This window comes from Drosophila ananassae, chromosome 3R (assembly GCF_017639315.1).
Source record: "Drosophila ananassae strain 14024-0371.13 chromosome 3R, ASM1763931v2, whole genome shotgun sequence".
NCBI lineage: Eukaryota > Metazoa > Arthropoda > Insecta > Diptera > Drosophilidae > Drosophila > Drosophila ananassae.
In genome coordinates, this window is record NC_057930.1 from 262,133 (window position 1) to 406,311 (window position 144,179).

At 37.4% G+C, this 144,179-nt stretch overlaps 2 protein-coding genes and 2 long non-coding RNA genes across 4 annotated transcripts; 3 read left to right on the forward strand and 1 right to left on the reverse strand.

Moving 5' to 3' along the window:
• Positions 1–9,265: 9,265 nt before the first annotated feature.
• Positions 9,266–79,309, forward strand: LOC26513764 (nipped-B protein). The gene is given in 33 exon segments (XM_044716554.1): positions 9,266–9,413; positions 9,655–9,773; positions 9,839–10,010; positions 10,063–10,181; positions 10,237–10,387; positions 10,443–10,625; positions 10,628–10,928; positions 11,001–11,223; positions 11,285–11,449; positions 19,670–19,848; positions 20,886–21,326; positions 23,029–23,256; positions 23,258–23,605; positions 23,607–23,708; positions 23,765–23,993; positions 28,893–29,221; positions 29,282–29,441; positions 29,444–29,508; positions 60,084–60,278; positions 60,339–60,431; positions 74,167–74,664; positions 76,938–76,977; positions 76,980–77,084; positions 77,133–77,216; positions 77,219–77,419; positions 77,470–77,622; positions 77,625–77,704; positions 77,762–77,919; positions 77,982–78,009; positions 78,011–78,473; positions 78,476–78,645; positions 78,708–78,914; positions 78,976–79,309. Coding segments are annotated over 32 exon segments (6,081 nt in total). The 5' UTR covers positions 9,266–9,413; positions 9,655–9,706; the 3' UTR covers positions 79,120–79,309.
• A 32,016-nt stretch (positions 79,310–111,325) lies between these two features.
• LOC26514971 lies at positions 111,326–119,890 on the forward strand. The gene is made up of 4 exons (XR_001408366.2): positions 111,326–111,335; positions 116,074–116,077; positions 119,416–119,419; positions 119,856–119,890. It is a non-coding gene; the product is annotated as an uncharacterized LOC26514971 (long non-coding RNA).
• A 644-nt stretch (positions 119,891–120,534) lies between these two features.
• On the reverse strand, positions 120,535–124,523 carry LOC116655576 (zinc finger BED domain-containing protein 5-like). Its single transcript, XM_032453527.2, has 3 exons — positions 123,872–124,523; positions 121,416–121,523; positions 120,535–121,173 (listed from the first exon to the last, which is right to left on the reverse strand). The coding sequence occupies exons 1-3, from the start codon at positions 124,521–124,523 to the stop codon at positions 121,124–121,126; spliced, it is 810 nt and encodes a 269-aa protein (XP_032309418.2). The 3' UTR covers positions 120,535–121,123.
• Positions 124,216–124,582, forward strand: LOC116655577. Its single transcript, XR_004310641.1, has 2 exons — positions 124,216–124,284; positions 124,368–124,582. It is a non-coding gene; the product is annotated as an uncharacterized LOC116655577 (long non-coding RNA).
• Positions 124,583–144,179: the final 19,597 nt, after the last annotated feature.

Genomic DNA, 144,179 nt, shown 5'->3' on the forward strand with positions numbered 1-144,179 from the left:
TTTTCAATTTACAAGAATTTACAGAGTACATAGAAGACATTGAATTAGGAATGCAATTTACAAGATTAGGCATATTCAACCCAAAGCTCCTAAAACATGACCCGCTTAAACATATTAATTCAGAAAAATTGTTAAATATTAAAACATCTACTTGGTTACAAGTTAATACTAACGAAATATTGATAATTTCTCATATTCCTCGTACTATTATTAAAACCCCCATTTACAAAATTTTACCGTATCCGGATCAGAATCAGAATATAATAACCGAAACATTGCATGATAAATATTACATAAAAAATCAGCAAGTCTTTAAAGTAAAAACAAAAGAAATTGTAAATAATAAATGTATAATAGGTCTCTTAAGACAAACAAATACAGAATGTAGATATACAAAAATGTACAAGAACTTCGAATTAAATTATATTGAACCCAACATTATAATAATATGGAATTTACCAAAAACTTTGTTAAATCAGAATTGTATAAATAAAGATCTAATAGCAGAAGAACACAATATAATAAAAGTATTCAACTGTTCTATACAAATAGAAGATGTAATAATAACAAATACTATGCTTGATTACACCCGAACTATTTATGTAAACAACAACATAACTAAACTCGAACCTTTATCGTATATCGTAGCCAAAGAAATATTCCAAAACCACTCAAAACAATATTTTAAAACTCAAACAATTTTACTAATACTACTAGTAGTAATAATTATTATTATAATCATATATTTGATTTATAAATTTAAGAACATCCCAAAAAGGATAATAATTAATTATAAAAAACAAAAGGTTATAACTCCCGAAGAAGAAACTATAAGTTCAGAGAATAAAGAACATGACCTACAGTTATACCCCAAACTAACCGCCTGAGGACAGGCTAAATTCTTAAGGATGGGGAAGTAACATATCAACAAAATTTCTTTAAGTGTATATCAGTAAATTTTGTAAACCAATTTTGTAAACCGAAGCTGAAGCCTTTTGTATTGAAATTCGTAATCCAGCTGCAAATTGCATCATTCCAATTTTTGTAAAAACATAAACATTTAATTTTTCAATTCGGCTGAAAACAGTCTCATTTAAGATTTCCAATTTCTAAGAGCCACTTCAGATTGAAAACCAAAACAATATTTTGGTAAACAGAATCCCGACTCAAATCTTTCTCACTCCTTTTAAGTGAAATAAAACTAAACAGCTCAAACCATTCTTAAATGGGCATCCACTTCACAGGAAATTTCACATTTTCTTGTCACCTCGATTAATTGAGACCCAAAGTCTTCCACGTCAACTGACACCTCAAGTAATAGGTTCCGACTCAATCGATTTCCTTCAGAAAACAAAGCCTCTCTGAGAGAAAAGCTTCTTTCGAGCTTTGATCTGCAAAAAGCTTCAGCAAGGGTAGCTATAAAAGGGACTTAGAGCCCCAAAGTTAAGTTAGTTCTGAAACTCCAAAAATTCTAAGCAGTTTTAAAAAAATCACACTGTATCAAAAACGGAACTCAAATAAAAATATATTTTTTCAAACTATTTTTGAAGAAGATATTTAATTATATAAATATACAATCGTGGGCATAAGTATTTTGACACAGCGATGCTTCATTTTCTTTTTCAATTATTTCTTTATTTAAAGGAAAACAATTATTGATTTAATTTCAAATAGATATTAGTAATGTATTATTACCAAAATAACAGTTTTAGGTTTTTTATAAATATATTTTTTATTTATTTTTTAATTTAAACTAAAATAAACTAAATTCGATAGGTGGCATAAGTATTTTGACATAGCTTTGTTTCACAATTAAATATAACAGAGTGCAACAGTGATTCTGAACCTTTATAGTGAAATAGTAGGAATTGTTTAACTGTTCGAGTATTACACAAAACCGTGTATAAAAAATTGTTTAACACCCTAAAAATCTTGATTTATTTTAACAAAACCAGTTTTCGGGACTTTTTTTGCGCTTAAAAATTCCTAAACTCGTTTTTTTAAACCGATTTCAAAATTGCCGATGTTTTTCAATAGTTAAAGGTTGTAACTTTTGAAAAAAAAATATATCTTTGATTTTTTTAGGCAAAAAGGACAAAATTTTTACACCTGAAACTGAAATTTTCGCCTTTTGATCGTGTTTTTCGGATTTTGACGCCAGTTTTTCGGTACAACTTACAAAATTTCTGTCATGAATGCCACATATCGATGTTGTCTCATTAATACTGAATAAAAAGAGACAAATTTCATTAAAAAACTATGAAAATTGTTGAAGTTATAACGGTTATTCCAAAAAAAGTCAATTCAACATTGCGAGCGCACCGGAGTAACAGTAGGAATATGCTCTTATTCTTATAGTGCTCGCAATGTTGAATTGACTTTTTTGGAATAACCGTTATAACTTCAACAATTTTCATAGTTTTTTAATGAAATTTGTCTCTTTTTATTCAGTATTAATGAGACAACATTGATATGTGGCATTCATGACAGAAATTTTGTAAGTTGTACCGAAAAACTGGCGTCAAAATCCGAAAAACACGATCAAAAGGCGAAAATTTCAGTTTCAGGTGTAAAAATTTTGTCCTTTTTGCCTAAAAAAATCAAAGATATATTTTTTTTCAAAAGTTACAACCTTTAACTATTGAAAAACATCGGCAATTTTGAAATCGGTTTAAAAAAACGAGTTTAGGAATTTTTAAGCGCAAAAAAAGTCCCGAAAACTGGTTTTGTTAAAATAAATCAAGATTTTTAGGGTGTTAAAAAATTTTTTATACACGGTTTTGTGTAATACTCGAACAGTTAAACAATTCCTACTATTTCACTATAAAGGTTCAGAATCACTGTTGCACTCTGTTATATTTAATTGTGAAACAAAGCTATGTCAAAATACTTATGCCACCTATCGAATTTAGTTTATTTTAGTTTAAATTAAAAAATAAATAAAAAATATATTTATAAAAAACCTAAAACTGTTATTTTGGTAATAATACATTACTAATATCTATTTGAAATTAAATCAATAATTGTTTTCCTTTAAATAAAGAAATAATTGAAAAAGAAAATGAAGCATCGCTGTGTCAAAATACTTATGCCCACGATTGTATATATGTATATATAGTGAAAATATATATAATATATATATATAATGTATGTATAAAAAATTATAATATTTTAAAATATTTTAATAAATAAAAAAATTAATTTACACAAAATATTATTCTTTTTTTTACTTTCAATAAACTATTATTTTTTAAAGCAACGCACTTCGGTAGTCAGCTAGTCTCCCTGTGGTATACCTGATGAAATCTGAATCATCTTGGATTTGTTATTTTTAAATAACACTCGGAGCGTACAATGAGCTAAGTAAAGAGCGCCCCAATAAGGTACCCCAATAAAGATAGGAAAATAAATTCAAATAAAACGAAAACGGTTTTAGATATAATTTGGCTTTATTTTGAAGCTACATTCATGCCATTATGTATGGAACAAGACATCATTCAAATGGTCACCTCGGGATCGCTGGCAGTGCTTTAAGCGTTCGGTCCAATTTCAAATAACATTTTCCATCATTTGTGTCATTACTGCGTCGATAGCTACTCGAATGTTGTTTTCAAGGGCTGGTTTGTTAGCGTAAACCAATGACTTGAAGTACCCCCAAAGAAAATAATCGAGGGTGTCAAATCACACGATCGCTGCGGCCAATCGATGAACGCTCGTTTTGTGATGATCCAGTCACCGAACTTCTCTTACACAACATCAAGTGTTTTTCGATAGTATTTTTGTATTAATTCTAAGCGTTTAATGGCAAACCTTGCTGAATATTTTGATAGCTGGATTACGTTTGTACATTGGACAGCTGTCAAGGGGCACCCTTTAGTAGCCAATTCACTTTATAAAGAGGCGCTCGACCACACGTCGTGCACCCGTTCCGGGTTGGTCGGTAATAGGTATGCCTCCCAGGCATATGCCCGACAGGATATGTGGCCTTAGTCCGCGGTTCCTTTTTTGGGTTTGAGTTCCCAAGCTGGCCACCCCTCGCTTTACAGGATCACGACTGGTCGTTGTGGTTAGGATGCGTAGGCTTTACGCCAGACCGGTCGTTTTTACGCTTAGACTCCAGCTTACCTGTTATGTCTGGGAAATGACCCAACCCGACTCGTTCACCCTAGGAGCGCCAATGGCTCGCAGGGAGCGATGCAACAACGACAGAAACAGATGGAGAGCTGCGTAGAAACAAACGGAACCAGTACTATGAAATTGGATTACGGGTTCGATCAAAGGGAACCACGAGCATTTATTGATCTATTCCTTCAAAATTGCTTTTAAGGAATTACAATCTGTGTATACCACAAACCATGCAAATAGTAACCAAAATGCTTTACGGCTTCAACCACAGCTAATGTTTTCAGTTCGTTTGAATGGAATCATGACACAGCAGGGGAAGTCGTTTTGCTGAAATACTCACCCAAATGGAAGATTCCATTAATTCGATGTATTGAAATTGCACAATAACCGGAATAACTTACATCCTTATGCCTCTGTAAAGGATGCTGCGGATCAAAAATTAAAATTACTGGGACATTTGTAAGGATAGTGATAATTTTCTTTCTAATTTATTCCAAGTAAGAAGTAAGTCATACTATGAGATAAACGAAGCACAACCTTTCGAATAACCTATAAACTGTCTTACGCAACTGAGTGATTGCGGTAGAGACTAAATACCATACATCAAGCCATATACCAATATACCAAGTACTGTAATATAGTTTTAAGAAACCCGCATTTAGCTAACTTAAACAAGAATGCCGCAGTGATCAACACGTTCAACACAACGCCTTATCAGGTCTCAATCGATATGAACGGTATTACTTGTAACAATATTTTTACAATGCTCTTGGTAGTGTTATCTTTAACTAACTTTTTCAGAGAACTGTCACTGCCTGCCTTACCGATGGCACGAATTAGAAAGGTATTGTGTTTGCCATCAAAATTATCGGCAAGACTATTCTTGTTCAAAAAAATCCACACCTGAGTCAAAAGAAAAAGGTAGGTAAAAGAAAGGTAGATCTATGTAGATACCAAAGAATTCCTCTTGGCTCAGAAATAGAGCACTGGTTAAATTTTTTCACAAAATATCCCAGATTTGGTCATATTGCTGCACATCGGTTCACCAAATGCCCAGGTTGTCTGCAAATCCCTTTGTGGTTTATTCTCCGTCACCGAGAACTTCAGGTTACATATGGCCTAAGATTATAAACCGCTTAATGTTTCCACTGTTCCCAATTGATACCCCAACACATAATAAGAGCACTTCCTTCTATTTGTTGTTTTTGCCTATAATAATTCCTGAAGTGATACACCACTGTGTATCATCTGCACCCGAATCTGTCTGGATAACGTTTTGGCAGTGATATTTGGCTTTGGGGCAGTAGCCGCTTGCATTACTTTGGCCAGCTCCAGAAGGTAACCTAATTGGAACTTGGCCAGATCCCTTCTGGGTCCGATGCCTAACTTTATATTATTATTAAAATCATATAAAAAACCTCTTGACGAGGTAAAGCACCGGTGACGAACCTACATGCGAAACCCAAAATATCTGATATCAATTTTAGTGACGATAATATGGTATATAGGTGTACAAAATTGCATATAAAAAATATTCTTGTTCGGCACGTGCAAGAAAAACAAAAAAAAAATCAGTCACGTGCCGAACAAGAATATTTTTTATATGCAATTTTGTACACCTATATACCATATTATCGTCACTAAAATTGATATCAGATATTTTGGGTTTCGCATGCAGGTTCGTCACCGGTGCTTTACCTCGTCAAGAGGTTTTTTTATATGATATCAGTTTTTTTTTTGTATATATTGATCTTCAATTATTTAAAACAGAACGCATAATATATAGAATATATATATATGGAAGTAACGTCTGGACAGGTGATTCACACAGTTAGCAATACTTTAATTGTAAGGATAAACATCAAAACTCTTTTTTTTTTTAACTCTATAGATTTTGACATTCAAGAAGGTGGAATAATTAAAAACCTTTCCAAAGACGTAAAGAATTTTTCGATAGCTTCAGTGGCTCTGAAGTTATACGTATTTTTAATTTACAAAGGTTTTAAAATTTGGTTAGTTAAAAAAATTTAGTAGTTGTGGGAAACCAAATTATTTTAACAAATTAACAGATGAGAGGCCTATACTTAAGAGAGTTCCACTATATAATAAATTATAAAAAAAAAAAACAAGAAAGGAAAGCTAACTTCAAGCGGAGCCGAAGTTGATATACCCTTGCAGTTAAGCAGAAGCTTATATTATTATTATATATATCGGATCCTATATAGTTGTCCGATCCTTATGAGAATTTCACCATCAACAAAATTTCTAATAAAAATATTGGAAACAGCCCCAAGCATCTTTAAAAATAGAAATGTGCCATTTCCGATCGTTCAGGATTAGATTGCCCAAAAAGAAACCGTAGACAGTCCCATCATTCTACCTTCAAAAACAACAAAGTTAAGCCAATTATCCTAATAAAATTTTGCAAATCGGATAAGATTGCCCAAAATGCAATCTGTACTAAGTCCCATCCTTCGAACTTATAAAAAAAAAAAACAAAGTTATGGCATGTCCGATCAATCATATAATAAACATGTATTATATCTAAAATAAATGCGCAAAGATAAAAAATTAAAAAAACTGGAAATTACGTTTTTCCAGTTTTTCTAGTTAAACCAATTGTTGAATGTAACAATTTATTTTGGGTGTGCGGTATAAAATAATAAATATTAGAAAAGTATTGGCGGAGTTGGTTTGCCTGGTTTTTTTTTTTTAGCTTTTAATCCATGATTTGGCCCAAAACGGTGGTGGCTGCATTTATTTATATGCATTATATGCTCAGTGGGGGCATATGCATATAAAGCGTTCTACTCATAAAATTTTGCATTCTTCTCATTAAGACATGAGACACTGAAACACAAAGTAGAATTACATCAAAAGTTGCCATCAAGCAACAAAGTTCGAGGTTAGCCGAGTGGAGAGCGTCGTGGTTCCTAACACGGAGGGCCTGGGTTCGAGTCCAAGTTGAGTCAATGTTTACATTTCACTTTTTATAAGCCCTTTTTTATTTGGATTTTATTTTTAGACTCCAAAAAGCAAAGTTGCCAATCAAATACACATACATGTATAAGTAAATGCAAGCTTCACAGGAGGCTGCACAAAATGGGTAGCTGCACTTACAGAACTATATCTTGATTTAACGGTTTTTGCCAGATATGAGCGATATATCAAAAGTTGCGTCATCTCAAAAGCTATCTACTCGTGCAATATAAAAAGGATCAGTCGACCAAATTTTGAAAAATAATTTTTTTTCTTAAAAAAAAAGTTTATTTTCAGTGTATTTCTTTTTGTGTACTATATAGACCAGGGATGCCCAGTCCCATTGCTCTCGTTCCTCCTTTGTTGTTGGATTGCTCTGTCATATGGGTAGAGCAAAATCATATACGTGTGCTGCTCCCAGTATAGGCAAGGCAAATTACAATAACAATTTTTCGTAGTTTAATAACACTTAAACAGTTTCAACACTTTTCTGGCATTTTGTTGTTGGATTGCCGAAAACTTTTCACTGCAAAAAATCACTTCTTGTTGTGGTTTTGGACAGAATGGTTGACTGTGGAACGATGCATTTTTTCTTTGTCGAAAATTTTCTTTGCGAGCAGCAATGTATTATATGTAATATAATAATAAGCGGAAACAAAAAAATTAATTTGGAAAGGCATTTTATTAAATGCTATGCTAAAGTATCTGCGTCACAAGCCGATATGGAAGCGCAGTAAAAAAATTCGAAAAATAATTGAGCATATTGAAAATAATTATAATCCTAAAATTAATTCTCAATTATCCGAAAAAATTTTTTTTTTTTCTGTTGAAAATGTTACAAAAATTTTTTTCAGTGATACGATAGAAAAAAAAAAAAACTATCGCTCATATGTATTTGTGCTTTTGTGCATAGGTATTGGAATTTGCTCTGTCATAAGCAGTGCTTGGGCACCCCTGATATAGACGTTTGGTCTCAAAGAAAGTGAATTTGATATTTAAAAAACCAACGATGTAAAGCTCTTTTTAATATCTTTCTTAATTATAAAGTTATGAATTTTTTCATTAACAAAGTTTTTTTAATTTTTTGACGTAAGCTTAAGGTATTTCAAAAAGTTGTAGAACAATAGTTGCTCATATGATAGTAACAAACATTTTCCAATTTTTTTCAGGATTTTTAAGAAAAAAATAGTGCAAACAGACAAACCGACAACTGGCTTCATTTTGAAGAAGAAGAAAAAATCGAATTTTTCGAATAACTTCTGAATAAAATGTTGGATCGGGTCGATTGAGGTGCCAATCGACGCGTATTTAGCTCTAGAATGTATAAAAATATTATATATAAAAATATTCTATCTGGGGACTAAAATGTGTCCACCAGCTCCACTTTTGTGATAAAAAATTTTTTTACTTTCATCCTAATTTCTCCCAAACCAAATAACTTTTGGAATATGTTTCGACAAAAATTATCTAATTGAAACAATACCTTTGTTTCAATTGGTATATCATTCATTTGGATCGGTTGCCTACAGAAAATTTTTAGTTCTTCGGCTATATATGTATAGAGTTTCCTCGCGCACGCCTAGGCATGCAGGTCGTCACCTCGTGGACTTCCGTCCACAGTGATACCCCCACCGAAAGGCACATAGCGAATTACGCGTACACTAACGTTACAGTTGAATCGACTCCTCCTTTTCATATTTTCAATTGTTAGCTTTTTCAGCCTTTAACAGAAAACTCTGTGAATGCACTTATATATAATATATATATATATAATATATATATTCTTTTTTGGTTGAGTTCTTAAATATAAATAAAATACAAGTAATCCAAGTTTTTTTGGTGTTTTTTTAGGAGTGGGAAGAAGGAGTGGATTTAGGAGGAGTGGCGATTCGAGTAAAACGTCCCTCGAGGTCAGACTGAGGCTCACACACTAAAATGTAAATGAAAGGGAAAAATGTAATTTACCCAAAATTTTGTTTTACTGTATTCCAAGACAATTAAACAATAAAAAAAAGTTTATTTTTTTTAATTCTACTGTGCTTTTAACCCGTCTCATCGTTACACAAACGCCGCTATCTTAACTATTTTCAGAGATTGACGTCTCGAATGTAAATAGGGTAGAATTGGACGAATCTTCAAATGCAACACCCTGTGATAAAGATTTGACATTAGCTCATATATATAAATAAATAAATACCCATCCCAGATCATATACATTAAGAAGTCGGCCATGTTCTTTTAATTCGATATTAGAAAATAAATATTCAAACAAATTATATCAACCTAATTTGACATAACATACCTATTAAGTTAGTTTTTTAACATTTTGGCAAAGAATAAAAAACAAATATAAATTTAAAGAAGCATATATTGTTTTGTTATGTTGGATTGTGAATATTCTTTGTATCCATAATAAACATATTTATGGAGTGAACCCTGTAAAAAAAAACAATGGAATGGCAATCCTCGTAAAATACATTTTTTTTTATTCGCTAATTTTATTCTTAATTTATAAATTATTTATATTTGGTTATACATTTATAAATTTAGGAAAATTCCAAATAAGAGCCAAGTTAATATACATAATTGTCAGTAAACAAAGATGGGGGACCGTGACATCCCAAGTGTACCTGTCACAACACTGGCTGGTTTAACGAGCACATCAGATTGTATGTATAAAACATTAATATTTTAATTGACTGTCAGCAATTTTATTCACAACTATTTGTCAAAGTGCTAAGCGAATTGCCAGTTTCGGATTCACTGCGAAGTGCAGCTTCCTTGAATAAGTCTCTACTATTTCATACGTTAGTAGCTAATGAATCCCACAACTTGCTGTCGGTTAGGGATGAAAATCTGGTGAAACAATTGGTGAATGCTATTGAAAAAACAAATTCTGACAATATGTAAGTAAGGTATTCTTGGTAAAATTTAAGTTTATGTGATACCTTTTTATAGAGTATTGAAATCACATTACAAAATCCAAGAAGCTGCAGATTGCATCAATACATATCCGGAGCTACTGCAAGGAATTTACACATTTCGCCCATCAGTTTTTAACTCTTCTGATAATATACGTAAGTATGATCCGAGCAGCAAAAACATTTAATACTAAACAAATTTAATGCGCAGTGAGTAATAATCAAAGTTATGTAAAGGAACAGCTTTACCTTAACGAACGTACTAAGGATGAAATCGAATCTTATTTACAAATGCCAGGTTATGATAACGAAAAATTAGAACTTCAAACCAAACCACCACCATATATGAATCCATTAACCACGTAAGGCATCAAAAATGTGTCTTTTGTATGATTTAAATTTGTCTTTAATTTTTAGTGTAAACTCGGAATGTCTTTTAGACAATTGCTTGCAATTTACGGAACGGAATTTAAATATAAAAAAATCAAATGATTCTTCACCATCTAACACTGAATCACAAGAAAACACGTCAAGTATGAAAACAGGCATAGCTTCAGATTTAAAATACTTAAGGGACCAAAAAAAAATATTTTTAAAATAAATTACAACATGGATCCAAATGAGTTTGAAAGTTCTTTTCATAGTGAAGCCCCACATCATCTGAATTCATCGTTTCAGTTTGAATCAAAAGACGAACAAAGTTTATTTACATCACAAAATGAAGGAACATTTCTAGGAACTACAAATTCGAATAATTCTTCAATTCAGTGCTTTAATAGTCAATCCCTTTATTTTTCCGATAAACACCCACAATCTTTAGCATCTGATATTCAGCAGAACCCACATCTTGCTTCCGCTACAACATCAACATCTACTTCATCAAGCGGCAAGTCACAGGTTCGGGTATGTATAAATCGTCTTAATATTGAGGATACACGCCTAATGCAACAGAGTATTAAAAAGTTTGTACAAAAGTCACCAGAATTGGCTAGAAGTATGGGTTTACTACAAGAAACATCACAAGTGAATGTAAAGTTGAATATGCTGCCTTTAGTTTCTGGATGTATGAGTGGGGACTGCCATAGTTCAAAAAATTCTATAATTGATACGTTTTCAACAATCAAAGCTGATGAATCCCGTATTCCTGCAAAGCGAAAAAGTGCTATCGCAATTGGTGACATTCCACCAGAAGAAATTTGTGAGTAAAATATCTTTTTTCAAGATCATATTTATTGAATTGTATTTACTATTATTCACAGACTCAAAGCCAAAAGTTAGACGCGTTGAAAGAATAATTCCAATGTTAACCACAAAATGTTCAAAAGATGAATATACTCGATCACAAACGTACCAACAGTTTATGCGGAATATGGAACAAATTATTGAAATATTAGATGACACGGAGTCTCCAAACTTTGATTCAGGTGAATTACAAATAAATACCTACACGCATATATAAACTTAACACTGGAGCTATAGAAACACTGGAGCACTCACTAACCAAATAATTTCTTTTGATTTTAAATTCAATTTATGTACACAGCTGGGCAAAATAATAAGTACAGGCTCATAAGATTTATTCTATGTCACGTAAATCTTTTTTGATTACCGTAACGAACCAATTCTAATTTCTTTTATTTTTCTGGCATAATGTTGATTATAAAAATACTTAACATAAGAATATTTCACGAAATCTGTAGAATTTATTGTCGATTAAACCTAAAAAACATAAAAAAGGGTTGGTCAAAAAAATAAGTACAGCAATTCTTCAAAGCCTCTAACTTAAAAATAAAAAACATTTTCTCAATTTTTTTCGTTTTATAGTATTCTTATGCTAATACCCAGTATATCCCCACCTTTTTTTTTTAAACTTTTGTTATCCGTTTCGGCATGCTGGGCATTTAATTTACGGCACGTCTCCAAAGGACTTTCGTACCTTGTCTTTGCTGGAATTCTTCTGTATTTTGAAATGTGTTTGTGCCAATCCGACGATTAAGCTCTCCCCAAAGGTTTTCTATTGGGTTTAAGTCTGCAGTTTGCACTGTCCGCTTCATAATGTCCACCTTGTTTTCGGTGAACTAAGCCTTGACCAGCTTTGATGTGTGTTTTGGGTCGTTGTCCTGTAGAAAGACCCAGTGGCGTAGATAGCTTTTTGATATGGGGGGGGGGGGGGATATGACTCAGAATAATATCCTGTTTTTTTTTTAAGTTTTATTTTACACTGCGATAATAATCCGCAATCTGCGATAATAATAATAATAATGCTGTACTGCACAGTAATCGCGTAAAAATGTGTTTCTTTTTCAATTTTGAGATTATATCATCTTATAATTCTCAGACCCAAGGGGGGGGGATTGATCCCCCTGAACCCCCTATCTACGCTACTGGAAAGACCCATCTCAAGGGCATGTCTTCCTCAGCATTATGTCAGACAATATATTTTTATACCCAAATCGGATCATAGTATCGGTAATCCGATGAATCGGGGCGACTCCATGCCAAGAAAAACAGTCCCAAATCAAATTGTTTCCGCTTCCATGTTTAACGGTCTATTTCGAGTACCGGGCGTCGAATTCTTTGCCTTTGGGTCGTCGTAAATTCTTTCTGGAGTCGTTACCAAATAGATTTATTTTTGTTTTGTCGCTCCATAGGACATTATTCCACTTTTTGGAACCCTCTGTTCCAGATCATGCCAAATGATTTTGGGCTAACTGTTTCCTCATCTTTAAATTATTCCCTCGAAGGAGAGGAACTTTTCTGGCTATGCGTCCTTGTAAGCCAGCATTAGTAAGTCTTCGACGAACTGATCTAGACGATATTTCATGGTCAATATAAGCAGCAATGGATGAGCAGCAAAGACTTAGGATTCAGGTGTCGGTCGTTTGACAGGATTTCTTCTTCCGAACTCGAGTTTCGAATTGAACCTTGAATTTTAGGGCATTCTGGACCAAACATAATCACTGCCCAAGTCTTTTAGCGATTTCCCGAAGATTTTATCCTTCCTTTTGCAGAATGAAAGCAATTTTTCTTTTTTCGGTAGTACAACTCTTTTTTTTGCCTAACTATAGAATTTTTTTCCTGGGATATACTTAAATATGCTAGGAAATAATAAAAACCAACAAATCTTAACTCGAATCTAGCTTTAATCCTTTAAAATTTATCAAATACACAGGTGTACTTATTATTTTGACCAGACCAAAATCGCCCACCCAGCAGAAAATTAAGCTTAGTATTGAATACACGAGGTTCCCATATTTCATTCTTGTTTTAGAAATTGTGTAACATTGTAACTTATCAATATAAAAAAATTGGCGGGTGTGCATTGTATAAAAATCGAGTTATATCGTAACAAATAAACACTATATCTGTGTACTTATTATTTTGGCCAGCTGTGTATATGAATCGAGAAAGAAATGCTTTTCGTATACTGGTGTTTTAATATACTTGTAGATTTTCTTATTAACAAAACTTATAGATTTTCAATTATTATATACAAAAATTAAAAGTTAAGTGAAAAAATGTGACACTTTTTGTATATATTTTTTGATATAAGCATTTTAAAGTAAACAAGAAAGGAAAGCTAACTGCGGGCGGAGCCGAAGTAAATATATCCTTTCTGTTATATATATCGGATTTTATATAGTTTGCAGATCCTAATGAGAATAAATCCTTATAATAAATATTTCACCATCAAATAAATTTTCAAATAAAAATGGTTATATCAGCCCCAAGCGTCTTTTAAAAAATTAAAAAAAGAAGTTCTTCCATTTCCAATCGATTATTTACATAGCAGCTATAGGATATAGCCAATCCTTTCGAAATTTGGCATATCGGATTAAGTTGCCCAAAGTCCCATAGAAGAACTTAATCCGACCCGTAGAAAGTCCCATTCATATAACCACTAACCATACAACATATAGACTTCTCATTTCATACAACGAAAATGGACGCAAAATTTTCTTAGGGTAGCATGCCTGAAAAGTTACAAAAATCAAACATTTTAGCTGGCTTCAAAACGAAGTCGAACGCACACACATGAAACCGTGTATGTGAATGCGTGAGCACGCATACATATAAAGATCAGTTTTAACCGCGGAGCAACCTTCTTGATGATGCCTCTCAGCGACTGAACAACCAAAAACGTTCAGAGATAATTTGAGCGTAAAAATGAGAGTAAGAATCTGAATATTCATTGGGATACACATGTTAAAAGGTAGGGGCGTCGGTTTATGTAATAGTGAGTTGAAACTTTAAACACAGTTTTGAGAAACTCAAAACTACGTTTTGGAAGTCTGGTGACAAAACTATATATCTTTTTTTTTTAGGCAAAAACGATTGTTCAACTTTGATAGGTCGCCCATTTTGTCGAATATGTTTTTTTTTAATATCCATTAATAAGTACTAAATAAACTTTCAATAAATGTAAATCCGTTCCATTTTTTAGATTTCAAACGATCCAGATTTCCGTCTTGGTCACCGCGACCCGTGTTTTTTCAGACGGACCTTACTTTGACGGGGCATAACATTGAAACTGCTCAATATTTTCAACTCTTTTTTTCAAATTTAAGTTAAAATGATGTACTTTCACATAATAAAGCGATATTTCAAAAAGAATTCAATAGTTTACGAGAAAAAAATTCGGAAAATGTCTATTTTTGGCGCTCCAACTGCGTATGCCCCCTTAAATTAGTTTTTTTCAATACTAAATTAAAATATTTGACATTTTAATACAAACGTTGGTTAAATTTGTAATCCCAAGAAATTTCCATCCGTAATCCCTGCCAGAAATTTTACGTTACTTGGTATTAAAAAATTTCTTATGAAAAGATATTTTACTAATAACAAAACTACGAATAAGGCAAATATTGATTTTTTTTTTCATATTTGTATCAAGAAAGAGTGATAAGACTTCAACAAGATTACATTCTGTGAGATGAATTGCATGAGCGTTCTATAGTAGCAATAGATTCTTCGGGTTTTGACAGATCAGCAATTTTCAGACGCTTCTTTAAAATCTGCTTTGGGTCATCCACGGTCAGGATTTTTCGATGTTGATTGGCGCATCTTTCATTATACCCTTGCAGAGGGTATTATATATAATTTTGGTCAAAAGCGTGCAACGCAGTGAAGTAGACATCTCCGACCCTATAAAGTATATATATTCTTGATCAGGATCACCTCCTGAGTCGATATGTCCGTCTGTCCGTCTGTCTGTCTGTCTGTCTGTCTGTCGGTTTTCTACGCAAACTAGTCTCTCAGTTTTGGAGCTATCGAGTTGAAATTTTGCACACATCCTTTTTTTCCTTGCAGGTAGTATATAAGTCGGAACGGCCGGGATCGGTCGACTATATCCTATAGCTGTCATATAACTGATTGATCGGAAATGCCATAACTTTGGTGTTTTTAAGTTAGAGGGTTGGGACTTTCCACACATGTTATGTTTGACCAAAATATCTTATGTACAAAATTTCATAAGGATTGGCCGACTATATAGGATCCGCTATATATCTAATAATATGAGACGCGTGGCGCCACCTAGCGGACTGTGTCTGAACTGCAAGGGTATATCAACTTCGGCTCCGCCCGAAGTTAGCTTTCCTTTCTTGTTAAAAAATCAGATTGATATTGGAGAATTGACGATTTCATGCGTTGTAATTAACCCATAACGTTACAATCCTTTTGCAAATCTTCGCTTTGATACTTCAATGTTTTACAACCATATAGCCGATTTTAATAATATTTGCTTCTATACCTTCAATCAATTTTGTTCGCCTTTCAATGGCGCTACCCTCTTCGCTACACCATACATTAAAAACATATAAACGTGAGAATACACACTTATAAGAAGTTTAAAGCAATGGAATAAACAAAAATTAAATCAAAACTATTAATGAATGAAAAACTATTAATAAAAACCAACTCAAAAGACTAAGAAACAGAACAACAATCACACGAGCGAAAACATATTTTAGTAGTGCAAAACTGACCCTCAAAAGTTAAAAGGGTGTTAGAATTTTCACGATTTAAAGCACATCTGCAAATTTCTCTGCAAAAAAGAGCCTGGCGAACACATTGGTATACAACTTAATTTTTGCATTTCGTGGCATCACAACTAAAACTTTAGCTAAACATAAAAAAGACGTTCAAAATATAGAAAAAAAACATTTATTTTTCAAATTAATATAGCTAAAACAGTTTAACAAGTACAATTTTTTATAATATCTCAAATTTTGGAAAATAGCTTACACTTCAAAATCCATTACAAATATTTTAAATTTGGATACGTAATAAATGATGTGACCACTTCAAAGTTCGGTTTTGTTCTGAAAAATTCGCGATGCGCGCAAGATGCACTGTGAAAATTAACACATGCACTCAACTTCAATTCCATTTTTAGAAAGAACGGTTAATTTTCCAGACAAACCTAGTATGCCACAAAGAAGTTTGGATAATTTAGAAGAGATTTGTTTGCTTTTCCCCCTTTTTTGTTGTTATGACTTTTTTTATTTTTGGCCTATGGCATAAAGACCAAATAGGTTTTAGGCAACAATAAACTACTTTCTGAAAGTGATGGACTGAAAATAAACTGAATATGGCTGATTGAATTCTATATGTGTATGGCTGAGAAAAACTGTTGCGAATAAATCGGTAATACCCTGTAATACATTTTTACATCGGTAATACATTTTTACAAAGTTATAAAGTGCTTCGGATCCTGGGTAAACTGAATATGGCAACGGCGAATATAATTTGTATAACATTCGTTACTAAATACTTTGAAAAATCTATACTGCTGCAAGTTTTTTTTATATTTATGTAAGAGTTTGTTTTAATATTTGTTAAGTTCGTGTGGCACCTTGTAAACCAAGGGTAATTATTTGAAGTCGTAAAAGGTTTCACGGCTTTAGGTTTAAAGTATTGTGAAATTTTTCTAAGGCCACATTTATATTGATGCATGCCAAGCGATTGAACCACATGTCGTTATGTTCTTAGTTGCCAACAGGTTAAGGTGCATTTAGAAATATGGTTCCTTACGTGTTAACACGAAGAGTGCGCCGAGTCTCAGGCGACAAGCACCGACATCGAAAACCAGTGTGTTAGACCGACTGACAGGACGCCATTAGGAGCCCCATATATGGCCGCCAGGTACCATATTACTACACATTTTTGGCGTACTCCTTGAAGGTTCGAAATTTCTGCGATCAACTCGGCATAGCGACCGTATAGCAAACAGGAAAAGCTATCCGCGGCTACACCAAAACGTTAACGTTGAAATCGTTGTTCGGTTTAAAAAAAAACCGTTTTTAACAAGATATATGCGATAAATACAACTAGAACTTTGCGCTTGAAGCTAGCGAAAATAACGCAAGATTTTTTGTCAACCTAATATAAGTTAAAAAGATTTTATTAATATTCTTTAAAAAAAAGAAATTAATCTTTTTCACGTTTTGTTTATTTGAGTATCGGATTAGAACTGACAATTGTGATTCTTATAATTAATAATTACACCTATGCGTTGCTCCATCGCTGCCGCGATCTCGGTCGCGGTTGCTGCTGCTGCTGGCGTCCCTCGATGTCATTGTAGCTGATGTTGTTGCTGTAGCTTAAGTCCATATCTTCATTGCTGATTGGTCAATGCAAGTGCATTGTGTTGTTGGTGGATGCACTTGCCATTAAGTTCAGTGAGCTTTGCCAAATATTTGGGTGTTTTCTTTCTTTTGGCTTTCCCACGATCGCAAGCATAATCAATGCTTACTCAGCGCACGTGTCTTTCGATCCGTGACCCTTATTGGTGCCACGGCATCATATTGCATCCGGTGCACGTGCACTCAATGCGTTTATGTAAGCTCTTTTGCAGTTGTTATTGAGATCTTATGTGCTTGGACTTAGCGTTTTATTAATATTATCTAGTGTTTGACATTTTTGGGTGTTAACTTATATATATGCTAAAAAACCCGGCAAACGTTGTTTTGCCATATATATTTTTTTTAGAAAATTTTTTTTTAGTTCAATACGAATAAGATTATTCTCTCAGTGTAATGAAGTGCACAATATTCTTGGTTAGTCCGTCTTTAGCCAGCACAAATAAACTGGAAGGTTTTCCCACGCGAGAACATGCCACATATAGTTTTCCTTGGGAAAAGCATGGTGTTTCCAAATCTAAGCCACATACAGATAATGTTATAGACTTATTGATAGTCATAGCGAATGCCAATCGAATTGGAAATTGAGTCCGTTTGAATTCAATTGACACATCTGTAGGAATCATAGAAATTCGTGGCAATAACACATTTTCGCCTCAAAACTTCCCATTCAAAATGATGGCTTCAATCATCATTTTGATGCTTTTGTGAGCCATAGGGCTCACGCATCGAAGTAGAATGATCGGAGCTCCAACCTTCAATTGTAAATGGTTGTGGAGTCCTCGCCACCCATAAAGTAGATTTGTAAAAATTTATGAGATTCGTTCGGCATTGGCAGGAATGAGCCCACTTTGTGATACGCTTGGCCTTTGATTTTGAAGGTGGAATTGAAATGTTGACCGTTTCCAGAAATATTGTTAACTATTTCTGTTGCTCCAAACGATGTCATTTGGAAGCATGAATTGAATGTACGAATTGACTTCAGGGTAAAATCTGGATCTGTACCGAGAAGTAAACCGCGCAATGGTTTAGGTGATGTTTAAATTTTGGGTAGTTGTACTTTTCCTGATGAGCAACACATCCCAAGTGGCTCATTTTTAAATTTAAGTGCATGACAATACAGGCATTTCTTATCCAAAGTACCAATAATCACTTTGGAATGAGCAGAATATTACACATCAGATTCGTACTAGAATGCTAGTCGAAGAAATGCCCCCTGATGTAAATGCTCGATGAACTTGTCGTCGTTGTTGGTCAATTCCTCTAAGTCGATTAACTATGAATCTGCGTACTTCTCTTCGTTGCAGTTATCTTTCTTGATAACGTTAATCTCGGGCCACTTGCGATTCTGATTGACGCAACTGCGCCATGCTCACACGCGCATTTGCACTATCTTCTTCGATTTGTTCGCCTGATCTTCGTGCTTTTCTATCTCGCGCGGTTGTGGATTTGATCGTTCGACGACTCAAATTGGCCTCTTCGCCTTTTCTGGGCATTGCGACAGTAATACGTATAACCGTCACTGCTACGATTGTACACAACACAAAATTGCTAAAAAATGTATAGTGAGTATGATGGGGGACCGGAGTGACAACTGGAGCAGGGATAACTGATCGATTGATACTAGTAGTTGAGCGGATTTGTAAAAAAAATTAAGGGTGAACCACCCTTAACATTTAGGGGATGAAAAATAGGTGTCCGATCCTCAGCCCTAATGAAATTGCCCACAAAATTTCACGAAAATCGCTCGAGTCATTTCGGAGGAGTAGAGCTACTAACACCGTGACATGAGACTTTTATATATTAGATATTGTATTCAGTAAATTATTTTTTTTTATTTTTTGTTGAATGAAACAAAATATAATGAATTCTATTTTGACATTTACCAAACCTATTATATTTTTCTTTAGATTTTAAATTAATATACATATATTAATAATATATACTAATAATAAAATATATTGTAATATATCCTAATAAACATTTTTTTTGTTTTTTCAGATGATGTTGACGAGAATATTGAGTGCATTTCTCCTAAACTACTGAATTCAATGAGCACGGACGTTGCCAAATTAAAAGCTAAGCAGGCATTGGATTCTGTTCCTAAAAATAAGTTAACACTTCTAATTAATTACGCAATGCGCAACATTTACTTAGCCAGGAATTACTTTGCTGGACCGGTAATTTGTTTTTGAAATAAAATCAGAGATAAACCATTATTTATAACGAATAATAACTATTTATATTATATTCAAATATGCTTGTAATACCCTTGCACGCGGTATTATAATTTTGTCTAAAAATGTGCAACGTATCGGACCCCAAAAAGTAAATACACACATGATCGGATTAGAATGGATAGGCTTTAAAATAATAAAAAAAAAGAAAGGAAAGCTAACTTCAAGCGGAGCCAGAGCGCCGAATTGTTCGAGAAACGTCAAAACTTTAATCAAAATTACATTTAAATGCAAGTGTACATACAGTACGGAGAGTTAAACGACAAGCTGATCATCTGAAAAGATATAAACTAAAAAAAACCTCCATTAAATAACCAACGAAAAATTCTCGCCTCATCCTTGCACTTTACCGTATGACTTGGCAGAAACCGTTTTGTTTTCGGATTAAAAGCGCTTTTACTTGGATGGACCTGATGGTTTTTCCTATTTCTTTCATGGTATGCGAAAAGAAACCGAACGAAAGAATATGCGAAAGAGTTTGACGCTTCTAGAATAATTCGGCGCTCTACAGTAGGTGAATGGAATTTCTTGGTGTGTCCTTTCATGTTATTTTCATAATTTGCAGGGTTTTTAAGAAAATAGCAAATATTTTGTTATTATGTATACACTTTATAGGGTCGGAGATGACTCCATCACTGCGTTGCACACTTTTGACCAACATTACAATAACCTCTGCAATGGTATAAAAATATAAATTGAAAAAAAATTTTTTTATATTTAAAGAAATTTATAATGTATCTATTATATTGATGAAAATATTGTTCGGCCAATTCGGGAAAAAATCTTATTGCACGTCAAGGTTTGAGTATACAGGATTTGAGAATAATCATAACTTATTCGCCCTTAAGTGCGATAGGAAATTTAATTTACCAAGTTGGCATAATTTGACTTCTGCCGAAAATATCTTTTAGAACCAACTGTCCAACTTTCTACAATTCTATTAACACCTGCATCCTACTTCTTATTTGATTATGTTTCAGGATGATGAAGAGCAAATAGTTGATGAGGAAGCAATTGACAAAATATTGCACGCAATGGATGCCTGTTTGCTTATATGTAATATATATTCTACAGTGAGCGATCTTAAATTTTTACAGGAAGATAATATTTCGCATATTATAAAGTTTACCCAATTCCAATTGCGTGAAACTATATTTCCAATACACGATCCTGTTTATACAGTAAAGAGTATGAAAAAGCCAAATCACCGTAAAAAAATGAAATCCCATCAGGCTCATAATCGGAGTCTGCAGCTTTTTTATTCAAAAACGGTTGAACTTTTGAAAGTTTTCGTTACCCTCTTTGACAAATGCGTTTTTGTTGATACTATAGTTTTGCCATTGTCTACGCTAGCTATAGAACCATTTTTTGTTGACAATATTGAGACTCTACAATTTGTATGCCTGGAGCTAGTAACCACGGTAAGTAATTATTTAAAATAATTAAATTTTATAATGGTTAAAATACTATTTGTATATCCTAATAAAGGGTATTTGTATTATTGGGATATATGTATATATATCCTAATATAGGATAGTTCCTATATTTTTTTTGTATTTTTCGTATGTGGCAATAAAAACCACAACTACATAAACCTGTTTGTGGGGTAGGCACTATGTATATAAACAGCACTATGTAGGTGAAGAAATTAACCTATAAATTGACATGAACCATATCTACATCACTGCAATAAAACGGGGCAACATTAATGAAACCAAAGTACAAGTAAATGTCAACGAAATATTGGAATTCCTTAGGAATCGAAGCAACAATTCCCATTAATAAAATTATTGAAGAACTAAATTAAATTAGATTAAAAGCGTTCTGAACATATTGAAATTGAAACAAATTCAAACAAAAAAATATCGTGTAACCAACATATTGCGATAGCTCACATCCCAATATCCCAAGTATAAAATGCAACATCAACCGCAACACTAGAAGTTTCCTTTGTTTGTAACAACAAAGTACGTTAAATCCCAGCTGCAAACACTACCAGAGGTAAATGAAAAAAGCTTTGAAGTCATCTCTTAGTCTGATCTTAGGTCGACAAGTCGACAACTATGTAAGATTCAATGGGCAAGCCGGAAGTTTTCACATACTGATTTCTCTATCCAAATAAACCGTGTCCTTCCTACGAATATCAGGCGGAACACTAATGGCGCTTTACAAAATAAAATTGACTAATGTCAATTCCTATTATACAATTACATCGATGTAATGCTTCTCTCTAAACGCACCTTACAATAAAATGAAATTCTCATTCGCTATTCCATTCTTCAAAAGAAATTATCCCAACATCTTAAGTCGCAACTCAAAAAATTACTCGTAACATCTAGTCTTAGTTGATTGAGGAGTGGGTACGGCATCAGAGCATTTTAGTTAAACAGTTTAAACTTACTTCTAATTGATTTGTTAAAAAACACTTAGGGTAAATAAGGGTGTTTGGGCTGCTTTTAAAAATTATTAAACTGGGTAAATAACAATTTAATTAAAAATAAAAAAAAAAAACAAATGACAACGTGTGAAAACTTCAGACCTGCAAGCAAAAAGAGCTTTATAAGCTCTGCATACAGTACTTTGCCTTTGCCAAAGTCGTGAAATGCCCGTCCCTCGACCCTTACTGCCTTTTCAACGATTTGTGGACAATAAAAACAATTACATCAGTCCCCTCGCTTTAAACTGTATCTTCGACTTCAGCCAAAACCCAATCAGAAAACACAGGGTATATATGGCAGAATATACCATTAACCCAAACCTCAGGAATCTCTTCTGTTTAATAGTTCTGTTAATAGTTAAAAACCATTTATTTAGATCGGACGCACATACAAATTTTAATTCTTCGCCTTCTCGCATTCCATGGAAAGCGTTCGTCACCTACATAGGCTGCCGTTCACAGCGATAGTATTATATACTTAAACAGATTACCTTTTTCGTGAATTAAAAAAAAATTAATTAAAAATACATATTAAAAAAATTTTAAATTATTTTGATCCAGGTAGTGTTTCACTGATTAGGTTTATTTTTAATTTTTACCATCCTTTCAAATAATGGATTTCATGTTTTTTTAATATTAAAATCATTAATAATTGTACAATTAAAATTCAAAAATTATCATTGCAGATTTTCGGAAGGAAAGGTACGAACAAAATACGAAACAGTATATTAGGTGACATATTATCATCAATTGATAGATTACCTTCATCAAAAAAAAACCTCCGCCCTTATAAACTCACAAATAATGGGGGAAATATTCAAATGGTTACAGCACTTGTTCTTCAATTGATACAATGTGCAACAAGATTACCAGACTCTCTGTGCGATAGCGCCAAATCTAATAATGGCCCTAAATGCAAGCGATAACAATTTAGACAAGAGGTGATACAAAAGTGATACAACCGAATCAGATATTTTTGTCTTAAAAAAATATGACGTTGCGGTTAGTATTGGTGGAAATTTTTTGACTACTTTTTTAAATAAATGTAAGTCTCGAACCAATGAAACTGATTTTCGACCACTTTTCGAATATTTTATTTATGATTTACTGACTACCGCTAATAAGCCTGAATGGCCAGCGTCCGAATTATTGCTATCTCTTTTGGGAACTATGCTTGTACGCTATGTTTCTGACAAAAGTATAGAACAAAGTATTCGCTTAGTTTCATTAGATTACTTGGGCATTGTAGCTGCTCGATTACGTTAAGGACACCGTTGAATCAAGATGTAAAGTTAACATAAATGATTCTATGATTAAATCAATAAAATTGGAACAAGAAAAAGAGGGAGATTTGCCATGCCAAGACGTAAGTATTTAATAATCAAGGCACATATAAGATGTTTAAGTTAGTATATTTTTTAGTTTGTTTATAAACTACACCCAGAAGAACAACGAACGGAATTCTTACAAAAAATTCTTCTTGACTTCCTTGCTGTAAATGCTGAAGAAGAAAATTTAATATGGGACTACGCTCGACACTTTTATTTGGCTCAATGGTATAGAGACGTAATTTACCAAAGACGTCGTATTAAAGATGGACAAAAAGGAACGGCATTAAAAAAATATAAAATTCCAGGTCAGCAGAGAACTGGTATGTTTTAATATATAATTATAACCTAAAATTCGTGTCTCGTGTCTGAATATCCAATATAAGAAAACTTTGATAACACCTAATATTTCTGCTGCTAATATTTCTATATTATCTATATGTCAATTAATAATTTGGGTCCTCTAAGGATACTCAGAACAATCAAATGATAATTTTTGATTGCCGGTAATCAAAACGCATGTCTCGCCTTGATTTTGACTCGCCAAATTATTAATTAATTATTATATTATAATTTTACAAATTAAACAAAGTCAAATAGCTAAAAAAAATAATATAACTTATAAAATGTAATGAAAATACAACTAAAAACACATGGTTCTACAAAAATAAAACTTTAAAAAATTGATGAGTTGAGAAACTTAATCTTACAAGTTGTCAACCCTCAAACAGAATATTTTCGAAAAGGTTTTCGCTGATATTTTCGAGCTTATTCGCTAATTTATCACGTGTTTCGTAGGGGGGGTTTTGTCATATCATGCGTTATCATTGTAGGGGGGGGAGGGAGCTGAATAAACCAGAAATAAGTATCACGTAATACTTGAACGGCCCCTTAAAGGTCTGTAGCGATTGAATTCTTTCTCATTAGGGCCTATATTACGCCAACGACGCCGTGGTTGTAGTTGATACAAACTGTAATTTTGCAGATGGCACAGCAGCTTCCCAAAGACCACCAAATGATGGTGCTCATGAAGGAATGGATTTAAAGTCCTTTTTATTATTAATATTATTTCCCGTATTTCCCTTTTATTGCAATTATTGCTATGTTGTCCTTGGCATCCTTTAAGAAAATATTGGTTTCGAGCTTTAATTTATTATTGGCTCCAATAAAATTGGTTGCATTAGGAACCGCCGGAGAGCGGCCAAAAAGGCATACATTGTGAGGTCGCTTACAAGCTCCAAGTGAACTGCTTAAGTGGAAAAAACAACAAAATATTGCATTCTTATTATAAATCTATATATGGCCGTAGTAGCCTCCTTCAGTGTGAAAGAACGGCCGAGCCTGTGTGACTCTTTCAACTGGTAGGTTTCCTATAATTTTACTCATTATTGTGACTATTCCGTTACTTCTTGAATCTTGGCTATCCAATTTGCAATAAAAGTATGGTAAGTTAAAGCCCTTGCATTTATGTGAGAGTTCTGCGCCTAGGACTGCTGCGTGAGTTTTGAGCCTAGGATTGCTTCGCATAAATCAGTCTGGGTAAGGATTGCTTCGCTGTGGTTGCCACTTTGGACTTATTTTTATGCTTATTTTTATATTGTGGTCGTCCAGCCATGCGTGACTGAAACCTCTCCGTCAAATATATGTCTTTTAACTTGCAATTTCTTAAGACTTTGCAGGTCAGAACGATAGTTTTTCCAATCTGACTGAAGTTCTAAGGCCAGTTCATCATCTCAAGCCATTTTCAATTTCCATGAATATGAGGATGGCTTTCTTGTAACCAGAGCTTCGCTTTGTTTGTCTTTATTTGACATTTATATAAGGCCGAGGGTTTTGACACTGTATTGGTCCAAGGCCTCACCAAGTTTACGTCGCAGTTGTTCTGCATTCTTTCAACACCATATTCGTAGTCTGAAACCGTGTGTTAGTATTATTTTGTCAATTTGGATTTGAACTGCTGTCGCAGCAGTTATTATTTGGAATTAACCTGTTGCAGACAGGTTCCCAATGAAGAGAGTTAACGACTTTTCATTCGAGTATTTATTTGATGGTAAAATTCTCATAAGGATCGGAAAACTATATACGATACGATATATATATATAATATAAGCTGCTACTTAACTGCAATGGTATATCAACTTCGACTTCGCCCGTTAGTTAGCTTCTTTTCTTGTTTATATGATGTCATTGTCTTTCTATATGGTGTCATTGTAAGCTCAAGAATCTGATTCTTTGGTATCGGTTTAATATATTTAAAATATTGAAAACATTTTTAAGCTATGTCACTATGTCATCGAGCGAGATGTCAGGTTCAACACCTTTATTACAACTTCTAAGCCTTTGCCGCGTTTGAGCTGCTGGTATGTGTAATAATTTTTTTTCAGTCCATTAAGGCAGCTCTGAAGTGGACTTCAGATTTTGGTTGATGCCTTATGTCTCAATGTCAATATCACAATGTTCCTTGTTAGCAGAATGAAATGTTCAACATAACACATGTAATTTTCTTTACCAGGGTGTTTAATATTTTCCCCTACATAAAATTTAGTGGGGAGTGCGATGAGCTTATTTTTAATGAGTTTATTATACCTTTGCAGAGGGTATTATAATTTTGGTCAAAAGTGTGTAACGCAGTGAAGGAGACATCTCCGACCCTATAAAGTATATATATTCTTGATCAGGATCACCTCCTGAGTCGATATGAGCATGTCCTTCTGTCCGTCTGTCTGTCTGTCGGTTTCTACGCAAACTAGTCTCTCAGTTTTAGAGCTATCGAGTTGAAACTTTACACACATCCTTCTTTTCCTTGCAGGTAGTATATAAGTCGGAACGGTAGTATATAAATCGACTATATCCAATAGCTGCCATATAACTGATTGATCGGAAATGCCATAACTTTGGTGTTTTTTAAGTTAGAAAGATGGGACTTGGTACAGATTAATAACACGGTGCGACAGTGAAAAAACACTTGTGAAACGAGATAGTGTAGGTTGTTAATCTGGTCGAAGAGAACTCAAAAATATTTTTTTATATTTTTGGAACCCTCCAATTTTTATTTATTAAAAAAAACCGTTTTTCGAGACTTTTTTGCGCTTAAAAATTCCTGAACGCGTTTTTTTCAACCGATTTCAAAATTTTCAGTGTTTTTCAATAGTTAAATGTTGTAGCTTTTGAAAAAAAAATATATCTTCGATTTTGTTGAACAAAAAGTACAAAATTTTTACACCTGAAATTGAAGTTTTCGACTTTTATTCGTGTTTTTCGGATTTTGATGCCAGTTTTTCGGTACAACTTACAAAAATTCGGCCATTTTTGATACATATCAATGTTGTCTCATTCATTCTTAATAAAACGAGACAAATTTCATCAAAAAATTATGAAAATTGGTGAAGTTATAACGCTTTTCCCAAAAAAAGTCAACTCAACCTAGTGAGCGCTTCGGAGGAACAATGTGTATAAAAATAAGAGTATATTGCTTTCTTCTGACAAAAATTCGGACATTTTTGCCACATATTAATATGTTCTCATTAATAATGAATAAACGAGACAAATTTCATTAAAAAAATAATAAAATTGTTGAAGTATAACGCTTTTCCCAAAAAAAGTCAATAAAACCATGGGAGCACTATAAGAAGAAGAGATATTCCTGTCTTATACACACAGGTACTCCGGAGCGCACGCAAGGTTTGAATTGACTTTTTTTTGGGAAAAGCTTTATAACTTCACCAGTTTTCATTATTTATTGATGAAATTTGTCTCCGAAAAACACCGAATAAAGTCGAAATCTTCAGTTTCAGGTGGTAAAAATATTGTCCTTTTTGTTTAACAAATCGAAGATATATTTTTTTTTCAAAAGCTACAACATTTAACTATTGAAAAACACTGAAAATTTTGAAATCGGTGAAAAAAAACGCGTTCAGGAATTTTTAAAGCGCAAAAAGTCTCGAAATAAAAACGGTTTTTTTTAAATAAATAAAAATTGGAGGGTTCCAAAAATATAAAAAAAAATATTTTTGAGTTCTCTTCGACCAGATTAACAACTACACTATCTCGTTTCCCAAGTGTATTTCGTTTTTTTTTTTTTGTCGCACAGTGTAATTCAATATGCCAAATTTCATAAGGATCGGCCGACTATGTACGATCGCTATATATCTAATAATATAAGATGCGTGGCGCCACCTAGCGGACTGCGACTCAACTGCAAAGGGATATATCAAACTTCGGCTCCGCCCGAAGTTAGCTTTCCTTTATTGTTTTTATTCTCTCTTGTTTGTAATATCCACAATGTTTGTTTCGCTGATTTGCTGGATCAAAACCTTCAATGAAATATTAACAGCTACCATTCTTTCGCTGGATTTTGTTATTAGAATTATTAAACGGCATGTTTGTCTTCTTTCCTTAAAAACACAAAAGTTATGGCATTCCCGATCAATCAGTTATATGACAGCTATAGGATATAGTCGACCGATCCCGGCCGTTCCGACTTACATATACATATACTGCGTGCTTGTCAGAGAACGGGTAGACAGAAAGATGTAGACGTGTAGACGAGGTGACGAACATGATCATTTGAATGATATAATTGTAAGGTCAGTGATGTCTTCTTTACTGCAAACATTATTATACCCTCTGCTAGGGTATAAAAATAAACACAAAAAAACAAAATTTGACGTTCCTACCTTGGGAATTAGTTTAAGAATGTCTGTGTAAAATTTCGTATAGTTAAAGAATGTGTTGTGCAAAATTTCAAGACAATTGGTACAGTAGATTTTGCATAATGGTTTACACCGACTTTCATGAGAGAATTTAAATGATTTGCCAGTATAAGAATCAGACAACGATCAGCGGACGCTCAACTCCTCATAAATTCAAATTCATAATTTTTTTGGACCGATGTTATATTTCGATACGATATTCTGTGCAATCCCCATGTCCAGCGCCAGAACCTGCCGTTGGAAAATTGTTTGTTTGTATACTATGTCTCAGATGTGTTGTACTAAATAATCATTGGTATTAGTTAGTGATCCTACTCTAAGATATTGTATTCGGATACATCACAATAGCAAAGCTTGTAATATTTTTTTTCCAAAATGTTGCACAGTTTTGAAATGTTAATCGTTATCCTATAATTTGTTTTTATTAAACCAACATTATTTAAAATAAACAATTTTATATATAAGTACGTATCAAACGAATATTTGGTAAAACTAAATTTTTCCTTATAGGTGATTATTTGGATACATCAGATTCTGGATCCTGTGAAGAAATAGAAGCAGAAGATTCTAAAAAATGTGAAAATTCTTCATTTGATGTGATGGACTTTGAACTCAATATTGAAATGTTTAATGCTTTGGAGGCGAGAAAAGAATACCTAATAAGTCAAATTAAACCGTTTTCACTTTCTGGCGAACAACACCTTACAACTCATTCGCATTTGAAGACATATATCGATTATAACAATGCTCAATTAATAGCGCAATATTTAGCTACAAAGCGACCGTTTAGTCAATCTTTTGATGGATGTTTAAAAAAAATTATTTTAGTCGTAAAGTGAGTATTACTCTTTTGTATTACTATTAATCTAACCTAAAAAATTGTTGTTGGTCTGTCACAGCGACCGTCTATAGCAGTAAGAACTCGTGCAATGAAATGCCTGGCCAACATTGTTGAAGTTGATCCATTAGTACTTAAAAGAAAAGATATGCAAATGGGCGTCAACCAAAAATTTTTAGATACTGCTATTTCTGTACGTGAAGCGGCTGTGGATCTAGTAGGAAATTTGTGCTTAGTAATGAAGTACTAATTGACCAGTATTACGAAATGCTGTCAACACGTATATTGGTAAGATGCATACATACATTTTACACATATAATCTTTACTATGACCTTGCAGTGGGTATTATAAATTTAAATTTTTTATATACATTTTTTGATTAAAAGGGAGGGAGACAAATCTAACCCTATAAAGGATTATGTTCTTGCTTGATCAGCATCCGTCTGTCTGGTTGTACGAAAACTAATGTCTCAGTTTAAAAGCTATAGGCTCCAACTCTTCATATATTTTCGGAACTACTGGAATTGTCGGACTAAATCATAGCTGTCATGTAACTTATTAATTGGGAATGTCACTGCTTTTGCTTTTTTGAAGATAGAACATTGGGACCTTTTTCCCAATTTATATTATAGGAAATAATTTTTATAATAAAATTTCGATAAGGATCGGCCTATATATAGTGGTTGGAATATATATCCGATATTTATCGGTTACGTATGCTAAAATATATACTGCCACTAGCTGACCCCGGACACGCGTTGCTGTGGCTTTTTTCACACAGATGGTATTTGTAAAAAAATATGGTGGTATCCCTATTTGACTTTCTACTACTATAACGCTTTAGTACAATGAAATTATTTACGAACAAAGGCGAAAAGGTTGATGTTGCTTTACAAATTCACTGAACTGAGATTTGAAAGGGAAGTACGTTGAACTCAATTATTTAAATTATTCTTACACTTGATATTAAACAGAACTCAATAAGTACAAAATAAAAATGTATCAGATTTATTATTTCCATTTAAATTTATAACAAATAAAGTATTTTACAGTAAATATAGTAAATAATATGACGCTTAAACTCATGAATGAGGTGGGCAAGGCAGACAGTCTTAAACTTTTAAACATTAATATCAATTTTTTTGAATTATAAATACTTTCAATTTAATTGAACACCAATCGGTGTCTTAATGATGCGTTATATGCATATGTTTTTGGTTACACAATGTTTTTGGTTAACCTGTCTTTACCTAACACAAATAAATTCGACGGTTTCCCAACACATGAACACGCAACATATAGTTGCCCATGAGAAAAACATGGATTGTTCAAATCTAAGCCACAAATGTACATTGTTTTGTGAAAATTAGACAGAATAGCTTCTTTATCTTTTTGTTTATTTATTATGGTCACCGAGTTGAGTAGCGCTACTCTTATTGTTTTCAATATTTTATTGCCCATAAATTTGAAATGATCTATTGAAGTATATTGGCTGACTTTATTTATACCGGCTTGCCTTCGTCGATCTAGTACTCGTACTGAAGCTATGTTTCGTTCTTTTGCCGCTCTTATTCCCGTAATATTTGGTTGCAGACGTTCGTCACGGTGTTCCTGAGATTCTTGTGCACGACTTTCTGCAGTCCTGATTCTTGAGCTGCATTTATTGTTTCGATTTGTTGTGGTAATTGCTGAGCTCTTTCAACACGTTTTGCGAACGTGACCCTTTGCTGCTCGCGTTGTTGAGGTTAAATTTTTTTGGTGGCATATTCACTTTATTATCTTCATTATAATATGAATTCAATTTACACTTCAGTCTAAGAAACACGTGGCGGCTATGCTAACACCAAAATGTTAAAAGGTGGAATATTTGAATTATACGGGGTAATTATTTACCGGGTCAGTTTTTCGGAGCTCGAACGCCATCTGTTAGAATCAGTTCGAGTTAGCAGATAATTGTGACTGTCTAATAATAACAGAAAAATAAATAGCAATAAATTAAAAATGCGACTACAATTGAGATTTAAGGGGGCAGGATGGTTTCAGAGGCTGAAAAAAAACACATTTTTTGCGTTTTTTTTTCACTTCTGAGTGAATATAATTATTTAATTTTTTTACATGATACATGGCTATATTTGGAGACTATCTAGGAATTTTTTTGTTAAGAAATAATTATTATTTATTCCGTGATGGGCAGTCGGGCGGAGTCGCTTCAAAAAATTATTATCTTGCGGTGCGTAAAGTCTGGCCTTACAGTGTTATCGAAAATAAAAAATTGAATTGATTTACTTAAAATATTAGTTTCTTGTGCGGATGAACGAAACCATTTTGAAAAAATGCAATTTTGAATTTTTGGCGCGGTTGTAAAGTCGGACTTTTTAAGTTACGTTACGTCGGTATCTCAGCAAGTTTTAGTCCGATCGACAAGAAAACTTTCACAGGATATTCCTGAGATAATGTTCTATTATATAAAAAATTTCTGAAAAACATTTTTTTTTGAAGTCTCAAACCATCATATCAACTATCTATCATAACTATCAAGTATCCATCATAACTATTAACTATCATATCTCTCAAGTTCGATCGAACTGCATATGGTGTGCGAATTTTATTATATTAAGATTGAACTGCTGCTATATCAATTCCTCTCCTTAATTATTAAAATTTAAATATTAAATTAATTATTTAAATTTTTAATAATTATGGATTTTAAATTGGTCTGTGCATTAAAGTCTTGCAATAAGACAATCTCGTCTTCCCAGCCTACCATCCATTGCTGGCTCTGTGAAAACGTTTTACACGCTAAGTGTGCCGGGTTCACGGCCTCAGTTTCGGATGCAATCTCGCGTAGGTCTGGTCTCCACTTTTGCTATGATGGTTGTCGTGCTGTTCAGGACGAAATGAGGTCGTTCATGAGGCAGACTAAAAGCGGTTTCAAGGAGTGGATTAGTGGTTTTCGTAAAAATCAATGACCAACTCTGTGCGCTTGATACACAGTTTAGTAGCCTTCAACTACTAAATGAGTCTCCAAAGCGTAAGAAATCCGCTTTTAGTGATGTGCTCGGGTCGAATAATCTTCAGCCTTCTCAGCCGACAACTATGCAGCCCGCTTATATCTCTGGCCACCCCAAGGGCCGGACCTGAGAAAATGTCTCCGAATGTCTCCGAAACGGCCTCCGAATGTCTCGGAATCAATGAGCAATTGTCCGATATGTCCTCTGTGGCATCGCTTCAAGTGATCCCAGACCCAAATAATTCAAACTCCTGTAACAGTCACCAAACAGGGTAATAAACCCGTCCGGACCTCCGGTACGCACTGATGCCGCAGTATTAGTTACGGCGGCACCAAAACCCTTGCAGGTGATCCCACCATCGAAACACATTTTTGTTTCCCGGCTTGCCCCTGATACTTCGGAGATTGATATCTCGGCTTACATTAAAGCCAAAGCAAAATCCGACATAAAGGTGGTGGATATTACAAAATTCAAATATTCTTACACCAGGCACACGTCATCTTTCAAAATACGTGTGCCCTTGCAGATGTTTCAAGACGATTTGTTCCGCCAGCTTTTGGCCAGAGAACATTTTCGTCCAAATACATCAGCCAAGTACGAGAAAAAAAAGATAACCAAACCTGTGGGTGTAAAACTCTTGTAAGATCTGCTTCGACATGGTCAGGATGCAAAACAAGTTTAAAATTATTGAAATTGGTTACGCTACTGGTAAAATAGTTTAAAACAACTATAATATGTGTGAAATATAAAGACAAATATAAAATATTGAAGTTGATAATACATGACATGTTGAAATTGATTTTGTTGAAAATTTATTTTTGTTAAATGTCTCGCAAACTTTTAAATAAATCTCAGAGGCGGGACGATTCGCGCAATTAAAAAGATGTAATTATTATATACAGTTGAAAAATATCTCATAAATTTCGTTTCTTCCGTAAGGCTGACTTTATGAAATTAAATAAGTTAATTTCGGAATTTGATTGGTCCGATTTACTGGCATGCGAGGATATAAACATCCCATTTCAAAAATTTTATTACACTTTAAACATATTTTTCGACGCTTGCGTGCCGAGGAAATATCCGTCCGCTTCAACACCATAACAACACCTTCAACTTCTTCGGCACCTTATAAATTTAAGGAATAGTATGAGTAGACTTTTAAATAAACATAGATTATGTGGCTGCACAGTTAGTTATTCAAGATACTTAGTATCGCCGCTGCAGAATTCAGTTTACTTAGCATCCGAAGCAGTTTTATAACTTTGTTAACACTAAGCGTAAACATGTATCTTTTCCCCCACTGCTTACGTTTGAGAACTCTTATGCGAACACTGATCAGGCAATGGCCGATCTCTTTGCACAGTTTTTTCAAACTACGTATTTACCTAGCAGCAGTTCAGCTCAGCCTTACACTTATAATATCCAATCAGCCAATCTTATATTTCGCCCATCTTTCGATCAAAGTGGTGTGTTATCGGATCTTCTTAAGGTCAAGCCCGTGTATTCGCCAGGCCCGGATGGAGGTACCATGCTGTGTTCTGAAGAACTGCGCCGAGGCTCTGTGCAAACCGCTCGTTAAACTCTTTAATCTATCGCTGGAAACTTCGATCTTTCCCCCTTATGTGGGAACCCTTCATTATTCCGCTGCAAAAAAAAAGGAAAAAAATCCAAACGCTGCGAATTATAGAGGCATCTCTAAATTGTCAGCAATTCCAAAGCTTTTTGAAAAACTTATCACTTCACATTTGCAACACCTATGTAGTTCAATAATAACTCCGTGCCAGCATGTCTTCATGAAGCGACGCTCTACCACTACCAACTTATGGAGCTAACATCTTTTATTTTACCGCGCCACATCTGGGTGCCCCAAGGAAGCCATCTTGGACCCCTACTTTTTACACTGTTTATTAATGACTTGCCCCTTGCCTTAACTAATTCACTTGTACTTATGTACGCTGATGACGTTAAGCTATGCCTTCAGTATAAATTCACTAGCGCCCAGTCTAGACTTCAATCCGATTTGGATAAACTTCAAAATTGGTGTTTAGCAAATAACCTAAAGCTTAATGGATCGAAATGTAAACTTATGTCTTTTTACCGATCTAGTCCTCACCAGGCTATGTACTTTCTCTATGGGAACGCCTTAGAACAATGAACTCAGGTTAACGATCTAGGTGTCCTATTAGATTTGAAACTTAAATTTACCGACCATATATCTACCATGGTTAATAAAGCTATGGGTGTGCTTGGTTTTATTAAAAGATGGTCAAAAGAATTTAATGACCCGTACACCAAGATCACATTGAATCTGTACAAAAAACTTCCTTACTTTTGCGCTTAGGGGACTTAATTGGGATGCAAATCTTTACCTCCCCTCTTATCGTAGTAGACTTTTACTAATCAACTTACCATCATTAACAAACCGTAGAACGATGCTGGGTGTCATGTTTCTATACAATCTTATTTATGGAAATATAAACCAGCATACGCTTAAATTTTAACGTTCCTAGTAGAAGGACTAGAAACTTTCGTCCTCTACTCCTCAGCCATTGTAGTTCGACATATGCCCAACACGATCCGTTCAGGGTATTATGTTCGGACTACAATGGTCTCTACCACATCTTGTCACCTTGCTCTACTGACAATCTTAAATCGCTTATATTAACCGCCTTATCTGTGCAACACTCTTCCTCGTGATATCTTTCGCCTACTTTTCGCTTAACTATCTCGGATCTATTCCCGCGATTCGAGCCGTACGTCACGCGGCAGCGTCCCTTGGTCGATTGGACGGGAGGTGGGCTGTACGTATGCAGTGGGAACCGCGCAAAAAAAAAGTATAGCACCACCACATCACATTTAGATTTTTATTAAAATAAAATGTTATTGGCGTTGCTATTTTATTTTTAAAATAAAATTTGTTTATGTAGTATATATTCTTACAAAACAAAAATGGCGTTTTAGTTACCCAAATCTTAGTTACCAGATATCTTAAAAATGCACGCAGAAATGCTAATTTTTTTTTTACTTTAAGCAGTTTAAAGTTGTCTTCAATTTCATTATTTCAATAAGAAAAAAACATTCAAATGGGTCGTGGAAAACACTGCAGTAATAAAGAGGGTGATCTCATCAAAAAGTTGATCAAGGATGGAAAATTCTTTCGAGAAGTGGGTCGTCTTGTTGGATGTTCAAATAAGATGATAAGAAACGCCATTACCCATAACAAAAGTAAAGAAACACGCGGTAGAAAGTTCCCTGTCCCCTCTATAGTCAAAAGGTTGGTTCGCCATAGCAAAAGGGAACCTTTCAAGCCTGCTATAGACCTGAAAATGGACCTGAATATTGCTGCAACGGATCAAACAGTGCGCACATATCTTAGACAACATAATCTAAAAGCCTGCCCAAGAAAAATCCCAGCAATGGAGAAATATTTTATGGTCCGATGAAAGCAACATGGTCATATATGGTAGTAAAGGATCCCAATCGTATGTTAGACGTCCCAAGAATTCGGAATACAAGCCCCAGTACACCACAAAGACTATAAAGAGGTTGCAGCGTCATGGTATGGGCCTGCTTTTCATACAATGGAGTAGGTCCTGGACACTGGATTAAAACTATTATGGATCAATACGTCTATGTGAATATCTTGCAACCTGTAATGATACCCATCGTGTTGCCGCCGATATTTAAATTCTGCTTCGATCCCTTCAATATGGTCCTATTAGAAAAAAAGAAGGGATTTTGGCTTATATGGGTGAACGGCCACACAACTGATCTACCGTTACATTGCGATACTATCGACCGGAGAAAAAAGACAAAGTTTTTTAAAGTTTTTCTTTTCCAACTTGTAGTTAAATAATAAATAATAAAGTCGAATTACTAAAGAATTTGTCAATACTTATTGGTCGGTCGAGCCAACACATTTGTGCCACAACATTTCTTTAAAAAACTTTACTTCAACAAACGCCAAATAAGCGAAAGCCAACAGACGCCTGAATTTCATCAGAAATTGTGAAATACCCGAAGACATCTGCACAGACGCCCACACATGCACATACATACATGTAAAAAAGGCAATCTGAATGCAACCTCGTGTAGTACATCACAAAAAGTGAACAGGTCCTAAGTGGCAAACGCAAAAACAGCACCATAATAGAATCGTCAACATCAAATACACAATTATACATAAATATCTTGACATTCCAAAATGCCTACGGAGCAAGATACAACGGTGTGTAACATATGCAAAAAAGTGGGCTAAATAGCGGTGTCCAAAACTGGAAATGCACATTCTGTAAGGAAGAGGAAGACGACGTAATTTCAACTTGCAGCGATTATCCAGTACCACCGCATCCACAGGAAGTTCAATCCATTAATAGCGCTAAGTCTGCCCAGGAACAGCTGGATGCCTATCAACCACAAATTCAACCCAACAAGCAACAAGCCTTCACGTTAGCTGAGCCGACAAGCGCCCCGAGCAACAGTAATCTAATGCTGGCAATGCTTGAAGAGACGCGTGAAGCTGAAAGAAAGTACATTCATCAAAAGTATACCTTTCTTTCCCAGCAACAGGGAGTAAACACAATCCCCTTCCCAGAGATTGGACCAACTACTGCACAACTAGCCGCAAGACAAGTCTTGCCAGCGGATCTTCCCCCATTTAGCGGTAATCCCAGAGAAATGGCCCATGTTCATAGGTACGTACGAAAACAGTTGCGCTGTAGTAGGCTTTTCGAACGCTGAAAAACATGCTGCGCCTTCAAAAATGCTTGAAGGGAAAAGCGTACGAGTTGGTCCGTGATAAGCTGCTGATACCAACACTGGTTCCAGAAGTCATCAGTACGCTGAAAACATTTTTTGGACGACCTGAGCAAATCCTCGATCGACTGATAGACAGGATCCGTAAAATCAACGTGCACAAAGATAAGCTGGAGACACTAATAGACTTCGCCATGGCAGTCCGCAACGCCTGCGCCACAATGGAAGCTTGCCGGTTACATAGACACATGGACAATCCAATGCTGCTACGGGAACTCGTTGACAAGTGCGATTCGATTCCCATAATACAATCTTTCAGCGACTGGCTATATAAACTAGCGGAAGCAGCCTCTACCGTACTACCCGGATCAAGCGCAAAGACCAACAGTGTAAACACCCATTCACAAACTCGACGAGGATCGTCGAACGAAGCAACTTTCGATACGGAGGTCGATCTCCAGGAAGAAACCAGAGCGAGCCAAACGTGCATTATGTGTAATTCTACTGAACACACCGCCGCCCAATGCGAAAAATTTAAGCTGCTAACTGTTCCAGAAAGACAAAGAATTATAAACGACTCTCGGGCTTGCTACAGATGTTTGAAGGCCCATCGCCGTAAATGTTTTTCCAGGCGCGACTGCGGAGTCGACAACTGCCAATCCAAGCATCACCCGTTACTTCATAGAGATCCAACTCAATCAGAGCTAGTTAGTGCTCATCATGAAGAAGGCATTATGGAAGAACAATACTTCCGAATTCTGCCAGTCACTCTGTATGGAAAAGGAACTTCCATTAATACATTTGCCTTTCTGGACGAAGGCTCATCAGTAACTCTCATCGAAAGCGTATTCCTGAAGGATCTAAAAATTGCCACAACAATGAACCGCTATGCCTACAGTGGACCGGCGGCACCACCAGAATGGAGGATACTTCAGAGAGAGCGCAACTTCAAATATCAGAGACTGGAAATTCGAAAAAGATGTGGCTTAACAAAGTGCACTCTGTTAAAAAGCTGTCATTACCAAAGCAGACCGTTGATGCAGACAACTATGCAAAAGGTATAAATATTTACATGGATTGCCTCTGAAATCATATTATAACGCAGAGCCTATGATTCTTATCGGTACTAACAACTGGGCATTAGCAGTTCCCAGAAAAATCCGTGAAGGAAGGACGCAACGAACCCATCGCCTCAAAATGTGCTCTAGGATGGAGCATCCAAGGAACAGGAAACTCAAGCAAACATGTTTCTCTACATCACTGCGAATGCAACTGGGGCGAACTCGACAAAGCCATCAAGGATAGTTTTAATGTAGACCCTATAGCTCCACGAAAGCTTCAATCGGAAGATGACAAAAAGGCCATACGCATTCTTGAAGACACATGCAAAAAGGTAAATAGCCGCTACCGAGGTTGGTCTTCTTTGGCGAGATGACCGTGCTACGCTGCCAGAAAGCCTTTCAACTGCTTTAAGACGCCTGGAATGCCTGCGGTCAAAAATCAAGAGAGATCCAGAATTTTTCGAGCGAGTTCAAGACCAAATCAACAATCTTGTGTCTAAAGGATATGCAATCGAACTAGAACCTGCAGACATAAATAAGGAAGAACATCAGGTATGGTCCAGATTATTTATTTTAAATTTTATTTAAATGGACCCGATTATCTAAATCCACTCGCAGAGGTTCTTATGGCATTTAGAGTTGGCCGTATCGCCGTGTGCGCCGACATTGCAGAGATGTTCCATCAAATTACCATACAAGAAAGCGATATGCAAGTTCAAAGGTTCTTATGGTTCCATAACGACAAAAAAACCCCAAGGACCTTCGTCATGCGTTCGATGACATTCGGAATTTGCTGCGCACCTTGTATCGCCCCATTATGTACGCGACAAAAACGCAGAGGCATTCAAAGACACAAATCCTCGAGCATACGAGTCCATAACCAAGGCACACTATATGGACGATCTCATCGACACCTACAATAATGATTCCGAGGCGGTATCAGTGGCATCAGCAGTCAAGGATATCATGCGAATGCAGGATTCACAATAAGAAACTGGATCTCAAACTCCGCCGCGGTTATGCATCATTTTGGAGAGCGCCAATTAAACACCCACAATGCAAAGGAACTTGGTGGACCTGAAAAGGTTCTCGGTATGTATTGGGATCCAAAACACGACGTTTTTAAGTATATATTTAGGTTCGCAAGACTTCAAAGAGATGTCCTGAACGGAGACGCTACACCAACCAAGCGAGAAATCCTGCAGGTACTCATGTCCGTCTTTGATCCACTGGGCTTAATCTCTTGCTACACAATCGGCCTAAAGATGCTACTTCAAAAAGTGTGGCGGTCAGGCATAGACTGGGATGAGGAACTTCCCGAAGAGCTACTTGAGTTTTGGATGCAATGGAAAATCGTCCTTCTACAAGCTACTAAGTTGGAATTTCCCCCGTCACTACTCCAGATTGCTACCAGAAGCAGAGCAAATCGATCTACATACCTTCGTAGACGCCAGCGAATACGCTTATGCCGCAGTTTCATATCTTCGTATAAAAAAGGAAAACAATGTCGATACAGCCATAGTAGCCGCAAAATGCAAGGTTGCACCGCTGAAACCCGTCTCCATTCCACGTATGGAACTCCTGGCAGCCGTTATGGGAGTCGGACTAGCAAAAAAAAATCAAAAACACGCGAGGTTTACGAATCGATAACTGCACTTACTGGTCAGATTCTAAGACTGTTCTTCAGTGGCTAAAAATCGACCCACGCAATTTCCAACCCTTCGTCATGCACAGAGTTGGCGAGATCATTGATAATACTACCATTGATCAGTGGCGCTGGGTTCCAACAAAAGAAAACATAGCAGATTTAGCAACAAAAATCGTGAAGGCTCCAGAGGCTTCTCGATGGATTAAAGGGCCCCACTTTCTTATCCAGCCGGAGGGTGAATGGCCAGAACCGGACGTGTCCTTCAATGAAGAAACAATTTACTATTTTTCGGACTGGAAACGCTTATACAGGGCTGTGGCTAATTTCCTCCTATATATCGAGAAGCTACGTGCCGAATGCTGTGGCAAACCTTTGCCTAAACGTCTAAACCCTGACATCGTTCGCTCAGCTAAGACATGGCTATATAAACAGGCGCAGTTTGAATTGTATGCTGCCGAGATCACCTCTTTAAAATCCAGATCATGCATCAATAAAGCCAGCCCGCTTATCGCCCTAAACGTCTATTTGGATGCATCAGGTGTCATACGTGTGCAAGGCAGAATGAACACATTGACCCAGCAGGTGACGCCATCGTACTGCCTACTCTAGGCAGTCAGATAAATCTACTCAGATAACGGCACTAATTTTAAAGCCACAGAAAAGGTAGTGAAGGAGGAACTAAAAAGGATTAACTTCGACAATATAACCATACTCTATGACGCAATTATATGGAAATTCAACCCTCCGGCAGCGCCTCATATGGGAGGAGCGTGGGAAAGGCTTGTTCGATCTGTTAAATCAGTCCTAAAATCGATCTGCCCAACAAATAACTTTAACGACGAAACTTTACGAACTGCCTTAATGGAAGCTGAAACTATCTTAAATTCCAGACCATTAACCTTTGTTTCTCTAGATTCCGAAGACAAAGAGGCTTTAACCCCAAACCATATACTCCTGGGATCACCGAGCGGTTACAAGCCAATGTTAGAAGACAACACTGACCTGAGGCTACGATGGCACCAAACGCAGCTTTTCGCCGATAAATTTTGGAAGCGTTGGATAAGGGAATACACGCCTACACTAAACAGACGATGCAAGTGGTTTACCAAACGCCCACCGTTAGCCATTGGAGACATCGTAGTTGTCGTCGACGATCAACTTCCCAGAAACTCGTGGCCCAAAGGACGCATAACTGACGTAGTGATTGCCAAGGATGGACAAGTACGCAGGGCAACAGTATGGACGCGGAATGGAATTATGATCCGCCCAGTAGCCAAAATAGCAGTCCTGGACGTCGGCTTAAAAGAAAGTGAAGATCCGAAGGACGTTCACGGGGAGGAGAATGTTGCCGACGATATTTAAATTCTGCTTCGATCCCTTCAATATGGTCCTATTAGAAAAAAAAGAAGGGATTTTGGCTTATATGGGTGAACGGCCACGCAACTGATCTACCGTTACATTGCGATACTATCGACCGGAGAAAAAAGACAAAGTTTTTTAAAGTTTTTCTTTTCCAACTTGTAGTTAAATAATAAATAATAAAGTCGAATTACTAAAGAATTTGTCAATACTTATTGGTCGGTCGAGCCAACACATTTGTGCCGCAACACATCGCAAAGAATGAAATGCCTCTTGTTTTGATCTTCCAGCAGTAAAAGTAAAAAGGGAAAGGAGGGGTTCTCAAAAAATTCAGTTAAAGTTTTGGAGTCTGTGGTCCGACTTTCAGAAGGCAGTTGCTGATCAAAAACCATCGACTGTAGATTTCCTTGGGGGTGTTATTAAGAAGTCATGGACTAATATACCCAAAAACGCTACCAGGACTTAGTCGATTCAATGCCAAGACGCTATGCAGCTGTTTTAGCCAACAAAGGATGCGTAATATTAATACACGCATTTTCAATATATCAATATTGTTTACTCATGGATCTCATACGATTTAGTCATTATTATAATTTAAAATATTTAAATTATATAATTTCAAAATACGTGTGCCCTTGCAGATGTTCAAGACGATTTGTTCCGCCAGCTTTTGGCCAGAGAATATTTTCGTCCAAGAACATCAGCCAAGTACGGTGAAAAAAAAAAAACCAAACCTGTGGGTGTCAAACTTCCACATGTTACGGCCACTGACCAACCTTCCACTTCATCTTCCTCAGTTTTAAAAAACTAATGACTTCTCTAACACTTACTTACTTACTTACACTTACTTACGAAGTTTTTCCTAGTAGGAAACTCCACTCCTCAGCGAAGAGGAGGAGGAGTGTTAATCTCTGTAGACTCCAAACTCGCTTCTGAAGAGGTAAAATCACAAGAGTTTGGTGACATTGAATTCCTTTGCATCAAAAAAACTTTGTCCGATCAATACCACCGATCAATACCACATACCACCTTCGTCCGAACCGCCAACATTATTAATTAAATAAGTAACAAATTAAATAAGTTAATTTCGGAATATGATTGGTCTGATTTACTGGCATGCGATTATATAAACGTAGCATTACAAAAATTTTATTTCACAGTAAACTCATTTTTTGACGTTTGTGTGCCGTGGAAATATCCGTCCGCTTCAACGAATCCGCCTTGGTATACAAGGCATCTTAACAACTTAAAGAATAGTATGAATAGACTTTTGACTAAACATAGATTATCTAGCTGTAAAGTTAGTTATTCTAGATACTTAGTAGCCCGATCCAATTTCCCCGTGCATAACGCAGAATGTTATAGGAGTTATATTCGCCGCTGCAGGATTCAGTTTACTCAGGATCCGAAGCAGTTTTATAACTTTGTAAACACTAAGCATAAACATGTATCTTTTCCCCCACTGCTTACGTTTGAGAACTCTTATGCGAACACTGATCAGGCAATGGCCGATCTCTTTGCACAGTTTTTTCAAACTACGTATTCACCTAGCAGCAGCTCAGCCCAGCCTTACACTTATGATATCCAATCAGCCAATTTTATATTTTGCCCATCTTTCGATCAAAATGGTGTGTTATCGGATCTTCTTAAGGTCAAGCCCGTGTATTCGCCAGGCCCTGATGGAGTACCATGCTCTGTTCTGAAGAACTGCGCCGAGGCTCTGTGCTGTATTATTTTATCGAAGGTTCTCCAAGTATGTAGATGCGTTCCCAAAACGTTTGTAAAGATGGCTGAAGTTTTAGTTTAATTCTTTATACATTTTATTCATTTGGATTATGTTCGGAGCAGGTGTTGTTGCCGCTCCGAGCTCATGGGAGTTTCTGCTTTTACAATTTTACTTAGGAGTTAAAGGAGGTCTAAGTCTCGTAGCTGCGCTGCCCAAAGCGGCAGCGGAGAGACGGTTATGTATTCTTAAATATTTATATATGAATATATATTTATGTTATGTTCGCTTAGGCGGAGGTATGTGGACATGCATAAGGTCTTCTCGTGTTACGTATATGCGGACATATGCACTTTTCGACGTACAGCAAAGGCACAGCGGGCGATTCATATTTCGGTGGAGTTAGGTTTATGACCGAGACCTTGGATAACATAAACACTGCGACAAAGTGTTACAGTGTGTACCCTTTAAGTACTCTTGGTACAGTGGGTGGTCGATATATATATATAAGATATTCATTGTGCATATATGTGCATATTACATCTCCCTCCTTTTGAAAAATAACGCAATTTAATGAAGTTATTTTCTAACATAGATTGTAAAAATTTAATAAATGATGTTAACAATAAGATTTTTTTTTTGTGTTATTTTCGGTATGCTTATTTTTTTATTTTTATTTATTTTTTTTTTTTTAATTTATTTATTTATTTATTTATTTTTTTTTTTATTTAGTTGGTCATTTTTCTTTCCTTTTTTTTTTTGTTTTTATGTATGGCCATACGTGATATATTTATGAAATTTTGATTGATTATGAAATAAAAGGTTTTAATCTATCTTTATGTACTATTTGTTTTTTATTTGTGTTGTCTGATATAGTTATATTATCCCTATCTCCTATTTGTTCTACCTTATAAGGGCCTGTATATTTAAAATCTAGCTTATGTCCAGTTTAATTTTTTAATAAGACCTTATCTCCTATTTTCAACTCAAAATCTAAACTAGTTTTGTTGTAAATAATTTTTTGTATTGTTTTATGAGATTCTAGCATTAGTCTGGCTCTCTTAAATGCCTGTTCTAATCTGAATTTTGATTCCTTAGCACAATCTTCTATATTATAAAGGGGTTTTATGTTTTCTATGCTATTAAAATGCTTTGGTAAATTAGAAGTTTTACCAAAATCTAGCTCATATGGACAATAGTCATGTGCCATAGAGGGGGTCGTATTAAAACAATAGACGAAATATTGTAGCCATACATCCCAATCCGTTTTGTCAACTGAGATGTATGAACGAATGTACTCATTGACTGTTCTGTGGCTTCGCTCCACGGTACCTACAGTTTGGTGATGATGTGCAGTCAAAGTTATGTTTTCAATATTTAAATTTTTACATAGACCTTCAATAATTGAATTTTTATACTCCGTTCCCATGTCCGTAATGAACGTCTTCATTGGACCGTACTTTAGAATAAAATCTTCAAATATAGCTTTTGCTACCGTATTTGCACTTTTATTTGGTATTGGTATCGCTACCAGGTATTTGGTACTCGTTTCCATTGTTTGATTTTGGTAGTGGACCAACCGTATCCACAATTACTCTATCGAAAGCTCTTTGTGGAGTTTCAGTTATAGTTAATGGGGTCTTAGTGTGTTTAGTTGTTTTAGACTTTTGGCAGTTAGGACATTTCTTTATGTACTCTTTTATGTCTTTGGACATATTTTTCCAGTAAAAGCTTTTTCTATGGATTGCTTATGCAATTCTATTTTTTCATTTCCTGCGCAGGATTTTTGTCTACTTTGGTTTCTGGTAGTGACTTTCAGAATTTTAATATTTAAATGTATGTTTTTCAAGTCGGTGATTGTTATTCTAGACAGCGCATCGGCTACATAATTATCTGTACCCTTTAGATACTCTACTGTAAAATTATATTCCTCCAATTCAAGTCTCATTCGTGTTAGTTTGGAACTGGGATTTATCATTGAAAATAAATAGGTAAGTGCTCTGTGGTCTGTTTTGACAGTGAAGTGTCTACCATAAATATATGGTCTGAAGTATGTTATTGCCCAATAGCTGCTAATTCTTGTTCTGTAGTGCTCTTGTTGCTTTCACCTTTCGTAAAGGATCTTGATGCGTATGCAACTGGACGCTGTAATCCATTTTTATTTTGAGTTAGTACTGCTCCACAAGCGTATTTGCTAGCATCTGTAATTATTCAAAATTCTTTGCTAAAATGTGGGTATTGCAACAGAGTTGGGTTTGGCTTAATTTGGGTTAATGCTGATTTTAGATGTTCGAAAGCGTTTTGACATTCTGTTCATTCGAATTTTACATTTTTCCTACATAACCTTGTTATGTGACGGGAGTATTCTGCAAAATTCTTTATGAAACGTCTGTAATAATTGCAAAATGCAATGAATCTTCTAGCGCTGTCCACATCATGCGGGACTGGGTAATTCTGAATGACGTCGTATTTTTTGTCGTCAGGCAAGATTCCTTTATTTGTGCATTTATGTCCTAGGAAGGTGACTTCATGCATGAAAACTGATCATTTTTCGGGATGTAACTTTAGGTTGTGTTTTTTACATTTCTCGAAAAAATCAGTTTGGTTCTTGAGCATGTGGTTTTCGGAGCAACCTATGACTATTAAGTCATCCATGTAAAGAAATGCTTGCGAAGGTTCCAATCCAGAGAAAGCTATAGTCATCATTCTCTGAAAGGAGTTTGGCGCTAGACATTTTTAAACCGAATGGTAATCGCGTGAAACGATATGAACCATTGTTCGTTGAAAAGGATGTTATATCTCGTGAATTTTTTTCGAGTTCAATTTGGTGAAAACCGGACATTAAGTCGAGACATGAGAAATACTTTGCTCTACCTAGTTGATCTAAAATGTCATCAATTCTAGGGAGTGGAAATTTATCAGATAAGAGTTTTTTATTAATTTGACGATAATCAATTACTAATCGCCATTTTTTATTTTCTGAATTTGGGAGTGACTCTTTTGGTACTAGTAAAAGTGGGCTATTATAAGGTGATACAGAGGGTTCTACTCTTTTATCATTAATGAGTTTTAGGACTTGTCTTTGAATTTCGTCTTGTTGACTATGAGGATTTCTGTAATTTTTTGTATATACGGGTTCATCATCACTTAATCTCAGTTTTTGTTTATAGAAATTATTTGTAGTGATCGCTTCGGTTTCTAGTCCGAATACATCACTATACTGGGTGCATAATTTTGTAAGTGGATCATTGAATTGAGGGAAGTTTTTTGTAAGTTGGGATAATACAGTTTTTTTTACGGTTTTCTGGGTCTGTTTTTACTACATCGTAGTTTGAAAGTGGTTCATGATGAATATTTTTAATATTAACTACCTGATCTATATTTGTGGTATTTAGTAGTCTTACCTGGACTGTTTCTATGGTATTTGCTATATAGATAACTTTATGAATCTCTTGATTCGGAATTAATACACTATTTTCTTCGGAATTTATCTTAATTTTTCGGATGACTTGTGATCTTGCTGGCTGAATTAGGGAGTTGTTGCCAGAACTGTATGTTATCGGAACATAAATTGGATATTTGAGATTATTTGGTCTAATTACAAGCCAGTCTTCAGAAGGCTTAAAGTCTAATTGACAATTGTACCTTTTGATAAAATATATTCCCAGTATCCCATTGCAAGGAATAGCGAATTGCACATTTACTATATGAAAATCATATGGGATGATGTACTTAGAAGTCTGAATTTCAATAGAAGTTATGCCTTTTGATTTGGTAACCTCTTGGCTTATACCCTGTATGTTTATGATATGATTATCTTGAATGTTTTGTAAATTATCTGAATTTTCCTTTAATATGAATATTTCTGCACCTGTATCTAGTAGAAAAACTAATTATTTTCCTGTTGCTGCGTTTATGAAACTAACGAATGTACTTTGACTGAGATTTATAGTGTGCATTTTGTTGTTTCTTACTGACGTGTATCTAAAGGTGTTTGGGAGTTTTCCGAATTCGTTTGGGCTATCCTTATATTGTTATTTTGGTTATTATTATTATTACCGTTATTATTGTTGTTTCCCCCACGGCTATTTCCGCCGCGGTTGTTTCCACCACGGTTATTTCCGCCGCGGTTGTTGTTCGTGTAATAACTGTTATTCTGATTACCGTTATTTCTGTAGTAGCTAGTGTTTTGATTATAACCGTTATTTTGGTAATATCTGGTATTATTATAATTACCTCGATTATTACCTCTACCGCGATAATTGTTTCTGAAATTATTACCGCGATAATTATTTCCTCGTTGGGTGAATAATATTGAATTGGCATTACCTGTCATATCAGTACTGCATTGTATGTACTTTGTGACGGCTTCATTCATAGTTACGAAAGTGCCTGCTTCCATTATTGTTTTGAGGCGGCCATGCTCACAGTTATTAACCATTGTGGTGATGGCCTCCTTGGTACTGAATTTGTCAGCGTGTTCAGCTTCGTCAATGTATGAAGCTTCTAGGAGTTTCCTTAAGTTGTCTATTTCCGTCGTGAATTTTTCCGCGGTTTTGCCTTTCTGGGTTGTTTTCCTCATTTTGGCTTTAATTATGTCAGAGGTTTCTCCGACTATAGTGTCTTGTAGCTTTCTGATTATTGCTTCTATAGTTCTTTCATTTTGGACTCTGTATAAAGTTGATCCAATTATTTTTGATTTATTTACTTCTACAGCCACTTTCTCGAATGTGCCTTTCGTTAGGTTAACTAACCTCAAAGCTGTTATAAATCTTTGAAGGTGTAACCTTTGCCCGTTAAATTCAGGGATGCATTCGATATTTCTCTAATGTATACTCTTTGGGCAATGCTCTCGTCAGCCATTGTGGTTGATTTTAATTCTACAATGCTGTCGTTAAATTCAGAGTCGGTCAAGTCCTGGTCTGATAATTCAGATTAAATAAGGACTGCTGGAACCGTAAGGTTGTTAATATCGCTTTCTTGTATTTCTTGTTGGTCAATATCTTCGTTTGATTCTGGTTCGTCACCAGCTTCAATTGTTATTGAAGTATTGAGAATAGTAGGTATTGAAATATCAAGCGTGAACCTTTCTTTTACAGATGTTAGATTAGATCTTAGTCTGATCAAAAACTTTGATACTCGAGACCAGTGATCCGGATTTAACTTTTCTCTGTGTTTATATATTAATATTCGAGCTTCATTAAAGCATTTAACTAATATTTCTACGTGTTTACTGACCGTTGTTTTTTGTATCGGTCTATTCTGTGTTAGTAATTCTGCTTTAATGCATGATAGTTCTTTCGATAATTCATTCCACCATTCCATTATATTATGGGTATGGATTATCTTTTAGAAACCATCATAAAACTCGTTCTACCTAAGAGTGGATGCTCGTCTATTCTTGATTTCACTAGCACACCCGGAATTGTTGTTAATACTATTCCTTTTGGGTTGCGGTGCAGTGAAACAATGGTGAAACGTGGCAGTTAAATGTTTCTATACAAAGTATTTCTAACTCATACACACTAACTGGGGTTGTTGATACTAAATGCTTGATTCTTTCATTGCAATATGGGTCCTTTTGTTTTGTCTATGGCTCTTTGTGTACTCATACTGGAATTATTTTCTTTTCAACTTTCTTTATTTTATTTATTTTTATTTTATTTTATTTTCATTGTACGTAAAGATAAGATTATTCAAGAACATTATGAAATCGTTTTTTTTTTTTAATATATCATGGGTGTATCTTAAATATATCAGAATTTGGCATTGAGCGTTGTTATTTTTTTTTTTATTATATATATATAAAATTGTCTTCTTTTTTTTTGTTGTTTTCTTTTTTTATTTTGTCCAGATCGATAGCCTGTCTTTTATTAATCGCTCTTTTAGCTATACATTTATTATGAAAAATGTATGCTTTATACAAAATGAATGCGATCAAAATGAATACAATAATTGATAATAGGATATTTGTCAATTCTGTGTTCATTGTGTTAGACTCAATTTTATTTATTACATTTGCTGTGGAGTCCACTTGTTTTACATCTACTGAACCCATTTTGGGTATTTTCTCAAAAACTGGTATACAATTTTTTGTGTAAATTGTATAATTTAATTTATTATTTATTTGCCATTCAGTTTGGCTCATTTAAAAAAAAATGCCAAATTTGGCTATATATAAATTGTGTTTTTTTTGTGTTCTTATTTTTATTTTTTCCATAAAATTTTTTTTTTATATATTATATATTGGTTGTTTTTTTTTTTGAAGTGAAACTTCTTTAGGCGCGTAATGGATTTTCGGGGACGGAGTAAAACCGAGTCAGGATCGACACGAAAATGCGAGTACCCCCACCACCGCTCACCGTTCACTGTCCCTCTCTCACCATATGCGCTCGTTGAGGTGGGGGAGCCGCTCACGAACGTTGTCTCTCTTCTCTTCTTTCCTCTCTCTCAGACACCAGCGAACTGCGCCACGCCTCAGAATGCTCTCTGGCTAATGGGAAAACAATTATTATGGTGTCGATTTATATCTCACCAGGTAAATCGATTACTGATATCAAAGATTTTATCCACCATGTGCTTCTGCCATATACAAGAGGGTGGTTCGAGGCTATTGAATAAGAATTATCACGAAATTCCTATGATCATTTCGGGAGATTTTAATGTTAATATCGCGAGGGAAGAATCTGTAGAGTTATTGAACTTTTTCAAAAACACACTCAATTTGGATATTGTTAATGATAGGAACACTAGCACGACTAGACACGGGACAACAATCGATGCAGTTTTTGCACGATTAATTAAGGATTTAAGTGCTCACGTATATATCTCGCACTTTAGTTACCATAACCCAATTATCACGACATTAGGAAATGATATTCATGAAATTGACAATGAAAATGGCACATGATTGGTAAATTGTCATTGTAATTTCTTTGTAATTTTTAATTGTAGTATTGTTATTTATGTAATATTGTATACTTGTGAATAAATTGAAAATTTTTGGAACTATACATTAATTGAACGTCATTCATCTATAAGAAAATATTAGAAAAAGCAAATTCATGCTTCGTCGTTGAATTATTTAACCTCTAATTTTCAAACTAACCTAAGAGAGAAAATAGAGATGATGAAATGAAAATAGAGAGAGAGGAATACTAGAAGTTTCACTTCTGTCTTGCGTAGGCTTGACACACCCTTTTTTGTTCTTAGTATTTCTATTTTTTCCAAGAAAAACCTGCCTATTTTTTGTATGGTTTTCAGGCCACACGCTAATCGGGCAACTTTAATGTAGCCCAATTTTACAAAGAATTTTTTTTTATACTATAAAACAATATGCATCGAAGTGCAATACAAAAATATATGCAACGCAGTGCATGGGGGGAAAAAAAAGTTTTGCGCTCTTGGTAGCGCTGTCGGTTCGCTGTTCCGGGCTTAGCTTGGAGCGCTAAACGGGGCCGGTGCTGGCTGCACAGGCTTATCTTCTTTATCTGGTTGTTGGGGCACCGGTGCTGGCACAGGTTTCTTCGCAGAACGGTGATTCCAGGGGTCCTCTGCAGTCATTGGGGCATCTCTTCTTTATCCTTGGTAACTCCTGCTTTGGCGGTGGATTATGTTTTATTTTGTCTTTGGATATGTTTGGTATTGCAGTGTAGCTGGATGTGTGTGGCTGTTGTTTTATTCTTTCTTTGCGTTAACAGATTTTTAATGTGTTCAACTTCGGCGTGTATTTTCACCGAGCTGTTCCATTCTAATTTACTTCCGCTATTTAGTAGCTTCAGTAATTCAGCCTTTCTGGCTTTTAAACGTTGAACCACACCACTTCGTTTTGCACACATCACACTCTACTTACTGCGATATTTTGTTTTCCATTTAAATCATAAGTGGCCGCTGCTGTGTGCGTGTTTTTTTTTTGTTGATGTTTTTTTTTTTTTAGTTGTTGATCCTTTGATGTCTAATGTGTTGGGGATCCTTCGATGTCCTGTGTCCTGTCACGGTCGCCATGTATTATTTTATCGAAGGTTTTCCAAGTATGTAGATGCATTCCCAAACCGTTTGTAAAGATGGCTGAAGTTTTAGTTTAATTCTTTATTCGTTTTATTCATTTGGATTATGTTCGGAGCAGCTGTTGTTGCCGCTCCGAGCTCATGGGGTTTCTGCTTTTACAATATAAGATATTAATTAATGGTGCATATATGTGCATATTACAGTGCAAAGCGCTCGATAAAATCTGTAATCTATCGCTGGAAACTTCGATCTTTCCCCTTATGTGGAAGGAATCCTTCATTATTCCGCTGCATAAAAAACGGAAAAAATCCGATGCTGCAAATTATAGAGGCATCTCTAAATTGTCAGCAATTCCTAAGCTTTTTGAAAAACTTATCACTTCACATTTGCAACACCTATGTAGTTCAATAATAACTCCGTGCCAGCATGGCTTCATGAAGCGACGCTCTACCACTACCAACTTATTGGAGCTAACATCTTTTATCACGGATGGCTTCCGGAATGGCTTACAAACAGACGGCATATACACTGACTTCAGTAAAGCATTTGACTCTGTTAACCATTCGCTTCTTATAAGTAAACTCAGTCTTTTGGGATTCGCAACTGATCTTATCTGGATTTCGAGCTACTTATCTGGGTGAACCCAACGTGTCTTCTTTAAAGATGTTACCTCGAGTTTAGTCCGCGCCACATCTGGGGTGCCCCAAGGAAGCCATCTTGGACCCCTACTTTTTACACTGTTTATTAACGACTTGCCCCTTGCCTTAACTAATTCACTTGTACTTATGTGCGCTGATGACGTTAAGCTATGCCTTCAGTATAAATTCACTAGCGCCCAGTCTAGACTTCAATCCGATTTGGATAAACTTCAAAATTGGTGTTTAGCAAATAACCTAAAGCTTTATGGATCGAAATGTAAACTCATGTCTTTTTACCGATCTAGTCCTCACCAGGCTATGTACTTTCTCTATGGGAACGCCTTAGAACAATTAACTCAGGTTAACGATCTAGGTGTCCTATTAGATTTGAAACTTACATTTACCGACCATGTATCTACCATGGTAAATAAAGCTATGCGTGTGCTTGGTTTTATTAAAAGATGGTCAAAAGAATTTAATGACCCGTACATAACTAAAGCGTTATATGCATCATTGGTCCGTCCGATTCCTCAATATGGAAAACACCAAGATCACATTGAATCTGTACAAAAAAACTTCCTTACTTTTGCGCTTAGGGGACTTAATTGGGATGCAAATCTTTACCTCCCCTCTTATCGTATTAGACTTTTACTAATCAACTTACCATCATTAACAAACCGTAGAACGATGCTGGGTGTCATGTTTCTAAACAATCTTATTTATGGAAATATAGACAGCCAGCATTTACTAACACGCTTAAATCTTAACGTTCCTAGTAGAAGGACTAGAAACTTTCGTCCTCTACTCCTCAGCCATTGTAGTCCGACATATGCCCAACACGATCCGTTCAGGGTTGCTCTACTTGCTCTACCTTGCTCTACTAAAAATCTTAAATCGCTTATATTCACCGCCTTATCTGTGCAACACTCTTCCTCGTGATATCTTTCGCCTACTTTTCGCTTAACTATCTCGGATCTATTCCGATTATACTCGGTCGATTGGACGGGAGGTGGGCTGTACGTATGCAGTGGGAACCGCGCAAAAAAAAGTATAGCACCACCACATCACATTTAGATTTTTATTAAAATAAAATGTTATTGGCGTTGCTATTTTATTTTTAAAATAAAATTTGTTTATGTAGTATAATATTCTTACAAAACAAAAATAGCGTTTTAGTTACCCAAATCTTAGTTACCAGATATCTTAAAAATGCACGCAGAAATGCTAACTTTTTTTTTACTTTAAGCAGTTTTAAATTTGTCTTCAATTTCATTATTTCAATATGAAAAAAACATTCAAATGGGTCGTGGAAAACACTGCAGTAATAAAGAGAGTGATCTCATCAAAAAGTTGATCAAGGATGGAAAATTCTTTCGAGAAGTGGGTCGTCTTGTTGGATGTTCAAATAAGATGATAAGAAACGCCATTACCCATAACAAAAGTAAAGAAACACGCGGTAGAAAGTTCCCTGTCCCCTCTATAGGTCAAAAGGTTGGTTCGCCATAGCAAAAGGGAACCTTTCAAACCTGCTATAGACCTGAAAATGGACCTGAATATTGCTGCAACGGATCAAACAGTGCGCACATATCTTAGACAACATAATCTAAAAGCCTGCCCAAGAAAAATCCCTCTTCTAAGTACCAGACATTATGCTAACTGAATCAAGCTAGAATCAAGTCCCCCAGCAATGGAGAAATATTTTATGGTCTGATGAAAGCAACATGGTCATATATGGTAGTAAAGGATCCCAATCGTATGTTAGACGTCCCAAGAATTCGAAATACAAGCCCCAGTACACCACAAAGACTATAAAGAGGTTGCAGCGTCATGGTATGGGCCTGCTTTTCATACAATGGAGTAGGTCCTGGACACTGGATTAAAACTATTATGGATCAATACGTCTATGTGAATATCTTGCAACCTGTAATGATACCCATCGCAAAGAATGAAATGCCTCTTGTTTATGATCTTCCAGCAGTAAAAGTAAAAAGGGAAAGGAGGGGTTCTCAAAAAATTCAGTTAAAGTTTTGGAGTCTGTGGTCCGACTTTCAGAAGGCAGTTGCTGATCAAAAACCATCGACTGTAGATTTCCTTGGGGGTGTTATTAAGAAGTCATGGACTAATATACCCAAAAACGCTACCAGGACTTAGTCGATTCAATGCCAAGACGCTATGCAGCTGTTTTAGCCAACAAAGGATGCGTAATATTAATACACGCATTTTCAATATATCAATATTGTTTACTCATGGATCTCATACGATTTAGTCATTATTATAATTTAAAATATTTAAATTATATAATTTCAAAATACGTGTGCCCTTGCAGATGTTCAAGACGATTTGTTCCGCCAGCTTTTGGCCAGAGAATATTTTCGTCCAAGAACATCAGCCAAGTACGGTGAAAAAAAAAAAACCAAACCTGTGGGTGTCAAACTTCCACATGTTACGGCCACTGACCAACCTTCCACTTCATCTTCCTCAGTTTTAAAAAACTAATGACTTCTCTAACACTTACTTACTTACTTACACTTACTTACGAAGTTTTTCCTAGTAGGAAACTCCACTCCTCAGCGAAGAGGAGGAGGAGTGTTAATCTCTGTAGACTCCAAACTCGCTTCTGAAGAGGTAAAATCACAAGAGTTTGGTGACATTGAATTCCTTTGCATCAAAAAAACTTTGTCCGATCAATACCACCGATCAATACCACATACCACCTTCGTCCGAACCGCCAACATTATTAATTAAATAAGTAACAAATTAAATAAGTTAATTTCGGAATATGATTGGTCTGATTTACTGGCATGCGATTATATAAACGTAGCATTACAAAAATTTTATTTCACAGTAAACTCATTTTTTGACGTTTGTGTGCCGTGGAAATATCCGTCCGCTTCAACGAATCCGCCTTGGTATACAAGGCATCTTAACAACTTAAAGAATAGTATGAATAGACTTTTGACTAAACATAGATTATCTAGCTGTAAAGTTAGTTATTCTAGATACTTAGTAGCCCGATCCAATTTCCCCGTGCATAACGCAGAATGTTATAGGAGTTATATTCGCCGCTGCAGGATTCAGTTTACTCAGGATCCGAAGCAGTTTTATAACTTTGTAAACACTAAGCATAAACATGTATCTTTTCCCCCACTGCTTACGTTTGAGAACTCTTATGCGAACACTGATCAGGCAATGGCCGATCTCTTTGCACAGTTTTTTCAAACTACGTATTCACCTAGCATTTCGCCCATCTTTATATCAAATTGGTGTGTTATCGGATCTTCTTAAGGTCAAGCCCGTGTATTCGCTAGGCCATGCTGTGTAGTAGTACCATGCTGTGTTCTGAAGAAGTGCGCCGAGGCTCTGTGCAAACCGATCGTTAAACTCTTTAATCTATCGCTGGAAACTTCGATCTTTCCCCTTATGTGGAAGGAACCCTTCATTATTCCGCTGCATAAAAAAGGGAAAAAATTCGACGCTGCGAATTATAGAGGCATCTCTAAAATGTCAGCAATTCCAAAGCTTTTTGAAAAACTTATCACTTCACATTTGCAACACCTATGTAGTTCAATAATAACTCCGTGCCAGCATGGCTTCATGAAGCGCCGCTCTACCACTACCAACTTATTGGAGCTAACATCTTTTATCACGGATGGCTTCCGGAATGGCTTACAAACAGACGGCATATACACTGACTTCAGTAAAGCATTTGACTCTGTTAACCATTCGCTTCTTATAAGTAAACTCAGTCTTTTGGGATTCCCAACTGATCTTCTTATCTGGATTTCAAGTTACTTATCTAGGAGAACCCAACGTGTTTTCTTTAAAGATGTTACCTCGAGTTTAGTCCGCGCCACATCTGGGGTGCCCCAAGGAAGCCATCTTGGACCCCTACTTTTTACACTGTTTATTAACGACTTGCCCCTTGCCTTAACTAATTCACTTGTACTTATGTGCGCTGATGACGTTAAGCTATGCCTTCAGTATAAATTCACTAGCGCCCAGTCTAGACTTCAATCCGATTTGGATAAACTTCAAAATTGGTGTTTAGCAAATAACCTAAAGCTTAATGGATCGAAATGTAAACTCATGTCTTTTTACCGATCTAGTCCTCACCAGGCTATGTACTTTCTCTTTGGGAACGCCTTAGAACAATTAACTCAGGTTAACGATCTAGGTGTCCTATTAGATTTGAAACTTAAATTTACCGACCATATATCTACCATGGTAAATAAAGCTATGCGTGTGCTTGGTTTTAATAAAAGATGGTCAAAAGAATTTAATGACCCGTACATAACTAAAGCGTTATATGCATCATTGGTCCGTCCGATTCCTCAATATGGAAAACACCAAGATCACATTGAATCTGTACAAAAAAACTTCCTTACTTTTGCGCTTAGGGGACTTAATTGGGATGCAAATCTTTACCTCCCCTCTTATCGTATTAGACTTTTACTAATCAACTTACCATCATTAACAAACCGTAGAACGATGCTGGGTGTCATGTTTCTATACAATCTTATTTATGGAAATATAAACCAGCATACGCTTAAATTTTAACGTTCCTAGTAGAAAGACTAGAAACATTCGTCCTCTACTCCTCAGCCATTGTAGTTCGACATACGCCCAACACGATCCGTTCAGGGTATTATGTTCGGACTACAATGGTCTCTACCACATCTTGTCACCTTGCTCTACTAACAATCTTAAATCGCTTATATTAACCGCCTTATCTGTTCCTCGTGATATCTTTCTCCTACTTTTCGATTAACTATCTCGGATCCATTCCCGCGATTCGAGCCGTACGTCACGCGGCAGCATCCATCGGTCGGTTGGACGGGAGGTGGGCTGTACGTATGCAGTGGGAACCGCGAAAAAATCCATTTTTGAAATTTGGTGCTATTATTTTTTTTGTTGAATTTTATAGAAATGAATAAATTTTATTAAATAACTTAAGGGTTTTTTTTTTATTTTCTAATAAATTTCTACAGAATCTCGAGAATAAAAAAATTCAATTTTCACTTATTTTTATACCCTTGCAGAGGGTATTATAATTTTGGTCAAAAGTGTGCAACGCAGTGAAGGAGACATCTCCGACCCTATAAAGTATATATATTCTTGATCAGGATCACCTCCTGAGTTGATATGAGCATGTCCGTCTGTCCGTCTGTCCGTCTGTCTGTCTGTCCGTTTCTACGCAAACTAGTCTCTCAGTTTTGGAGCTATCGAGTTGAAACTTTGCACACACCCTTCTTTCCTTTGCAGGTAGTATATAAGTCGGAACGGCCGGGGTCGGTCGACTATATCCTATAGCTGCCATATAACTGATTGATCGGAAATGCCATAACTTTGGTGTTTTTTAAGTTAGAGGGTTGGGACTTTCCACACATGTTATATTTGACCAAAATATATTATGTACAAAATTTCATTAGCATCGGCCGACTATATCCTATAGCTGTCATAGAACGATCGGAATTGGCATAACTTTGGTGTTTTTTAAGTTACAAAGATGGGACTTGGTACAGATTACTCTTTGGGCAAAATAATTCAATATGCCAAATTTCATAAGAATCGGCCGACTATATACGATCCGCTATATATTTAATAATATAAGATGCGTGGCGCCACCTAGCGGACTGCGACTGAACTGCAAGGGTATATCAACTTCGGCTCCGCCCGAAGTTAGCTTTCCTTTCTTGGAAAAATTAGGATAAAGGAAAAATTATTCAGTTTCTAGTAATAGGTCTGTACTAAAAGAAAATATTTGGACTTTTCATTTCGGATGATTCTATCAGGAATTGTGCAGTCAACGCAAGAGCACCTTCTTTGCTAAATATCCCCAGAAATGACGCCTCAATGGCTGATTTTGTAATATTTCTTTCTGAAAACTTCGGAAATTGTTCTTCAAATATGTCTATTTAAGGGGTTAGGTGGGTCTGGGAGGCCAAAAAAGGGTCAATTTTCAAAACATTTTTTTTTATCTAAAGAATGAAATATTTTCTTGGAACTTTTAGGTTTCTTAAATATACATATTTAAAGAAGAATTTCTGAAATTTTGAGAAAAAAATATTTTAAAGTTAGCCATTGAGACGTCATTTCCCATGACTTCTGGCAAAAAAGGTGCTTTCGCGTTGACAGCACAATTCCTGACAGAATCATCTGAAATGAAAAAACTAAATATTTTCCTTTAGTACAGACCTAAGTATCTGAACGAAGGAAAAATAAAACAAGTGAAAATAGGATTTTTGGGACACCTTTTTGCAAAAAAATTAAAACTTTGCTGAAAATATTAAACATTTTTTTTTTTTAAATAGTTATTGTAAAAAAAGTTAAAGTTCTTGATAATTGTATGTGCAAAATTTTATCAAGATCGGTTGATCGGTTCCGAGAAATCTTGACAATCGACTTCGAAAACACAGTTTTGAGAAAAACGCGCTTAAAGTTTGCGCTCTGCCTATACCTGACCTCGAGCGTCCACCTTTTCAGGGCTGTATCTCCGAAAGTTTTATTCGAATCGACTTCAAATATTTGGGAGAATATTCTTATGATTCTGTAGAATTTTATAAAATAATAAAAAAAACGATATGTTTTTTGCCGCCAAACCCACCTAACCCCTTAAGAAACTTTAAAGGAGTAATAAAAAAAAATTTTGAAAAGCCTTTTTTTTGGACGAGTAAAACCACCTAACCCCTTTAAGGGGCAGGATCGTTTGAGATTTTCAGAAATGTTTTATATAATAGAACATTATCTCAGGAATATCCTGTGAACGTTTCATGTCGATCGGACTAAAACTTGCTGAGATACCGATTTTTTAGTTTCTTTCTATCCATATACTTTCAATTGCTTTTAAAACTTTAGACGCGTTTTTCTCAAAACAACTTTTTCAAGTCGGTGCGTAACGTAACTTAAAAAGTAATGCTCGGATCTAAATAAAATTTTTCACACATCTTTAATACAATAAATACTTGCGGATGAACGAACGCTTTTTTTTTGTTAAATTTTTTTTTTACCATTTTAACGGGCAATAATGGGCTAATTTTTATGAAAAAATGGTACCTCCGACTTTACAACCGCCAAAAATTCAAAATTGCATATTTTGATACCCTTGCAGAGGGTATTATAATTTTGGTCAAAAGTGTGCAACGCAGTGAAGGAAACATCTCCGACCCTATAAAGTATATATATTCTAGATCAGGATCACCTCCTGAGTCGATATGAGCATGTCCGTCTGTCCGTCTGTCTGTCTGTCTGTCTGTCTATCGGTTTCTACGCAAACTAGTCTCTCAGTTTTGGAGCTATCGAGTTGAAACTTTGCATACATCTTTTTTTTCCTTGCAGGTAGTATATAAGTCGGAACGGCCGGGATCGGCCGACTATATCCTATAGCTGCCATATAACTGATTGATCGGAAATGCCATAACTTTGGTGTTTTTTAAGTTAGAGGGTTGGGACACACATGTCATGTTTGACCAAAATATCTTGTGTACAAAATTTCATAAGGATCGGCCGACTATATACGATCCGCTATATATCTAATAATATGAGATGCGTGGCGCCACCTAGCGGACTGTGTCTGAACTGCAAGGGTATATCAACTTCGGATCCGCCCGAAGTTAGCTTTCCTTTCTTGTTTAAAATGGTTTCGTTCATCCGCACAAGAAACTAATATTTTAAGTGAATCAATTAAATTTTTTATTTTCGATAACACTGTAAGGCCAGACTTTACGCACCGCAAGATAATAATTTTTTGAAGCGACTCGGGATAAATAATAATTATTTCTTAACAAAAAAATTCCTAGATACTCTCCAAATATAGCCATGTATCGTGTAAAAAAAATTGAATAATTATGTTCACTTAAAAATAAAAAAAAATCGCAAAAATGTTTTTTTTTTGTCTTGGAAACCATCCTGCCCCCTTAAGAACATTTAAAAAAAGTTTTTTTTCATTTGTAGGGTTTTAGGGTCTTCAATTTTGAAAAACGTTTTCTTAAAGTTAACAATATGATTATGGTGACTATTGAAAAATTGTATCTGGTGGTGGTTCTATTTGTACAGTGGGCAGCTGTATACGCATATTAATAGAAAATTGACAAAACATCATTCGTTAGTGCATTCCAATTTTAGTGGAAGCTTAAAAATATTGGAGATACGTATGGAGTGCATTCACAATAATTTTTAATCTTCTGTATTTTTATATTTCATAATCTTATTGAATGTTAAACGGCTTTTATTTCAGGACATCCAGTCATATTTTTTGCTTATTAAAAAATGGACACCTTTTCTTTGGCATTTAGGTGGTTCTTACACTAATAAAAGTTTATTTTTGGGTCTTGAAAAATTGGACAAGAAACTTTAATGTTTCCTTTGGCTTATTATATTCTTGAACTCCTCAATGAAATAACAAATTTTCTTCAGCAAAATGTAGAATATTTTGTGCCAATATGGATTTGTCCTTGTTACATTTCATTATATGGGCTTTTTTATGTCAAATGTCACAAAAATTATACGAAATTCGCAAAAACGACATTTTAAGTTATATAGTTACATTTCTTATTTTAATTATCTCAAATGCAACACTTAAGTTTTAAGGGCAAACAAATATTATTGTGTAAATAGAATGTTCTTTACTTTATACATAACATTGAACAATTTTATTTTTGCAGGACACTGGCGTCTCCGTACGGAAACGAGTAATAAAAATTTTACGTGATATTTGTATTGAATATCCGGACTTTTCGAAAATACCAGAAATTTGCGTTAAAATGATACGTCGCGTTAATGACGAAGAAGGTATTCAAAAACTTGTTACTGATGTTTTTATGAAAATGTGGTTTTCACCGTGTTTAAAAAATGATAAGGTCAGTTCTATTAAATGCCAAAATATATTTTAATATTACAAATAATTTATTCAAATTTAGCATGGTATCCAAAGGAAGATAAATCAAATCATTGATGTAGTGAATACATCTCATGATACAGGATCAACTTGGTTAGAAGGCCTTCTTTTGAGTGTGAGTTTATCTAAAACATATTATTTTTATGCCCTTGCATTATAATTTTTTCAAAAAGCAGTGACAAAAATCGCAAGGAGACAACTCCGATTCAATAATGTATACATCTTTTTAAAGTTAAAAAGACTCTCTATGGATTTTATATCGGAAGAACTTATCCGATCTATTAAATTTTACAAAGATCGGACGACTATATACGGTGTAATCGGAAATCAAACAACTTTGCTATTTTTGAAGATAGAAGTAGGGACTTTTTTCAAAATTTTATTTTAAAGAAATTTTATTTTTTATGAAATATTCATAAAGGTTAGCCAATTAAAAATTTAATAATAAAAATTGCTACTTAACTACTTAATAGTATATAAACTACGACCGAATTTAGGTTTCTTATTTCCTTTATCAAAGGCCTAAACTTGGAGTGGGTTGAATATTAAAATTTTTCTAAGGCGACTTCATTCAAAGTATTTGAAATTGAGCTCTTTATTTCTGAATTATTTTTCGCATCCATATGTCCAGGTCCGGGCCTTGGAGTGGCCAGAGATAAAAGCGACATAATTGTCGACTGAGTAGGCTTCAGTTTATTCGCCACAAGCACTTCACTAAAAGTGAATTTCTTAAGCTTTGAAGACTCATTTAGTAGTTGAAGGCTTCTAAACTGTGTAACGAGATCACAGAGTTGGTCGTTGATTTTACGAAAACCCCTAATCAACTCTTTAAATCCACTTTTAGTCTGTTTTATGAGAGGATTACAGAGGGTATTACAATTTCGGTCATAAAATTTTGTGTTTTTTAAGTTAGAGGGTTGGAACATTCCACACATATTTTTTTGGCCAAGATATCTTCACAAGGATCGGCCGACTATATCCTATAGCTGCCATGTAACTGAACGGGCAGTTTCCAACGATTTTATTAGAAAATTGATTTAATGATGAAATTCACATAAGGATCGGCCAACTGTATACGATCCGGTTTATTACTTACAGCCTAGTCCCACTGAGTCCATCCGTAGAATAGGAAATAGGGATGCCTACTGGTAATTTTTTCGCGAGGAGAGGGTTGGTATTAACCGTTTGTCCGCGGTGCAATTATCTGGGTCCCTGTATCCGGGAACCCTTATTAGATGAATGTCATGTGCTGAACTAGCTCGTTCCGAAATCTGCGACCGTCACTTTCTTTCCTAGAGTTGGGTAGGGGGTTGTCCATTTATTACGTAATCACGACCTCCTCGCCATGTAATCATTCCAGAAACATCCCTATCAAGCCAATATCCTCGTCAAGCTATTCGAGAGCTTTGTATCCTTGAATTGAATAACTAGACATTATCCCTTACCTCGTCTAGCCACACGGCAAAGGGGTTTTTTTTCTTTGCAATACAAGTTTCCACTTACATTTTTTTGATTTTTTAGCATCCCATTTTGTGTCTTTAAATATTTTATAGCATGGAAACTAACCTTCTCATACCTGGAAGTGGCCCTCATCAGTGCCACTGTCAGTAGTAAAGATAACTACAGGCTTGACTTATAATTTGTCGGTATTTTCTATAGATTGAAAGATTGAACTCTAGTGTAGGTAGGTCTCTGAGGTAGATGACGAGTGCTTTCCACTTCTTAAGCTAATAAACGTGTGGCCGAAATAACCAACAATTTTCGGGTCTATCACTTTCGCAGGGCTTATAATTACCCCAGCATAAACTGCATGAGATCAGCTTATGCCTTAATGCAACCACCCAATTGTTATCTGGCAGCTTGATCTTTTATTCAAGATGCATGAGCACAGGTTTTTTCGTTTTTGCAGCAGTCAATCTTATTGGCACCCTGGCCTTGGTGGTAATTAATTTGAGCTCGACTAAGCTTGTGTAAATTGTTACTTTCACTTTAGAATTTATAATTCATTTTGAATTGCTCGTTTTTACAAACTCATGTTGCATTTCGCTAGAAATTGTTGAGGTATTTGCTTGAGCTAGAGCTGATGCTAATCAACATGATGATTATTTACATTTTAGATCTCTTTCTATCTAAAAGAATTACTTTGTTCCCTTAATTAATATAAAAGTCTTTTCCATTTTTACCATAGAATACATATTCTTTAGAATCAAATTCGGATTCAGAAATGTCTTTTTTAGCAGTAGACGTACTCTGTAAATATTAAAAAAAATACATTTATTGTACACTAGCAAAATGCATAGAATTGTATTTGAGTCTCATAAATTAAAAATATAAATAATGTAATATTTTACACCATCGTTAAAATAATTTATTCAGGAAAATGCCTTTTATTTACCTGTTGGGTTAGCGGCACAACCAAAATCAATTAAAACTATAATAATTTCTTTGGCAGCAGCTACCAAGTTATGTTCCCTTAATTAATATAAAAATCTTTTTCATTTTTACCATAGATATTCTTTAGAATCAAATTCTGATCAGAAATGTCTTTTTTAGCACTAGACGTACTCTGTAAATATTAAAAAAATACATGTATTGTACACTAGCAAAATGCATAGAATTGGATTTGAGTCTCATAAATCAAAAATATAAATAACGTAATATTTTACACCATCGTTAAAAATAGTTTATTTTGGAAAATGCCTTTTTTTTTACCTGTTGGGTTAGCGGCCACAACCAAAATCACTTAAGGGGGCAGGATGGTTTCAGAGGCGAAAAATAGACAAATTTTTGCGATTTTTTTTTTTTATGTCTGAGTAATATGTCAATTCAATTTTTTTACACAATTTATGGCTATATTGGAGAGTATCTAGGAATTTTTATTTTTAAGAAATAATTATAATTTATCCCGTGACGGGCAGTCGGCCGGAGTCGCTTCCAAAAATTGGTCTCTTGCGGTGCGTGTTATCGGAAATAAAAAAAATTGAATTGATTTACTTAAAATATTAGTTTCTTGTGCGGATGAACGAAAACCATTTTGAAAAAATATGCGATTTTGAATTTTGGTGCAGTTGTAAAGTCGGAGGTACCATTTTTACATGAAAATCCGCCCATTATTGCCCGTAAAAAATGGTAAAAAAAAAAATTTTTAAAAAAAAGCGATCGTTCATCCGCAAGTATTTATTGTATTAAAGATGTGTGAAAATTTTATTTAGATCCGAGCATTACTTTTTGAGTTACGTTACGCACCGACTTAAAAAAAGTTGTTTTGAGAAAAACGCGTCTAAAGTTTTAAAAGCAATTGAAAGTATATGGAGAGAAAGAAACTAGAAAATCGGTTATCTCAGCAAGTTTTAGTCCGATCGGCATGAAACTTTTCACAGGATATTCCTAAGATAATATTCTATTATAAAAAAATTTCTGAAAAAAAAAATTTTTTGAAGTCTCAAAACCATCCTGCCCCCTTAAAACTATAATAATTTCTTTGCAGCAGCGCCTAGTTATCAGCTTCTACTCTCAGCTAAATTGTTTTCATTTCCTGGATGTTACTTCTGTAACTTCTTCATGTCTTTTCAAAATTGTTTCTTTTAGCTCAGCGTATGTTAGAATATTTATTAATTGCGTTTTTCTGCACATAAATATTCTTTAATTACCTTTTAAACAAACTTTTCTGTCATTTCCGTATACGTGATTCAATATTAATTTTATGAAAGCAATGTTCCCTGCATGTTCATTTAATTTGTCTTGAAAAATAATTTTAATGGTCTTTCTGTGTTTGGAAAGTAATTTTGATTATCTTCTTCTGCACTATGCATGACCTGGCTGTGAAAACTGCACCTATGTTGATGGAACCTATGTTGTTCTAGACTTTGGTCCCAGTGGAGCCTAAAGGAGCAGTTGAAATTTTGCGTGGCGGAAAAAAATGGAAATTGTCGGCCTGTTTTTATTTTGGTTTAGATTTTTTTCACGCTCAGAAAATGATGAATATGGTTAATTCTCTATGTCGAACGCGACATTCGTACGCATTGCAACCGGAAAAAACAATGTGCAAGAATGTTTTTATTTTTACAAAAGTGAACTCTAATAGGTCTTGATAAAGTTGTATAATTGGAGCTATATAATATTTAGAAGGCTTTTTGTTTTTGAATATTCAAAAAAAACTATGAACCATTTTCAAAAACCATTTTCAAAAACCATTTCAAACGCTGATTTAAGCTAAACCTAATGGAGAATTTGTCTGCAATCAATTTCAAAATTTAAGTTGTTTTTGTTCTTTTAAAATATTAAAACGTGAATTTGGAGATTCTAAGTTTTTTACGAATTAAGTTAGAGCTAAAAAAAATAAACGTAGTTTTCCAACTTAACAAACAAGGAGGAAAATAATATAATTATATGTAATATAATAATATAATATTTTGTATACCCTTGCAGAGGGTATTATAATTTTGGTCAAAAGTGTGCAACGCAGTGAAGGAGACATCTCCGAACGCCTATAAAGTATATATATCTTGATCAGGATCACCTCCTGAGTCGATATGAGCATGTCCGTCTGTCGTCTGTCCGTTTCTACGCAAACTAGTCTCTCAGTTTTAAAGCTATCGAGTTGAAACTTTGCACACACCCTTCTTTCCTTTGCAGGCAGTATATAAGTCGGAACGGCCGGGAATCGGTCGACTATATCCTATAGCTGCCATATAACTGATTGATCGGAAATGCCATAACTTTGGGTGGTTTTTTAAGTTAGAGGGTTGGGACTTTCCACACATGTTATATTTGACCAAAATATCTTGTGTGCAAAATTTCATAAGGATCGGCCGACTATATCCTATAGCTGTCATAGAACGATCGAAATTGCATAACTTTGGTGTTTTTTAAGTTAGAAAGATGGGATTTGGTACAGATTACTCTTCTTGGCACAATAATTCGATATGCCAAATTTCATAAGGATCGGCCACTATATTACGATCCGCTACATATCTAATAATATAAGATGCGTGGCGCCACCTAGCGGACTGCGACTGAACTGCAAGGGTATATAAACTTCGGCTCCGCACGAAAGTTAGCTTTCCTTTCTTGTTTATTTGGTGTCATTATTTTTAAAATTTTGTGTTCACCGCTTGCAGTTCACTTTATTATTATTTCCTTCATTTATTAATAAAAAGCAAATAAAAAATAATAAAAAAAAAATTTCTTACCATGTCGCACGCGACTAACTTAAAAAACGTTTATAACCGAATGCACTACTTATATATCACTAATTTTTTTTTAATACTTAAATGTCCAATTTTCTATTTGGGCCCAAGTTTTGATGCTCATTCGACAAATTTCTTCGACGCACTGATAACAAATGTTCTTTTTCAATGTCGCACGCGATTAGTTTACACTCAAAATGCCTTTCGTTAATCATTATAATTTTCTGATGTATGTTGCTCTACTAAACACGAAAATGACTTTCTGAATGAATTTTTGTATGGTAACATTTTTTTAAATTCACTTTTGAAAATTTTTTTTTGTATTTTATTTTTATTTTAGGAGATGTGCAGACTTTTTTTAGGTTATCTCACGTTCCAATGAACCGATTTTATCGAATGAGCACCTATTTTAATGGTAATTGAGTTTGCTACAATTTTCATATTGTTAATTTTTCGATTCGTTGGAAATTTTAGGCGGCAGAGGCTTAAACATGTCAAAAAATTACTCTTTTTTGAGTAAATTCAACTGCAAAAATTTACTGCAAAAAATAAATTGTGAAGATAAGTTATGTTTGAATTTTTTTAATCAAAGCTTACACTTTTACGGCTAAAATAAGCTATTGATGATGAAAATCTATGGAAAATAATGGATTTTATGAGTTTTTGAGTAAATCACTCAATTTGAGCATTTTTACTATTCGAACGTTTTTTTCTCATTCTCATTTAATGTTATGTATTTTACTTGCATATAAACTCTATTAAATAGCTATTTGTATTATTTTATTAAAAAATAATTCATTTTTCATTTTAAATTCTGACAAAGGAGATACCAAAAATGCCAAATGTTAATCACTGGGGGAATTGGGGATTTCCATAAATAATGACTTTTAAAGATATGTTACGTTCGAATTTTTTTATTCAAAGCGTACTACATTACTGGCAAAAACCAGCTATCGTACTCCTGGAGCTAAAAAACCCGTGCTGTTTCATGCGAGATCCAAGAGTGATCTGATTTTCCTTTGTGAGCTCTAAATCTCGAACCCAATCGTTTAAAACTTTCTCTGTTAGTGGTTGACTCATCAATATTGATTCTCTTCTCTTCTGATTCAACATTTTTTGAGGTGTGGGTGGGAGGTGTGAGATCAGGGTACACGGGGTACGGAAATGTCACTCGAATGAGGCGTCGTTAACGTCACTGTGCTCACTCGGGCATACTTCCACTAGGCATTTTTTCCAAAACCACTGATAATGCTACCGCAGAAATAGCAATCAGTCGTATGACAAAATGGTTTTCTCCAAATCATCGGCGTGTCGAATTTCAGGTAACGACTGAAATGGACGTGAATAACGTTTAATATTATATATAACAATCCCACTAGTCCTTTCATATGACGAAGATATAAAGAAAAGTGACAGGTGCATACCTTTCATAGAGTTTATATGCAAGCAAAATACATAACATTGAATGAGAATGAGAAAAAACGTTCGAATAGTACCACCTGCCACCTGCATCTGCCGTCATGCACTAGCGTTTGTCTCGCTCTCTCCCGATGGCTCCGCAGCATCAAGCGCTGAGCCGCGCTCCGGCGCTTGTATTCTAATTCGGTCTTTACCCCCTCGCAGTCGCATCTATACATATATCACTTTGTATAAATCCAAAAAATTTTAAATAAATTGTATGAAATTGAACTGTGCTTGTTTTTACTAAACCCAAGATTTAGAACATTGAATATAGCTCCCGAAAATAGTCCCGAATATAGCTGCCCGGCAGTAATAATCCCGAATATAGCTGCCCGGCTTAAAACATATAAACATAAACAAATTAAAAAACATTATTCGGTTTGTGATTTGTACGAAAAATATTAGCATCTGTTGACATACATACATACGCTGTTTACAGAGTTCTACAATCGCTCATACATATATTACCCCGTTATATAGAAGTGGCACAGTGGGTCGTGAGCTGACAATAAATAAACAAAATAAAATAAATTTTTTGTTGCGAAAATGAATCCGTTTTTCGATTGTGCCTCTCCGGAAGGAAAGTATTCCTGAGCCAAAGGAAGAGTGTTGCACAGATAAGGCGGTTAATACTAACAATCTTAAATCGCTTATATTAACCGCTTTATTGAGGATCTTTATGGATGCAGTCCTCCTTAAAATCAGTGGAGACATTTCCGGAGGCGATGTTAAATCGTTGCTCAGGAGCCATTTGCGCGTCAACTTTAACGATGCGGCGAGGGAGGCACGCTTCATCCTGGATCAGGAGATTATGAGGCGCTCCAGTTTGTTGCCGGCGAGTTCGACGCTGATCAACGCATCTTCTGCCACCAATTTCGATCCATCGTTTGGCAGAACCTTTCAGGCTTTGCCGCCACTGCCACATCCCACTTTTAGTGGAGGTTATGCGGAGTGGCTTGAATTTCGGTCACTGTTCTCGACCATGGTGGACACAAAACCATTCATCAGTCGGGTCGAGAAGCTACAACGGTTGCGGTCCTGCCTTCGTGAATCTGCCCTGGAGACTGTTCGATCGTTGACGTCGAATTGGAGCTGCTAAACAAAAGGTTTAGTAATCGCAGGCTTTTTTTTCAAGCTCATGTTAATGAGATAATGAATCTGAGGGCCGTAGAATCCGCATCGGCGACGATGCTTCGCGAGCTTTCGGAAAAATTTAATTCGCATATGCGAGCCCTGGTGTAATCCAAGTGCTGTTGCAGAAGGTTGATGATGCCACGCAGTCTAAGTGGAAGGAAATGCAAGCTGACTCGGATTCCTTGGATTCCATTCCAACGTTGGAGTCCATCGCCAGTTTTCTTGAGCATGATCTGTGATGGCCATTCTAACGTGATAAACTCCTGTCCAAGATGTTTAAGCTTGTCGCCTGAGGATCGTTGTTTAGGCGAAGTTAGGCGATTGGATTCATGCCGTAAGTGCCTTGGATCTGGGCACCTATCTCGGCATTGCAATGCGTCAAGCTGCCGTGCGTGTGGACGCAGGCATCATAATCTGCTGCATTTTGGGAGCAATTCACCAGCTCAAGACCAAAATCCCTCCACTGGACCAACATCCAGCTACACTGTTTCTGGTTCAGCTAAGGATCGTCGCTCTCGTCGCTAAGGATCGATTTGGTGATGTGGTGTTGCTAGCCATTGCCAATATTCTGGTTAGGAACCGCTCCGGAGATCTACTGCCCTGCCGAGCGATGCTCGATTCTGGCTGCAAGGCTGGCGGACCAGCTGCAGCTGCGGAAGATAAGGACTCCGGTGACTGTATCCGGTATAGGAGGCGCAGGGTTCTCTACAGATGGGTTTTCCGTGCAAGTCAGCTTGCAATCCCAACGCTCTGACTATTCTGCGCAATTAACTGCGATCGTAGCCTCCAACATCACGGACCTTCAGCCCAATTTTGCATTGGACGTCAGCTCTTGGAAAATTCCCGACAATGTAGAGCTAGCGGATCCTCATTTTCAATAGCCTCAGCCAGTTGATTTGATAATTGGAGCTGGATTATTTTACGAGCTGCTTTGTGTGGGGCAAATTCATCTGTCTCTTGGTTTGCCCTCCATCCAAAAAACTCGGCTTGGTTGGATTGTTTGTGGAGGCGGAGGCCCTGACGATGGTAAGGTCCCCATGGCAGCTGAGCAGTCAGAGTTTCTCGTCCAGCCTCAGACGAAGCCGGTGAAGTTGGAGTCTCATCGTAGGTGTGTTTCCGAGCCAAAGAATAAGCCCCCGCAAAGTGCTCAGCGAGAAGGAGAAATATTACAGGCACCGTCGTCATTTCGAGCAGCGCATGGAGAAGCGTCTTGCCGGGATCTGCACAGTGGTGGCTAGTGTTATAGGTCATATGTTACCCAGTGTGGATGTGAAGCCGCTCTTGGACTTTGGCAGCGAAATGGCTACCGAGATGCCATCGCCCAGCTGCAGTAGCATCGAGAATGAAGACGACGGCGACAGAGTGTGTCGGGTGCGCTGCTGAGGACCGTGTCCGGAGCTACAAGGCGGGCAATCAACAAATGGTGCCTGCTGCCCCTTCATGAAGTTGTTGAAAGCTCATCTTCCAACGGGGGGAGTATGTCGGGTCAAGCAGCCGCCGGAAAGAAGTTTGGCCGGCAATAATTTATTGAGTTCGTGACGTCACTTTCTTTTATACTTATGTTCGCGTCGCATGCACTAGCGTTTGTCTCGCTCTCTCCCGGGCTCTCTCGATCGCTCCGTAGCATCAAGCGTTGAGCCGCGCTCCCGCTTTTGTATTCTAATTCGGTCTTCACCCCCTCGCAGTCGCATCTATACATATATCACTTTGTATAAAGCCAAAACATTTTAAATAAATTGTATGAAATTGAACTGTGATTGTTTTTACTAAAGCCAATATTTAGAACATTGAATATAGCTCCCGAAAACGCTCGGTAACTGAATCGGTAATCATCAATCGATAATCATCAATAGCTTATTTTAGCCGTAAAGTGTAAGCTTTGATTAAAAAAATTCAAACATAACTTATCTTCACAATTTGTATTTTTCGTGGGACGATATGTAAATTTTTGACGTTAAAATTTCCAATGAATCGAAAAATTACCAAAATGAAAGTTGTAGCAAACTCAATTATGTACCATTAAAATAAGTGCTCATTCGATAAAATCGTTTCATTAGAACGCGAGATATACCTAAAAAAGTCTACACATCTCCAAAATCCAAAAAAAAATTAAAAAGTGAATTAAAAAACATTTTACCATAAAAAAATTTATGAAAGTCATTTTCGTGTTTACTAGACCTACATGTATCAAAAAATTATGGTTGGATGTAAAAGGCAGAAAGTTTTTGAAAATTTGTAAACTAGTGTTATAAGCCGATATATTATTAATATGATTAAATTACATAATTTTAATAGGTTCCCTATAAAAATGTGTGAAAAAAACATTCTTTTATTGACTTTGAATTTTTTGTTGCGGTTGACCTTTCTGTGAGAATTAGCCATATTTTTCATTTTTTAAAAAAATTTTAAAAAATTAACAATTCTGAAATTATGGTCCCTGAAAAAAAGACATCCCCACTTATTCTTACTACGGATACTCCGTAGAGTACAATGGTATATTGTATTTGGGTCAATGTTTGTACCTTGATTAGCAAATTTTTTTGAGAGTCGATATAGCCATGTCCCGCTGTCCGTAAGAACGCGGGGATCTCTGAGACTATAAGAGATAGAGCTGCAACCACAAATGACGTATGGGCATTTCTTTGAAAATGTCAATCAGTGATAAAAATACCATTTTAAGTATATTTTTTATTCGTATTGAATAATTGAACCAAAACAAAATATTCACAGGTTTCCATTAAACAGGCTCCAAACAGGTTCCATTAAACAACATTCGTTTGTGTTTTAACTTAATCATTAGCTTGATCATAATATTAGGTGTAATTATTATTTCTAAAAATTTAATTTCTTTTTAATAATTCTAAAAAAAAAACAATTCACAATGGTTTACGCATTTATTTTCGTCAATTTAATTATATGTTCAATATGAATGCTCCATATTTTTTAATTTTATAATTTTAATTATTTTTTTAATTTTTTTAAATGTCTAAATCGCCTTTATTACAACAAATTTCAGGACCCCCAGCTATATTTTTGGCTTATTCGAAATTCATTTGCTTTTTTACGCCCCACACATGTTTCTATTGTATTTAAGTGGTTTTAATATTTATAAAAGTTTATTTTTGGGTCCTCAAAAATTAACCTAGAAACTGATGATTTTTTTGGCTCATTATATTAAACTATCAATATTAACTCAATATTGATCTTCATTTCTTCATTATTTTGCAGAATATTATTTAATATGGATTTGTCATCTTTAAATGTCATTATATGTCATAATGCAAAAAAAACTTCCAACCTTTTATGAATTTTTTTGTGTAACTGAGGATTGAGTCTCAGTCTCATAGACGACGAATTAACTCAATTACTTTTCAGATTCTCTGTCATTAGGTCGCACAGCATTTGCTGGAATCCCCTACAAAGGCGATAGCAATAACTTTACAGCCGCCGCCCGCTAAGGACCGCAGTAGGTTGTTTACGGCCACGATCCAGAGTAGGGGGAAGAGTACACCTTCTTGGGGGGCCCCTCTTGACATATCTTCGAATAGACGATCCTTCACGAGTCGGCTCGACACTTATTGACTCAGGATTTGCCGTATTAGGTGAACAGATCGATTAATTCCACGTCCCTTCAGTGCATCGATGATTGAGCATGGCAGGACGTTATTGAAGGTACCTCAATGTCTATGAAGGCAATTTGTGCATATTCCTTTTTACTGAGCGCTCTTGCGGCGATCAATGGTAATTTCGTGTAGGACTATCTTTGCTCGATGCTGTGTGCCTGAGATATCATTTGGGTTGTGGTAAGTTGCAGATGGAGACTCAAAAGCCTCTCCATTTCTTAAGAAGGAATATTCAGGGTTTTCTTTCCACGGAGCAACCTGGGAAGTGTGCGTTTGATAAAAGGCTGAAGGGATTTTAGCTCGATGTAGTCTACTGCCCATCGGGAGTCTTAAATAGCCTAACTAGGGGGCTGTATTTGAGAGAATCTTTTTTCAGCGAAAGGCTTCTAATTTGGATGTTGGAGCAGAAACTGGCCCAGGCAACCCTCTTAGCCTTTCTTAGTTGTTTATTATACTGAATAATTGCAGCTACGTCTCCCATGCCTCGTCTGTGTTCCTTTTAAAAGCTTTTAACGAAGTTAAAAGACCAATGGAAATTTTTTTTGAAAGGCGCTAGCGTCGAAGCCCATTATGGTGGTTTTTTCGATATGCTGCTACTCTTTCTCTTTTTGGGAAAACCTTTGGGGTCCACCCTGGCCCAGGCACGCTCACTGTGGCCTTGGAGCATGGTCTGTTCTTGGAATTTAAATTTGGTTGTGCGTTGAAGTCTAGTAATAAGACAATCTCGTCTTTCCAGCCTACCATCCACTGCTGGCTTTGTGAAAACGTTTTACACGCTAAGTGTGCCGGGTACACGGCCTCAGTTTCGGATGCAATTTTACGTAGGTCTGGTCTCCACTTTTGCTGTGACGGTTGTCGTGCTGTTCAGGACAAAATGAGATCGTTCATGAGGCAGACTAAAAGTGGATTCAATGAGTTGATTAGCGGTTTTCGTAAAATCAATGACCAACTCTGTGCGCTCGATACACAGTTTAGTAGTCTCGAACTACTAAATGAGTCTCCAAAGCGTAAGAAATCCTCTTTTAGTGATGTGCTTGTGGCGAATTCAGCCGGCTCAGCCGACTTATAAATAAACATAGATTATCTGGCTGTACAGTTAGTTATTCAAGATACTTAGTAGCTCGGTCCAGTTTCGCCGCTGCCGGATTCAGTTTACTCAGGATCCGAAGCAGGTTTAGAACTTTGTAAACACTAAGCGTAAACATGTATCTTTTCCCCCACTGCTTACGTTTGAGAACTCATATGCGAACACTGATCAGGCAATGGCCGATCTCTTTGCACAGTTTTTTCAAACGTATTTACCTAGCAGCAGTTCAGCTCAGTCTTACACTTATAATATCCAATCAGCCAACCCATATATTTTGCCCATCTTTCGATCAAAGTGGTGTGTTATCGGATCTTCTTAAGGTCAAGCCCGTGTATTCGCCAGGCCCCTGATGGAGTACCATGCTGTGTTCTGAAGAACTGCGCCGAGGCTCTGTGCAAACCGCTCGTTAAACTCTTTAATCTATCGTTGGAATCTTTCCCCCTTATGTGGAAGGAACCCTTCATTATTCCGCTGCATAAAAAAGGGAAAAAATCCGACGCTGCGAATTATAGAGGCATCTCTAAATTGTCAGCAATTCCAAAGCTTTTTGAAAACACCTATGTAGTTCAATAACACAGAACCAAAGTCCAGAACAAACATAGGTTCTATCACCCACAGTTTCCGCGGTACACCTAAGAGAAGAAATTGATCAAATTTTACCATATATTGAATTATGTAGGCCGTGTAATGGCGATGACCATCATTGTTTCTAGTACATATCATTTTTGAAATGACCAACTAAAATTAAAAAATGGTATCTAGCAGTTTTACTAATATTTGGAATACTCATCCAAAGTTGAAATCTCAGATTTTCTACATTAATTTTTGGTCTTCTATGATTTTTTCCCAAACATTTTTCTATGGAAGATTTTTATTTTCTTATTGAAATCAGTAGATCATACCATGTTTTAATTTTGGGGTTTAAGGAAAAACCCGAAATAATTTTATTAAATTTATTATAGGTGGTTTAAAAAATATGTTCGTCAATTAAATTGGAGTTTTTAATCTCATATTTTCAAAAAGTCATGGCTATCTAAAACTGTTTCTTTGTTCAAAACGTATCTATTGCAGGTTCAGCTTGTTTAGTAAAGCTTTACAGAAGTTTTAGATAGCCTTGACTTTTTTAAATTATTAGATTAAAAACTTCTATTTAATTAAAGAAAATATTGTTTAACTGACTATAACAAATTCACTAAAGTTATTTCGAGTTTTCCCTTAAATTCAAAATTAAAACATTGTATGATCTACGGATTTCAATATGAAAAAAAAATCTTTCATAGGAAAATTGGAAATTGTCGACCTGTGTAATTAAAACCTAACCTAATTAATTAATTTTTCACCCTTTTTCTTTTACAGATTTTCAAACCAAAGGAAAATATGTTAAAATGTGATGGAAGCGTAAATGAACCTGTGAAAAAAAATACGGAGCCCGCGCCAGAAATTATGCTAGCGTGTCAGCAATTGGCTGACGGACTTGTTGATCGATTAATTGAACTGGAAGATACTGATAACGCAAGAATGCTCGGTTGTATAACCACATTGCATTTACTAGCAAAAGTTAGACCGCAATTGCTTGTTAGGCATGCTATGACTATAGAGCCTTATCTTAATATAAAATGTCATTCAGCCACAGCTGCGAAATTTATATGTGCGGTTGCAGATATACTTGAAAAAGTGGTCCCTCTTGTTAACAATGCTAGTGAATCGTTTTTGGCTTCCCTGGAAGAACATTTGATGTTACTGGTGGTTTCGCGAAACCAAGCAGAAGTTACTAGTTGCGTGTCATGCTTAGGTGCTCTTGTGAACAAGATAACCCAGAATTTCAAACTGATTCGTGATTGCTTTCAAAAGTACGTATTGTTTTATTATTTATACCCTTATGAACATATTGTCATTATACCCTTGCAGAGGGGATTATAATTTTGGTCAAAAGTGTGCAACGCAGTGAAGGAGACATCTCCGACCCTATAAAGTATATATATTCTTGATCAGGATCACCTCCTGAGTTGATATGAGCATGTCCGTCTGTCCGTCTGTCCGTCTGTCCGTCTGTCTGTCTGTCTGTCTGTCGGTTTCTACGCAAACTAGTCTCTCAGTTTTGGAGCTATCGAGTTGAAACTTTGCACACACCCTTCTTTCCTTTGCAGGTAGTATATAAGTCGGAACGGCCGGGATCGGTCTACTATATCCTATAGCTGCCATATAACTGATTGATCGGAAATGCCATAACTTTGGTGTTTTTTAAGTTAGAGGGTTGGGACTTTCCACACATGTTATATTTGACCAAAATATCTTATGTACAAAATTTCATTAGGATCGGCCGACTATATCCTATAGCTGTCATAGAACGATCGGAATTGGCATACCTTTGGTGTTTTTTAAGTTACAAAGATGGGACTTGGTACAGATTACTCTTTGGGCAAAATAATTCAATATGCCAAATTTCATAAGAATCGGCCGACTATATACGATCCGCTATATATTTAATAATATAAGATGCGTGGCGCCACCTAGCGGACTGCGACTGAACTGCAAGGGTATATCAACTTCGGCTCCGCCCGAAGTTAGCTTTCCTTTCTTGTTTTTTTCTAATTTTTATACCCTTGCAGAGGGTATTATAATTTTGGTCAAAAGTGTGCAACGTAGTGAAGGAGACATCTCCGACCCTATAAAGTGTATATATTCTTGATCAGGATCACCTCCTGAGTCGAGCATGTCCGTCTGTCTGTCTGTCTGTTTCTACGCAAGCTAGTCTCTCAGTTTTAAAGCTATCGAGTTGAAACTTTGCACACATCCTTCTTTTCCTTGCAGGTAGTATATAAGTCGGAACGGCCGGGATCGGTCTACTATATCCTATAGCTGCCATATAACTGATTGATCGGAAATGCCATAACATTGGTGTTTTTTAAGTTGGATGGTTGAGACTTTCCACACATGTTATATTTGGCCAAAATATCTTGTCTACAAACTTTCATAAGGATCGGCCGACTATATCCTATAGCTGTCATAGATCGATCGGAATTGGCATAACTTTGATGTTTTTTTAAGTTAGAAAGATGCGACTTGGTACGGATTCTATTTGGACAAAATAATTTGATTTGCCAAATTTCATAAGGATCGGCCGAATATATCATATAGCTGCCATATAACTGAATGATCGAAATTGCATAACTTTGCTGTTTTTTAAGTTAGAAAGATGGGACTTGGTACAGATTCCATTTTGGGTAATCCGATCTGCCAAATTTTATAAGGATCGGCCGACTATATCCATTAGACGCCATATATCTGAACGATCGGAAATGAAACAACCTTAACTGCAAGGGTATATCAACTTCGGCTCCGCCCGAAGTTAGGTTTCCTTTCTTGTTTTTTTATAAAAACGTCTATTAAAAATACGATTTTCATTTTTTTCCTTCTTCAATACCTAGTTTATTATCTTTTCTAAAACACGTTTTTTTTATTTTTTATTTCTAATGACCCTGAAAGAAGTTCCGCTGACAATGCGGAGGCACCGTTTTTCCGAGGAACTTCGTAATATATATATATTTTTTTTAAATATCACAAAACTGTTATTTAATATGAGTCTATAAACAATAAAAAGTTCTTTAAAATATTTCAATTTTTATTTGCAAAAAAAAATGCCGTTTTTGCCCGAAGAAACCCATGTTAACCCCTTAAGCTAGATGGATGGGACTTTCTAGGGATTTCATTTTAGGCAATCTTATGCGATCTGCCCAATTCCATACGGATCGGCCGAAATTATTCCCTATCAGATATTCCTATGCCATCGACTTCTCTTATCTTCTAAGCAGTATATCCTTTCCAGCGATTCAATCTTTCGTTATCTCTTTAATCGTTGCAAATCTCCGTCTGTTCATATGTCTCAATAGTTTTGAAAACAATAAAAAAAAATATGGGGCCATATCCGGTGATTTTGAAAAAATTTCTATAAATCTCATCTTTTGACAAGCAAAGATGAGTAGGCAGGTCCCATTATCGTGATACCATATTACGAAATTTGAAAAGTCACGCGAAGTCCCAAATTGTGCACACCCCTCGAATATAATGATGATGTGAACTTCAAATGTTAATACTTAAACTCAACCATATTATTACGTTTTTGATAGATTTATCGGGTCCTGGATGTAGCCCGATGTCAGGTGGTTCAAAAAAAAATAATGTGGACAATATATACACGCCCAGTTTTCGACGAAGTCTTTTTACGATTGGAATTCTAATGAGATACTTCGATTTTAAATCTCCAATGACATTGGGTAAGTAAAGTTTATTTTCCTTAAATAAATTCATTCTTTTTTTTATAGGTGAAGTAAATGAAGGGCTTCCCGTGACAATATGTGATGATGTTTTTGAGTGTTTAATGTTCTTCTGTATTTGTGGAAATCAAGAAATCGCAAGCAAGCTTTAATTTCATTGGGGTCTTTTTGTGTTTTAAATGATGACTATCTAACAAGGCCTAAACTTAAAAGATTGTACTGTGATATATTAAGTTCAAACCTAAACGATTCTGGATTCAAAATTATTTGCATGCGAAATATTTGGATTTATTTAACAGAATCAGAAATGTTTATGCACAACAAAGAAAAAGAATGTAAGTAACATATAAAAAAACGCTTCCCATATAAATAACTAAATTTCTAGGGGAGAAGCAGTCAAAACACGAAGATCTTAAAGAAATGAACGATGTTTCATCTGGAATGGCAAGCCGAATTATTCAACTTTATTTGGAAGAAATCCTTGAATGCTTTTTAAATCGAGACGATGCAGTGCGTTTATGGGCTGTTAAAGTAATACAATTGTTCTTAGGCAGGGACTAGTACATCCTGTGAGAATGGTTCCATACTTAATTTGCCTAAGCACTGACCCTAAATTGGAGGTTTGTGAAGATAATTCATTTATACACGATATATCTCAAATTAATATTTATTAATAGTCAGCCCATCGCGCCGATGCTTTATTGAAAGACATAGATAAAATATATTCGGGATTCGTAAATATGAAAGTGCAATTGGGGCTACAATTGTGTTTCAAGCTACAGCAAATATTACAAATAAATACCAAAGGAAAGTCAGAAATAATTCGCGGATACACGTAAGTAAAATAGTTAAATGCTTTAGTTTAATTACAGTTTTGTATTGTGCTTTTTATTTAAGGAAACGAGGACAAGATCAAGCTACAACTGGCACAGAATGATTTTCTTTATACCTTACTTCGGACTACCAAACCACAGAGAAGAGCATTGGTTCAAACGGTGACAAAACAATTTGATGATCAAAAAACGTCTTTACAACAAATGCTTTATATTGCTGATAATTTAGCATATTTTCCCTATATGGTGCAGGATGAACCTTTGTATCTTATTCATCAAATTGATCTTCTCATTTCAATGGCGGGAACGCATTTACTAGCTACATTTAAAGAACACTTAATGCCAACTGACAAGGAGGGAGACGTATTAGAGGATGATGATGATGTAGAAGACCCACAGATTCTTTTTAATCGATTGCCCGATGATATGACTGAAATAAAAATGTGTATAACATCTGCGCAAGCATGTATGTTACTGTTAATATTAAAGGATCATTTAAAAGAAATGTATGGTCTTACAGACAGTAAAATTTCAAGATATTCTCCGTCTGAACAAAAAATTATGAAAAAGCTGTAACACGAAGAAGTGTGGTTGATTTTAATCCCAAAACGACCATTGAAGTAATAAAAAAACAAAAGAATCAACAAATAATAAGTTCAGAACAAAATTTTCCACCTCGTCCTCTAACCAGTGCAGAGAAGCTAGACCTTGTCGTAAAGTACCTCGATGTAAGTTGAAAAATTTTTCTCAGATATTTAATAAATACTCTTACCGTAATTTTTTATTTTAGTTTAAACAGCTTATGTTGAAACTGGATCCAGAAGATGCAGAGTCAGATGTGGATGATTCACACGAAAAATCTATTAATAGTACAGCTTTTGGAGAAAGTACATCTCTCGCGAAATCACAAAAAAAATCCAAAATGAAGAAAAGTACCGTTGTTCCCTCTTTAAATATAAACAATATACAATTTTTGACCGTTTCTGGACCGGAGAGCGTAAGTTCTTGTCATTAAAGTACAAATATCATTTTTATCAAAAAATATGTTTTTTTTTTAGGAAGCTAAAGGTGAACATAACGTAAAATCATCTGTTATACCAAAAAGTCCAGTGGCCGTAATGCGTATCATGTTCGATGTAAAAATAAGCGAAAAAATAATTGATTCGTCTGAAGAGGAAACGAGTGATGAGGATTATGCGTGAATAAAATAGATTTTTACATTGTATTTAAGCTGCATACAAAATTAAGATTTTAAGATTGCTACAAACTAGTTTTGCGTACAAATTACATATTATCTTTAAGGTATAAATAACAATCAAAAAAATATATATTCTTAAATCAAGTGTTTAAGTAATAGTTATAAAAATAAAGTTAATAAATTTTATAAATAAATCACATCTCTATTTAATCAGGAATTTGTTTTTGGTACACCAAAATTACGTACATTATAACAATTTAATAAATAAATTCATTGTGTACGTATGTATGTATAAAAGTTTTTTTATTTCCAATCCAACATCAAAATGCCTTCGCACTATGCCGAAAAGTGTTGAAACTTTGTTAAGTGTTGTTAAGCTATGCAAAGTCGATATTGTAATTTTCCTTGCCTATGCTGTGAGCAGCACACGTATATGTTTTTTTCTCTACCCATATGATAGAGCAATCCAACAATAAAGGAGGAACGAGAGCAATGGGCATACCTGGTTTAAAGTTAGATTTAATTAGTATTAATTTAGTACTACGTGTTTGTTACTTATGCAACTTGTCAAAGCAAAAGTGAGAAGTGCATGTTGAATTGACGTTGAAATGAAATTAGCTTCAAAGGTATCTAGTCGGAGTGGCGCTAGATTCGGAACCTAGACATTAGCTAAAGAAGCTGTGGCATTTGGCAGTTTCTATGTTCGAAGTGTCTGACGAATCCCATTTAAAGAATTTTATTCCTTTTTTTAAATTTCCCTTAATTTATAGATGAATATGTTTATCAGTCTTCTGTTCGACCCACGTCTCAATAGCGGCTTTTTTGTCTTAAGATGTCACAATGCACTGTGTGAACTTTGACCACTTTTTCTGACATCTAAGTAATTTTTTTAAAGTTTATATTTTTATAAGGAAAACATCAAACATAACAAATTTTTTTGTTACTTTAAAGCCAGCTGGGTTCAACGACCTGATTTTCATCAATGAGTTTTAATGAGAGATCATAGATGCACAAAAATCATGCGCTACAAGCAAAAGCTCCACCAAAAGCTACAATCAACACCAAGGCGAATGTGAAAACTAGGATTAAGACAGATACCAATATATGTTTATATTAAGCCGCTGCTAAATATATTATAATTATTATAAGCCATTTTTTTGTAGCTGCTTGGCCCAACAATGATAGTCGACTTTTTCCATCTCTTGAGAAAGTGTCCCCAGTATAGTGAGGGGTTACAGTGCCAGCAGCATAGTACGGAAGCTCCATATTTTTATACCTTTGCAGAGGAGAGGGTATGTTTATTTTGGTCAAAAGAGTGCAACGCAGTGAAGGAGACATCTCCGACCCTATAAAGTATATATATTCTTGATCAGGATTACCTCCTGAGTCGATATGAGCATGTCCGTCTGTCCGTCTGTCTGTCTGTCTGTCGGTTTCTACGCAAACTAGTCTCTCACTTTTGGAGCTATCGAGTTGAAACTTTGCACACATCCTTTTTTTCCTTGCAGGTAGTATATAAGTCGGAACGGCCGGGATCGGTCTACTATATCCAATAGCTGCCATATAACTGATTGATCGGAAATGCCACAACTTTGGTGATTTTTAAGTTAGAGGGGTTGGGACTTTCCACACATGTTATATTTGACTAAAATATCTTATGTACAATATTTCATAGGATCGGCCGACTATATCCTATAGCTGTCATAGAACGATCGAAATTGGCATAACTTTGGTGTTTTGTAAGTTAGAAAGATGGGATTTGGTACAGATTCTATTTTGGGGAAAAAAAATCGGATTTGTCGAATTTCATAAGGATTGGCCGACTATATCCTATAGCTGCCATATAACTGATCGGAAATGCTATAACTTCGTTGTTTTTCAAGTTAGAAGGATGGAAGTTTCAATGGATTCCTCTTTTGGCAAAATAAATCGATTTTCCAAATTTCATAAGGATCGGTGAACTATATACGATCCGCTATATATCTAATAATATAAGATGCGTGGCGCAACCTAGCGGACTGCGACTCAAACTGCAAGGGTAAAATAAACTTCGGCTCCGCCCGAAGTTAGCTTTCCTTTATTGTCTTTGGATTCAATTGGTTTTGATAATGTGAAACTATGTTTTGACTGAACTCAATAGGTTCATTTTTGCGTTGAGGATTCAGGTGTTAGCGGCAGTAGTAGAAAATGTGATCGGATTTGGTCGAAGTCAGCGCATCGGGAATATAACAATTAATAAATATTCGGTAAACCCATAATGTAAACCAATAAATACAGATCTAACTTACGACGGTCAAATTTAAAATCATACAAATTTACTGGTCCTTCAAACCGGATCGCCGTAAACCACATTTAAATTCGGGATATATTATTAAATTGGCACTTGTGGAGGTCATATAAGTTATCACCCGGCACATTCGAGCCCCTCCTCGCTCAGCACTATTCGCCCCCTACTACTACTACGCCTTGAACTCGACCCCAGACTCTTAAACCCGAATCCACAACATAAGCAATACTCGATATTCAAGTGTTGTGGGTTCAACTACACCCGGATATGTCGCAAGAGTGCAACTATGTCACAAGTGTGCAACTATGCACGCTGACTAGAATGTTGCGAGAAAGCTGACACACACCCTGAGTGTTACGGTGACTATTGACATCGGATAGCTGACACCACCCCCGCCGACACCGCACACGCTGACAACACACATAGAGTTGGAGTGGGAGATCGGCCGATATCGAACTGACGACCGGAGGGTCACAACTCTGGGAAGTCAGTCTATTTTGGACCACCGAACCACCGAGCTGAAACTACTCCAAATATTCCTAAAAACTCTACCCAATTGTTAAATCAAAAACTACTTTTTCTTTCATTATTTAAGAACTTTGCCAAATCAATTGTTAATTTAAGTGACTCAAACAATAAATTGTATTTCCATCAATATCAAACCATGAACCGACTACTCATCATCAGGTAATCAATGGACCTTAACTGGCGCCCGAGCAGATTAGTAGAGTAACAGTGAATTATGGGTGTTAACAGAATTTTTTCCCAAAACAAAAAAAAAAAAAAAAAGAAAGGAAAAAGAAGAAAACTGTAAAGATCTTTCTCAAAATAAAAAAAAAAAAAAAAAACAAGAAAAGAAAGCTAACTTCGGGCGGAGCCGAAGTTGATATACCCTTGCAGTTCAGTCGCAGTCCGCTAGGTGGCGCCACTCATCTTATATTATTAGATATATAGCAGATCGTATATAGTCGGCCGATCCTTATGAAATTTGGCAAATCAGAATTATTTGTCCAAAATAGAATCTGTACCAAGTCCCATCTTTCTAAGTTACAAAACACCAAAGTTATGCCAATTTCGATCGTTCTATGACAGCTATAGGATATAGTCGGCCGATCCTTAAAAAATTTTGTACATAAGATATTTTTCTCAAACATAGCATGTGTGGAAAGTCCCAACCCTCTAACTTAAAAAACACCAAAGTGTATGGCATTTCGATCAATCAGTTATATGGCAGTTATAGGATATAGTAGACCGATCCCGGCCGTTCCGACTTATATACTGCCTGCAAAGGAAAGAAGGATGTGTGCAAAGTTTCAACTCGATAGCTTTAAAACTGAGAGACTAGTTTGAGTAGAAACAGACAGACGGACAGACGGACAGACGGACATGCTCATATCGACTCAGGAGGTGATCCTGATCAAGAATATATATACTTTATAGGGTCGGAGATGTCTCCTTCACTGCGTTGCACACTTTTGACCAAAATTATAAGACCTCTGCAAGGGTATAAAAAATAGATAGTGTCGGGTCAGGCAGCAGCCACGGTATAAATTGAATCAATATAAATGTAACATACATTGTATATATTATATTATATGCATTTCTTTTAACTTCTATTTTAGCTTTTAACTTCGTATTGGTTAGTAGGGCTATTAAGTAGGCATTGGGGGTTTTCTTTTACCTCTTCACTTGGTGTTTGTCAGGCAGCAGCCACGGCATAAATCGAATCATATATAAATAAATGTAACATATATATATATATGTATTAATTATAGTTTAGCATATAGTCATTTTCTAATCGCTGTTGTTGGTCGCAAGCCGACTCTTCTCGGCCGCTCGGCTTTATTTTATTGTTTTTTTTTGTTGTAGTAGGTCGTTTTTTGCAACATTTAGTTTTGTTTAAAAATTAACCATTATGAAATATTAAGAACTTAGAACATTATCTTAGTTAACGAGCTTTCGCCCGTCCTATGCTAAAAGGCGGGCCTCATCTCAGTGCATACGCATTCTAAATCGGAGATTTCTGTCTCCATTTCATATGCGAATAAATAAACATTTTTATACGTGGTAAAACAAATAATTTTATTACCTTGTTATTATTTTAGATAAAAATCATTGAAAAATCTAGTGGCGATGAACTCCAGCGGCGCCGTCACAGGAGAACCCACTCCATCTCGGAGCGCGATTTTAAAATGCAAGGCAAAGGGTATCCTCCAGGATTTGAAGAGGATCCAAGGCGCCCTGCAGCCAATATCAAAGGTGGAGGATGCTATGCTCCATGTGCGTCACGGCCAGTTTGTCGCCATGTACGAGGATTTTAAGGCCATCCTCGTACAAGCTTGAAGAGTTAGACATTGCTGAAATAAGCAGCGACTTGCGATGGACAGTGTCTGAGCTTGTAGCTACGATGCATGCCGAAATCGAGCACCAGACGTCGTTGCGCTCTGCTCGAATTGCTGCCCATTCCACCCTTGCCAGCGGAGTTTCCAGTGTCCAGGTAGAACCAGCGCTCAGTCGGAGTTTTCAAGCCTTGCCTCCTCTTCTCTTCCTACTTTCAGCAAAGGATATTCAGAGTGGGCTGAGTTTCATTCGGTCTTTTCGACTATCGTAGGCTGCAATCCATATATATGTAAGTAAGGTAGAAATGTTTCAGAGGTTGCGATCTTGTCTTCGGGACTCCGCTTTAGAGGCAGTCTGTTCCTTGGAAATCTCCGAAGAGAATTATGATGTCGCAGTGCAGCTTTTGGAGAATCGATTTAATAACCGTCGGTTGATATTTCAGGCTCATGTGAACGAGATTCTGGGCCTCAATCTATTGGAAGGTGACTCAGTGGCAGCGCTTCGAGGGCTGTTCGATAAGTTCAATGCCCATATGCGAGCCTTAAAAATTTGGGGACGACAGTTCAGATCGCCGGCTGCATCATTGTCCAGGTACTTCTTCAAAGGTTGGATCCACCTACTCAGGCCAAGTGGGAGAAGGTCAAAATGCCTCGAACTTGATCTCATCCCTGCTTGGGAGTTGATGGCAGAGTTTTTGGAACAGCGTTGCAGGACTTTGGAGGCTATGGCCTTGGCCGCTTAAGTACCGGGCATTCAGGTGGGAAGACGTAGAGTCGCAAATAAAAGTAGAGCCTCCCTTATTATTACTAATTCACCTGTCTCTGCTTGTATATTATGCGGTGGGTGGTCCCTGGTAGTTTCTGCATGCCCAAGATTTTTGTCATTGCCCCTGAGAGCCGCCTTGGCGAGGCTAGGCGACTAGGTCTATGTCGGAAATGTCTCCAAAACTGGCCATCACCTGCGTGAGTGCCCTGCTGATAATTGTCGCAGTTTTGGGAGGAGGCATCACAGTCTGTTGCATTTTTTGGAGTTACAGCCTTCCAGCAGCCAGCCTTCTGCTGTGCCGTCTACATCAGCCGCAGCCGAGTGCGCCGAGCCAATAGCGCTTCACCATCCACGGCTAATGCACTAGTTGCCCAGGGCTACGACCCTGGTGAGATAGCCTTACTGGCCACAGCGAACATTCGGAGTCGTACTGGGGTTTTTCTTCCATGCCGGGCTCTTTTGGATTCTGCATCGCAGGTGCACGTGATTACGTCACGACTGGCTAGTCAGCTGCAGCTTCGTAGACGCAAATCGTACGTGGCAGTGTCGGCCCTGCCTTGGCGATTAACGATGTGGTGCTAGTCAAAGACGAGAAGCTACCCCCCAAGAAGTGGCCGTTAGCTAGAATTCTGGATCTAGTCCCTGGTCGGGATGGAGTGCCTCGAGTGGCGGTGGTTAGAACCGCTTCTGGAACTACCAAGTGCGCAGTGACCGAGCTTTGCCTTAAGGATGAAGTTGAAGGACAGGCCTCAACTGGGGGAGTATGTCGGTCAGGCAGCAGCCACGGCATAAATTGAATCAATATAAATGTATTATATATTATATAAGATGTAATAATTATAGTTTAGCATATAATCATTTTCTCATCGCTGTTGTTAGTCGCAAGCCGACTCTTCTCGGCCGCGCGGCTTTATTTTATCTTAGTCATTAAGTTAACGAGCTTTCGCCCGTCTATGCTAAAAGGCGGGCCCACTTGTACTCTATCTCAGTGCATACGCATTCTAAATCGGAACTCCATTTCATATGCGAATAAATAAACATTTTATAACGTTGTGAAACAGATTAATTCCCTTTTTTGTTATTTTGGAAAAAGGGAAAAAGTCATTGAAAAGGCTCAATGACCAAACATTGGTGACCCCGACGTGATTTAATTAATAAAATTAACAATTCCACGAGCACAATACAGTGCGAACATACCCGTTTCAGTTATTGCGCGGTGTATTAACATATGTATGTGCATTTTGAACATAAACGGCATACAGTGCATCAGTGAAACAATTATTTTGTATTTATACATAAATCATTTAATAATATAAATAAATAAAATACATACAATTGTTATCCGGTCCGCCAGCATACATACATACATACATACATACGTTTTACTTGCAAGTGCATTCGACTCACACAAGCGTTCATATATATATACATTCCACAACTCAGTGTACGGTTCTGAGCGCACAGTGGGATAAATCGTGTTTGCTGCGCTCAAAAAAAATTAAATATAATAAAATAAACAAGAACTATAAATTTGGCGCCAAAATTAATTTGTGCGTGTTTTTACCTAAATTGAGCGTATTTCAATTATAGTGGCGATGAACTCCAGCGGCGCCGTCACAGGAGAACCCACTCCATCTCGGAGCGCGATTTTAAAATGCAAGGCAAAGGGGATTTTGAAGAGGATCCAAGGCGCCCTGCAGCCAATATCAAAGGTGGAGGATGCTATGCTCCATGTGCGTCACGGCCAGTTGGTCGCCATGTACGAGGATTTTAAGGCCATCCACGGGGAGCTTGAAGAGTTAGACATTGCTGAAATAAGCAGCGACTTGCGATGGACAGTGTCTCCGTTCCTTGGAAATCTCCGAGGAGAATTATGATGTCGCAGTGCAGCTCTTGGAGAATCGATTTAATAACCGTCGGTTGATATTTCAGGCTCATGTGAACGAGATTTTGGGCCTCTGTGGCAGCGCTTCGAGGGCTGTCCGATAAGTTCAATGCCCTTATGCGAGCTTTAAAAAATTTGGGGACGACAGTTCAGATCGCCCGGCTGCATCATTGTCCAGGTACTTCTCAAAGGTTGGATCCAGCTACTCAGGCCAAGTGGGAGGAAGGTCAAAATGCCTCGAACACGGATCTCATCCCTACTTGGGAGTCGATGGCAGAGTTTTTGGAACAGCGTTGCAGGGCTTTGGAGGCTATGGATGTGGCCTTGGCCGCTTACGCGCCAGGCACTAAGGTGGGAAGACGTAGAGTCGCAGATAACAGTAGAGCCTCCTTTATTATTACTAATTCACCTGTCTCTGCTTGTATATTATGCGGTGGGTGGTCCCTGGTAGTTTCTGCATGCCCAAGATTTTTGTCATTGCCCCCTGAGAGCCGCCTTGGCGAGGCTAGGCGACTAGGTCTATGTCGGAAATGTCTCCAAACTGGTCATCACCTGCGTGAGTGCCCTGCTGATAATTGTCGCAGTTTTGGGAGGAGGCATCACAGTCTGTTGCATTTTTTGGAGTTACAGCCTTCCAGCAGCCAGCCTTCTGCTGTGCCGTCTACATCAGCCGCAGCCGAGTGCGCCGAGCCAATAGGCGCTTCACCATCCACGGCTAATGCACTAGTTGCCCAGGGCTACGACCCTGGTGAGATAGCCTTACTGGCCACAGCGAACATTCGGAGTCGTACTGGGGTTTTTCTTCCATGCCGGGCTCTTTTGGATTCTGCATCGCAGGTGCACGTGATTACGTCACGACTGGCTAGTCAGCTGCAGCTTCGTAGACGCAAATCGTACGTGGCAGTGTCGGCCCTGCCTTGGCGATTAACGATGTGGTGCTAGTCAAAGACGAGAAGCTACCCCCCAAGAAGTGGCCGTTAGCTAGAATTCTGGATCTAGTCCCTGGTCGGGATGGAGTGCCTCGAGTGGCGGTGGTTAGAACCGCTTCTGGAACTACCAAGTGCGCAGTGACCGAGCTTTGCTTAAGGATGAAGTTGAAGGACAGGCCTCAACTGGGGGGAGTATGTCGGGTCAGGCAGCAGCCACGGCATAAATTGAATTAATATAAATGTATTATATATATATAAATGTAATAATTATAGTTTAGCATATAATCATTTTCTCATCGCTGTTGTTAGTCGCAAGCCGACTCTTCTCGGCCGCGCGGCTTTATTTTATCTTTGTCATTAAGTTAACGAGCTTTCGCCCGTCCTATGCTAAAAGGCGGCCCACTTGTACTCTCTATCTCAGTGCATACGCATTCTAAATCGGAGCTTTCTGGCACTCCATTTCATATGCGAATAAATAAACATTTTATAACGTTGTTGTTTATCTGAAATGTTTGAATAGAAGCAAAGGGTACATAAACCGATTGCTGGGTTGTTGCCGCAACTTGCACTTGAACAAATTGGACATGGAGAAATTACTGAGTTCAGAGTAGATTTGTCTGAGACTGATTTTATTCATATAAAGGTTCAATATTTATAGCTAATTCGATACATAGATATTGCTTAAGTGGTAAATTAATGGAATATAGCAAAAAATATAAAAATGATAAATTAACAATTTTAAAAAAGTGTAATTCTGCAATATTTTGTCGGTTGCATGAACTTGTAATGTCAGCGGTCCTTGCTGCTTTTCAGTTTGTTGTTTCTGTAGTGTTTGGTCTTTTTAATGTTCATCGTTTTATGTAGGTTTTTTGACCTAATATTTTCTTTATTATATATTTATTGTACTTGTGTCTTTGTTATGTGGAAATCGTGTTCTTGTGACCTAAATATTAAATGCTTATGACTTAACATTCTCCCGGCCGTTGAACAGGTGTTCAACCGTCGTCCAGCTCTATAGTAAATTGTCTTGGGGTAGGTTCGGGAATTGAACTTCTTGTAGTCCCTCTAAGCTTTGGCGTCCAAATCGACCGTCTGTGTCGCATGATGAGAATGCCTATCAGTATCAGTATGATGACGGAAATGGCAAATGCTGTGTATGACATAGTTGTCTGGTGGTCCAGTTGGTATGGTGCATCTTTTCTTTGTAGATCGGCTAACCGATGTTGTAGGATTTCTAATTCTGTGTCGTCTATACTTGGTGATTGGGCCCTTAACCCGAATTCTGATGGTTCCTCTATGGGCTTTAGGGGCTCGGAGATATTTCCGAATCGACTGAACGAAGTTTGTACTTCAGTGGTCATAGTGCCGAATGTGGTCAAACTTATATTGAAATTGCGTGCTGTGCAACCAATGGGCAATTTCAGTATACCAGTCGCCTTTATGTTGACTGTTGATGAAACTCCACTGCATACTGCCTGAAGTTCCATGGAGTCCTTGGTCGCGAAGATCCATTGGTTAGATTGGTGAGTTTTTTAACCACACCATGCTAGAGTGCACAGGATTTCTGTGACATTCTGTTCCAGTCTTGTTATTAAATAACTGGAATTCGCATCTACTGTCAACATTGTATGCCGTTAAGTGATTGAAACAAATATGCTGCTCAATTTTTATAGAAGTGCATCTTTTGAATTCGTCTTCACTAAACCCAATAAAGCGATCTCTATGGGCATTGACAGCTATGATCGGTGTCTGAAGATTGTACAGCGTCCAACCTTTCGATTCCCATATTGGAATGGGCACGATGCTGAAGACATCCAATAATTCTGACGACACCAATGGTATTGTGATTCGAAAAATGGCGTGAGTATCAGTCGTACTGCCTTGCGCATACATTATTTTGTATAGCTGAACAACATCCGTTGTGGCTACTGGCAAGATCTGGTCGGGTGGTAAATGATCCCGCATTTGGTCGAGCTGGTCTCGTAACTGTGTAGGTGATATTAAAATTGGACTGATTGTTTTGTGGCGAGCATCAGTCAATACATTAGTTATCTCACTCTGCATTCGCTGTAAACCATTTGCAAGTAGATTCAATTGTGTCGTGAGGATCATAAACGCTTGCTCTAAATGTGCGCCTTGGTACTGTCCCTCGTTGCTTATTTATGAGGGTCATCTGCTGTTCCAAAGATCGTAAGCGGTTGTTGGTAGCCAACCTTCCCTTTCGCACCAAATTGATGGTGGAGTCAACAATGGACGTCTGGTTCTGAAGCAGCTGTAGGAGGAAGTTCTCATTACCCTTCACCTTAGTGATAGTTTTGACCATCTCTTCTGCGTATGTGGAATCGAGTACACCGAATAATGAATTGGCCATAGTTCCAACAACATTAAACGGTGATCTACGTTGCCGAGAGTGATGCATCAGGTTATTTCCTGCCTCAAGTTCTGCAATTATATGTTTAAAATGTTCTAGGATGGAACTGCATGCTGCTACGTTGGTCAATTCCTGGCATTTTGTGTGCGAGTTCCGTTACTCCACCTGAAAGTACCTTCATATCATTCCAGTAGGGATCCAAGTCGTAGTATACTATCATCGTCCATTCTGACACTACCATTCTCGTGGTTCCCAACCGTTCGTAGAATATTCCTGGCTTATTACTGAACTCCGTTACCTTAATTGGCGTTGCCATGGCTAGTGGAAGTAACAACATAAGCGCTAGAATCACAGGCATTGATGAGAGTGTTTCCTTTTTGCGTTGTACAGGCGGCTCATCAGACTGGTCCGCCTTGAGGGTGTCGTCTAATGGGTGCTTGTTGTTGATTTCTTCTGGGAACAGTGGCGCTAGCCGAGTCACTGGTCTCTTGAATACTCCAGATGACGTTTTGATATCCACTACCCGAACGAGGTTGTCCGGTCCGGGATATGTTTGAGAACTCTTCCCATAGGCCAGCTCATTACAGGCACGTTGTCCTCTTTTATAAGGACTAACAATCCCTCTTTAATATTCGGAGATGCATGCTTCCATTTGTGTCGATTCTGAAGTTCTTGCAGGTACTCACATGACCATTGTTTCCAAAAGGCGTGCTTCAGTCGTGATAACCAGTTCCCATCTTTTACTAATGGTTTGCCGCCCGGAATGATGTTGGTATCAGGAGGAGCAGTTAGTGGTTCTCCAATCAGGAAGTGTCCTGGCGTTAAAGCTGATTCGTCAGTGGGGTCTGATGACATGGGAGTAATCGGGCCGTGAATTGAGGATCGCTTCAACTTCAACGACCACAGTGTTGAGTTCTTCAAACGTCAAAGACGCCGTGGCTGTAATTGATACTAGCAGCCGTTTTGCGGATTTCACCGCAGCTTCCCATAGGCCACCGAAGGATGGTGCTCGTGGGGGAATGAATTTGAAGTTATTTCTCTTTTGTTGCAATGCTGAACTATGGAGTCCTGCGCATTGGTTGAGAAAGATGCTGGTTTCGAGCTCTTTTAATTATTGTTGGCTCCAATAAAATTTGTTGCATTATCGCAATGTCTGGCACTTCCTCGACGTCCAAGAAACCGGCGGAGAGCGGCCAAAAAGGCGTCTGTTGTGAGGTCGCTTACCAACTCCAAATGAATTGCTTTCGTGGCGAAGCAACAGAACACTGCGATATAGGCCTTGTCGGACGTTTTCCTCGATCTTGTGATGAATCCATATGGGGCCGCAGTAATCTACTCCAGAGTTAAAGAAGGGCCGAGCCTGTGTGACTCTCTCGCTCGGTAGATTTCCCATGATTTGACTCATTAATTTGGGCTTGACTCTGGTACATCGCACGCAGTTATGTACAATGCTTCTTGCCATTGTTTTGTCATTGATGATCCAATCCTGTTGCCTAGCAATGGCGCGCAAGGCTTGGGCACCGCAATGCATGTGAGACCAACATGTAGTTCTCTTAAGAATCATTTTTACAATTGTGTCATTGTAGGGGAGCAGAACTGGATGTTTTGCGTCTTCGGATAGGTTTGAATGTTCGAGTCTGCCTCCTACTCGAATTAACCCATCAGATCAACGATGGGAGCCAATGATACAAGAGAACTCTTTTTGTCCACTGTTTTGTACCGTTTGAGCTGGTTACGCTCTGCGTTAAATTCGATTTGCTGAATCGTGCGCAGGATAATAATGCGTGCCTGCTTAGCTCCTCCAGACATAGCGCCTTCGTTGGCGCTCTATTAGACTTATAACAGAACCGCAGCATGTACGCAACAATTCGTTGTAATTTGTAGAAGGAGTTACTGTGCCTACAGTTGTATATCTCCCCCTCTGAATATGTCTTTAGCGGCCGCCATGCTGGCGAATTTCGTTTTTTGTTCTAAGTTCGTCGAAATAATGGCTGGCATCTTTGTCCAGCTTTCCTTTGACCCATATAGGAACAGGGGGTCCATAAAACCACATACTGTTTGCTCGAGAGTTTGCTAGCTGTTGTTCCTCTGGACAAGACGTCGGCTGCATTGTTGGCGGATGATACGTGACGCCATTGACACTGCTCCGTCACTTCTTGAATTTTAGCTATCCGATTTGCCACAAAACGTGTGTAAGTGGAAGCTGTTGCATTGATCCACCCTAACACGACGGATGAATCAGTCCAAAAGAACCCCGCAACCGTGTCTAGCGACAAGCGTAAATCTTGTCTGACTCTGTGCGTTAGTTCTGCGCCTAGGACTGCTGCGCACAACTCTAGTCTGGGCAAGGATTGCTTTGCTGTGGGTGCTACTCTGGACTTGGAACATAGCAGTCTCACCGAGGTTTGCTTATTTTTATACGTTGCTCGGACGTATATTGCTGCGCCATAGGCCTTTTCTGAGGCGTCCACAAAAGTGTGTAGTTCTTGCGTGACTGGAACCTTTCCGTCAAATATGTGTCTTGGAATTTGCAATTTATTTAGACTTTGCAGGTCAGAACGATATGTTTTCCAGTCTGACTGAAGTTCTAAAGGCAATTCATCATCCCAAGCCATTTTTGATTCCCAGAGGTGTTGCATGAATATCTTTGCCTTTACGACCACTGGCGCAAACAAACCTAATGGGTCAAAGATTTGTGACAACTCAGAGCACACCACTCGCTTTGTGATGACCAGCGCTTCGCTTTGCTGCGTTCGTCCGCAAAGTTTGTCTTTATTGGGCATCCATATGAGACCGAGTGTTTTAACACTGTATTGGTCCAAGGTTTCACCCAACTTAACATCGCTCACAGTATCCTCTTTTGGTATTCCTTGTAGTAGTTCTGCATTATTTGAACACCACTTTCGTAATTTGAAACCGTGTGGTAGCAATATTTTATTCAATTCACTTTGGATTTGAACTGCTTCTGCCACTGAGTCAGCACCTGTCAAGCAATCGTCTACGTAAAAATCATTTTCAAGCGCCGCAGACCCCAATGGGTAGTTGTCCCGTGACCGGATTGCTAAATGATTTAGGCATTTCGTGGCTAAAAACGGAGCTGTTTTGGTTCCATACGTGACGGTTTTAAGTCTATAGTACTTAAGATCCTCGGATGGATCATTTCTCCAGACTATAAGCTGATGGAACTGATTATCTGGATTGATCCATACTTGCCGGTACATTTTTTCTATGTCCGCCGTGAACACATACTTGTGTATTCTGAAGCGTAGTAGTATGGCCATTAGCTCGCTCTGAACAGTGGGTCCTGTATGTAATATGTCGTTTAAAGATTTCCCACTTGATGTTTTGCATGAAGCATCGAACACCACTCGTAGCTTTGTGCTGCTGCTGTCAGGCTTCAGAACACAGTGATGTGGTATGAAGTAGTGATTGTTGGGTACATGTGTTGTTGGAACAAACTTCATATGTTCCAAGGCTTCATATTCTTTCATGAACTCAGAATAACCTTTCCGAACATCACCGGTTAATCGTCGCTCTAGTGCTAAAAACCTTTTGATCGCAATTTCTTTCGACTCCCCCAGGGCTGAAGGGTGCTCGGCGAACGGCAATTTCACAATAAATCGTCCGTCTTCTGCTCTCTTCAGAGTTTCTATAAAGTGTTTCTCACAATGTGCCTCTGACGGAGATCGATGTTTCGTCTGGTTTTCCAAATTATCTAGCTTCCAAAACCTTTCAATCAGTGCGTCAGTTTCTTCACCGACACCGACACCACAGGCTATGGCTGATTGAGTTTTAGATTTAACTCTGCCTGCTACAATCCATCCGAGTTTCGTGTTTTGTAGCATGGCACCATCTCTTCCGACCTTCTGCTGATTTGGAAGGAGAAGCGAGTAATAGTGCTCGGTGCCGATTAGTAGATCTATCCTTCCAGGTTTATCAAACTGGGGATCCGCTAATGGACACTCATTGGGTATCTTTAACGCACAATGTGTTAGTGGTTGAGCTGGTTGGTCAGCTATGATGTGGGGAAGCACAAACGCTTCTATGCGCTGGCTGAAATCCCCGTGAAGAGAGCTAACGAGAATAGTTACTCTTGCTCTGCTCATTCTTGGTTGTCCTCCAATGCCTTCGATCCGGAGCTTTGTATCGTGGCGCTTTAGTGACAACATTGATGCTAATCGTTCAGTGATCAAATTAATCTGGGATCCTGAATCCAGCAGGGCACGAAATTTCGCTACTTGCCCGTTCTCTGTCTGGACCGCTACCTTTGCTGTTGCAAGAAGATTGTAATTCTTGTAAGCCGCGGCACCGACAGTTGGGGAATGAAGGTTTGTGACTTCCAGGTGTAACAGGGTGTGGGTGTTTTTTGTCGCACTTGAAACAACTTCTTCCTTTACTTCCTTTGATTTGTGGTCGGTTTTTGAAACAGTTGACACACATTTTTTGTTTTTGTACCCAATTCAATCTTTCGGATGCTGTTTTTGCGCGAAGACTCCTCACATTTATATAACGCGTGATATGGAGCCTTGCAATAGTAGCATAATGACTGTTTATCTGACGTGCTGGACGCACACGCTAGATTTTTCGGCTCTCTTTTAAATGCTGCCGTTGGCTTTCCTGAGCTCAAGACTCTGATTCTTTGCTCTAAGAATTCCAGCATTACTTGTAGCGGCTGGATCTCTACTGAATTACCAACTGTCTGCTCAAATAGACTTCTATTAGTCATGTCAAGCTTGTCGGTCAGCAACACCACCAAAATGCATCCCATGTGGATACATTGATGCCTAGTCCCTTTAATGACGCAAGGGTTTCCAGAGTTGTTATATACAGCTCCTGTATTGATTTGGCACTGTCAGAGACCGGGCTCTGATGAAGTAGCCGACGAATAACTGTATTCGCGATGAGCCGAGGATTGTCATATGACCCAACTATTATGCGCCATGCATGTAAGTAGTTGTCCTCATTTAGCTCGATGTGGCGTATTAATCTCTCCGCATTTCCCGAGAGAGCGGATTTTAGGTACCACATTTTCTTCACTGATGGCATGTTAGTATCATGAACCATACAGGAAAATAAATCATGGAATTGTTTCCATTTCATTGCATCCCCATCAAATTTTGGAATGTTTATCCGGGGCATTTGCACATCAATGCTATTTGTAGTAGGCATAACCTTTGCCATAAGTGCATTCTGCACCTCTGCTTGCAGTTGTAGGTATGCCTGCTTGTTATATCCACTGTCTATCGGGTTTTCGAATTCCTCGTAGACTGTCAAGTGGATCTCTTGGACCTGAGCCCATAAAGTTTTTAGTAAGTCTCCTGGGCCTCCCCGGATGCCTTAAACTCTCGTAAGGCACCGCTTACGGACTCTAAAAGTTCTCCTTGGCGTCGACATAATCCGGCTAATCGTTTATCCATGGGAACTACGAGTGGAGATTGCTCTTGAACTTGATTTTCTACTTGTTCTTTAGCCTCTTCCTTTCGACTTGTGCCTTGCATCAGCTTGTCACGGCTGCTTTCGAAAGTTGCCGCATATTTCATGCAACAGGTCCGGAGGTCCTCAGCATACTTGATGTAGCTTTCGGTCCTGGCCGTTCCTTGAATTTTTTCATCATTTTCGCCGAACCTTTCCCAAGCCTCTCGAGAATGTATAGCTTTGTTTGGAAATATGATGCCTTTTGTTTTCGATTCGGCCCATCCTTTTTATAATTCCGGATGCATCTTGCGATCTCCTGCCCAATTTCTTGCTGGGCATCTAGGAGGCCTTGAGCGCTCGCCTCTTCAACGGCTGGCTCTATAATAATTTTGGGGGCAATATTTTCCCTGTCCATATTTTCGTTCTTCGTTTCTGACCGTTTGGGAGTGATTTATTTGCTATAGTAGCTGGATGCGCTCCAACTCGCAACCGAGAGTGGTCGAATGAAACTGAACCCTTTTTTATGAACTGAGGGAGGTTGTGGGGCCCTTAATCCTACCGATTAAAGGGACAGCGTCACACTGCTGTGAAGATCCTGTTGCTCTCTTAGCAGAGTCTTCCTGATTATCTTTATTGTGAACGATAGAAATCACTATTCGTTCCTTTTTGACTTTTGTTCGAAAAGTGATCCTGGGCTTGCAGGATCACGTCGGGGTCACCAAAATGTTTATCTGAAATGTTTGAATAGAAGCAAAGGGTACATAAACCGATTGCTGGGTTGTTGCCGCAACTTGCACTTGAACAAATTGACATGGAGAAATTACTGAGTTCAGAGAGATTTGTCTGAGACTGATTTTATTCATATAAAGGTTCAATATTTATAGCTAATTCGATACATAGATATTGCTTAAGTGGTAAATTAATGGAATATAGCAAAAAAAATTAAAAATGATAAATTAACAATTTTAAAAAGTGTAATTCTGCAATATTTTGTCGGTTGCATGAACTTGTAATGTCAGCGGTCCTTGCTGCTTTTCCAGTTTGTTGTTTCTGTAGTGTTTGGTCTTTTTTAATGTTCATCGTTTTATGTAGGTTTTTTGACCTAATATTTTCTTTATTATATATTAATTGTACTTGTGTCTTTGTTATGTGGAAATCGTGTTCTTGTGACCTAAATATTAAATGCTTATGACTTAACAGTTGTGAAACAGATAATTCTCTTTTTTGTTATTTTGGAAAAAGGGAAAAAGTCATTGAAAAGGCTCAATGACCAAACAGATAGAATTAAAAATATAAAAATAAAGTAGCAAAGATTTTTCTCTAAATATAAAAAAAGAAAATAGGAAAAATAAAGGGTATAATAGTAAAGTAAAGTAAAGTAAGTAACAAGTAAGTAAAAAGTAAAGTAACAAGAAAGGAAAGCTAGCTTTGGGCGGAGCCGAAGTTGATATACCCTTGCAGTTAAGGTTGTGGCATTTAGGATCGTTCAGATATATGGCGTCTATAGGATATAGTCGGTCCATCCTTATAAAATTTGGCAGATCGGATTGCCCAAAATGGAATCTGTACCAAGTCCCATCTTTCTAACTCAAAAAACAGCAATGTTATGCCAATTCCGATCATTCAGTTATATGGCAGCTATCCTTATGAAATTTGGCAATTCAAATTATTTTGTTATAGAATCCGTACCAAGTCGCATCTTTCTAACTTAAAAAACATCAAAGTTATGCCAATTCTGATCGATCTATGACAGCTATAGGATATAGTCGGTCGATCCTTATGAAAGTTTGTAGACAAGATATTTTGGCCAAATATAACATGTGTGGAAAGTCTCAACCCTCCAACTTAAAAAACACCAATGTTATGGCGTTTCCGATCAATCAGTTATATGGCAGCTATAGGATATAGTCGACCGATCCCGGCCGGTCCGACTTATATACTACCTGCAAGGAAAAAAGGATGTGTGCAAAGTTTTCAACTCGATAGCTCCAAAACTGAGAGACTAGTGTGCGTAGAAACCGACAGACAGACAGACTGACAGATATGCTCATATCGACTCAGGAGATGATCCTTAAGAATATATATACTTTATAGGGTCGGAGATGTCTCCTTCACTGCGTTGCACACTTTTGACCAAAATTATAATACCCACTGCAAGGGTATAAAAATGTAAAAATAAAGTAGCAAAGATTTTCATCAAAATAAACAAAAGGGGAAAAAAAAATAAAGAGTACAATAGTAAAAGTAAAGTAAAAGTCAAAGTAAAAGTAAAAGTATAAAAGTATGGAAGGAAAGTAATACATTTTTTTTTAAATAAAAAAAGGGGAAAAGAAAAAATAAATAGGGAGGATTAGAGAATGTAAGAGTGAAAATTAAAATGATATTGAAAAATTAAAAAAGTTGCATAATGAAACAAAGAATAAAAGAAAAATCTGTGTTGTGATAAAAATAATGAAGCAATTACCCACTGCGGCGGTTTGCTACCATGGCATATCCGTGAGTGCTAAAATATTGCTTCATATTAAAAAATAAGAGAACCACCGCAAAGACATTCGCGAGTGGCAAGAATTATAAACAAAAACATTCTTCTCTTTATCTCAAAGCGGACGGACGTGTTTTTTTTGTGCGCACTGCGTTGTCATAAAATTTGCTTATTAGATTTGCATAAACAATCGGTGTTTATTTCTATTCACTTAAAAAAAAATAAAAATAATAAAATATTGCAATTCGTGTGCATATTGCGCGTGTGCAGTGATATATTTGGAGGTAAAATAATACTTTTATAAATTTATCTTCCAAACATAGCCCTGCTCTTCTTCTTCATCTCTTACGGTGTTGCTTCTATTCTATTGCTCCTATCTCTCGCTCTTATCTCTATTTTTTGCATTTTACTAACTCGCACTAACTGCTCTCTTCAATCTCCCCTTTCGTTTCCCTGGTACAGTGGTACAAGGTTCATCAATATTTATTAATAAATTAATTATTGAAATTTTAATAATTTTTAATAAATTAATTATTCAAAATCTTAATAATTATGGAATTTAAATTGGACTGCGCATTGAAGTCTTGTAATAAGACAATCTCGTCTTCCCAGCCTACCATCCTTTGCTGGCCATTCAGGACGAAATGAGATTGTTCATGTGGCAGACTAAAAGCGGATTCCATTAGTTGATTAGTGGTTTTCGTATAAATCACAGTTTAGTAGTTGTTTTCAACTATTAATGTGTCTCCAAAGCGTAAGAAATCCTCTTTTAGTGAAGTGCGAAATAATACTCCTGGCCACCCCAAGGGCCGGACCTGAGTAAAATTCGGCTTCCGAATATCTCAGGATTAATGAGCAATTGTCCGATATGGCCTCTGTGGCATCGCTTCAAGTGATCCCAGACCCAATAATTCAATGACCTGTAACAGTCACCAAAAGGGCAATCACCGTCCGGACCCCCGGTACGTACTGATGCCGCTGTACTAGTTGCGGCGGCACCCAAAACCCTTGCAGGTGATCCCACATCGAAACACATTTTTGTTTCCGGCTTGCCCTGATACTTCTGAGATTGATATCTCGGCTTACCATCAAAGGCAAACCACTAAGTCGACCTAAAGGTGGTGGTGGACCCATTACAAAATTTAAATATTCATACACCAGGCACACGTCATCTTTCAAAATACGTAGTGCCCTTGCAGATGTTCAAGACGATTTATTCGCCAGCTTTGCCAGAGAATATTTTCGTCCAAGAACAGCAGCCAAGCACGGATGAAAAAAAAAAAATAACCAAACCTGTGGGTGTAAAACTCCCACATGTTACGGCCACTGACCAACCTTCCACTTCAACTTCCTCTGTTTTAAAAAACTAATGTCTTCTCTAACACTTACCTATCAGAATACTAAATGTTATGTAGTAAACTTCCCAAACTGTATTCTGATAGTTTTTTTTGGCATCTACAATATTGTATTTGCAGAAACTTGGTTAAAGCCGGAGATCTTAAGCTCCGAAGTTTTTCCTAGTAGTACACCACTTTTAGATGTGATAGAACTCTGCGAAGAGGAGGAGGAGTGTTAATCTCTGTAGGCTCCAAACTCGCTTCTGAAGAGGTAAAATCACAAGAGTTTGGTGACATTGAATTCCTTTGCATCAAAGACACTTTGTCCGATCAATCTTTGTATGTTACCTGTTCTTACATACCACCTTCGTCCGAACCGCCAACATACTGACAACATTTGTCCGCTATTCGTTTGGTTTTCGATCATCTGTCTGATGGTGACTAGGTGATAGCTCTGGGTGACTTTAATATCCCAGAACTTATATGGCCAAATGTTGAAATTCACCGTCTTTACAGCTTAATTCCCACCACTCAGGCAAATTAACCACGTTAGAAATTCTTTAGGTTGGCTGCTGGACTTCTGTTTCGTTTCTGATCCTGATGGAATTACTCTTTCCAGAACTTTTGCCCCTTTCTGACCCTGAGGATCCATATCATCCCACTCTTGAGCTTTCAATTGAAAACAACTCCTTAATTGACCTTAAGTCTACACTTAAATCTCATAAAGTTCGTTTCTTTCGTAAGGCTGACTTTATGAAATTAAATAAGTTAATTTTGGAATTTGATGGTCTTATTTACTGGCATGCGATGATATAAATTAGCATTACAAAAATTTTATTTCACTGTAAACTCATTTTTTGACGTTTGTGTGCCGTGGAAATATCCGTCCGCTTCAACGAATCCGCCTTGGTATACAAGGCATCTTAACAACTTAAAGAATAGTATGAGTAGACTTTTGACTAAACATAGATTATCTGGCTGTACAGTTAGTTATTCTAGATACTTAGTAGCCGATCCAATTTCACCGTGCATAACGCAGAATGTTATAGGAGTTATATTCGCCGCTGCAGGATTCAGTTTACTCAGGATCCGAAGCAGTTTTATAACTTTGTAAACACTAAGCATAAACATGTATCTTTTCCCCCACTGCTTACGTTTGAAACTCTTATGCGAACACTGATCAGGCAATGGCCGATCTCTTTGCTCAGTTTTTTCAAACTACGTATTCACCTAGCAGCAGCTCAGCTCAGCCTTACACTTATGATATCCAATCAGCCAATCTTATATTTCGCCCATCTTTATATCAAATTGGTGTGTTATCGGATCTTCTTAAGGTCAAGCCCGTGTATTCGCCAGGCCATGCTGTGTAGTAGTACCATGGTGTGTTCTGAAGAAGTGCGCCGAGGCTCTGTGCAAACCGCTCGTTAAACTCTTTAATCTATCGCTGGAAACTTCGATCTTTCCCCTTATGTGGAAGGAACCCTTCATTATTCCGCTGCATAAAAAAGGGAAAAAATTCGACGCTGCGAATTATAGACGCATCTCTAAATTGTCAGCAATTCCAAAGCTTTTTGAAAAACTTATCACTCCACATTTGCCATACCTATGTAGTTCAATAATAACTCCGTGCCAGCATGGCTTCATGAAGCGCCGCTCCACCACTACCAACTTATTGAGCTAACATCTTTTATCACGTCACATCTTATCTTACAAACAGACGTCATTTACACTGACTTCAGTAAAGCATTTGACTCTGTTAACCATTCGCTTCTTATAAGTAAACTCAGTCTTTTGGGATTCCCAACTGATCTTCTTATCTGGATTTCGAGCTACTTATCTGGGAGAACCCAACGTGTTTTGTTAAAGATGTTACCTCGTGTAGTCCGCGCCACATCTGGGGTGCCCCAAGGAAGCCATCTTGGACCCCTACTTTTTACACTGTTTATTAATGACTTACCCCTTGCCTTAACTAATTCACTTGTACTTATGTACGCTGATGACGTTAAGCTATGCCTTCAGTATAAATTCACTAGCGCCCAGTCTAGACTTCAATCCGGTTTGGATAAACTTCAAAGTTGGTGTTTAGAAAATAACCTAAAGCTTAATGGATCGAAATGTAAACTTATGTCTTTTTATCGATCTAGTCCTCACCAGGCTATGTACTTTCTCTATGGGAACGCCTTAGAACGATTAACTCAGGTTAACGATCTAGGTGTCCTATTAGATTTGAAACTTAAATTTACCGACCATATATCTACCATGGTTAATAAAGCTATGGGTGTGCTTGTTTTATTAAAAGATGGTCAAAAGAATTTAATGACCCGTACATAACTAAAAAGTTATATACATCACTGGTCCGTCCGATTCTTGAGTATGGATCGTGTGTCTGGAGTCCTCAATATGGAGTACACCAAGATCACATTGAATCTGTACAAAAAAACTTCCTTACTTTTGCGCTTAGGGGACTTAATTGGGATGCAAATCTTTACCTCCCTCTTATCGTAGTAGACTTTTACTAATCAACTTACCATCATTAACAAACCGTAGAACGATGCTGGATGTCATGTTTCTATACAATCTTATTTATGGAAATATAGACAGCCAGCATTTCTAACACGCTTAAATTTTAACGTTCCTAGTAGAAGGACTAGAAACTTTCGTCCTCTACTCCTCAGCCATTGTAGTTCGACATATGCCCAACACGATCCGTTCAGGGTATTATGTTCGGACTACAATGGTCTCTACCACATCTTGTCACCTTGCTCTACTAACAATCTTAAATCGCTTATATTAACCGCCTTATCTGTGCAACACTCTTCCTCGTGATATCTTTCGCCTACTTTTCGGTTAACTATCTCGGATATATTCCCGCGATTCGAGCCGTACGTCACGCGGCAGCGTCCCTCGGTCGGTTGACGGGGGGTGGGATGTACGCATGCAGTGGGAACCGCGGAAAAAAAAAAAAGGTTAAAAAAAGTGTTGTGTTAGAAAAAGAAAGAACGCAATTACGCACTGCGGCGGTTTGTCACTGGAATATCCGCGAGTGTTAAAATATTGCCGTATATAAAGAATTAAGAGAACCACCGTGAACATATTCGCGTGTGGCAAGAAGTATAAACCAAAAATAAAACTAAAAAATGGTGTGTGGCAACCTATTGGAAACGCAAAGAGGTGTGGAATGCACCCAAGAAAAGGTGCCCAGTAAGTTGTGTGTGCAACCGTACCTGAGGAGGCCTACGAGCCAAAACGGGAACAATACGGACCCACCGCGCCCAGTGCCAAGGAAATAAAGAACACTAAAAAACCCAAACTCAAAAATATATAACACATAAAGAAAAAATAAAAGTATGCAACACAAAAGAAAAGCTAAAAATATGCAATAGAAAGAATTAAAAGAATATAACAAAATATGAAAAATATGCAACAAAATAGCACCGTAATACACGTTCACTTTACACCCTATTATTATACAACAATATTGTATTCTGTTATTCCTCATATTTAAAATTTCTTTTTTTCTCATTATCAGAAGAATTTAAAGAAGACGAACACGAACACTACAATATTGATACACTTATGCTTGTAAAGGGTGAGTAAAGCGCTTCCCCCCTTTTCCCCTCAAGTCAAAATAAAGATTGAAAATTCCTTTTTGTTGTAACCATAATCATTAAAATTACAAATACTACACGTAATTCTCTTGTGGCCCTTTGGGGCAGTTTCTATAATATTTTTTCCCGAATAAAATATTCTTCGCTCCCTCTTGAAATGGAAGAAATCAAATCCACCCTACAAAAGTTCGACGAGAGCCTTAAGACCCTATAAGACCAGGTTATAGGAGTTAAAGAAGATATTAAGAGAGTCGGGACAAGGGTAGTCACGTTGCAGCAAGATCACGAAAACCGTAAACTACGGTTACCCAACCCGTTCTTTTGGTTCGTCCGCGCTCCATATATGAACTTAAAGAAACGTCTACTCTGCCAGATTGTGTGAAGGATCTTCAGATCCTTCTCCATCTCCATCGGTCAGGGGAAATGCACGTGTGGAACACGCGAATAGGTTCACCCCATTCTTCAACCCCGTTACCCGACAAGCGCATCACGCTATGCGCCTCCAATAGCATCCCCACGGTATTCGTCTTCGTTCCAACCACCAATAAGGACACACTGGGCCATGAACTTCAACGATAGTTCATCCGATAACTCGCGAGGTTTTAATAGATTCCAAGGACCACGACCAGCCACTAAGATGGATTCAAACCGGTCTGGCCAGTCTTATCAGTCCGGCTTTGGCGTACACCGTGGAAACGACTCTGATGATAGGTCCCTAAATACTTCGCCCGGTTCGAATCCCTTTAGGAAGGCACAACATGACGGCGGTTCCGTCCCCGCTTCCTAGCGGGGTAGGCAATGCCTGAAACCACACGCAAAATTCCGCTTGTCAGTCTGCTACGAAGACGAAGCGGTGAGCGTGCCATACATAGAATATAACACGAAGAATGGCAACAAGTTAAGGTTTCTTATCGACACCGGCACGAGTAAGAACTTTGTTAGCCAAAAACACTCCGCCGGTTCCACCCCATTACGTACTCCCTTTTACGTTCAATCTGCTGCTGGCAATGTTAAAATCACGCGTTGCTTAGTAGGACGATTCTTTGAGCCCATCGGTAATAACTTGATTACTACCTTCTACGTCCTCCTCGGTCTGAATTCCTTCGACGGTATCATCGGTGACGATACTCTCAAGGAAGCGAAAGCCCTAATTGATCGGAAAAATGATCTCCTGTTAATATCCCCTGGTATCAAACTACCCCTCCTGACAAGATATTCCTCCAATGTCCATGGTCTGATTGATGGCATGATCACGATCATGATGACGACACCAAATGAGCGATCATGATGACGACACCAAACGAGCGACAATCTGGCGACATGGCGTGGCTTTACAGGCCTTTAATGACGCTCAAGGCGACCCCGATTTTAATAAACCATTCCATCTGACCACTATGCGTCGGACTATGCCATAGGTGCTGTTCTGTCCCAAGACAAGCAGGGCAAGGATCGACCAATAGCGTATATTTCTCGTTCACTGATAGAAACCGAAGAAAGTTACGCTACCATAGAAAAAGAAATGCCCGCGATAGTATGGGCATTAGATAATCTTAGATGTTATCTCAGGGGTCAATCAAAGTATACACCAATCACCAACCATTAACGTTCGCTTTGGGTAATCGCAACTTCAATGCGAAACTCAAGCGATGGAAGTCGCGAATTGAAGAATATGGCTGCACTCTTTTGTATAAGCCCGGTAGATCTAACGTCGTCGCTGACGCTCTTTCGCGTATCACGACGCAAGTTCACTACCTCGGGTCAACTACGTGCACTGCCTCTGAAACTGACTCTTTGGCCACCGTTCACAGCGCGTTTAAGGATGCTTCCCAACCGATACCACATGTGGAAACACCAATCAATGCGTTTAGGAATCAACTGGTTTTTGATGAAAACCAACCTGAGTACTCATGTGAGCACCCACATGTTGGTTTATGTCCGTCACTTAATTCCACTTAAGGATGAGACCTGTGTTCGATTTAGTAAATATACTCGGAAAATATTTAAAACACTCCATAATTAATGAGTAAAGATCCCAAACTACCCATGTGAAATATGCATATTGACGTGTTCACCTTAGAAAAACGGGTTTATCTATGTTGTATCGACAAATGTACAAAATTCGCCAAACTCTTTTCCTACAATCCAAGGCATCAATTCACCTCCGTTAAACACTGCTGGAGGCCCTTCATTACTTTACGGTGCCTAGAATGATAGTGTCGGACAACGAAAGGGGTCTCCTTTGCCCAACGGTACTAAACTACCTCCAAACATTGGAGATCGAATTATATTATACCCTTACTCAAAAAAGCGAAGTCAACGGCCAGGAAAGATTTCATTCAACCTTCTTGGAAATTTACCGGTGTTTGAAATTCGAACACAACATTTCTCTATTTAAACACTCACACAAAAACACTAAATGTAGAACAAAATATTATAAGTATGAATAGTATATACACAAACTTTTCTTTCCTTCTCGATCAATATGCTCCACAAGTCTCACAATCATCGGCCTCACATCAGCCGCGCGCATATTCAAGTACGACGCACCCATCGTTCCCCTGCAACAAGGAGCAGTATGGCGGATCAACGGAGTGTTCAAACTGGTACAACGTCATCAACCTATCAAGGATGAGGCAGCTAGTAGACGACACTAGCCGGGACGCGGGCAACCCTGACGGACCAACGTGTTAGCACAATAACGAGACATTACCTGGAGCAAGCAGCGGAGGGAATAAAAAGAGTGATGAGGCCATCATCAGGCGAGCAATAAACTGGCTGGGTCCAGCCTGGAAATGGATTGCAGGATCACCAGACGCGGAGGACTGGAATGCGATACTCAACTTGGAAAAGACGATCGCCGAAAACGGCGACCAGCAAATTCCGATCAACGCTCGACTCTTCGACGCCAGCCATAAATCCATTGACTAGCGAGCCATTGACTAGCGAGAGTCAATGCGATAGACGGCGACCTTCATGCAGTTACGACAATGCTACACAAGGCAATCATCCTGGCTGACCAAGTAGCGGAAGTCACAAGGGCATGCCAACTTGCCAAAACTAGAGTGGCAAATACGAACCTCCTGGATCATGAAGTAATCTAGAGGAAATTGCATGCATTCCACGGCTCCCACGGCGCCCGAAGCAATGAAGAGGTCATGCAGTTGGTCAAGGATGGGACATTATTACTCTCAAACTATAATGGATGAATTGCGACACCCGAAAGAGGCTACCAATTGAAGGGAGCGACTCAAACATTAAATTGTATTTCCATCAATATCAAAGCATGAACCCACTACTCATCATCAGGTGATCAATGGATGGACACCTTAACTTATATATATAGTCAAATATATATTTAACATGCGGAATATGATTCAACAACAGGGCTTCTGCAAAGCCACTATCACCAGGGCATACAACTCGCTGTCTCGGTTGCAGAAGAGATTCAATCCATTGATACGCTAGAAGCACGCCTACACACAACTAAAAGAGAATAATTTCCGTCTACGACTTTGGAAGAACTCTACACGTTCTAAGATGACCCAGACTGAGATAACCCCTGACGATGACCTCGCTGTCTATGAGGAGAAGCATTATAGCACTCATGCTATTCTAAGCAGCACCTTAGCAGAGCTGAAATCGGATTCTGCTGCCTATAAATACTGTCAACGCAACACGGTTTTTTGGAGCAAATAGGATCAGATCTTCAGTTGCATTGGAATGTAGTGTATGCATATGCTTATAGGCAATGATCACCTGTACAATAAATATTATCGAATAAATTGTGACACTTTGTTGCAATAAATACGGAAACACTTTGCTTCAGTTAAAGAGGTAATAAGATCAGCCACCTTGCGGATAGGGGCTTAAACGTTTGCTACACACATATGACACATACGAATAACATAAACATATGCATGCATACAATTACTTCACCCATATAATTAGCGAGTATATATATATTAGCACGGTGCCTCTCCAACGCTTCCATTGGATCTGATTTTACATTATTCTTTTAATTCTAAGTAAGGCTAAGTCTCGTTCGCTGCGCTTGCCCACAGACGGCAGCAGCAAGACGGCTATGTTATATGCTTATATATATGTATGCTATGCTCTCGTAAGCGGGAGCGCAAGTATATGCACATGAGGTCCGTTCGTGTTACAATTCTGCAGGCGCTTGCACTTTTTGTACATAGCGATCGGTTCATGTTTAGACCATTTAAGTTTCGTTTACACTGCAACAAAGTGTTACAGTGTTTACCCTTTAGGTACTCTTGGTACAGTGGCTATTCAATATGTGTGCATTCTAAATCTCCCTCCTTTTGGAAAATAACGTAATAATATGAAGTTATTTTAATAATAATAATAATTTTGATTCAATAAATTATATTAATTATATACATATTAGCAAAAGAAGAAAATGAAATTACGAAAAATATTGTATCTATGCATGGCCATACTAAATACAATTATGAAATATACATTTTTAATCTATCTTATGAACTGTTTGCTTTTTATTTTTATTATTTGATATTATAATGTTATCTCTGTCTCCTATTTCTGTTACTTTATATGGACCAGTATATTTGGGATCTAACTTATGACCTGTTTCTTTTTTAGTAAAACTTTATCCCCCACTGATATATCTATATTTTTTACTTTCTGTCATATAGTATTTTTATTTCTATACTTATTTTCTTTAACATAATTCTAGCTCTTTTATATGCTACTTCGAGTCTATACTTACTCTCTTTAGCATAGTCAACTATGTTATATATTGGTTTCTATGTTATCTATACTATTCTTCTTTTGGTAAATTATTTGTTTTGGCCAAATACTAACTCATATGGACAATAATTATGTTCCATTAAGGGGGTCGTGTTGAAACAACAGACGAAATATTGAAGCCATACGTCCCAGTCGGTTTTATCAACCGATTTGTAAGATCGTATGTATTCATTAAAAGTTCTATGACTTCTTTCGATTGTCCCAACGTCTGGTGGTGGTGTGGCGGTAGATGTTATGTTTTGATGTTCAAATATTTGCACAAGTCATTTATATTGAATTCTTGTATTCTGTTCCCATGTCCGTAATGAACGTCTTCATTGGACCGGTACTTCAGAATAAATGATTCAAAAATTGCTTTAGCGACAGTATTTGCGTTTTTATTTGCAACTGGAATGGCAACTAGATATTTTGTTAAGTCACAAATTAACGTGACTACATATTCATCGCCATTTTCTGATTTTGGTAATGGACCAATAGTGTCCAGTATCACTCTGTCGAAAACATTTATAGGTGTATCAGTTATTGTTAATGGGGTCTTTGTATGCGATATAATTTTCGCTTGCTGACATTTTTGACATTTTCTTACGTACTCAGTTATATCTTTAGACATACTTTTCCAGTAATAGTGTCTTTTTACTTTTACCAAGGTTTTTGATATGCCAGTATGACCTCCCAGAATTGGATCATCATAAAACGTAGGCAAAATTGCTTCTTTTTCTTTTAAATTTGTTCAAAGATATTTTCCCACGGTGCCACTTTGAGTTGTCTGATTTTATGTGTACCGGCTTGCATTTCAAGCCTTTGCAAAAATTGACCTAAGTCAATAACTCCATTAGTATATAAATCGCTCACATCATATCTTGCATTAATTTTTCAGCCTTGTTTAAATAAACATAACGTATCTTTTATATGCAAGGTCACTACTTTACGTACTTCATCATTGTTTATGATGTCGTATACGTTGAGTTTAGAAGCTTTACTTAAAGATTGCATAGGCAATTCTTGTTCTAGATTTTCCGCGCGGAATTTATGTCTACTTTGATATCTAGTAGTGACTTTCATTATATGTTTTGTAATATTCTGTAGCTCTTTAATGGTTATTCTTGATAACGCATCAGCTACATGATTATCTTTACCCTTTAAATATTCGACTGTAAAATCATATTCTTCATACGTGTCAGTTTGGAACTTGGGGGGATCATTGAGAAAAGATATATTAGAGGCCTGTGGTCTGTTTTAATTATAAAATGTTTTCCATGAATATATGGTCGAAAATGTAATATTGCCCAATGAATTGCAGCTAGTTCCTGCTCAGTAGTACACTTGTTACTTTCTCCTTTTGTAAATGCTCTTGATGCGTATGCAATGGGAAGTTGGAGACCATTATGGTTTTAAGTTAAAACCGCTCCACACGCTTGCTTGCGTGCATCAGTGATTATACAGAATTCTTTAGTAAAATGCAAAGTAGGTTGCATAAGATTGGTTTTTAAATATTGGAATGTATACTGACATTTATCAGACCATTAAAAAGGGACATTCTTTTTACATAATCTTGTTATGTGCCTCGAATAGTCGGCGAAGTTTTTGATAAAGCGTCTATAATAGTTACAAAATGCTACGAAACGTCTAGCGCTGTCCGCGTCGTGCGGTACTGGGTAGTTCATAATGACATCATATTTCTTCTCGTCCGGAAGTATTCCTTTATCAGTGCATTTATGACCTAAAAAAGTCACTTCATGCATAAAAAATGAACATTTTTCTGGATGTAACTTCAGGTTATATTTCCTACATTTCTCAAAAACATCTGTCAAGTTCTTAAGCATATGTTTTTCGGAACAACCGATCGCTATTAAGTCATCCATGTAAATGCTTAAGAAGGTTCTAGTCCAGAAAATGCAATAGTCATCATTCTCTGAAATGAGTTAGGAGCTATTTTTAATCCAAAAGGTAATGGCATGAAGCGATATGAGCCGTTGCTCTTTGAAAAAGACGTTATATCTCTGGAACTTTTTTCTAGTTCAATTTGATTCAATCCTGACATTAGGTCAAGGCATGAAAAGTAGTTTGCTCGACCGAGTTGGTCCAAGATATCATCAATTCTAGGTAGTGGAAATTTATCAGATAGTAATTTTTTATTAATCTGGCGATAGTCAATCACTAACCGCCATTTCTTTTCTTCTGACCCGGGGTATGGTTTCATAGGAACGAGTAACATTGGGCTATTATATTCGGATACGGATGGTTCAACAATCCCTTCGGAGATCAACTTTCCTACTTGCTTTTGTATTTAATTTACCTGACTATGTCAGGTAAATGGACTTATGGGCTTCAATAATTTTTTATGTATACTGGCTCATCATCCTTTAATCTCAGTTTTTGCTTATAGATGTTGTTTGTAGTTATTGGTTCGGTTTCCAATCCGAATACGTCGCTAAATTGGGTGCATAAGCTAGAAAGCTGCGACTTAAATTGTGGAGGGAAGTTTTTTGAAAGTTGGGATAATGCACATTTTTCTCTATTTTCATATGCTAGATTGTCTTGGTCGTAATTTGTTGTATTAAGTAGCCTTATGAAGGCATTATTGGATATTGCTATGGTATTTCCAATGTAAATACCATGCTGAATTTCTTGACTTGGAATTAATACACTGTCTTCTTTTAAATTAAGTTGTATTTTTCGAATATTTTGGGATGTTGCTGGCAGAAGTATTGAATTGCCAGAATTGTGAGCTATTGGTACGTTAATTGGGAATTTTAAGTTATTGGGTCTAATTATAAGCCAATCTTCAGATGGCTTAAAGTCTATCTGACAGTTATATTTTTTTATAAAATCGTTTCCTAATATTCCATCACATGGAATAGGGAATTGAAAAGTCACGATATGAAAATCGTGTGGAATTATATATTTAGTCGTTTGTATTTCAATGGAAACCAGACCTTTGGATTTGGTTATTTCTTGGCTTATTTCTTTTATGTCTATAATATAATTATCTTGGATGTCGTAAAAGATATCAGAATTTCTTTTAAAATGGATATGTCTGCACCTGTGTCTATTAAAAAGATAAGTTATTTTCGAGTAGCTACTTGAATAAATGAAACGAATATATTTTGCTGAGATTAATAGTGTGAACTCTTGCATCTTTTACTGCTGAACATTTAAAGGGTCTTGGGGGTTTTCCGATGTATTTTGGGCAATTCTGACATTGCTTTGGTTATCGCCATTGTGGCCTCTGTTCGAGTTTCCGCCTCTATAGTTTCCTCTATATTGGCCCCGTCCTCTATTGTTGTTATAATTATTGTTGTTGTAGTTATTGTCGTTGTAGTTATTGTGATTTCCACGAAAACTACCTCTATAATTTCCACGTCCGCGAATGTGAGCCGCGCTGTGGATAATTCTTGTAATATAGGACAGTGTTTGATTGTCCCGTTGCTTCCTGTGCAACTATCAAAAAATTTTGATACGGCATCGTTCATAGTATTGAAGGTACCAGCTTGCATAATAAATTTTACCTCATTGATTGTACAATTTTTTAGTCATTGCATTGACTGCATGCTCGGTGGAATAACTTCAGGTTAACTATAGAGGTAGTCCATCTGTTACATATGCACCTTCTAAAGCTTTTGTCATATGCTCAACCTCTTGTGTGTACTGGTTAGCAGTTTTATTGCGCTGTTGTAGGTTCATCAGTTTTGCTGACAATACTTCTACAGTTTCGCCTTTGACGTTGCCTTTTAATCTGGAAATCACCTCAGATGAAATTTCCATAATTTTGTAACTATTATGGAAATCACCTCAGAAATTGTTGTTACATTTCCGATTAGATTTCTGGCTACACCTTTTAGCTTTGTTCTTATGATGGAAACTGCTAATTGTTCGTGCTCGCCTTTTACAGATTCTATTATTTGTAATGCATCAATAAAACTTGTTAAATTTGCAGCTTTACCATCGAAAACTGGTATAAGCTTGGATGCTGTATTAATAAATTTAATGTTTGATTGTGCCATTGTATTATTGTTGCTTATGTTATCCTCTATTATGCTTGAATTATCATCAGAATCTGTAGAATTATCTAGATCTGTCATTAGTACAGCTGGAACAGTAAGATTATTTAAATCTTGCTCTTCTATTTTCAGTTTAAAATCTGTAAGTTCCTTTGGTTCTATTTGGTCAAAGTCAGTTTGTTCTGTTGATTCCGGCTCAACACCAGTTTCAACTGTTAGAGAAGTGTTAAGTATGGTCGGTACTGATATATCTAAATTGAATTTTTGCTTAATTGTTATTAAATTAGATCGTAGTCTGATCGAAAATTTTGATACTTGGGACCTATGATTTGGATTTAATTTTTCTCTCTGGCCATGTATTAGTATTCGTGCTTCATTAAAGCATTTTACTAGTGTTTCCACATGTTTTTTAATAGTGTTCTTTTGAATTGGCCTGTTTTGAGTAAGTGATTTATACGATTTGTCAAAATCGTTTTTTATTTTATTCAATTCGTTATATAACTCATTCCATTGCATTTTTGTGTATGGAGAATTGGTTTCGGACTACTACCATAACAAGGGTTCTGCCTAACGTTTCGTTTTCTCCTATTACTGATCTTACCTGAACACCTGGGATGGTGCTTAATACGATCGCTTTTTGTGTTTTTGAGCAATGTATCAATGGAGAAGTTTCGAAATTAAATGTTTCAATTAGAAGGTATTCTAATTGGTGGATGCCTATTGGAGTCGTTGAGACTATTTGTTGAACATGTTCATTAAAGTTAGCATCCCTTTCGTAAACCTGTCTAATAGCTTCTATTGTGGTCATTTTTCAGTGTTTCTTTAATCGTCTTCAGTGTAGCCATACTTAAGTAAAAATATTGTTGTTTGATTTAAACCATGTAGTTTATTTTGTTTTGTAATCTTTATTGAGTTTCTTAGTGTTTGTTTATTTAGACTTTATTCTTTAAAAGTCAAATCCAGAGTGATTTGATAGTCTGTTGCTCGCGGCTGCGCTGCCTACAAAAGCTCGCAGCGATCAGATCGCGGCTATATTCATATATGTATGTATATATATATTTCTATGCTCGTATATAAGGCTGGTAGCGGCCGAGCGTAAGGGTGTAAGTATTCATGGCTCATTTGTATGCGTTGTCAACTCATGGGAATTTGCTGACCAATGCACTTTCAGGAGTAGTTCCCAGGAATAGTTATCTTATTTATTTTGCTTATTATTGTATATTATATATATAAATTTTTTTTTTTTTTTAAATTTTTTTTTTTTGATTGATTGATTGTGGCCACCATAGAATAATGAATAGAATTTCTTTAATCTATCTTTATGAACTTTTTGATTTTTATTCTTTACGTTTGAGATTGTTACGTTATCTCGTTCTCCTATACTTTCTACCCTATAGGGTCCTGTATACTTAAAGTCTAATTTATGCCCTACTTCGTTTTTTAATAAAACTTTATCTCCTATTTCTAATTTAAATCATTTGATCTTTTTATCATAGGTTTCTTTTTGTTTTTGGCTTATTTTGTTCAATCATCATTCTCCGCTCTTTTATAAGCGTTTTCGAGTCAGAATTTTGATTCTTTTGCAAAGTTTTCTATGTCATACAGTGGTGTAATGTATTCACTGCTATTGGAATTTAATGTTTAAGGTTGGGGTTTTACCAAACACTAGTTCATATGGACAGTATCCATGTACAAAAGAGGGTGTTGTATTGAAACAATATGTACAGTATGTATAGAAGCCAAACATCCCAGTCTGTTTTATCTGACAAAACGTATGGATCTAACCTATTCGTTAAATGTTCTAATGGCTTCTTTCTATTGTCCCCAATGTTTGGTGATGATGTGCAGTTGATGTTATATTATTAATTTTGAGATATTTGCATAAATCATTAATAATTGAATTCTTATATTCAGTTCCCATGTCCGTAATGAACGTCTTCATTGGACCGTACTTTAGAATAAAAGATTCGAATATGGCTTTCGCTACTGTTTTTGCACTTTTGTCTTGTATAGGGATTGTAACGAGATATTTTGTCAAATCGCATATTAGAGTGACAGCATATTCGTTACCTTCGTCTGATTTAGGTAATGGACCGATCGTGTCCACTAATAATATATCAAACGCTTTTAATGGGGTTTCTGTTATCGTCAAAGGTGTTTTTGTATGGATTGTGGTTTTTGATTTTTGGCATTTCAGACATTTCTTTACGTGGTTTGCAACGTCACGTGTCATGTTTTTCCAATAGTAATGTCTTTTTACTTTTGCTAGCGTTTTTGTTATGCCTGTGTGTCCGCCTTGTAAAGTATCGTCATGTAATGTAAACAGAATAGCTTCCTTTTCTTTTTTATACCCTTGCAGAGTGTATTATAATTTTGGTCAAAAGTGTGCAACGCAGTGAAGGAGACATCTCCGACCCTATAAAGTATATATATTCTTGATCAGGATCACCTCCTGAGTCGATATGAGCATGTCCGTCTGTCCGTCTGTCCGTCTGTCTGTCTGTCGGTTTCTACGCAAACTAGTCTCTCAGTTTTAGAGCTATCGAGTTGAAACTTTGCACACATCCTTCTTTCCTTTGCAGGTAGCATATAAGTCGGAACGGCCGGGATCGGTCGACTATATCCTATAGCTGCCATATAACTGATTGATCGGAAATGCCATAACTTTGGTGTTTTTTAAGTTAGAGGGTTGGGACTTTCCACACATGTTATGTTTGACCAAAATATCGTATGTACAAAATTTCATAAGGATCGGCCGACTATATCCTATAGCTGTCATAGAACGATCGAAATTGGCATAACTTTGGTGTTTTTTATGTTAGAAAGATGGGATTTGGTACAGATTCTATTTTGGGAAAAACAATCTGATCTGCCAAATTTCATAAGGATCGGCCGACTATATACGATCCACTATATATATAATAATATAAGATGCGTGGCGCCACCTAGCGGACTGCGACTGAACTGCAAGGGTATAACAACTTCGGCTCCGCCCGAAGTTAGCTTTCCTTTCTTGTTTTTTTCTATTATGGTCACCGGCTGGAGTAGCGCTACTCTTAAATTTAATAATATTTCATTGCCCTTTTCTTTAAATTTATCTATTGAAACGAGTTCAAAGATTTTTTCACTCGGTGCCATTTTAAGTTTTCTAATCTTATTTATACCGGCTATTTTTTCAAGCCTTTGGAAAAATTGATCTAAATCGAATATTCCATTGGTATCATCAACGTTTATTCTTGCATATATCTGTTTTCCCTTCTTGAGAGAGCACTTCGATATTGTTAGATGCAAGGTCACTACTTTTTTAACATCTTCGTTATGAATGACGTCAAATATCTTGGGCTTGGAAGCTGTCGGTTGCTTTTGCAAATCCGAACTAGACGTTGAAACTGCGCAGTTATTTTTCTGTTTACTTTGGGATCTAGTAGTGACTTTTAGTATTTGTCTATTCATTTCTTTTAGTTCATCGATGCTTATTCTTGATAAGGCATCTGCCACATAATTGTTTTTTCCCTTAAGGTATACTGCGGTAAATTGATATTGTTCCAAGTCTAACCTCATTCTTGTTAACTTGGAAGTTGGGTTTCTCATTGAAAATAGATATGTTAATGGTTTGTGGTCTTTGTTCTATGGCTTTGTGGTTATAGTGAAATATTTTCCATATATATATGGTCTAAAATAGTTAACTGCCCAATGTATAGCTGTCAATTCCTGTTCAGTTGTGGACTTATTACTTTCGCCTTTTGTAAATGTTCTTGAGGCGTATGCTACCGGAAGGTCTGTCCCATCATATGATTGGGTTAGAACTGCACCGCATGCCTGTTTACTAGCATCTGTGGTTATACAAAATTCTTTATTAAAATCTGGGTATTTTAATAGTGTGGGCTGGACTAGTGCGTTTTTAAGATATTCAAAAGCTTCTTGACACTCAGTAGTCCAGTTGAATTTTATGTTTTTCTTGCACAAATGGGTAAGGTGTCTTGAATAATACGAGAAATTTGGTATGAAACGTCTGTAGTAATTGCAAAAGGCTACGAATCTTCTAGATTCATCTGCATCGGACGGAACGGGATAATTTGTTATTACGTTAAATTTTTATCATCGGGTAAAATTCCTTTGTTTGTGCATTTGTGTCCCAAAAATGTGACTTCGTGCATAAAGAAAGAGCATTTTTCAGGGTGTAATTTAAGGTTGTGTTTTCTACATAGATTGAATACATTAGTTATATTTTTTATCATATGATTTTCTGAACAACCTATAACTACTAAGTCGTCCATATAAAGGAAAGCTTGGGACAGGTTCTAATCCCGAAAATGCTAATGTCATCATTCTTTGGAATGAATTTGGTGCTATTTTTACTCCATAAGGTAGTCTTTTAAATCTGAATGACCCAGTGCTTGTAGAGAAAGAGGTAATGTCTCTTGATTCCTTTTCTAGTGTAATTTGGTGAAATCCAGACATTAAATCTAGACAGGAAAAAAATTTTGCTCTACCAAGTTGATCTAAGATATCTTCGATTCTTGGTAGTGGGAATTTATCAGCTAGTAGCTTTTTGTTTATTTGACGATAGTCAATAACTAGTCTCCAACGTTTTTGTTCTGAGCCAGGAAGTGACTTTTTGGGTACTAACAGCAATGGGCTGTTGTATTCTGATACTGATGGTTCTACTATATCATCTTTTATTAGCTTTTCTACTTGTTTGTTTATTTCATCTTTTTGGCTATGTGGTGTTCGATAGTTTTTAATGTAGACTGGTGTAAAATCTTTTAATCTCAGCTTCTGTTTATAGAAATTATTTGCTGAAATTGGTTCGGTTTCTAATCCGAATATATCTGTAAATTCGGTACATAGTTTGGTGAGGGTACTTTTATACATTGTAGAAAAATTTTTCGCTAATTTTGAAAGGACATCTTCTTTTCTGGTTTTAGTTTCGTTGCTTTGGACAATTTGATAATTTTCCAATGGTACGTACTTTATTTTGGAAATGTTTATAATTTTATTTTTATCGGTCGTATTTAATATTCGGACAAATGTGTTGCTTGAATCAGTTATAGTGCTGGCTATAATGATGCCTTCATCTATACACTGATTTTTAATAAGGACTTCTTTGTGGGTGGTTATTATATTCATTTGTCTCACGACTTCGGATCGTGCTGGGATAAGTAAGTTATTATTATTTGAATGTGTAATCGGAATATTCATGTTTTGATTGAAATCTGATGGTCTTGCTATTAACCAATCTTGATCTATTTGAAAATCTAGTTGACAATTGAACCTTTTTATGAAATCCATTCCCAATATGCCATCACATGGTATTGGGAAGTCATTGTTTACTAAATGAAAATGAAATGGAATTATGAATTTTCCTGTTTGAATTTCTACGAAAGTTAAACCTTGAGATTGAATAGTACCTTCTCCTATACCAGACATTGTTATAGTTTTTGTTGAATCTACTTCATTATATTGATCTGAATTTATTTTTAAAATGCTAATGTCTGAGCCTGTATCTATTAACAGAGTTAGGGATGTTTTTGTAACGTAATTTTTAATGGTTACATAAATATTGAGGCTGAGGTTTATTTTAAACAGTTGTAAGTTTTGTGGCTTTTTCTTAAGGGAAGTCTTTAGTTTTCCGGCTGGGATTCAATAGTTCGAACTTGGGAATTGGTATTTCCACCAGTGTTATTGTAGCCGTTATTTCCACCACGGTTGTAACCTCTAGAATTTCCACGACCTCTATAATTATTGGTGTGGTTATTATAGTTTGGGTTATACCCATTATTTTGGTTATAACCGTTGTTTTGGTGGTAATTATTGTTATAATAGCCTCTACCGTAACCTCTTCCGCGGTAATTTCCTCTGAAGTTATTGTGGTAGGGTTGACCTCTTCGGTTATATAGGATTGTACTTGGATTGCCTGTTATATCGGTACTACATTGTATATACTTAGCGATGGCTTCGTTCATTGTTGAAAAATTGCCTGCTTCTAGTACTGTTTTAAGGCGTCCATGTTCACAATTTTTAGTCATTGTGTTGATTGCCTCTTTTGTGCTGAATTTATCAGCATGTTCGGCAGAGCAACCCCTCATCGATATACGATGCTTCAAGAAGCTTTCGCAAGTTTTCGATTTCAGTTGTGAACTTTTCAGCTGTTTTACCTTTTTGAAGTGTTTTTGACATTTTTGCTTTAATGACATCTGATGTTTCTCCGATTATATTGTTTATGAGTTTTTTAATTATTCCATTTATAGTGGTTTCATTTTGGACTTTATATAGGGTTGATCCTACAATTTTTGATTTGATTACTTGAACCGCTATATGTTCAAATGTGCCTTTTGTTAAATTCACTAAATTCAAGGCTGTGATAAATCTTTGAAGATTTAGTTTTTGGCCATTGAACTCTGGGATGGCATTTGAAATATCTTTTATGTATGCCCGTTGGGCAATTGTTTCGTCTGCCATTATAATGTGTTTTTGGTCTATTATGTTGTTGGAATCTATATCTTCTTCGTCTTGGTCTGATAATTCAGATTGCAAGAGAACTGCGGGTATAGTTAGATTGTTTAGGTCTTTTTCTTCTATTTCTAATCTATCAGAGTCTAAATCTTCCAACTCTACTTGGTCTGTGGTTGGTAGTTCTAATTCGTCCCCAGGTTCTACTGTTGAGGGTGTGTTTAAGATACTTGGTACTGAAATAGCCAAGTCATATCTTTCTTTTACATTTATTAGGTTAGATCGCAATCTTGTTAGGAACTTTGAAACTTGTGACCATCGATTTTTATCTAATCGATCTCTCTGGTCATATATTAATATCCGCGCTTTATTAAAACGGGCTACTAATATTTCGGCGTGTTTGTGTATGGTATTCTGTTGAATTGTACGATTTTGAGTAAAAGATTTATATGATTTGTCAAAATCGGTTTTTAATTTTTTCAATTCGGTGTATAATTCATTCCATTCATGCATTTTTGTTAATACGGAGAATTATTTTCTGAATATTACCATAACAAGAGTTTTGCATAATGTTTCGAAATTAAATGTTTCAATTAGAAGGTATTCTAATTGATTTATGCTTATTGGAGTCGTTGGGACTATTTGTTGAACATGTTCTTTAAAATAAGCATCCCATTCGTAAACTTTTCTAATGGCTTCTATGGTGGTCATCTTTATTTAGAAAAAAAAAGTTCTTTATTATAGTAATGTCGTTACTTTATTGTATATAATTTTAAAAACAAATTTTGATCATTAATATTTTTATTTATTTATTTTTTTTTTTATTTTGTGTGCTTTGTTTGCTCTTTTTTTTTTTTTAGATTTTGTCCAAGTCGTTTGCTTGGCTCATATATTTTTTTTCAAACATTTATTGTGGAGTTTGTATAGTTTATAAAAACAATTGGCGCACATTATGACAACAATTATTAACAGCATAATGTTTACAAATTCCAAATTAATGTTATTTGGCTCAACTTTATTTATTACGTTAGCAGTGGAATCCACTGTCTTAACATCAACTATAGCCATTGTTTTTTTTTAAGATTATAATTATATGTATAACTATCAACTATTTCTTCACTGAATTTACTAATAGAATTACTTTTCATTTATTATTTCTTATATGTTTTTTTTTTTTTTGTTTGTTTTTATTACATTTATTTTACCTATTGTTTTGCATAGCTTTACGGGCTATACTTATAAACGAGCGAAAATGGTTTCGTACGCTTTTACAAAATTTTCTTTTATTATCTTATTTGTATTATATTATATTATTTTTGTTTTTATTACATTTATCCTGCCTATTGTTTCGCATAGCTTTGCGGGCTACACTTCTAATTGGGCGGTTCCGCTCAATTTTACATAAAGTCGTTTATAATTATAATGTAACGCAGTACATTAATAATGTAACGCAGTGCATTAAAAAAAATATATCTTTTTTGTTGTGCGCTCCTTGTAGCGCTGTCGGGCCGGTGGTGGCTGCACAGGTTACTCCAGGGGTCTGCGGCTGATGTTCTTTGGTGTCTATTCCGTTTATGCGGTGTTGGTGCTGATCTTCGCACTGGGCTTCGGGCATGTGAAGTTATATGCCGTAGAGTAGAGTGGTCCGGGACAGTCGGCTGGGCACGTCTTTACCAGCGCCGGTATCTTTTTTGCTGGCGGTGGTTGAAGCTTTGTTATTGGCTTGGTTATATTTTGTATTGTATGTGAGTGTGTTGCAACAATTGGGCGTCTCTCTGCGAGGCTTGTTTTTAAAAAGTCAAGCTCGGCCTGCAACTTTTGTGCAGTAGACCACGCGGGAGGCGGGTCTACTGTTTAGAAAACAATAGCCATTTAATGTGTGCTATTCTTTTATTCACCTTATTTTTTACACCTCCGCGTTTTCCCATTATTTTCACACAACTCACTCAGTTATTTTGTCTCAGTCATCTTTTTTTTTGTGTCGTCTTGCGTAGTGACAGGTTTTCTTGATTTTATTTTGCTTGCTGCTGTTGTAGTTGTTGTTGTTGGTTTATTATCCTCAGGTTCTATTATCCTCAGGTGTTGGTGGCTGCATTAGGATGTTGATTATTTGCTTGCTGCTGTTGTAGTTGTTGTTGTTGGTTTATTATCCTCAGGTTCTTTGAACCTTCACGGTCGCCATGTTGTTTGATTTAAACCATGTAGTTTATTTTGTTTTGTAATCTTTATTGAGTTTTCTTAGTGTTTGGTTAATTTAGACTTTATTCTTTAAAAGTCAAATCCAGAGTGATTTGATATTCTGTTGCTCGCGGCTGCGCTGCCTACAAAAGCTCGGCAGCGATCAGTCGCGGCTATATTCATATATATATATATTTCTATGCTCGTATATAAGGCTGGTAGCGGCCCGAGCGTAAGGGTGTAAGTATGCATGGCTCATTTGTATGCGTTGTCAACTCATGGGAATTTGCTGACCAATGCACTTCCCAGGAGTGAGGCTTTAAGGCATATGTATATAGCTGGCTATTTGGCCGGGGCATTATGATTATATAACAACACTGTAGCACAATATTGTATTGCTACAGTGGATGCTTCTTATAATGACCCATGCATACTACAATATATATTTTTATTTGTCTTTATTTATTTCCATTTTCTTTTTTTTTTGGTTTTAAGAGTGTACAAATGGATTTTTTTTTGTATTATTAATATTATTTGCGCTCTTAATTTTTGTTTTTATTTTTAAATTTTGTCCAGCTCATTTGCCTGGCTCATATATTTTTTCTTCAGACATTTATTATGTAATTTATATAATTTATAAAAACAAGTTGCACACATTATGACAACAATTATTATTAATAATGTGTGTATTAATTCTAAGTTAATATTGTTTTGCTCTACTTTATTAATACCGTTGGTAGTGGAGTCCACCGAATTAACGTCAACTATTGCCATTTTTGAAATAATTGTATTTGGAATATAATTATAGTTGCCCGTTTCTTTAGAATATTTACTTATTGCATTACTTTGCATCTAATTTTACAGGTTTTCCTACCTATTATTCTGTATAGCTTTACGGGCTACACTTCTAATTGGGCAGAAAAGGTTCATCTCAATTTTACATAAAGTCGTTTATAACTATAATGTAACGCAGTACATTAATAATGCAACGCAGTGCATTAAAAAAAATATTTCTTGTTTGTTGTGCGCTCCTTGTAGCGCTGTCGGTTCACTGCTCCGGGTCTGACTTGGTACGCCAGACGGTGCCGGTGCTGGCTGCACAGGCTGCTCCTAGTTTGCTGCTTCTCGTTGGGGCACCGGCGCTGGTCCTTGATTCGCAGAATGGACTCTCAAATGGTCCTCGGCAATCTTTGGGGCATTCCTTTCGTCTTTTTGGCAGCTGTTTTTGAATTGGAGGTGTTAATTTTTTTTCGTTTATTTGTTTAATTACTGACTGAGCTGGAGCCTTGGGCTTTATTTTTACAAGGCTTGATTTATGGAAGTCAAGTTCTTGCAATTTTTGGGCTGTTGCCCAGGGGGTGGCAGTTGATTTGTAAATAACAGCCACTTAATGTGCGCTATTCTTTTTGTTATTTTGCTCTTTACGCCCCCTCTTTTTGCCATGGATCCATCTCTACTCACTCAGATTTATTCGCTCCGTTTTTCCAGTCTTCCAATTCGAATTTTCCTCTTTCCTTCCTTTGTTGTTTTCGAAGTAAATTATTTTTGGTCCTGTCACGGTCGCCATGTCTTATAATCCATGTAATATAATAATAATATAATATCGCCTTTAATTAAATATTCATAGAGTAATAACTTGTAGTATGCACACTTGTAGTTAAAGGGTAAAAACTGTAACACTTTTTTGCAGTGTAAACGAAACTTAAATGGTCTAAAAATGAACCGATCGCTATGTACAAAAAGTGCAAGCGCCGGCAGAATTGTAACACGAACGGACCTCATGTGCATATACTTGCGCTCCCGCTTACGAGAGCATAGCATACATATATAAGCATATACATAGCCGTCTTGCTGCCGCCGTCTGTGGGCAGCGCAGCGACGAGACTTAGCCTTACTTAGAATTAAAAGAATAATGTAAAATCAGATCCAATGGAAGCGTTGGAGCGTCACTTTGGCTGCTCCTCAATAAATCAAGAATAAATAAATAAATTGGATATAAACGACTTTACATGGCGACCGTGACTTGGATCTGGAAAAGTCTGAGTGAGTAGAGTGCGGATATTGGTCGCGGAGGTCGGAAAAACAAAATAAATAAAAGAATAGCACACATTAAGTGGCTATTATATAAAAATAATGCACCTCCATGGGCGACGGCAGTAAAATTAACTGCTGAGCTCGAATTCCTAAAAGAAAGTATCCAGAAGAAAGAAAACCCAACCGCAACTCACTCAGAACGAATCAAAACCTTAAATACAAATACTAAACCATCATCTCCCAAGCCATTACCAAGATACTATGAAGAGTGCCCGAACGACTGCCCCGGACCGCTGGAAACCCCAGTATGCAAGTTCACTTGCATAAAGCAGCATAGGAGAGGAAAGCCCGGCACCACCCACGCTTAGGACAAAGGACATCAGCCGCAGACTCCTGGAGAATATTGTGACCTGTGCAGCCAGCACCGGCCCCGTTTAGCGCTTCAAGCTAGTCCCGGAAAAGTGAACCGACAGCGCTACAAGGAGCGCACAAAAAACAAGAAATATTTTTTTTTAATGCACTGCGTTACATTATAGTTATAAACGACTTTATGTAAAATTGAAGGGAATCTTTTCTGCCCAATTAGCCCGTAAAGCTATACAGAATAATAAGTAGGAAAACCTGTAAAATTAGATCAAAGTAATGCAATAAGTAAATATTCTAAAGAAACAGGCAGCTATAATTATATTCCAAATACAATTATTTCAAAAATGGCAATAGTTGACGTTAAGTCGGTGGACTCCACTGCCAACGTTATTAATAAAGTAGAGCCAAACAATATTAACTTAGAATTAATACACACAGGATCCGGTGGACCCCCTGCAGCACTCCCTAACAAATAACCGCAAATCTCCTCGTTCTGTGATACTCAATCTGTTCCTTTTTTTGTTAATAAGTTTGTAACGGCACTAAAACTTTTTTCGACGAGATATGATGAGGGAAACGCTATGAGAAGCTTTTGCGTGATTGCCCACAGTCCAGGATATTTTTTAGGTATTTCTGCCTGCAACCAAAATTTCTGATACCCTTTTTTAAATGTCACTTTCAGCTCCTCATTAGTGCTGAGCTCGAGTAGCTCCTCTTGTAATATCACATTCTCCACTTCTGTTTCATCAAATGGATTTATGATCCATGGTGGTATTTCCATCGACAGAATGTCTTCAAATCTAGTATTAAAATCACCATGCAGGGCAATCAAATGTTGAATGTATGTCTGAATATCTTCATCAAGGCATTCTACCTGCGATAAAGTTGAAAACTGTGAAAATTCGCGCCGACCAATATTTCCCTTCATAAACTTCAATTTACCAATAAAAGCTGAAATTACACTCTTTGTTGTTATTAAATTAAGGCTGTCCCCTTGTAATTGTAAGTTGAGCTCATTAAATTTTTGAAACAAATCTGTCAAATAGGCGACGTCTGCTTTAAAATTGATTAGGTTTTTTTTTAATCAGGATCTTTACTGACCAGAAATTCTAAAACTGAGTTGAAAAGTGAATAAAATCTTGATAAGCATGCACCTTTCGACAACCAGCGTACTTCGGTATGTAAAAGCAATCGTTGGAAATCTTCATCATTTTCATCGCACAATTGTGTGAATAAGCGCGTATTTAATGCATTGCTTCTAATTTTGTTAGCTGCATTAATCACAAATTGAAGCGATTGGTGCAATCTGTCACTTAAATTTTTCGCTACTAGATGTTGTCGGTGGATAACACAATGAATTGTAGTTACCTCTGGTATAATTCTTTTAAGATGGCTTATAAACCCACGATATCGCCCGACCATGGCAGGAGCTCCATCTGTTGCCACCGAAATAACGTTTGTGAATGGAATCGATTTTTCTTTAAAAAAATCACTGAGAACAGCAAATATTGATTCACCTTTAGTGTCCGTCTTCAAAGTTCTTGCAAATAGTAGCTCTTCATGGATTTCTTCGCCCATAACAAATCGAACATATGCCAATAATAATGCTTCGTTGCCAGGTAAAGTTGACTCGTCCAGTTGAATAGAAAAATGAGTTGTTTGCAGATAATCACACAAGAAACTTTCAACATCAGAGCTCATTTCATCAATACGTCTTTGTACAGTGTTGTTACTCAACGGAATTTTTTTGAGTATGTCTAATGAAGATTTGTGCAGAACAGTTTTTAAGACCTCTTCAACAGCAGGTAAAATTAACTGTTCTCCAATGGTGTGCGGTTTTCCAGATTTTGCTATGAGTAACGAGATATTGTAAGATGCCCGCAAGCCATCATCATTGCTTTCAGACGTTGAAGCAAACATACTGTGCACGGTGGGTCTTTTTTCATATTTTTCTTTTAATGTTTGGAAATATTTTAAATCTTTATCTTTTTTATCTGGATGACACCTTCTTAGGTGCTCTTCCAGCTTTGATGGTTTCATGGAGTCATTGCCCAAAACTTTGTTGCATAAAATGCATGTGGGCAACCGTTTGTCTGCCTGTGATGGAAGAAAACCAAATTTTAAATATTCAACACTATACTGACGACACTTCTTCTTAGATTCGGTCATGTTTCGTATCAATTACCAATCTGCAATGTAAACAATAAATAAAAAACCGAACAATCAAATACCTACTGAACTTATATACTTCCATAAAATAATATATTATTATAAATATACCTATCTCATATAGAGTAAGGTTGGTTGGAAGAGATTTCTTTCCATTTAATTAACATTTTTTGTAAAAAAAATTGTAAAGTAAATAATATATGAAATAAAAATACAACTCGTTAATTAAATAACGCAAAACCTTACAGTAGTTTGTCGAAAATCAAGAGAAGAATCGATTCCACTAATAAAAAAATTAGGGTAAAATTTTATCCAACAAAATTGAAATTATGCCGTGTTTGATTCTTACTCAACTTTTGATTAACACAGGTCTTACGCTTTTTGATTAACACGTTATTGTATATACCCATTACTTTTTTATTGTTTTTATCCCACAGGAAGGTGATACTACTCATGATAATAAACAACTTTTCCTATGAAGCCGCTTCCGAAATCTCGAAAAAAATCTGTTTATCCATACTTCCATTTCTCGAGATTTTAGAAGTGGCTTCATAGGGAAAGTTCTTTATTTACATGAGTTGAATCACTTTCCCGCGAGAATAAATCGATAAAAAAGTCACGGTGTATGCATATAACAAATAGGCAGGTATGTACTTATACTTACTTTTGCGATACTGGTAATCACTAGGTAATATCGATTCACTTTACTTTTAGAAAGTCTGGAAACAAATTATGGCACTAATATCGATTCAGATTTCCTTATGACATTTCGGAAATGAGAAACGTTTCTCCTTGACATTCGTATTTATAAACAAATTCATTTGCACGTTTGTAGAGGTGCAGAACTTGCTGAGCTTCTCGATGTTTTTTAAAATACATCGATGTTTTTCATTTTTCCAAAACATCGAGGTATCGATGTTTCCATCGATGTTTTCTGCACCTCTACACGTTTGAACAAGTATTGCGGACGGGACGGTTGCCGGCAGCGGCGCGTCGACGACAAGTCTCGACGCGTTGTACTGAATATGGAACAAATTTTTACAATTTTACAGGGTTTTACAAGTAACAGTCGCTGATCTTCTCAAAATATTATCTGCCTATAGTGATAGAAGTCAAGCCAATATCTTAGTTCTTCACTATCGAAACCAAATTAATTTTCATTCACCCCCGCTTACAAAGTGTAGACCCCCATTTTTTGTTAGACCCAACGTAGACCCCCGTCGAGTCTCCCGTGGACCCCTGGGGGTCCACCTGGACCACTTTGGGAACTACTGATTTAAAGGAAACCAAGAAAGGAAAGCTAACTTCGGGGGGAGCCGAAGTTTATATACCCTTGCAGTTGAGTCGTAGTCCACTATGTGGCGCCACGCATCTTATATTATTAGATATTTAGCGGATCGTATATAGTCGGCCGACCCTTATGAAATTTGGCAGATTGAATTATTTTGCCAAAAGAGGAATCCATTGAAAGTTATACGAAGTTATAGCATTTCCGATCGTTCAGTTATATGACAGCTATAGCATATAGACGGCCGATCCTTATAACATTTGTCAGATCATATAAGTTGGCCCAAATTAGAATGCACAGAAAGTCCCATCCTTCTAACTTGAAAAACAACGAAGTTATAGGATTTCCGATCAATCACTTATATGGCAGCTATAGGATATAGTCGGCCGATCCTTATGAAATTCGACAAATCAGATTGTTTTTCCAAAAATAGAATCGGTACCAAATCCCATCTTTATAACTTGAAAAACACCAAAGTTATGCCAATTTCGATCGTTCTATGACAGCTATAGGATATAGTCGGCCGATCCTTATGAAATTTTGTACATAAGATATTTTATACATAAGATTTTTTGTACATAAGATAAATATAACATGTGTGGAAAGTCCCAACCCTCTAACTTAAAAAACACCAAAGTTACGGCATTTCCGATCAATCAGTTATATGGCAGCTATAGCATATAGTCGATATAGTATAGTTCCATTCCATATAGCATCCATTCCGGAATTTAATGGATAGAAGATAAATCTTCAAAGATTTATAACAGCTTTGAATCTAGTAAACTTGACAAAAGGCACGTTCGAACCGATAGCTGTCGAAGTCATAAAATCGAAAATAATAGGATCAACTGTGTACAAAGTACAGAATGAAATAACAATAATGCAATTATAAAAAATTGCAAGATACTATAGTAGGTGAAACATCTGATGTAGTAAAGGCAAAATTGGCCAAAACTACACAAAAAGGGAGAACTGCGGAAAAGTTCACAACTGAAGTTGATCCTTTACTCGCCAAGAGGACACCGAGGTGGTTACAACAACCGAGGTAGTTATCGCGGTTGAGGCAATGGTCTTGGTTATCAAAGTAATAATTATAATAACAATAATTATAATAACTACAATCGAAACAATGGCCAAAACTATAACGGCAACTATTGAGGAAATTATAGAGGAAATAACCATAGGGGCCGTTCAAGTATTACGTGACACTCATGGGGGTGGGGGGTGTTCTCAAAATGATCATAAACTATCACACTGGTGGAGGGAGGGGGTCGAAGCCCATGGTCACGTGATATTATCCTCCTTTCACAAAATATCTTTTTGCAATAAATTGACGTTTTATGTACTGTTCAAGAATTTTAAACAGCGCGGCAATGGGAATTTCGTTTGTAAAGTTGGCAGAATTTTATACCTTTCCGTATATTAGCAAATATTAGCTACATATTTGAAAAATAATTTAATTTAAAAAGTGTTTCAATATATCAAACACTTTATATATCAAACATGAACAAAAAGGGGGTTTTGTTCATATCATGCGTTATCATAGAAGGGGGGAGGGAGGTGAATAAACCAGAAATAAGTATCACTTAATATTTGAACGGCCCCATAGGCTTTATAACTCTAATAATAATAATAACATAAGGATAACTTAGAACGCTTCGAAAAACTACCAGCAGCCCTTAGGTACAGAACAATAAAAAGTAAAAGGGTCCATTTGATTAATCTAAGTGTAAGCATTTTGGTAGCACTAACAAATTTAGCTTTACGGAGAAAATTAACATTTTTAATAGATACTGGTGCAGAAATTTCATTGATAAAAGAAAATTCTGATACATTTAATAATATAAATATTGATCACAAAATTAATATTCAGGGAATTAATCAAGGATTTATTCAATCCCAAGGACTAACATCTCTAGAAATGCAATCTACCAATTATATAATTCCACACAACTTTCATATTGTCGATTCAACTTTTTCAATACCATGTGATGGAATTTTAGGATTGTGCGCACTGCGTTGTCATAAAATTTGCTATTAGATTTCCATAAACAATCGGTGTTTATTTTTATTCACTTAAAAAAATAAAAATAATAAAATATTGCAATTCATAGATCCGTATCGCTTTGCGTGTGCGAATATATCGCGTATATTTGGAGGTAAAATAATAATTTTATAAATTTTTCTTCCAAACATAGCCCTGCTCTGCTTCTTCATCTCTTACGGTGTTGTTTCTATTCTATTGCTCCTATTTCTCGGTCAATAGAGATTCTTATCTCTATTCTTTGCATTTTACTAACTCGCACTAACTGCTCTCTCTGCAATCTCCCCTTTCGTTTCCCTGGTACAGTAGTACAAGGTTCATCAATATTATTAATAAATTAATTATTGAAATTTTACTAATTTTTAATAAATTTATTATTTAAAATCTTAATAATTATGGAATTTAAATTGGTCTGTGCATTGAAGTCTTGTAATAAGACAATCTCGTCTTCCCAGCCTACCATTCATTGCTGGCTCTGTGAAAACGTTTTACACGCTAAGTGTGCCGGGTTCACGGCCTCAGTTTCGGATGCAGTTAGTAATTCTAGATACTTAGTAGTTCGGTCCAATTTCACCGTGGATAACGCAGAATGTTATAGGAGTTATATTCGCCGCTGCAGGATTCAGTTTACTCAGGATCCGAAGCAGTTTTATAACTTTGTAAACACTAAGCGTAAACATGTATCTTTTCCCCCACTGCTTACGTTTGAGAACTCTTATGCGAACAATGTTCAGGCACTGGCCGATCTCTTTGCACAGTTTTTTCAAACTACGTATTTACCTAGCAGCAGTTCAGCTCAGCCTTACACTTATAATATCCAATCAGCCAACCCATATATTTCGCCCATCTTTCGATCAAGTGGTGTGTTATCGGATCTTCTTAAGGTCAAGCCCGTGTATTCGCCAGGCCCTGATGGAGTACCAGGCTGTGTTCTGAAGAACTGCGCCGAGGCTCTGTGCAAATCGCTCGTTAAACTCTTTAATCTATCGCTGGAAACTTCGATCTACCCCTTATGTGGAAGGAATCCTTCATTATTCCGCTGCATTAAAAAAGGGAAAAAATCGGACGGTGCGAATTATAGAGGCATCTCTAAATTGTCAGCAATTCCAAAGCTTTTTAAAAAACTTATCACTTCACATTTGCAACACCTCTGTAGTTCAATAATAACTCCGTGCCAGCATGGCAACATGAAGCGCCGCTCCCCCACTACCAACTTATTGGAGCTAACATCTTATATCACGGATGGGTTCCGGAATGGCTTACAAACAGACGTCATATACACTGACTTCAGTAAAGCATTTGACTCTGTTAACCATTCGCTTCTTATAAGTAAACTCAGTCTTTTGGGATTCCCAACTGATCTTCTTATCTGGATTTCAAGTTACTTATCTAGGAGAACCCAACGTGTTTTCTTTAAAGATGTTACCTCGCGTATAGTCCGCGCCACATCTGGGGTGCCCCAAGGAAGCCATCTTGGACCCCTATTTTTACACTGTTTATTAATGACTTGCCCCTTGCCTTAACTAATTCACTTGGACTTATGTACGCTGATGACGTTAAGCTATGCCTTCAGTATAAATTCACTAGCGCCCAGTCTTGACTTCAATCCGATTTGGATAAACTTCAAAATTGGTGTTTAGCAAATAACCTAAAGCTTAATGGATCGAAATGTAAACTTATGTCTTTTTATCGATCTAGTCCTCACCAGGATATGTACTTTCTCTATGGGAACGCCTTAGAACGATTAACTCAGGTTAACGATCTAGGTGTCCTATTAGATTTGAAACTTAAATTTACCGACCATATATCTACCATGGTTAATAAAGCTATGGGTGTGCTTGGTTTTATTAAAAGATGGTCAAAAGAATTTAATGACCCGTACACCAAGATCACATTGAATCTGTATAAAAAAACTTCCTTACTTTTGCGCTTAGGGGACTTAATTGGGATGCAAATCTTTACCTTCCCTCTTATCGTAGTAGACTTTTACTAATCAACTTACCATCATTAACAAACCGTAGAACGATGCTGGGTGTCATGTTTCTAAACAATCTTATTTATGGAAATATAGACCAGCATTTCTAACACGCTTAAATTTTAACGTTCCTAGTAGAAGGACTAAAAACTTTCGTCCTCTAATCCTCAGCCATTGTAGATCGACGTATGCCCAACACGATCCGTTCAGGGTATTATGTTCGGACTACAATGGTCTCTACCACATCTTGTCACGTTGCTCCACTAACAATATTAAAAAGCTTATATTAACCGCCTTATCTGTGCAACACTCTTCCTCGTGATATCTTTTTCCTACTCCTTGCTTAAACTATCTCGGATCTATTCCCGCGATTCGAGCTGGTCGTCTTAAACAGGGCGCAGAAATCCGGATACTCGACCACCGCTAAATATTGACATAAGCAACGGGGACAATGAGAGAGCAGGCTTGTATGGAGTAGATGAAATACTAGCACCTCTGGTAGCATCCAAGAGCGTAGACTGCGCAGCAACTCTCATGGAGCGCTAGGAACCTGGATGTCAACGTGCACGTCCGTAGCCAGCTAAGAGAATCTCCAATATAAATCACTTCCGATCTCGCTATAATTAAGCTCCTCCAATTTCTCCTGCAGCGTAGTGAATCGATCGCGCAGACGCTTCTCCATTGACTCGAAGGTCAGAACGGTATAGTTTTCGGTCCGCATCGCAGTCTTGACCTTCTGATGCAGGACATCCATTTCCTGATACGTCACCTCCGCTCGTCTGCGCAGCATCCTCTCCCGACTTGAAACGGTAGATCAAATAGCTTAAGGGGTTAGGTGGGTCTGGGAGGCCAAAAAAGGGCCAATTTTCAAAACATTTTTTTTTATATAAAGAATGAAATATTTTATTGGAACTTTTAGGAATATTAAATATACATATTTAAAGATGAATTTTTTGCCATGACTCCTGGCAAAAAAGGTGCTTTCGCGTTGACAGCACAATTCCTAACAGAATCATCTAAAATGAAAAAACCAAATATTTTCCTTTAGTACAGACCTAAAACTAAAAACTGAACGTAGGAAAACAAAATCAAGCAAAAATTGGATTTTAGGGACACCTTTTTGCAAAAAATTCAAATTTTGGTGAAATTTTTCGAACATTTTTTTTTTAAATAGTTGTAATCAACGAAAATAAAAATCCTTCGTTCAAGTTCTAGATAATCGTATCTCAAAGGCCTGTGCAAAATTTTATCAAGATCGGTTGAGTAGTTTCAGAGAAATCTTGACAACCGATTTCAATAACACAGTTTTGAGAAAAACGCGTTTAAAGTTTGCGCTCTGCCTATAGCTGACCTCGAGCGTCCACCTTTTCAGGACTGTATCTCCAAAACTTTTATTCCAATCGACTTGAAAATTTGGGAGAATATTCTCAAGATTCTGGAGAATTTTATAAAAAATAAAAAAAAAACGATTTTTTTTTGCCGCCAGACCCACCTAATTCCTTAAGCTCCAAACTGAATTGGCCATTATGCAATTAAAGTACAACTTTATAACAACAACAACAACGTTTTCGTGGCACTTTTAATACTGATCACAATAATCAACGGGGATGCGATCACGTCGGGGTAACCAAATGTTACACTATTAATCGTTTTACCTAGCGGGCGAATAAATAGTAAAGTTGCAGTTCAGATTTTCAATTTTTATTAGCGTTAAATGTATCCTTATATACCCAGCCGCTCAAATTGATGTCGAAAATACAAGTAAGTATGAAGCTTAGCAATAGATGCTCAGAACAATCCAGTTATCACTTCGTTGGCAAGAGGCAAAGCGGGGGAACGCACAAAATACAAGACGAGATACTTCTAAAAAAATGTCTACAGAAAATATACAAAAAAAATCTCCCAAAAGTGCATGCGAACGTGTGTGATGTGAAAAACTGGAATGAGGCACGAAGTTCAGTCTTTCTTTTTGAATACTATTGATTGATCCTATATGGTTTTTTATATAGCTGCCATATAAGTAAAATGATCGGGAATGTCATTGTTGGCACCTAGTGCCAAGTAGGTCTTGGCTTATCTATAATGACACTTACAGATTACACAGTAATTCGTGATATAATCAATGTTCATCAGCATGTCGCAATACATAATAATCAGACCCACTGGCACACCTATTAATAATTAGCAATAAGCATGAAACAATATCCAAAAAACATGCGAAAATCTCGAGCCAAAGGCACAATTACGAGGATACGAAGGAGAAGACCTTCGATTAACATCATTAAAACGGAGATATGAAGGTCGATTAGACGATGAGGAAGACTTTTTGTGCAACCGTACCGAAGGACGGGAATTGTCCACACACATCAGACAACTTATGAAGGAGCTATGGAAGGAAATCGGGGTACCATGATCTCATAGACCTGGCACCAACCTCAAAAAATGATGGACACACCGATGACAGATTTCAGGTTGTACGAACTTTTCTTTTCTGAGCGAACAAAATCGCAATCGACTCCAGTATCAAGAAAAAAACACACTACTGAACCTCCGTTTGTAATACCACCAGTCGTCATTCCTAAATTTGACGGGGATTATCTAAAGTGGCTCCGATTCTACGACATCTTCACGGAGTTGGTCCATAATCAAGAGTAAAGCGATGCGGTAAAATTCCGGCATTTGGATAACCAAGTGGTTGGATAGGCCAAGAACTTAATATTCACAACATTTGGAGGACATGCCAGTTATCAAGATACTTCAAGTCACGGCATCAGGATGAAAAATCCTAATGAAACAAACCTTACCACGCTTAGAGCTCTGTGCAGCAGTAATAGCAGCTCAGGTCGCAAAAAGATTCAAGAACTGACAGAGCTCTAGAAATGCAATCTACCAATTATATAATTCCACACAACTTTCATATTGTCGATTCAACTTTTTCAATACCATGTGATGGAATTTTAGGATTGTGCGCACTGCGTTGTCATAAAATTTGCTTATTAGATTTCCATAAACAATCGGTGTTTATTTTTATTCACTTAAAAAAATAAAAATAATAAAATATTGCAATTCATAGATCCGTATCGCTTCGCGTGTGCGAATATATCGCGTATATTTGGAGGTAAAATAATAATTTTATAAATTTTTCTTCCAAACATAGCCCTGCTCTGCTTCTTCATCTCTTACGGTGTTGTTTCTATTCTATTGCTCCTATTTCTCGGTCAATAGAGATTCTTATCTCTATTCTTTGCATTTTACTAACTCGCACTAACTGCTCTCTCTGCAATCTCCCCCTTTCGTTTCCCTGGTACAGTAGTACAAGGTTCATCAATATTATTAATAAATTAATTATTGAAATTTTACTAATTTTTAATAAATTTATTATTTAAAATCTTAATAATTATGGAATTTAAATTGGTCTGTGCATTGAAGTCTTGTAATAAGACAATCTCGTCTTCCCAGCCTACCATTCATTGCTGGCTCTGTGAAAACGTTTTACACGCTAAGTGTGCCGGGTTCACGGCCTCAGTTTAGGATGCAGTTAGTAATTCTAGATACTTAGTAGTTCGGTCCAATTTCACCGTGGATAACGCAGAATGTTATAGGAGTTATATTCGCCGCTGCAGGATTCAGTTTACTCAGGATCCGAAGCAGTTTTATAACTTTGTAAACACTAAGCGTAAACATGTATCTTTTCCCCCACTGCTTACGTTTGAGAACTCTTATGCGAACAATGTTCAGGCACTGGCCGATCTCTTTGCACAGTTTTTTCAAACTACGTATTTACCTAGCAGCAGTTCAGCTCAGCCTTACACTTATAATATCCAATCAGCCAACCCATATATTTCGCCCATCTTTCGATCAAGTGGTGTGTTATCGGATCTTCTTAAGGTCAAGCCCGTGTATTCGCCAGGCCCTGATGGAGTACCAGGCTGTGTTCTGAAGAACTGCGCCGAGGCTCTGTGCAAATCGCTCGTTAAACTCTTTAATCTATCGCTGGAAACTTCGATCTACCCCTTATGTGGAAGGAATCCTTCATTATTCCGCTGCATTAAAAAAGGGAAAAAATCTGACGGTGCGAATTATAGAGGCATCTCTAAATTGTCAGCAATTCCAAAGCTTTTTAAAAAACTTATCACTTCACATTTGCAACACCTCTGTAGTTCAATAATAACTCCGTGCCAGCATGGCAACATGAAGCGCCGCTCCCCCACTACCAACTTATTGGAGCTAACATCTTATATCACGGATGGGTTCCGGAATGGCTTACAAACAGACGTCATATACACTGACTTCAGTAAAGCATTTGACTCTGTTAACCATTCGCTTCTTATAAGTAAACTCAGTCTTTTGGGATTCCCAACTGATCTTCTTATCTGGATTTCAAGTTACTTATCTAGGAGAACCCAACGTGTTTTCTTTAAAGATGTTACCTCGCGTATAGTCCGCGCCACATCTGGGGTGCCCCAAGGAAGCCATCTTGGACCCCTATTTTTACACTGTTTATTAATGACTTGCCCCTTGCCTTAACTAATTCACTTGGACTTATGTACGCTGATGACGTTAAGCTATGCCTTCAGTATAAATTCACTAGCGCCCAGTCTTGACTTCAATCCGATTTGGATAAACTTCAAAATTGGTGTTTAGCAAATAACCTAAAGCTTAATGGATCGAAATGTAAACTTATGTCTTTTTATCGATCTAGTCCTCACCAGGATATGTACTTTCTCTATGGGAACGCCTTAGAACGATTAACTCAGGTTAACGATCTAGGTGTCCTATTAGATTTGAAACTTAAATTTACCGACCATATATCTACCATGGTTAATAAAGCTATGGGTGTGCTTGGTTTTATTAAAAGATGGTCAAAAGAATTTAATGACCCGTACACCAAGATCACATTGAATCTGTATAAAAAAACTTCCTTACTTTTGCGCTTAGGGGACTTAATTGGGATGCAAATCTTTACCTTCCCTCTTATCGTAGTAGACTTTTACTAATCAACTTACCATCATTAACAAACCGTAGAACGATGCTGGGTGTCATGTTTCTAAACAATCTTATTTATGGAAATATAGACCAGCATTTCTAACACGCTTAAATTTTAACGTTCCTAGTAGAAGGACTAAAAACTTTCGTCCTCTAATCCTCAGCCATTGTAGATCGACGTATGCCCAACACGATCCGTTCAGGGTATTATGTTCGGACTACAATGGTCTCTACCACATCTTGTCACGTTGCTCCACTAACAATATTAAAAAGCTTATATTAACCGCCTTATCTGTGCAACACTCTTCCTCGTGATATCTTTTTCCTACTCCTTGCTTAAACTATCTCGGATCTATTCCCGCGATTCGAGCTGGTCGTCTTAAACAGGGCGCAGAAATCCGGATACTCGACCACCGCTAAATATTGACATAAGCAACGGGGACAATGAGAGAGCAGGCTTGTATGGAGTAGATGAAATACTAGCACCTCTGGTAGCATCCAAGAGCGTAGACTGCGCAGCAACTCTCATGGAGCGCTAGGAACCTGGATGTCAACGTGCACGTCCGTAGCCAGCTAAGAGAATCTCCAATATAAATCACTTCCGATCTCGCTATAATTAAGCTCCTCCAATTTCTCCTGCAGCGTAGTGAATCGATCGCGCAGACGCTTCTCCATTGACTCGAAGGTCAGAACGGTATAGTTTTCGGTCCGCATCGCAGTCTTGACCTTCTGATGCAGGACATCCATTTCCTGATACGTCACCTCCGCTCGTCTGCGCAGCATCCTCTCCCGACTTGAAACGGTAGATCAAATAGCTTAAGGGGTTAGGTGGGTCTGGGAGGCCAAAAAAGGGTCAATTTTCAAAACATTTTTTTTTATATAAAGAATGAAATATTTTATTGGAACTTTTAGGAATATTAAATATACATATTTAAAGATGAATTTCTGAAATTTTGAGAAAAAAATATTTTACAGTTAGCCATTGAGACGTCATTTGCCATGACTCCTGGCAAAAAAGGTGCTTTCGCGTTGACAGCACAATTCCTAACAGAATCATCTAAAATGAAAAAACCAAATATTTTCCTTTAGTACAGACCTAAAACTAGAAACTGAACGTAGGAAAACAAAATCAAGCAAAAATTGGATTTTAGGGACACCTTTTTGCAAAAAATTCAAATTTTGGTGAAATTGTTCGAACATTTTTTTTTTAAATAGTTGTAATCAACGAAAATAAAAATCCTTCGTTCAAGTTCTAGATAATCGTATCTCGAAGGCCTGTGCAAAATTTTATCAAGATCGGTTATCAAGAGTAGTTTCAGAGAAATCTTGACAACCGATTTCAATAACACAGTTTTGAGAAAAACGCGTTTAAAGTTTGCGCTCTGCCTATAGCTGACCTCGAGCTTCCACCTTTTCAGGACTGTATCTCCAAAACTTTTATTCCAATCGACTTGAAAATTTGGGAGAATATTCTCAAGATTCTGGAGAATTTTATAAAAAATAAAAAAAAACGATTTTTTTTTGCCGCCAGACCCACCTAACCCCTTAAGCTCCAAACTGAATTGGCCATTATGCAATTAAAGTACAACTTTATAACAACAACAACAACGTTTTCGTGGCACTTTTAATACTGATCACAATAATCAACGGGGATGCGATCACGTCGGGGTAACCAAATGTTACACTATTAATCGTTTTACCTAGCGGGCGAATAAATAGTAAAGTTGCAGTTCAGATTTTCAATTTTTATTAGCGTTAAATGTATCCTTATATACCCAGCCGCTCAAATTGATGTCGAAAATACAAGTAAGTATGAAGCTTAGCAATTGATGCTCAGAACAATCCAGTTATCACTTCGTTGGCAAGAGGCAAAGCGGGGGAACGCACAAAATACAAGACGAGATACTTCTAAAAAAATGTCTACAGAAAATATAAAAAAAAATCTCCCAAAAGTGCATGCGAACGTGTGAGAAACAAACAAAATAGAAACTGCTGAAAAACCAGCAGCTGCTCCTCCGTTTAAATAGTTTCGCCTTATGCTGCTTGGCCCAACAATGAGCTTAAAAGATCTGTTGTGATGTGAAAAACTGGAATGAGGCACGAAGTTCAGTCTTTCTTTTTGAATACTATTGATTGATCCTATATGGTTTTTTATATAGCTGCCATATAAGTAAAATGATCGGGAATGTCATTGTTGGCACCTAGTGCCAAGTAGGTCTTGGCTTATCTATATTGACACTTACAGATTACACAATAATTCGTGATATAATCAATGTTCATCAGCATGTCGCAATACATAATAATCAGACCCACTGGCAAACCTATTAATAATTAGCAATAAGCATGAAACAATATCCAACCTAATAACCCAGTACTAGTAGGCGGCGCCAAAAGCAGAAATCAGCAGTATCAGCGGGAAGAATGACCGACTGACCGAAGCAAGCAAAAACCAGCTAACTAAGCCGAAATGCATAAACAAGCAGTACATGAACAAACAATCTGAGTCAGCAAACTCAGAGGTGGGTGACCTGGCATTAACATTAGTTTTTGCACTTCCATAACATTGACCTTCCTTAGATGTAATTATGTATAATTTTGCATCTTATATAAGAATTGTTTTTCTGAAATAAAGATAGTTGCGAGTTCAGAGCGAATCGTCTCGTTACTCAGTGTCTGAACCACGGCACTTAAAATCAACCTACTTCGAGTGATCCTGTGTAAAACGGTTCACAAATAGGACTCTCTGAAAGCTATCTACTTCGCGTGGCTCCAGTGTAAACGGACCACCAGTAGAACTTTCATCATCGAACCTACTTCGAGTGGCTCCTGTGTAAAAGTAAAACCCGCGGTTGCTTTCGTGAAACGGACCACGAGTAGACCCCGCGTTACCCAACCTACTTTGAGTGTTGCTCCCATGAAACGGACCACAAGTAGGACCGGCCGATACGGAATCAGCCGAACCACCATACCACATGTACTTGAGGAGAACCAGCCCAGGACTTCAAGTATCTCACATCAACTCCAGACTGAACACAGCGAGCGCCTGTTCAACCGAGCAGACCCTTGCAGAATCGAGGTAAATTTAGTCAGATTTTTATACGTTCTTTGACTACGACTCCGGGACCTTCCGTTATGCCCCCGAGATCAAGCTCGACGTAGTGGCCGCTTAACGCTGCATCTTTGGACGAACATTTGGTGACCCCAACGTGGTACAATTCTATTGTATCACAAACTGATCACAAGCCACACGGCAGTTCATCTTTAACAAAACCTTACAACGCAACCATGGGATCAGAACCAGTCCCCGTAATCCAAATGCTCATTGTTGAGCACATAGCCATCCAAAGCCTAATAAGACCTTCTCTAAGGTGAGGAAACTCTTGGAAAAATACTTCGAGGAGAGGCTCAAACAACTCAATCACTCATGGACCCAGTTTAAAAAAAATAATGCCAAGCACCATGAGCTACCACTAAGTCCGGAAAATGAGTATTTATCAAAGCGCTAGAAGAGCTTGTGAAAAAATATGAAGCCATATTTTCGGATGGAATCCCATCAGGGTCAGGCCCGTCACAAAGGTCCCAAAAAACAGGCGAAAATCTCGAGCCAAAGGCACAATTACGAGGATACGAAGGAGAAGACCTTCGATTAACATCATTAAAACGAAGATATGAAGGTCAATTAGACGATGTGGAAGACTTTTTGTGCAACCGTACCGAAGGACGGGAATTGTCCACACACATCAGACAACTTATGAAGGAGCTATGGAAGGAAATCGTGGTACCATGATCTCATAGACCTGGCACCAACCTCAAAAAATGATGGACACACCGATGACAGATTTCAGGTTGTACGAACTTTTCTTTTCTGAGCGAACAAAATCGCAATCGACTCCAGTATCAACAAAAAACACACTACTGAACCTCCGTTTGTAATACCACCAGTCGTCATTCCTAAATTTGACGGGGATTATCTAAAGTGGCTCCGATTCTACGACATCTTCACGGAGTTGGTCCATAATTAAGAGTAAAGCGATGCGGTAAAATTCCGGCATTTGGATAACCAAGTGGTTGGATAGGCCAAGAACTTAATATTCACAACATTTGGAGGACATGCCAGTTATCAAGATACTTCAAGTCACGGCATCAGGATGAAAAAATCCTAATGAAACAAACCTTCCCATGCTTAGAGCTCTGTGCAGCAGTAATAGCAGCTCAGGTCGCAAAAAGATTCAAGAACTGACAGAGCCAGAGAGGGTGAGACAGGTGGCATCAACGGATAATCCTGCGGACATTCTCTCCAGAGGGTGCACTGCAGTACAGTTATGAGATTTAAACCTCTGGTACACCGGACCACCGTTTTTTGTGCAAGATCCAGAGTCCTGGCCAAAAAATCAACCACCATGGCTCATTCGATTCGATGTTGCAAATAATAGAAAGAATGCTGCGATTTATTTTGAATTGCCACAAGCCAGAGAAGAAAAGGACCATTGTGTCCAGTAGAATTGAATGAGGCGTTAGAAATGATAGTTCGGGAAATACAATCCGAGCAATTCCTACCATCCATTTTGCAATTCAAGAAGAGGAAAAATGTCGGCCCAAATGATCCATTACGAGCACTAGATCGAGGGAGCGGCGGCGACGGACGAGCAGCGGCAGCAGAAGAGCAGCGAAGAAGAAAACAGCAACAACACAGGCCCCGCAACCAGAGTCCGTGAGTCCAAACGAAGAGAACCGTGAGCCGTTTCGGCGCCAGGCACCAAGACCACACGACCTGCCGGGCGCAAGCTTTGGGAGGGCGTGTGTATTGGCACCAACCCGGAGCGGGGATCGGGGATCGACGGGAGGACGAGCGGTCGGTCGGCTGAGCCAAGCGGCCGGTGTGATTCACCCTTTTTTGTAAATTTAACATAATAAAGGGGATTTGTATTAAACGAAGCATACCGTGTTATTTCTGGGCTCGGGCAATCACGTCGAATCTATAAATTCGGTGGAACGTACCCCAAACTCTGTGAGCTAGTCGCGGCATTTGTTGCGAACAAACAATACCAAAAACAGTTCGTTACACCTGGCGCCCAAACTTCGTGATTGCTTTAGAGTCTAGGAGTAAGACAGCTTCAAAATGGGGAAGAAGAATTGGATTTATGCGCTTCGCAAAGAGGAGTTGTGCGAAGTGTGCAGAGAGCTCGGTCTCCCAGCGGATGGAACCGTTGAGATCATGAGGGCACTTGTTGCAAGGTGGGTCAACGAGACGAAGGAAGACGAAGTGATGGCGGTCGCGCGTGGATTCGAGGAGAAATTCGAGGATTCGAGGAGAAACCGCAGAGAGCGGTGAGCGAGTCGGAAAAGCTCATTCAAAGTCTGGCAGTGCCAGAAATGAAAAGCATAAGGAGCATGGAGCAACAAGTGCGGAAGCCAGTCCCGGTACAGGTTGACTATGCGAAAGTGGCGAAACAAGTCCGAGAGTGGTGGTTCCGATTCGACGGAACAGGAGATCCTCTCGAGTTCGTGGAACGAGTAGCATGGTCTGCCAAAACATACGGGATGGAAATAAACACAATCCCGCGGGCGATGCCAGAACCACTCCAGGGCAGAGCGTAAAGGTGGTTCTTAATGAACGATGAGGAGTGGCCCACATGGAAGGAGTTCAGAAGGAGCTTCAAGGCCTTTTTCCTGCAAACGGGTACTTTGAGAAACTGGCAGACCTTCAGACGCTAATTAAGCCTTTAGGAAAGTCCACGAAGGAGGTCATTGAAAGGCTAGTGGAGAACTGCATGCCGCGCATGAAAATGTTCATGAGGCCATACGCATGCGCATCGCTCGATGAGGTGATGGGTCTGGCCGAGGAATTCAAGAAGCTGGCCTTGGAAGAAGAGGTTTTTAACAGGCAAGACGCCACGGTAGGCAGAGGGTGGCCAAAAGAAGAACGGCACCAGAAACCACCGGAGCAACAGAGATGGCAGCCGGAGGAGCAACGCCAAATGCCACAGCAACAGCAGCCGTGCCAGAAATGGATAGTCCCAAGGCAACAGCAGCCGAGTCAAAGATGAGCAGCAAGCCAGAGTCAAAGGCAGCCGAACCTGCAGTGGGCAGCGACGCCTAGACAGGGGCATATAGACAACCCTGCGCAGGTATGCAAAAGGTGCGGAGGCATGGGCCATTGGGCCAGTGGGTGCAGGAACCCCAGAATTTTGTTCTGCAGGATGTGTGGCGCGATAGGGATGAGAAGCGCAGAATGCTGCCAAAGAGCGGGAAACGTGCAGCGATCTCAGCCGTAGAGAGGAAGGCAGAGATCGCGAGGTGCTGCTTCTCAGAACTAGTTGGAGGATTAACAGGAGAAGATCAGCAGTTGGCGGCAGTTATCAAGGTCAGAGGGGCAGAAGTGAGGGACATGGTAGACACCGGGGCAACGTCTAGCTTCATTTCAGAAAAGCTAGCAGAGAATCCGGGAATCGCCGGAGAACGGAAAGCCGTTCAAGGAGACTAGTAAATTGGCCAACGGGAGCCACCCAGAGACTCAAATGGTACTCCTAACAACAATAAGCTTTGGCAACAAGAAAAGGATTTGAATATTTTAGTGTTGCCAGGCATGGGAGACAACGCGGTGCTTGGATGGGATTTCTTTGCAGAATTCGGCACAACAATAAACTGCGCAGGCCACCAAGTCACGATCCCATGAAGAGAATGATGGATCGGATGCCTGGAGGATAGGCTGTCCATAGCCATAACTGGACCCTCGGAGGAATGGGAGAGCGAGCGGGTCAAAAAGTTCATCGAAGAAGAGCTGGCGGCGTTCACAAACCAAAGGGTTGTTCGAACATAACCCAGCAAAGGATCACGATGAAGGACGACATTCCAATAAAACAAAGGTATTACCCAAAGAACCCCAAAATACAGGGGGAGAACAATGGGAAGGTGGAAGAGCTGCTGGAGAAGTGACGTATCGAGCTTTCCAATAGCGCCTACAGCTCACCCATTGTCATGGTGAGGAAAAAGACGGTTCAGTGGAGAATGTGCGTGGACTTCCGGCAGATCAACGCAAAATCAGTAAAAGATTCGTACCCTATGCCAAGGATAAACTTCATATTGGAACATTTGAGGGAGGCAAAATTTTTCAGCAGCCTCGACCTGAAGGATGGCTACTGGCAAATCCCACTGGAGGAAGAGAGCAGGAAATTACGGTACCAGGGAAAGGTCTGTACCGGTGGAAGGTAATGCCATTTCGATTACCCTAGGCCTCAGCAACAATTCAAAGGGCTTTATTAAAGCCCTTTCAAAGGGCTATGACCAGGTCATAGGCCCGGACATGGCTCCGCACGCATTTGCGTATCAAGATGACATCATCGTGATCGGACGCACGAAGGAGGAGCATATGGCAAATTTGAAGGAAGTGTTCCGAAGACTGAAGGCGGCAAACTTAAGAATAAACACGGACAAGTGTCATTTCTTCAGTAAGAGCTGTTGTACCTGGGCCACCGGATAACAAGTCAGGGGATTGGTATGGATCCTGGAAAGGTTGCAGTGATTACGGAATTGGTACCCCCGACAAACCTGAAAGGGTACGGCAGTTCATTGGGATGGCGTCGTGGTATCGGCGATTCGTCCCAGACTTCGCTGGGGTCGCAAAGCCTTTGATCGATATCCTACGAAAGGGAACAAAGTGGGAGTGGACGGCAAGACACCAAGAGGCGTTTGAGAAGTTAAAGTCGCGTTTAGCAGAGGATCCAGTGCTGGCATGCCCCGATTTCACGAAGAAGTTTGTGCTGCAAACAGATGCCAGCGACTACGGCGTGGGGTGCAGTGCTGACGCAAGACACTGATGAGGGCAAGCGAGTGGTCGCTTACTCCAGCCGATCGCTAATAGGCGCGGAGAAGAATTACTCGGCAACGGAGAAAGAGTGCCTAGCAATAAATATGGGGCAATTCGGCAGATGAGACCATACCAGAGGGTACCAGTCTTCGAGTTGCAACATTATATTTGTTATCAGCTACAGGAAAGGCAAGCTGAATGTAGTTGCAGATGCACTTTCCTGCCAGCCGATAGTAGAGAAGCTGAGGAGTGCCACAGAATTCGAAGACGCGGGATGCATTTGGATAGGCTCTCTGAAAAAGAAGATGCAAGAAAACCCACAGAAATATCCGAGTACGTTGAGGAGGCAGGCCTGATTAACCGTCATGTTCCACTTAGAGCCGGGAGTCGAGGAAGTAGCATCATGGAAGCTGTGTTTGCCTATGACATGAGGCAACAGGTGTTAAAGGAGAACCACGACGAAGCGGGACATCTAGGCGGAAGGAAAACAATCGCGAAAGTAGCAGCAAGGTACTTCTGGCCAGGGATGAAAAAAGATGTAAGGAATTATGTCAGAAGTGCGAGACATGCATGCGATATAAACCAAGCCAGATGCAGGCCGCAGGAAAAATGTTGACACAGATCCTAGAGGAGCCGTAGGCGACGGTATGTGCGGACTTCGTGGGACCGTTGCCGAGGTCCAAGCATGGAAACACCATGCTATTAGTGATGATCGATCGGTTTTCAAAACGCTAGATACGGGGTGCCAAAGGTGAAGGTGAGCAGACAATGGTGTCCAGTTCACCAGTTGGAGCTTCAAAAAATTTCTCGAGGAGCTCGGAGTTCGTCATCAGTTTACCGCACCATTCACGCCGCAAGAAAACCCTACAGAAAGGGCAAACAGGACGGTTAAGACGATGATCGCCCAGTTTGCAGGCAAGGACCAAATGACATGGGACGAACACTGGCCAGAATTGATACTGGCGATGAACTCGAGCGTGTCAGACTCCACGGGATACTCACCATGTTTCGTAACTCAAGGAAGAGAGCCAAGAATGCCGAAAGCGATATTCGACAAAGGGGCATTGGGGACAGGAGAAGCACAAGCCACTACCTCAGAAAATGCAGCAAAATTTACAGGAAGGGTTCGAGCTCGAGCGCAGGAGCAAGCTCGGCACTACAATCTGAGGAGGCGGGAGTGGAGCCCGGAGATCGGCGACACGGTGTGGGCAAAGGAGCACCATTTTTCCAATGCGGCCGAAGGTTTCACGGCGAAGTTAGCGCCAAAGTACGACGGGCCGTACACAGTGGTGAGCTTTGTGTCGCCAGTGATTGCTGTGCTACGTCACGCCTGGCACAAGGAAGGAAAAGAGGGCCCACCTGAGTTAGATGAAAGCCCAAGCACAGAAGTCGGGCGCAGGCATAAACCACAGAAACACAAATAGAAAAAATAATGAAGAAAAAAAATATATATGGAAAAAATATATAAATAAAAAAAAATATAATATGGAAAAAATATGGAAATAAAAAAATATAGAAAAAATTAAAAGAAAAAAAAATATAAGAAAAAAATAAAA

Bases quoted from the DNA above. Each gene is read 5' to 3' on its own strand.
- LOC116655576 (XM_032453527.2), bottom strand. From the start codon at position 124,523: ATGACCGAATCTAAGAAGAAGTGTCGTCAGTATAGTGTTGAATATTTA. The intron at 121,524-123,871 runs GTGAATCAATAT...ATGGATTATAAG, and splicing joins TTTGAAGACGGACACTAAAG to ACATGGCGACCGTGACAGGA. The intron at 121,174-121,415 runs GTGAGTAGAGAT...ATTCAAAAACAG, and splicing joins AACGGAGCGAATAAATCTGA to CTGCCAAAAAGACGAAAGGA.